At 40.7% G+C, this 144,179-nt stretch overlaps 7 protein-coding genes and 4 pseudogenes across 7 annotated transcripts; all 11 read right to left on the bottom strand.

The window, feature by feature from the left end:
* Window positions 1-7,504: 7,504 nt before the first annotated feature.
* LOC142422793 (survival motor neuron protein-like) lies at window positions 7,505-26,387 on the bottom strand (annotated as a pseudogene).
* A 287-nt stretch (window positions 26,388-26,674) lies between these two features.
* LOC142422794 (olfactory receptor 1f45-like) lies at window positions 26,675-27,613 on the bottom strand. The gene has a single exon (XM_075528036.1). The coding sequence runs from the start codon at window positions 27,611-27,613 to the stop codon at window positions 26,675-26,677; it is 939 nt and encodes a 312-aa protein (XP_075384151.1).
* Window positions 27,614-33,987: 6,374 nt separating this feature from the next.
* On the bottom strand, window positions 33,988-47,464 carry LOC142422795 (RWD domain-containing protein 1 pseudogene; annotated as a pseudogene).
* Window positions 47,465-48,864: 1,400 nt separating this feature from the next.
* On the bottom strand, window positions 48,865-49,809 carry LOC142422797 (olfactory receptor 1f45-like). Its single transcript, XM_075528037.1, has one exon. It carries the CDS (start codon window positions 49,807-49,809, stop codon window positions 48,865-48,867), a length of 945 nt encoding a protein of 314 aa, XP_075384152.1.
* A 3,297-nt stretch (window positions 49,810-53,106) lies between these two features.
* Window positions 53,107-57,252, bottom strand: LOC142422798 (eukaryotic translation initiation factor 4B pseudogene; annotated as a pseudogene).
* Window positions 57,253-62,947: 5,695 nt separating this feature from the next.
* LOC142422799 (olfactory receptor 1f45-like) lies at window positions 62,948-63,892 on the bottom strand. The gene has a single exon (XM_075528038.1). It carries the CDS (start codon window positions 63,890-63,892, stop codon window positions 62,948-62,950), a length of 945 nt encoding a protein of 314 aa, XP_075384153.1.
* Window positions 63,893-78,513: 14,621 nt separating this feature from the next.
* On the bottom strand, window positions 78,514-79,458 carry LOC142422800 (olfactory receptor 1f45-like). The gene has a single exon (XM_075528040.1). It carries the CDS (start codon window positions 79,456-79,458, stop codon window positions 78,514-78,516), a length of 945 nt encoding a protein of 314 aa, XP_075384155.1.
* Window positions 79,459-101,849: 22,391 nt separating this feature from the next.
* LOC142422801 (olfactory receptor 1f45-like) lies at window positions 101,850-102,794 on the bottom strand. Its single transcript, XM_075528041.1, has one exon. It carries the CDS (start codon window positions 102,792-102,794, stop codon window positions 101,850-101,852), a length of 945 nt encoding a protein of 314 aa, XP_075384156.1.
* Window positions 102,795-104,610: 1,816 nt separating this feature from the next.
* Window positions 104,611-105,377, bottom strand: LOC142423058 (ubiquitin-conjugating enzyme E2 E3 pseudogene; annotated as a pseudogene).
* Window positions 105,378-114,130: 8,753 nt separating this feature from the next.
* On the bottom strand, window positions 114,131-114,883 carry LOC142422570 (olfactory receptor 1f45-like). The gene has a single exon (XM_075527929.1). It carries the CDS (start codon window positions 114,881-114,883, stop codon window positions 114,131-114,133), a length of 753 nt encoding a protein of 250 aa, XP_075384044.1.
* A 23,495-nt stretch (window positions 114,884-138,378) lies between these two features.
* On the bottom strand, window positions 138,379-139,362 carry LOC142422802 (olfactory receptor 1f45-like). The gene has a single exon (XM_075528042.1). It carries the CDS (start codon window positions 139,360-139,362, stop codon window positions 138,379-138,381), a length of 984 nt encoding a protein of 327 aa, XP_075384157.1.
* Between the last annotated feature and the right edge of the window lie 4,817 nt (window positions 139,363-144,179).

Genomic DNA, 144,179 nt, shown 5'->3' on the forward strand with positions numbered 1-144,179 from the left:
ACATCTCTCAGTTCATATCCCCAAGTATTTAGTCGTTCTTAAAGAGACAAGAAAATTTATCATAGATGGTGGGTTTAGGACTTTGCAAAGTTTAGCAAAGGAAGTTGCTAAATTTAATTTTCAGTAAATATTGACAACTCCACTGGTATAGGCTTACCCGGGAGAAGTGCGGCTGTCACAATGGAGTGGTCAATGCTCCACTGTTTTCTAAAGACTGGGAAGTTCTGGAAATATAAGTAAGTCCTGAGTGAGTGAAGACAAGAGGCTCTTGGCCTTGGCCTTGGCCTTGGCCCTGTATTCAGGAAGGAGGTTTGGGGGGGACAATCACAGAACAGACATTTACAGGGGCCTCCATGGCCACTGGGACCAGATTTCCTGAGAGACTCATTACAGGTAAGCAGAATGCAATTATACCACCTACTTTCTAGCCTCTCTGGACCCAATAGTTGATGACAAAGAATACTAATTAACTCCTAGGTCTGAACTTGGAGATGAAGCAATCTGGGTGGAGACATTATCCATAGAATATTACCTAGGGCTTCAAATTTTATCACCTGTCTGATCCATGTTCACATTGATAGAGTTGGAATTCCATTCTGAAAATATTTGTTTTAGCTCAGAATCTGGGACGGTTACCGTAAATTGGTTTTACTTTCATGTCTGGATATCTACTGCATGGGCTTTGCGATGCCTTTGCCATTGGGAACACTGGGGCACAATATAAGGTGGTGGGGTCCAGCCCCACAGTTGAATGGGGTCCTGAGGAGAGCACAAGAGACTGATCTCCAATATCAGGAGAAGAGTCTCAAGTTTATTCAACAGTGGGGTTTTATTATAATGAGTCATACAAGCCTCTTATTAATACATACCCAGAATGGGCAATGTGTGAATCTTGGACATTTACTCCACAAGTATCCCGAATTAAAATGCCAATATAAAGCAGTCTCCTACAGGCACCTGGCTCCTCACATATGCAATAAGTGGTGCTTATTCATTAAGAGCACCCGCTTCCTTTGCCCTTTACTCTTTTTTTTGTCCTTTACTCTTAAGGAGCAATTTACACCGTTTGTCTGCTGCACACCTGGAGAGATCCCACCTTGGACCTGAAAGAGAGTACCTGAAAGAGAGATCAGGCTGCCCTCACTTGCTGCTATTTGGTGGTGGAGCATGGTTGAGGATATTGACCCACCTTAGTGGCTGAGTTCAGGCGGATGTGCGATGTAATGTTGCTGGTGCCTAGTGGGTGTGCCAGATTGACCCTCCCCTGTGTCTAGGTGACCTTGGTTTGAGCATCCCCAACTTTGGATCATTCACATAGGTGACAAATGTGGACCTGATTTCTTTCCAGCTCTTTTGTTGTGGCATGAGCATATAATTTTTCTTTAGCATAGGCATTTGGTGGAGACAAACCCCTCTAACCCTAATCTTCCTACATTTCAAAAGCAGAGAATACCAGAAAGATGGACCAAGAGGCAGTTGTACAAATAGAACAAAGGAATACTTCATGATTTAAAATCAAGAAAGGTGAGTCCAGGTTTGTATCATCTCCCCATATTTGTTCAGCCTGCCTGCTGAACAAATAATATGAAGAAGAATGTGGTGTTAGGATTGGAGGAAGGCTTATTAACAACCTCTGGTGACATGCAGCTGACACAACTTTGCTTGCTGAAAGTAAGGAGGACTTGAAGCATTTGCTGATGAAGAACAGGGATAGCAGCCTTTGATATGGATTACAACTCAATGTCAAGAAGACTAAAATTCTCATAACTGGACCAACAGATAACATCATGACAAATAGGGAAAAGGCTAAATTCCTCAAGGATTGAATATTGCTTGGATCCACAATCAATGATCATAGAAGCAGCAGTCAAGAGATCAGATAATTTACATTGTGTAAATCTGCTGCACAAGACCTCTTTATTTTTTAGAACAGTTTTTTGGCATATAATCCATCTATCATATAAGTCAATAGTTCAACTACATCAAGAAGAGTTGTACAAACATCACCACAATTAATTTTAGAACATTTTCTTCTTTCTTGTACTTATTGTTATTAGCTCCCCTTTGTCCTCTAACTTCCCTTGCCATACCTGCAAGAAATCATTAACCCAGTTACTGTCTATTTAGATGTACATATCTTGGATTTCATATACAGAAAAACATACAAACAACAGCAACAACAAATAGCAATAACAGAATAAAACAGAAAAACTTGCATAGAAAATAAATTAGAACAATTTAAAAATGACTCAAAGGGGCGATCAAACGATAAGGTGTTAAATTTTAACATACCTGCATCTGTGAAATCCACGGTGAAAATAAAGGATGTCACTTTAAGGACTAAGGTGTGCCTGACTCATGCCGTGGTATTTAAAACAAATGCTTTTTAAAATTATTTTTTAAAACAAATGTTTTAATAACAGTTTTATTGGCATATAATTTACATATCATACCCTTCAATACTTCAATCGTTCAATCATATCAAGGAGAATTGTGAAATCATGACTGTTTCAATTTTAGGAAACCTTCCCCCTCCCCTCCCGCCCATCATGGTTGAATCATCTTTAAAATGAGTTGTGCAATCACCATCAGTTCTAGTGCTCCCTACACCCTTCAGTCTTCATTTTTAATTCCTGAAAGCCCACTTTCCACCCTATCATCCCCCCATCCCTGAGGTAGTTAGTTTATAAAGGCACGAAGTGGTTGACTTACAGACTTTCACAGGTGAGGGAACATATTCACAGGATTATAGGATTAAGGTGTAGGTGTTACTTAATTGCAATTGTGAGGCTAAAGAATTATGTACATGTGCCAAGTTGGCAAGGGGTGAATTGAGGTAGTTAGTTTATTGTGCCAAGCTGGCCGACAAACACAGGTGGGGCTAATTGAAAGGCAGAGGGTTAAGTGGCTCGCCTTTCGAGTTCTCATGCTTCTTGCTTTCTGATGGTCCGACTAGGGTGCAGCTGCCATAGCCAGTTCCCTGCTTCAGCTGGCAAAGCTCACTTCCTGCAAGACATCCCAGAGGAGAAGCCCCATGGACCTACCCTGATGCAGCCCTGGGTGCTGGAGCGGCAGTGTGGAGACCCCTGCCAATGCTGAGATGCTTACAGGTTCACTGATTCTGCTTTCCTCCTGCAGTCGGCATCATTGCATGTGTTTAGTGAGATGGAGGATGTGGATTGGTGTCAGACATACGGGTTAATGTTGGACTTGTGGGCTTGGGCAGCACTGGGTTGGGATGTTTTTTTGATGTGTACTTAACCTTTATATCCCCCCAATTTTGGGTATCTAATTTACATACTGCTCACCTACATCAGTCCTGGCCACTTTCCAGAGCGGCCAAAGGAGAAGGGGGGTTTTGCCATTTCATGTGCTTGCTAACTGACGAGGTGAGTGCAGACTCGGGTTCATCCAAGGAGGTGGGTAGATCAGGAGATGAGAACGTGGGTGTTCTGGGTGGCCAGAATAGGGAGAGGAGTGAGTAGGAGGGGAGACAAGGTGTTCAGGCAGACACCAGAGGGGGGTGCAGAAGCAGGAGGAGAGGAGGAATTTTCTTTAGTCAAGCAGACTTGGGAAGAGGAGCAGGAAATACAGAGAAAGGGACAGGAGCACAGAGAAAAGGAGGCTTGGATGTACAGATTCTCATACTATTTGTGAGTTTACTGGCAGAAATTATAGAGATTTCAGAGGATATTGAAATCAAAAGTGTGGCAGCCAATTACAGTTGTTACTTCCCAGAGCTTTCTGACCTCTCTCTCCTGCTGGTCTCAGGGCAGCAACCACGGATTGTGTGCTGTTTCCCTATCTGGGAGAGGTCTGTCAGAGGCTGCAGGTCTTGGCTCAGAGGAGGCTGAGCAGGGAGGCAGCTAGGAAGGAGAGAGAGACTCCAGGAGTCTGAAGGGTTTGGCTCTGGGGAGGGGATGGGTGTTGGAGGCATAGTCGCCTCAGCCTTTGGGAGTTGAGGGGGTAGCAGAGGAGGTGATGGCGAAGGGTACTCAGAATATGGAGGAGGCTGTACTGTGGGTGCAGACAAGGAGTCAGGGAGTTCAGAGAAAGACGGAAAGGGGAGTACTGTCAGGGGCCTGATTAAGAGAGTGTTTGGCTAAGAGAACTTGAACAGGGTGACAGGTAGTAGAGAGGGATGGGAGAGAAGAAAGAAAGACCAGAGCATATAGGACTTCTGATTATTTGTGAGTTTGTTGACAAAAATTGTTGAGGTTGCAGAGAATGTTAAAATCAAAAGTTCTTGTTTCTGGCTACAGCGACTCATTGTCCAATTGGTATTGAGGCCAAACTTGGTTACAGAAAAAAACCAGGCGTTTAAGGCGGAGATCAGGAGCCAAACCCAATTCAGTAAGATTGGCAGTAGGCACCCCAGAGGACTGTCCTTAGGGGGTTGGGACAGAAGACTTCCCATTGTGTCTCAAAATGCAGGGCATATGGACAGAGGAGGATGGTGTTCCCTGGTCCCTGTTTACACCCATCAGTCAGGAGGTGGCCCGCTAACCCTGAGAGGCATCCTGGTCAGAGCTAGGGGTCCAGTGGGAGAGTCCTAGACTCTCCGGAACAGGAAGATTCCTTGGTGCAGATCTGAGGCCTTTGTCCAGCAGACAGGGACCTTGGATCAGAGAGACACAATGGAAGCCGAGGAGGGGGAGGGGGCCCTGGCTTTCTGGCTGGTAAAATGGAGGTTGGTCAGGTTGGTTCATTGTGAGAGGAAGGGGAAGCAGAACATTTTAGAGCAAGCACTGCAGAGCCGTAAATACAAAACCCACCAACAGGTAGAAAGGGTTCAGACACCCTCTGCATTCCAGTCCAGTCAGAAGGTGCAGTGACAGCTTGGCCTAGTGCTAGGAGTCCTGTTATCAGCAGGCCTCCCAGGAGGTAAGCACAGAGACAAAGGCTGGAAGCCACATGAGAGAAGACAGACACAGAGAAAAGATGGACACGAGAAACTGGCCTTAATTGTTTCACCCCTTTCTGGGAAAGGCAATTATTTGCAGCTCCTCCTGGTACCAGGGTTGCATAATAACCCCCTGTAGAGGTGCCACGTTCAGCTTCCTAGCGTACTTGCATCTCAGGACTTTCAGCTAGTTAACCTCCTGTGGATCCTAAGTTCCCCGTATGAGTTTGCTGGTCCTCAGTATCCAGAGTGACAAACCAGACAGAATGAACATACACAGAGAAATATTGATCAGAGGTCACTTGTTGAGACAGGCTCCAGAGGTTTGAGAGGAGAGGAGGGGTGCGCTGAAGTAGGGCCTGGATGGCATGGAGCCCATGTCCCTACCTCTCCTGGGCTTTGGCTCCAAATGTAAAGGTGAAACGGAGGTACAGGGAGACATACAGACTTAACTGACAGGGCAAGGGAAAGCAGAAACAGGAATAGTTTTATTAGGGGGAAGCTCCTGGATGAGGTTCCATGACCTAGGCCAACAGGTCAGGGAAGTCGTGCTCAGCAGCTGGGGGGTGAGGGGTGTTTTAGAGGGGTGATGAGGAATGTATGGCAATTTGCATATGGGGTCTGGACACTCCGAGAATTGCTTGTCCACTCCTTGAGGCTTTCTTTGAACCCAGAGCATCTGGTTTCACTGGTTAGCTTGTCTGGTGCTATATAACTGGCGCCGCCTGCTGCTGACCTTTGGGATGTGCAGGGAAGCACGTGCAGGGCCTGGACCTGGTTCAGCTTAGTTCAAACAGGGCTGCCTAGTTCGGACCTGGCCCAAACAGAGCTCCCACTGCCCTCTGTAGCCTTTTACAAATTGGATATTCACAAGCTGTGGTATTTTTCGTCCCCTCATATGCATATGAGAGTTGGATATTGAATAAAGAAGACCGAAGAATTGATGCATTTGAATTATGGTGCTGGAAAATATTGAAAGAACCATGGACTGTCTAAAGAACAATAGATCAGTCTTGGAAGAAGTACAGCCAGAATGCTCTTAGAGGCAAGGATGGTGCGACTTTGCCTCATTTACGTTGGACACGTTATCAGGAGAGACCAGTCCCTGCAGATGGACATCATGTTTGCTAAAGTAGAGGGTTCTTGAAAAAGAGGAAGGCTTTCAACAAGATGAATTGATACAGTGGCCTCAACAATGGGCTCAAATATAAGGGCAAGACAAATTCCTTGACAACTTCAATCTTTTCTCCATTTATCATGATGTTACCTCTTGATTCAGTTGTGAGGATTTGGGTCTTCTTTTTAAAAAATTAATATAAAAAATTAAAAAATTTTATTAAGCACTTTCAAACATTCAGAAAATCGAAAAAGATACATACCATCTGTATTAATTAATCATTATTTTTACCTTATGCATAAACATACATACTCAGTTTGCTAAATCATTTAAAAATATTAGAAACACTGTAGCACTTCATAAACAGTTTAGCATAAAAATTAAACCATTCTCTTATAAATGACGAAACCCTTATGACAATTCCTAAAAATGAGCAATTAGCCAATATTTTAAATTCAGTCCTTATTTAAATTTCCTGAGTGGCTTTCTTGAAGGTTTTTCATAGCTTTTGAAATCAGTGTCAGTCCAACCAAGGATACTACCCTGAATTTGGCTGTTTGGCCTCTTCATTTTCTCTCAATTTAGAGTTCTCTGCCCCCTTCCTCCTTTTTTACATTTTTATGACATTGATTTATGTGAAAGGCAGGTTTGTTGTGCCAACATGGCCAGTGAACACATGTGAACACATGTGAACACATGTGAACACATGTGAAATGGCTCGGTGAGCCTCGTCTTTCTCTTGCTCTTTGATCATCAGATGAGTGTGTGGCTGCCTTGTTTGTTCTGTGCCTCCATTTGCAAGCTACACTACCTGTGGGCCACCTAACCTGTGGACTGTGTCGCTGTAACTTGAGGTTCTTTCAAGACCTGCTTCGCCATGCTACTGGAAGGTACATCTTGAGCTGGGGACTGTCGGACCCTGTCATCTGACTGACTGATGGTGACCTGCTTGCTGTTTGCTGCCTGTGACCGGATAGCCTGAATTGCTCCACGGAGGACTACATGTGGCCCTCAAGACTTGAAGGACTGGCAGTGTACTAGCTGTCTCATGGGAGTGAGTTGCACTGAGCCATTTGTACTACTTTATAGACTAATTAACTCTTCATTTGTTATATTATCTATCTATCTAAATATAGACAAAATTATTAGTGTCCTGGTTTTGTTTATCAGGAGAACACTGTCTAACACAAGTGATATTTAAGAAATGAGGGCCTGGACTTGTTTGCAGAATTTCTAACAGGAAGTTAGATCTAAAGGCTTGATTAAATTTCTACACAGAACTAACTAGTAATACCAGTAAATATTTGAGAGATGACATTTTGGCACTCTGAAAATTCTAGTGGGGGTGGGGAATCAAACTTTCCTCCGAGTTTTGGCATCAAAATGTCTTAAATATTATCAAACTAACTTTCACTATTTAAAAATTTGTTTTCCACAAACCAGGCACTTAAAATACAAAGAGGGAAAGATATTTACTTGTTTAATCATGGTAGACTTGCTCCATAATTGAAATGGGAACACTGTCCATCTTTTTGGTTTTGTCTGACATGCATGTAATAGCCACTCATGTACCAAGAGATGAGCCTATTTCCCAGAGCACAAGCATCATCCAGAGAATCAGACATATGGGAGGTGGTAGGGGAATGATTGGCGGTCCAGAAGGAAATGGAGGCATCCAGCATGAGAATAAGAGTGGTGGTGGAGGGGGTGGTCCATTGAATTTGAGGCTTGACTTTCCTGGCTCCACCCCTGATGTTGGCACTGGGACTGGGGGAGGTAGAAAAAGTACCATGGGTGTAGCTTTAGACTTGATCTTAACTGGTTTCTTTCCAAGCGACCTGGAGTAACTCTCATGTTCATCAGTTGAAATTTGACTTTCATTTTTAGTCTCCCGAGCATTCTGGTCTGTATTATTAACTCCTCCACAGACTGAGAAAACTAGACAGATTTTGCTCTTCTCAGTTTCCATATCCAGTGTAAACCACCACACATGTTTTCTCTTAAAATCAATCCATGGAAGTGATGGTAGCTGGTTCAATCTTCTCACCAAGTGGCAAAACATTTATCACCAACTTTCCACCACTTCAGTGGGGGCATGACCTTCTTTTTCTGGCTCTTTTTCTTCTTAGTTGGTTTTCTTTTAGCTATGCCTTTTGGTTGGTCTGTAGCTTCATAGATTTCTCCATTGACATGCTTACAGGAAGCCACAGCTTTATCACAGGCTTTGGTCAATGTTGCATCATCCCAAATGTCAGAGTTGTCATTCTGGCCAGTTCCACGGCATCGTCCCACTGGGGGACGCCTCCACTGCCACCCATTGCCACGGCAAGACCACTGTGGGAATCTCGGCATGAGCTTGGTCTCTTATGAATTGATTTTGGTCTTCTTTACATTGAGTTATAATCCACACTGAAGGCTGTAATACTTGATTTTCATCAGCAAGGGTTCCTTACTTTCAAGAAGCAAGGTTAGGTCATCTGCATATCACTGATTTTTAGTAAGCTTACTTCTAATCCTGATGTCAAATCCTTCTTCATATAGTCCAGTTTCTCTGATTATTTTGCTTAGTATACAGGTTGAATAAATATGGTAAGAGGATAAAACCCCGGCACACACAATTCCTGGTTTTAAGCCATGCAGTATTCCTGTGTTCTGTTGTAAAACTGTCTTTTGATCCATGAACATGAATAGAATCCACATGGGCACAATGAGGTGTTCTGGAATTCCAATTCTTCTCAAGGTATTCACAGTTTTTTATGATCCACACAGTTGAATGCCTTTACATAGTCCGTAAAATATAAGTAAACATCTTTCTGGTATTTTCTACTTTCAGCCAAGTCCCATTTGTCATCAGCAATGATATCTCTTGTTCCACATCATCTTTTGAACCCAATTTGAACCTCTGGGAGCTCCCTGTTAATGTACTGTTGTAACCGTTGGATGATCTTCAGCAAAAATTTATTTGCATGTGTCATTAATGACATTGTTCTATAATTTTTGCATTTTGGGTCACCTTTATTTGGAATGGGATACAGATAATGGATCTCTTCCTGTCAATTGGCCAAGTAACTGTCTTCCTAATTTCCTGGCATAGACGAGTGCGTACTTTAAGTGCTTCATTAGCTTTTTGAAACATTTCAATTGGTATGTCCTCAACTCCTGGAGCCTTGTTTTTGGCTTATTCTTTCAGTGCAGCTTGAACTTTTTCTTTCAGTATTACTCATTCTTGCTCATATGCTACCTTCTGAAATCATGGAATATTGCCTAGTTCTTTTTGTACAGTGACTCTGTACTCTTTCCATCTTCTTTTGATGCTTCCTGCATCATTCAAGATTTTGTCCATAGAATATTTTCATATTGCATCTCGAGACTTCGGTTTTTTCTCGAGTTCCTTCAGTTTCAGACATGCTGAGTATGCTCTTTCTTTTTATTTTCTAACTTTAGGTCTTTGCATATTTCCTTTTTTTGTCTTTGCATATTTCATGATAATATTTGACTTTGTCTTCTCAAGCTTCCCTCTGAAATTTTCTAGTCAGCTCTTTGACTTCATCATTTCTTCCAATTGTCTTAGCTACTCTATGATTAAGAGCAAGTTTCAGAGACAAAATGTTTGACACAAAGCCTTAACAACACAGACAGTTCCTAAGAGAACTTCATGCCTTGCAAAAACAAAGATTCATGTCTCCTTTGCTGTAATCTTAACCCGAGGAAACTGGTGTTATAGCTATCATGCGTTCTTCACCTTTGCATAACTGTCCACGTGTCTCTTTCTTGTGGAGATTGGAAAGTTTGGGGAATATAAATCAAATCCAAACTAGTGAAACCAGGCGTTTATCACATTAGTCCTCTGGGTAGAAAAGATGTTTGGGAGAATCACAGAGAAGGCATTTACAGGATTATTGGGATTAGATTCTGTGTGAGCCTCACTAGAGACAAGAAGAGAGCAATTGTTCCAAATCCCGTTTGGCTCCAAACATTAATGGAACAGAACATTAGTTAATTCCTGGGTCAAAACTTGCACGTGAATTTATCTTGGTGGAGACTATTCCCAGTAGAATGTCCTGGAACTGCAAACCCCATCACCTTTCTTTTCTAGATGCACGTCTACAGCGTTGTACATGAAGACTTTGAAATCTTTTCCTCCTTACTTTCTTAGCTCAGAAACGTGAGATATTACAGTGTGATCTAGGTAAATGTTTCCCTCTCTCTTGAGTGGTCATCGACTGCATGCCAATGGGGATACTGTATGAGAGTTGTTTCTTAATTGTTTAAAGTATTTGGTGCAAAGGATGATCTTTTTAATGAAGGATGAAGGAGATATGCCATGGTTGAGGAATTCTAGGCACCTGGACTAGATTCCTCTTGTAATGTTTCCCCAACTCACAAGGGATCACCCTAGTCAGAGAAGACCTCTTTACTCATAGATCCTCAAGTGTTGCTTTTTCTCCCTTTGATGCTTTTATTCACCCTGAATAATGTATTTAACTGCACAGAAGGCTGTACAGTGTACCGTAGGAGCACAAAGCAACCAATTCCATTGGGATGGGTGGCGAAGAATAGGGATGTGAATTTTAAACACAAATGGCTGCTTTTCATGAATGGGAGATTATTGAAAGAGGATTGTGAAGATATTCCAAATAGAAGGAAGAACTGTATATACTCATGTATAAACTGAGATTTTTTTAGGACTTTTTTTCTGTTTGTGTTTTACTTTTTATTTCTTTAGAATATATACTAAGTCAAGAATTGCAAGATATAAGGTATTTGCAGTTTTTGTTTTTAACATTTTATTAGGGGCTCATACAACTCTTATCACAGTCCATACATATACATACATCAATTGTATAAAACACATCTGTACATTCTTTGTCCTAATCATTTTCTTTTTTCCCTCCTCTTTTCTTTTTTTACATTTTATTAGGGACTCATACAACTCTTATCACAATCCGTACATATACATACATCATTTGTATAAAGCACATCTATACATTCCCTGCCCCAAGCATTCTCAAAGCATTTGCTCTCCACTGAAGCCCTTAGATTCAGGTCCTCTTTTATTTCCCCCTCTGTCCCCGCTCCCCCCTCCCTCATGTGCCCTTGGTATTCATACATCGTTATTTTGTCACATCTTGCCCTATCCGGAGTCTCCCTTCCCCTCCTTCTCTGCTGTCCCTCTCCCAGGGAGGAGGTCACATGTGGATCCTTTCCAACCCACTCACCCTCCACTCTCCCAGCATCGCCCCTCACACCCTTGGTCCTGAAGGTATCATCCACCCTGGATTCCCTGTGCCTCCAGCCCTCATATGTACAACCTCTGCCCTATCCAGCCCTGCAAGGTAGAATTCAGATCATGGTAGTTGGGGGGAGGAAGCATCCAGGACCCGGGGGAAAGCTGTGTTCTTCATCGGTACTACCTCACACCCTCATTGACCCAACTCCTCTCCTGAACCCCTCTATGAGGGGATCTCCATTGGCCGACACTTGGGCCTTGGGTCTCCACTCTGCACTTCCCCCTTCATTCAATATGGTATGTATATATGTATATATATATATACATACACACACACACACATATATATACATACACACACATAACTTTTTTTTTTTGCATGATGCCTTATACCTGGTCCCTTTGACACCTCGTGATCGCACTGGCTGGTGTGCTTCTTCCATGTGGACTTTTTTGCTTCTGAGCTAGATGGCCGCTGTTCACCTTCAAGCCTTTAAGACCCCAGACACTATCTCTTTTGATAGCCGGGCACCATCAGCTTTCTTCACCACATTTACTTGTTCACCCACTTTGGCTCCAGCAGTTGTGTCGGGAGAGTGAGCATCATAGAGTTCCAATTTAATAAAAGAAAGTATTCATGCATTGAGGGAGTGTTTGAGTAGAGGCCCAAGGTCCTTCCGCCATCTTAATACTTAACCTATAAATATAGACACATAGATCTATTTCCCCATCCTCCTATATACATTTGCATGTACATGTCTTTGTTTAGACCTCCATGAATGCCCTTTGACTCCTAGCTCTTTCCTCCATCTCCCTTGAGTTTCCTCCTGCCCTACTACCATGCTTCGTTGCCACCTGGGCTAGAGTATACCTCTTCTCTATGCAACCTTACCCTTGATCATTCCCCACCAGGCCTGCCACTCCCCACTCTCTACCATTTTGGGTCCCATGTTGTTCCCTTGTCCCTGTGTTTGTTAACACCACTTCCTTACCCCCCCTACCCCCCACCCTAAGTCCCCCCAGAACTGCCAGTCCCGTTGTTTTTCCTCCAGATAGTTCATCCAGCCTGTCCAATTCAGACAGACCTGTGGAGACACTAACATGCACGAAAACAAGACAGAGGAAAACAAAGCAACAGTATACAACCAGACAACAAACAACAAAAACAAACCACTGACAAAGAACAAAACAAAACACTTCACAAGAGAAAAGCTTGTAGTTAGTTCAGGGATCGTTTGCTGGCCCTTAGGAGCGTTTTCCAGTCCAGTCTGTTGGGGCACCACGCCCTGGCCCCAAAGTCCACTTTCAGCATTCCCTGGGGACCTTGCCACTCCATTCCCTTGCTGTTCCGCTGCACTCCCCCAGTGCTTTGCCTCGGTGTGGTGGGATCAGGTCAGGTGCAATTCCCACACTGTGTCTCCGGTGCTGTCCCCTGTATCGCCCTTAGTCACTGATTGGCATCATTTCTCATAGTGGGGCCAGCCATGTTGTTCTCTCTGTGGACTGGCTGCTCTACTCAGGAACATCATCCTCACGGCCTGGTGGGCCAGGCTGTGTTCCTCTCTCTCCTCCTGCCCCTTCATCTGCTCCCGTGTGCTCTGATCAGATATGTCCATCTCCCGGAGCTGCAGAGTCAATGTTGTCCTTTGGAACAAATTCTTTTTGGGGGAGGGGCAGGGATCCACTTAATTTTTGGTGCTGGGGTCAGCCTCCCAGACCTCTCCACTGGTTCCCTCCTCCACGCCGGGATATTGCATTCACACCTTGCGCAGGACATTTTAAATGCAGTTTTTGTGATAAAATTAGGTGCCTCGGTTGATATTTGGGTTGGCTTATACTTGAGTATGTACAGTAAGTGCGTCCATTATGCAGCCTTGGGTATTAGGGAAGGAAAAGTCAAGTTTGGCTGGAGTAATAGCATAAGGATGAGACCAGGGAGGGATAGTTATGAAGCTGACATCAGATCATGACATGCCTGCATGGCTTGCTTTTACATGGCTTGGTTTTCCTGGTATAGACCTGACTCAGTTTTTAATAACTGATAAGTGTTCTTTTACCTACTCATCAGGCCCACTGACTGTATAAGGGCTGAGAAATCATCAATGCCAGCTTAACACATGCCTCACCAAAGAGAAGCAATTCCAGTCATCATATTAGGCATGGGCTAAGGACATATTTCTCCAGTATGACTTTTGAAGGTTGTTATAAATGTCCGAATGACCTTTTGCAGAAAAAAATGTTCCTCATTCCTGGTTTAGATAAGTTGTGAAGTCACCCCACAATGAACCATATTAATGAAGTTCGTATTTTACCCTTGAACTAGGAGGAGTGATTTGCAATGTGGAATGATCCCTTCCCCTACAGTGTGATGGGTGGATTCAGAAGGGAAACTCTAAGGCAGGGAGACCAGTATCAAGAGGGTAACAGTCCAGCAAGAGGTGAGACCCTGAAAGATGGCAGATGTGAAGAGTCAGGAATATCACGAGGATGTGATGTGAAGAACACTTTGGTTGATAGTATCAGTGAGGATGAGGGAGCATGATACCCAGAATGGTTCCATCAATTGAGATAGGCAATATAGACTGGAGAGAAGTATGTGGTGTGCTTGTTTGCTTGTGAGTCAGGCTGTGGAGGGGGTATCAGCAAAAGGAAATGTTGAGTATGAAGCTGCATAAGATACTCAGGAAGAAGATCCTGAGAGTTGGAATATTATGGGTATATAGTCCAGGTGTGGTCTGGTGTATATGGTTTCAGAACACCAGTATCACATTTAGTTATAGACAGGAAAGTAGATATAATTGTCCAGAAGAGTGTGGAATGATAAGGAAGAAGTCTAAGAATAAAACCCAGGAGGACATATGTGTGTGTGTGTGTGTGTGTGTGTGTGTGTGTATAAAATAGAGAAGGAGGAAGTGGTGACCAGACAAATGAGGCAAGGATAAAAAAAAACCAAGAAAAGACTAATGTTTAAGAAGCCAAGAGAAAAAGCAAACAAAACGTGATCAACAGTTACCAGGAGTGAAGGAGGAAGACTTTTTGCTTAGGGGTCATTGAGTTTATGTTAATGGTGGTGGGATAATTTGGAAAAAGATATCAGTAATGGTTGTACAAAATGAATAATTTAGGTACTGTGATACATTAGCTTACATTGGTCCAACATCCCTTTCTAAACAGGGTTTTAAAAATTAGTACCAAGAGCTAATAAAAAACAATATTAATGGAAGATCATTATGCCCCAGAGGGATGATTGATAAGCTTTTCTACCATAAATTAACAAGGAGGTTTAGAAAGCAAGCCAAAGGCAGATAAAAACAAATAACAAATATATAGATCCAGGAATGGGTTTTGCATTTGCACTAAATTCTAACTCCAACGTAAGAAAAATTAGTTCTTACATCATAGCTCTGCTCAATACTCACCTTCAGGAAGGGAACACAGAAGATATGGGTGCTATAGTAAAATGTGGTGAAGAAATTAGATGGTGCCTGGCTATCAGATAAAATAGGGTCTGGGGTCTTAAAGGCTTGTCCCCAAACAAGCAGCCATCTAAGTGAGATGTCAACTAAGTCCACATGGAAGAAGCACACCATCATTAGTCATGGAAGCATTATAAATCATAATTTGAAGTAGAAGGAGGGATTAGTATCAGAGCCTAAATTGGGAGAATCCAGTTTGCAGAAGGCTATGGAAGACAGTGGCCCCCCAAGATACATTTGTGGGAGCTACATAGGAAATAAGCCTCTGGTGATCTCTCTCATTCCACAATAGAAGAGTGGGAGGAAAGTAGTTATTAAACAGAGTGCATTGGAGAGGTGAGTATAGAAGATCCAAGGGATAAACTTGACTTGAACAGTTAAAACTTTATCAGTTGATTCCCTCCTCCCTCTGATGCATGCTGGACCTTATCTAATTTTCAACATTTTGTGTATTTTTGTTTTGTTGTGCGTTAGTTCATATTAAGGTTTATCTCAGAGGTGTTCTGTCATTAGGGGTCACCCTCTTGAATTCGTGTTAAAGGGACAGCAAGTAGAAAATGAGTGTTTTTTTCAGAGGCGGGGTGTACATAGTGGTAGATGGTTACTGGTGGTAAAAGGGAGCTGATGTCAAGGAGTCCAGGAAGAAAAAGAATGTTTGGAGACTGATTGTGGTAGCAATTATATGATACTGCTTGATGTTATTGAGCTATGGAATAATATATATGAAACTCCTAATTAATAAAATTTTAAAAATGGTGTATAACAGCTAAGATAATCAATAGCACTGACTTATACATGTGGAATTGGACAATGTTTTGTTATGTAGATCTTTGCCACAATTTAAAAAAATACACAAATAACATTGAGTACGAGGAAGAAGAAATTGTTCTAAAATTGACTGTGGTAATGACTGTACAACTACTCTTGATAGAATTCAACTACTGAGTTGTATAATATGTAGATGAAGTGCCAATAAAATGGTTAAAAAAAGAAGCCAGGAGACACAGGAGGTTTTAAAAAATTCATGATAAATAATAACAGATGCACAGATTCAAATAAGATGGCTGTGTAATGTATTTTGCAAAATTAGGTTGTCAAATTGAATACTACCTGGTGCTTTCAACAAGTAGCTAGTAATATAGCAAATGGATTGGACCACGTGGCTAGCTCATGGTATGGACAGACAATATAATGTCCACTGTTCTTTATTGTGGTCACACTACTGCTGTTCTTTGGGAGGATTTAAAATAGCCCAAATTGGCATAATAAGAAAATCCAAGATCAGTATAACATAGAAGCTAAAAATGGGGACTCCAGGAAGATGGCTGCCAGATAGGTAGCTCACTTCTGGAGCTCTGAGGAGATCGGTGAGTGGGGAGAGTTGGGGGCGGAGTAGAGGTATCAAATCTGTCTGTTCGATTCCCAAGACCACTCGGAGCATCTCTCTGACCCAGAGGTGGACCCCCACCTGATCGCCAGGGCTCGGCAGACACTCGTGGTCTCTGGTGCGGCGCTCAGGGTGCCCGCTCTGCTGGGACCAGCGCCACAAGGCAGCCAGGTGCACTGCGGAGGTTGCGCCCACCTCGGCGCTCTGTGCAAAACCACCTGTCACTAACCCCACCCCGCCTCAGGGTGTGTGGGGTCTGTGTGGGTGCCAGCTGGCATACCCCACCCCCTGCAGATTCGGGACCCGCCCGGACACCCCTCGCAGTCCAGCGGGCCAGACCCTCCCACTGCCCACCCCCCCGCCCCCCGCCTCCCTGCTTCTACCAGGAGGCGCACCTGCTGCCACAGGCAGGCAGAAGGAGAGGCTGCTGCTTTTGTGCTCTGTGCGAACCGCCACACGCCCCAGGTCTCAGCCCCGCGGTGCCCTTGCAGATCTGCCAGCCAGCCCCTTCTCTGGGCCTCCCACCCCTCGCCCCATACACGCGCACACCCTTGCGCGGACACACACACACACACACACACACACACACACACAGATTCCCATCCTGCCACACCGCATCAGGCCTGCCAGGCAGAGGACCCAAGTCTGGCAGAGGTTTTTGCAGCTGTGGCATAGGAACCCAAGCCATTCGGTCTTGCTCACTGCACTTGCCCTTCTCCATGTTCACTCTGTCCCACCATTTGGGCTCCAAGCAGTGCATCTGCACACCAGTTGTGGCCCCTTCCCACCTGCCTGTCTGAGGGAAGTGCCCCTAGCCAGAAATAGAGCAACCAACCCCCAAGCCATCCCCTAAATACACTCCCCTGCACTGGGGCCAATACTTTCTATCAGACCGCAGCGAGCACAGCTGCAAACAGCCCTTAAGAGGACCTAAAGGTGACTGCAGCACAAACCATAGGTCAAGGCGAGAGGGAATCCCCAGTAGGACAAAGGTGAAACACAACTCTGTGAGACAGTGGGCTAAAAGCAACTGGCTGAAACACCAACACCATCTTCCCAAAGAGAGAGCCCAGGGCTCTGAGACACCAGGAAAATGGCACCAATTTCCAACAAATTGAACAAAAAAACAGCAAGCTGCCTCCACAGTTTCAACAAGAAAAGAGTAACAAAATCCAATGCCAAAGGAACACCTGGACCTAACAGCAGTCATAGAAAAGGCAGAGGTTGACCTCCCACAGAAGGAAATCTTCAGAATGCTGCTTGGAGCCATATAGGACATGAGGGAAGCATTGCAGAAAAAGGATGAAATGATAGAGGAATTAAAAGCCCTGCACCAAAGGGAAATGCAGGAGTTAAAGGGCGAGATAACAAAAACTAATAGCAAACTCACTGACATCTTCCGGAGAATGGAGGAGGAAGAGAACTGCACCAGTGACCTAGAGGATTCGCAAGCAGAAATGAATAAACGTGAGAAAGAGCCTAACAAGTCCATCAGAAGCTGAAGAAAACCTCAGAGCTATCTATGTCTGATGCTATGAGAAGGAACAACATCAGCATTATCGGCCTGCTGGAGGAATGCATGCGCATCAAGGAAACCAGCATCCAAAATAGTGATGGAATGCTTGGAGGAAAACTTCCCCAACTTAATGAATGAAAACCAGGCAACTATCCAGGAGGCTGAAAGAAGGCCAGCAAGACTGAATCTCTAGAAGAAGTCACCAAGACACATAGTTGGTAAACTATCCAACTTTGAGGAAAAGGAGAAAATTATGAGAGCAGTTAGGGAAAAACAGGCAACCACATATAAAGGCAAGCAGATAAGTATATGCTCATGCCTGTCAGCAGACACTATGAAGAAGAGGAGACAGTGGAACAGCATATTCCAGAAATTGCAGGAAAATAACGCAAACCCAAGAATACTTTATCCAGCCAAATTATCTATCAAAATTGAGGGAGAAGTGAGAGTCTTCCCGGACAAGGAAAGTCTTAAATAATATGCTAAGAGGAACCCAGCACTACAAAAGATCCTCACTGATCCAGTATGGACAGAAGAACAACACTCACCAAGCACATACAAGAGACCGCCACACAGAACAAGTCCACCCAGAGACCATCAAAGGGAAAACAGCCCCCAAGATAGAACTGGCTCAGTGATGGAAAGAAGGCAAGGATGAACCATAAACACACATATGCACAACCCACAGAAAAGAAAGGGGGGCGGGGTAGGAAAACACCCAACACAAGAGAGAGAAAATAACATCACAGGGTCCACAGATAGATGTAATAACCCTGAATATTAATGGTTTGAACTCCAGAGGCTAATAGACTGGCTTGGAAAACACAAACCCTCGATGTGCTGCCTACAGGAGACACATCTCAACATTACAGATAAAAACAGGCTGAGAATCAAGGGATAGAGACAATATCAGGGAAACTCTAATTCAAAAAAAGCAGGGGTTGCAATTCTAATCTCAGATAAAATTGACCTCAAAGTGCAAACCATAAAAAGAGATAAGGATGGACACTATATAATGCTCAAGGGAGCATTGCATAAAGAACCAATAAGCATTCTAAACATTTACTAGCCAAACAAGCATCCAGCAGAATGTGTCAAGCAAACACTGCAAAGGATGAAAAAAGAAATCACAGCTTCAACAATTATAGTAGGTGACTTCAATAACACTGCTCTCTAAGAAAGATAGATCACTCAGAAAGAAACTCAACAAGGAGACTAAAGATCTAAACACTACAATTAGACAACTTGACCTGATAGATATCTACTGAGCTCTCCACCCAAACAAAAAGAATTCTCGTTCTGTTCAAGTCCACATGGTACATTTATGAAAATAGACCACATGCTGGGGCATAAGTCGAATCTACATAAATTCAAGCACATTGATCTCATACAGACCTCTCTCTCTGACCACTGTACCATAATATTAGAAATAAACAAAAGGAAGATAAAGAAATCAAGGGCAAACCATTGGGAATGAGTAACTCTCTATTGCAAAAGGAGAGCATACTGGCTCAGATCAGAGATGAAATTAATAAATATCTAGAAACCAAAGAGAATGAAAACATGACATACTAAAACTTATGGGGCACAGCAAAGGCAGTCATCAGAGGAAGTCTCCTAGCATTACATGCACGTGTAAAGGAGGAGAGGCTTATGACTGATACACTGGCACAAAATTTACAGCAACTAGAACAGAGTCAGCAAGAAAATCTAACTAACAGAAAAAGAAAACGAATAATAAAAATTAGATCTGAGATTCAGGAAAGATAAAATAAGAAAACTATGGAAAAAAATCAATGCTGCTAAAAGTTGGTTCTTTGAACGGATAAACTGAATTGACAAACCTCTTGCGAATTTGACCAAAGAAAGGAAGGAACACATCTCAATAGCAAGGATGAGGGATGAAAGAGGGGATATTACAACGGACCATATTGAAACCAAAAGGATAATTATACAGTACCATGAAGGACTGTACTCCAGTGAATTAAAAAACTTGGAAAACATGGATGAATTCTTGGAAAAACAATCCCTCCCTAGATTATCCCCAATGGCCCTCAAAAACCTCAACAGACCCATATCAATAGGAGAAATAGACAAGGCTATCAAAGAATTAGGAACCAAGAAGGCACTGGGACCAGACGGATTCACTAGTGAGTTCTATCAAGCATTCAGGGAAGAACTGACACCAATCCTACCCAAACTCTTCCAGATCATAGAAAAAGATGACAAACTTCCAAATGCCTTCTATGAAGCTAGTATAACTCTAATACCTAAACCGAGCAAGGATCCCACAAGAATTGAGAACTACAGAACAATTTCTCTAATGAATATCAATGCAAAAATCCTTAACAAAATACTAACCAAGAGAATACAAGAATATATAAAACAAATAATTCACCTTGACCAAATGGGATTCATACCAGGGATGCAGGGATGGTTCAACATACGAAAGACCATTAGTATTATTCGCCACATTGAAACGAAGAAATACAAGAACCACATGATAATATCAACAGCTGCAGAAAAAGCATTCAACAACATCCAACACCAATTCATGTTTAAGACACTCAAGAAGATAGGAATGGAAGGAAAATTTCTCAATAGAATACAAGCTATATATGAAAAACCAACAGCCAATGTGGTAGTCAATGGAGAAAAGACAAGATAAATTCTTCTGAAAAAGTTGACTAGACAAGGATGTCCCCTGTCCCCACTCCTATTTAACATCGTGCTGGAGGTCCTAGCAAACAATGTAAGACAAAGAAAGGACATCAAAGCTATGCGTCTGGGAAGGAAGAAGCGAAACTATCATTATTCGCAGATGATATGATTATATATATGGAAAATCCTAAAAGTTCCACAAGAGGAGTACTAGAAGCAATAGAGGAATATGGCAGAGTGTCAGGTTACAAGATCAACAAACAGAAGTCTATTGCACTACTATACACATCGGACAAGGACACAGAAGAGGAGATCAAAAAGGGGGTACCCTTCACAATAGCCAAACAAATAGAAATATCTAGGGATATACCTGACTCAAAAAACAAAAGATACGTGTGAGGAAAACTACAAAACACTATTAAAAGAAACCAAGGATGACCTCAACAAATGGAAGGAGATCCCATACTCGTGGATTGGCAGACTCAATATTCTAAAGATGTCAATTCTACCCAAGGCACTATATAAGTTCAATTCTATCCTGATCCAAATTCCATGAACTTTCTTCAAAGAGTTGGAAAAACAGATTACCAACTTCATATAGAGAGGGAAGAAACCGAGAATTAGCAGAGAACTCCTCAAGACTTTAGCAGCTACTACACAGCTACAGTGGTCAAAACAGTGTGCTACTGTTATAACGATGGATATTCAGACCAATGGAAAAGGACTGAAAATTCAGAAATAAAATCATCAGCATACAGACAACTGATCTTTGATAAGGGGCCCAAAAGTATCACATGGAAAGCAGATGCCCTCTTTAATTCATTGCTGGAAAAAATGGATACGTAGCTGCAGAAAAATGAAGCAAGATCTTTACCTGACTCCATGCACAAGAATAAACTCAAGGTGGATCACAGACTTTGAGGTAAAACCCCAAACTCTTAGGGCCATCAATGTGGGAATTGGGACAAACCTGAGAACCTTGGCACAGGGATTACATAGGCTACCGGAAATTGGGAAGGACACCAACACGGAGAAGGCACAAATTCACCAATGGGATATACTAAAAATAAAACAAAATAACGATGTATAAATTACCAAGGGCACATGAGGGAGGGGGGAGAGGGAAGGGAGGGAAAAAAAAAGAGGACCTGATGCAAAGGGCTTAAGTGGAGAGCAAATGCTTTGAGAATGATTGGGGCAGGGAAGGTATGGATGTGCTTTATACAATTGATGTATGTATATGTATGGATTGTTATAAGAGTTGTATGAGTCCCTAATAAAATGTAAAAAAAGAAAAGAGGAGAAAAAAAATGATTAGGGCAAAGAATGTACAGATGTGCTTTATACAATTGATATATGTATATGTATGAACTGTGATAAGAGTTGTATGAACCCCTAATAAATTGTTTAAAAAAAACCACTTATGTATATCGAAAGAATTCACCAAGAGAGTAATAAGAGAGACTACAGAATGGAAAAACATCTTTAGCAATGACACATCAGACAAAGGCCTTATTACTAAAATCTACAATACACTGCTAAACTACAGCAAGAAAAAAAACAATTGTCAATTCAGGAGGTGGGCCAAGGACCTGAGTAGGAGTTTCTCAAGGGCATAAATCCAAATGGTCAATAAATATATGAGAAAATGTTCCAGATCTCTAGCCATAAACAAATGCAAATTTAAACAACTATGAGATACCACCTAACACCCTCAAAGATAGCCCATTCAAGAAATCAGAAAGTAACAAGTGTTGGAGGGGATGCGGAGAGATAGGAACTCTTGTCCACTGCTGGTGGACCATTATGGAAATTGATTTGGTGATATCTAAAACAGTTGGAAATTGAGCTACCTTATGATCCAGCAATCCTCCTACTGGGCATCTACCCAGAAGAGACAAAAAAGAAACCACGCCAGACATCTGTGCTCCAATGTTCATCGCAGCACATTTCACAATTGCAAAGAGTTGGAAACAGCCCCAAATCCCATCAACAGACGAATGGATCAAAAAACTCTGGTACATACATACAATGGAGTATTACGCATCCTTAAAAAGCAAAGATGAACGCATGAAGCACAATGCCGCGTGGGAAGAACTGGAGGAAATTATGCTAAGTGAAGTAAGCCAAGCACAAAAGGACAAGTACTACATGAGTCCGCTGAGGTAAGCTAAAAAAAAAAAAAATTCAAAAGGGGCATAGGGAAGAAGATGCTGTATACATATGTCCCTGGGATGAGGCCCAGGTAATATGGCAAGGGCCAGGCGAAACTCAGGGATACATATGGGATATATATGGTAGCCCATTAAAAGGGAGGATGGAAAAAGGTATGGGTAGCTGGGGGAACAGGGCACTAACCCACACAGGGAGAGGGTGTTGATTGATTGTGTTTCCACAGGGAAAGAGAGACAAGACCACAACCCAGAGCTCTAAGACAAGAACGCAACACACTGACATGAAGCAGGGAACTGATAGAGAGGCCTGAGGGGCCGGCCCCATTACCAACTAAGTGGACAGCACCACCCTCCCCCCAAGAAGAATTCACTTCAGAGGACAGCACTGACGCTTCAGCTCAAGAAGAGGGGAAGAGAACTGGGCTGTTCAGAGCACACACAAGCCAACGAGGGGGCAGAGGGGAAAAAAAGAAAAGAGTGATGCATATCCTGGCTCACCAAACCCCAAGGACAATGTTCCTGTTCAGAAAAGCCATGCACAGAGATGACCACAGGGCCAGCCCCACCATGGGACACAGTGTTCCTCGTTGACCCATGGCACCATTGGGGACAACACTAGAGACACATAGTGAGAATTGTGCCCGCCATGAGCTCACTACGCTGAAGCCAGCCTCTGGGGGCATGCAGTAGAGCAGCAGGGGAGGCAGAACAATGAAGTCCCCAGGGATAGAGGCGTTGCCAGGGCATAGCACTCCATCAGACTTGACTGGAAAGCACCGGTGAAGGAAAACAAACAGACTCTGAACTATTCATATGTTTATGTGTGTATGTGTTGTTGTTGTAGCTATTGTTTTACTTTCTGTTGTTGCTTCATGGTATTCAATCTTGTGATAGTATATAGCATGTCTACCTGGAAGGGATAGGCGGAATAAACAAGCCAGAAGAGAGAACAACGGGATGACAGTTCTAGGGGGACAAGGGGACAGGGGTGGCGGGGGAAAGGTAGAGGGTGTTAACAAGCCCAGGGACAAGGGAATAACAAGTGATCCAAAATCAGTCTCAAGGAGGGTGTGGGAGGCCTGGCAGGACTGGATCAAGGGCAATGTAGCCAAGAGGAATTCCTAAAACCCAAATGAAGGCAGAACATGATAGTGGGACAAGAGGAAAGTACAAAGAAACAGGAAAGAACTAGGAGGCAAAGGGTAGTCATAGAGATTTAAATACAGGCATATAAAGATGTAAATATATTTATATATGATGAGGTGGGAATAGATCTATGTATATATAGTTATAGGTTTAGTATTAAGGAAACAGATGGACAGTGGGCCCCTACTCAAATACTCCCTCAACACATGAACACTTTGTTCAAACAATTCAGCTGTCTGAGATGCTCACCTGCTTGGCACGATTGCTGATGACAATGGGTGCATAGGCAAATGTTGTGAAGAAAGCTGATAGTGCCCGGCTACCAAAAGATATAATACCTGAAGTCACTGAAGACAATGGGTGCACAAGCAAATATGGTGAAGAAAGCTGATAGTGCCCAGCTACCAAAAAAAATATAGCATCTGAAGTCTTAAAGACCTGAAGATAAACAAGCAGCCATCTAGCTGAGAGACAACAAAACCCACATGAAAGAAGCACACCAGCCCGACCCGACTAGATCACTGAGGACAAAGTGGGCGCATAAGCAAAAATTGTGAACAAAACTGATGGTGCTTGGCTATCAAATGATATAGCATCAGGGGTCTTAAAGGCTTGAGGACAATCAGGCGGCCATCTAGCTAAGAAACAACAAAGCCCACAAGGAAGAAGCACACCAGCCTACCCCGATGCAAATGCTGAAGACAAAGCAGGTGCATGGGCAAGTGAGGTGAAGAAAGCTGATGGTGCCCAGTTGTCAAAATATATAGAATCTGGGGTCCCATAGGCTGGAAGATAAACACTGGGCCATCTAACTGAAAAACAACAAAGCCCACATGGAAAATGCACACCAGCCTGTGAGATGACAAGGCATCGAAGGGATCAGTTATCAGGCATCAAAGACAGAAAAAAAATCATAGCATTGTGAATGAGGGGGAATGCAGAGTGGGGACCCAGGGCCCATCTTGGGGAAATTGGACATCTCCTTGCAGAAGGGCTGTGGGGAGGTGACGAACCAGTCAGAGTGTAGTGTAGCAATGATGAAACATACAATTTTCCTCTAGTTCTTGAATGCTTCCTCCCTCCCCCCCACTATCATGATCCCAATTCTACCTTACATAACCGGCTGTACTGGGAGATGTACACTGGCATGGATAGGAACTGGAAATACGGGGAATCCAGGACAGATGAGCCCCTCAGGAGCAGTGATGAGGGTGGCGATATCGGGAAGGTGGAGGGAGGGAGGGTAAGGGAGAAACGGGAAACAGATGACAAGGTCTACATGTAACTTCCTCCCTGGAGGACGGACAGCAGAGAAATGGATGAGGAAGATGTCGGATGGTGTAAGATATGATAAAATAATTATTTATACATTATCAAGGATTTGGGGGGAGGGAGAAGTGGGGAGGGAGGAGAAAATGAGGAGCTTATGCCGGGGGCTCAGGTGGAGAGTGGGTGTTTGGAGAATTATGATGGCAACATATGTACAAATGTGCTGAACACAAATGACGTATGTACAGATTGTAAAAAGAGTTGTATGAGCCTCTAATAAAATGATTAAAAAAAGCTAAAATGGATTTATCTTTCTTTTTATATGTATATGAATTTACAAAGTCTTTTGGAGGATTGAGTTGGTCATGGAAGAGGTCACAATCCTGGCTCCTGCAGGATCTTGAGCCAATTACATAAAACTTCTCTGAACATGGGGTGATGGGAAATGAGAATGGTAATGATGCTTGCCCATTGATGTAATTATGAAAATAGAGAAAGTGTTTTATCAACCATTTAGTAAATAATAACTTCCCAACAAATTATTAGCTTTTTTTGAAGATATGAAAAGTGGTATTACAAATTAGTGAAGAAAGAGAACTTTATTAAAAATGAACTGGGACATTTCACTAAATATTTGAAAAAGTGAAAATAGTGCTATCAACATGAATCATATAAATGTAGAACCTAAATATGAGAAGGAAATATACTGACCATTAAATAATAACAGAATGCATAAGAAAGCCTAAGGCATAAAAGAAATAGAAGAAATCATAAATGTTTGCTCGTTGTGATTCCATAAAAATTTAGATGATTTTATGTATCAAAAAAGTCCTGTAACAAAACTAAAAATCAAAGTATAAACTAGGAGAAGCTCTCTGAGGCAGGTATGAAAAGATTATGACATGCCAGGTTGCAGTATAGCACCTATGAACACACAACTTTCCTCTAGTTCTTTAATGCTTCCTCCCCACCACTATCATGATCCCAATTCTAATTTACAAATCTGTCTAGACCAGAGGATGTATACTGGTGCAGGTAAGAGCTGGAAACTCAGGGAATCCAGGACAGATAAACCCCACAGGACCAATAATGAGAGTAGTGATACCAGGAGAGGAAGGGGAAAGTGGGGGAGAAAAGGGGAACTGATCACAATGATCTACATATAACCCCTCCATGGGGGACAGACAACAAAGAAGTCGGCGAAGGGAGATATAGGTCAATGTAAGACTTAAAAAAAAATTAACAAGGCTTTGTGAAGGAGGGTGGAGGAGGGAGCGGAAAAATGAGCTGATATCAAGGACTCAAGTAGAAAGCAAATGTTTTGAGAATGATGATGGCAACAAATGTACAAATGTGCTGACACAATGGATGCATGTATGGATGTGATAAGAGTTATAGGAGCCCCCAGTAAAATAATTAAAAAAGAAAGAAAGAAAGAAAGCATGCGCTCATTCAAACCTGCGTCTAATTACTCAGCAATACCTTTCAATCTCAGCAGAGGGTGCCATAGTTTTACAAAACACAACTAAAATGATGGTCACATGAGCAAAAGCTGCTTCAAACGTTTTGGGTGACAGGCTAAGAAGCTCTACTACAAAGAAGGAAACAATTAAAATGCCAGATTACCTTGACATTAAAAAAAAGGATTATAACATGTTCCATAAGTAATTAACCATTTATTACAAACAATGTTTTCAACCTCATATTTAATAAAAAGCAATTTAAGAAAAACATTGGCTAGAAGATATGGTGGACAGTTTAAAGAGAAACTGTTTCCTGGTGTTCAGAATTTGTATCAATATTGCACAGAGGAAAATTCCATGGACATAATTTTTCTCAGAGCCGCTTTCATGTCCTTGTTCCTGAGGCTGTAGATGAAGGGGTTCAGCATGGGGTTCACCACTGTGTACATCACAGTGGCTGTGATGTCTGTTTCAGCTGAGTGGGAGGATGAAGGGTTGAAATACACAGCAATGATGGTGCCATAGAAGATAGAAACCACAGCCAGGTGGGAGCCACAGGTGGAGAAGGCCTTCCACTTTCCCTTTGCAGATGGGACTCGCAGGACGGCACAGGTGATACAAATGTAGGAAACCAGGACAAAAATAAATGGCAGGATCATTATCAGGCCCCCTTCAATAAGAACCATCATCTCATTGAGGTGTGTGTCAGAGCAGGAGAGGATTAGGATACTCACGTCACAGAAGAAGTGAGGGATCCTGTTGTCTGCACAGAATGAAAGTGGAACCATCAGTAGTGTGTGCAACAGAGCATTTAGAATGGCAATGCCCCACGATCCAACCACCAGCAGGGCATAGAGCTGAGGGGTCATCTTAGTTGTGTAGTGTAAAGGGTGGCACACAGCAACATAGCGATCATAGGCCATCACAGCCAGGAGGAAATTGTCCATGTCAGCAAACACAATGAGAAAATACAGCTGTGTGAGACACTCAGGGAAGGAGATCACCAGACTTCCAAGTATGTGATTGCTTAAGATCTTGGGGACGGTGGTGGAGGAGAAGCAGATATCCACGGACAGGTTGCTGAGGAAGAAGTACATGGGGGTGTGCAGGCGGGAGTCTGTGCTGATGGCCAGGATGATGAGCAGGTTGCCCAGGACTGTGGCCAGGTACATGCTGAGGAAGAGAGCGAAGAGGAGCTGCTGCTGCTGGGGCTGCCCGGGGAGCCCCAGGAGGAGGAACTCGGAGACACTGGATTGGTTTAAGCCACTCATGACTGTGGAATCAGATTAATGCATAATAGAGAATTCAGAAACCTATACATAGATGGTTAAGATATGGCAAATCAAGCTCTTGGATGAATCACATTGCAAATCAATTAATATAGTTGCTAAGGCCAGAACTGGCTACCATACCTATACACCCAGTTTGCACAACTCAATCTTGATGCTATTTCCATGGAATGTTCTGAGTCTTGTTTCATATGTTTCATATAGAAAATCACACTTATACACAGATCTACTCTATGACTCTTTGTGTCTCATATTTCCAGTTCGTATCCCCATATTCTTAGCTGCTTCTAAGGAGATGAGAAATAGCTGATTATTAATGGATTTATCACAAGCTCCAGATAATGAATTCAGCACTTCTTATTGTTCACTAGATGTATAAAATTTAGCTAAGGAGTTTCTAAACTTTATTCCTCACCAAGTAAATATTGACAACTCCACTGGGACAGTCTTACCTGGGAGAAGTGGGGACTGTCACTATGGAGTGGTCAATGCTCTACTGTATTTTAAAGACTGGGAATTTCTGGAAATATAGGCAAGTCCTGAATGAGCTTACGGCCTTGGCCTTGTATTCAGGAAGGATGTTTGGAGGGCAGTCACAGAACAGACATTTACAGGAGCCTCCATGGCCACTGGGAGCAGATTTCCTGAGAGACCCATTACTGATAAGTGGAATATAATTGCCTCATCTACTTTCTAGTCCCTTTGGACCCAGCGCTGATGACAAAGAATGCTAATTAAATCCTAGGTCAGAACTTGAAATGACGCAATCTGGGTGGACACAATGTCCAGACAAAATTTCTTGGAGCCTCAAATCTCATCACCTTACTGATCTAGACTCATTTATTGCTTTGAAATTTATATTGTTAAAGCATTTTTCTTGTTTTCTTTTTTATAACAATTCTTATTGTGAATTAAGTGGGAGTTTACAATTCAGATCATCCATTTTGTATTCAACAGTTTAAATTACTAATCAACCTCTACCCAGTAGTTTACCTTACCACTGCTCCCTGGATTTCTCTTCTCCTTCTTTTGGATTACTCTTGTCGACTTCATCCAACTTAATACCTGAAAACCCTGTAGCCTATTATTTCATCATCCTTTCCCTGCCCTTCCTACCTTGCTGAACTCCAAAGTCTGTTTTCTTTGGCACAAAAATCTTCGTCTTCTCTCCCTCCATAACAGTTGTCTCATACACTATTTGTCCAGTATAATTTTTTTCAGGTCCATCCATGCCATGAGGTAGTTCATGGTTTTGTAGCTGTTTTTATTCCTTTTCTTTTTTTACATTTTATTAGGGGCTCATACAACTCTTATCACAATCCACAAATATACACACATCAATTGTATAAAGCACATCCATACATTCTTTGCCCTAATCATTCTCAGAGCATTTGCTCTCCACTTAAACCCTCCGCATCAGGTCCTCTTTCCCCCCCCTCCCTCCTTGTAGCTGTTTTTTAGCAATGCATAATAACATTCTGTGTACGTACCAAAGTTTCCCTATTGATTCCTCTACTGATGGATATTTAGGCTGTTTCTAACTTCTTGTCATTGTGAATAATGCTGCAATGAACATGGGTGTGTCTACTAGTGTTTGTGTTGTGATTCTTACATCTGTAGTTGATATACCCAGCATGAATGATGACTGGAATGCAATGATTTCTGCAGCCAGTTGTTTGAGAAGCACCATATTGCTTCCCCCACTGTTTGTACGTATTTACACCCCCATCAGCGACACTCTAATCTCTCCACAGTCTCTCCACCAGTTGTGATTTTCTGATTTTTTGAACCTGGTGGTTGTTGTTGGTGTAAAGTGGTATCTCATTGTTGCTTTGATATGTATCTTCTGGGTAGTTGGTGATTGTGAGCATTTCTTCAAGTGATCATTGGCCATTTGGATGTCATCTTTGCTGAACTGTCTGCTCATGTCATTTACCCATTAAAAAACCGGTTCTATTGACATATAATTCATGTAACATACAATTCAATGGTGTAAATATCTTTAAAAGATTCATGCAATCATCATCACGATCAATATTTTTACTAACATATAGCATTTTTATTGACATATAATCCGCATATTATCCAATCCAATGGTTTAAATATAGTACAAAGAGTTGTGTAATCACCACCAGAATCCCTTTCAGAACATTTTCTTCATTTTTGTACTCATTGTTATTACATCCTATTTCCCTCACCCCTCTCCTGCCATAACCCTAAAGACTATTAATCTATTTACTATTGTTCTAGATTTACCTATCTTTGATTCATATACAGAAAATGATACATTCCCACCTCTGACAACAATAACAAAATAAAACACAGAAAAACCTCAATCTAAAAGAAGTCAGAAAATAATAAAAGTTAGAACAAATAAAAAATTAGTTAAAAAGGAAAAAACTATAAGATGTTAGAATTTAACCTAAGCATATCCGCATGAATCCACTTTCTGATCCTTGCTGTCTGAAGGCAAGGCATTTCACATCCCCATCAATGGTCTGAGGAAATTCAATGAAGGCTTAATCCCTGTGAGGACTCTGCAAATGGGTTTTGGGTGGGTAGTATCATCCATACTCTTCTGCAAAACAGATGCTCAGAGTTTAAGCACTAATACTATTCTCTCCTCCAATCTTGGATTTTATGATTTACAATCCTTGGATCACATGGGCTGGTTTGCTTCTTCTGTATAGGTTTTGCAAACACCTCACTTAGATGCCTGATTGTTTTAAGATCAGCTTTTAAGGTCCCAGACGCTGCTTTTTTCTGATCACTGGGCACCATCTCATTTCTTTACCATATTTTCCTCTAGCACCTGTATCTTCAGTGACCCTTTCATAAGAGTAAGTATTGAACAGGGTCACATCATGATCACTGATTGTTCTTAGGCAAGGGCTTAAAGTTAAGTGGGAGCATTATTGAGAGTTAATATAAATAACTTTCATGGGGTTACTAATAATAGTATCATTAACCTAGCCAAGAGTATAGGTTTTAAAATACTATTGAGATAAGCAGAATATTCATATGTGGAAAGTTCTTAAACTAAAATACATGAGATGGTCACTTACACATATTAAAAAACTTAAGTATCTGAATCTTGTTTAAGAAAACAATGAGGATCAGACACAGGGTGATGATCAAAGTGTGATGAGAAGGTAATTTCATATCTGACTTTTAGGAAATAATTTGATTAAAAAAGTTCTGGAACCTGTGATGAATAGTGCTGTTAAAAACAGCAACAACAACTATGTGAGATCAAAAGGCCAACAATTATTCTACAGTAAAGATGAGAAACTAAATGGACAGAGAAAAAGACTACTGGAAACCGAACATTCAGACCACAATTTAACATCACATGTGAAAAATGTAACTAATGTCACTGAACAATTTCTGTTTGTTGCGAGGTGTCATGGAGTCCCTCTGACTCATAGCAACCCCATGTAAAAGAGAACCAAAGACTGCTCACTCCCGTGCCATCTTCAAGATTGTTATGTCTAAGCTCATTGCTGCAAAGAAGCTCAAAAGAAGGCCCTAGATGGCATGGGTTGGCACAGTGACTGCAAATCTGCGCTCAAACGTAGGAACGATTATGAGGATAGCGCAGGACGTGAAGTGTTTCGTTCTGTTGCACACAGGGTGCCTATGGGTTGGAACCAACTTGACAGCACCTAACAATAACAACAACACTCCTAGTTAGTGATTTAGTCTCCCTCACACCCTTAGTAACTATCAAACAGTGTTTTTTTTGCGTGTGTGAAACTTTTTCTTGATCTTTTATTTTTTAGACAAAGACATCTATTTCTGTTACATACAATTCTTAAAGTTGGTGGTATTGAATAGCCCATGTAGGAGTAAGATCTATTCTATAAAACATTCCACAGGTCCAGGACTTTATATATATATAATATAATATATTTTTTCATCGTCAAGTTACTTTCTGTTTATTTGAAGACTCCAAATCCAAACAAACTCACTGCCATCTAGTCAATGCTGACTCATAATGACCCCCTTGTGGGCTTCTGAGACTGTAATTGTTTGCGGGAGTAGAAAGCCCAGTCTTTCTCCCTCAGAGCTGCTGGTGGTTTTGAACTGCTCACTGTGTGGATGGCAGCCCAACGTATAACCACTATACCAACAGCTAGTGAATGTTGATCTTTGTAAGGTTCTTTATTTTTTTTAACGTTTTTTTAAGCATATAACTCACACACCATATGATTCAATAATTTAATCACATCAAGAAGAGTTGCGCAATCATGACCACAATCAGTTTAAGACATTTTCTTCGTTCTTGTACTCATCATGATTAGCTTTCTGTTTCCCCCATCCTCCCCTGCCATACCCACAAGGATCCATTAATCCAGTCACTGTCTCTTTTAATATCAGTGTTCTTGTACAGTATTTGTCCTTTTGTGATAGCCCTTTTACTCAGCAAAGTTTCCTTTAAGTTTAACCATATTAAGAAGTTTTTCACAGATTCATCATATTCTTTAATGCTGTGTGGTTTTCCGCTGTATGTGTGTGCATGCCATAATTTGCTTTTCTATTCTCTCATTAGTGAACATTTATATTTCCCCCACATTTTGTGGTTGTGAATGGTGCTGAGATGAAGTTGGGTGTCCTTGTATCTCTTTCTGTCACTGCTCTCATCTCTTTAGGATACGTATCTGGTAGTGGGAAGGCTGGATCATCTGGCATGTCTACCTCCACCTTTTAAAGGAAGCGGCCATGAGGCTGTACCATTTTGTAATCTCACTGGCAGTATATGAGGGGTTCAATGTCTCCATACCCTAACCATCATTTGTTGCTTTCTGTCTTTTTTAAAAAAATAACTTTGTTATTAATGTTGGGGTAAGATGACATTGCACTGTTGTGTTGATTCATGTCTCTCTAGGGGGTTGATGATTCTCTGCATTACTTCCATTAAAATTTTGTTTTAATCATTTTATTGGGAACTCTTACAGATATCATAACAATCCATAGCCCAATCACATTAAGCAGTATTATACAATTTCTACCACATTCAGTTTCAATACATTTTCTTTTTTCTTGAACTCCTTGATATCAACTCCCTTTTATCTCCTCTCTTCCTCCCACTCCCCAGGAACCCTTATTTTTCTACCTATACACTTGCACAATCCAATATATCTATTTCCATACAATTCTGTTGTTTGATCCCGTCAAGTGGGGTTACACAGTATTCAATGTTATCAGCTCCCTATCCCCACCCCCTCCAGTATTATTCAACATACACAGAAATCAGTCTACCAAAAAGAGCTGGTTGACATTCAAGAATTTCAAGAGGTAGCATATTAAATTTTTTTTAATAGTCAGTGAGGTAGTTAGCTTATTGTGCCAACCTGGCCAATAAACACATATGGGATTAATTGAGGGTGGAGAGATAAATGGCTCTGCGAGCCTTGCTTTTTTTGTCTCTTGCTCTTTGATCATCGGACCAGTGTGCGGCTGCCTGGCTTGTTCTGTGCCTCAATTTGCAAGCTACAATACCTGTGGGACACCTAACCCGTGGACTGTGTCATAATTTGAGGTTCCTTCAAGACCTGCTTTGCCGCACCTTTGGAATTTACATCTCTTGAGCTGGGGACTGTCATCTGGTTGACTGTTGGTGACCTGTCTTGCTGTTTGCTGCCTGTGCCCAGATAGCCTGAATTTCTCTACAGAGGACTACCTGGCGACCCTCAAGACTTGAAGGACTGCCAGTGTATCACAACTCTCTCATGGGAGTGAGTTTCACTGAGCCATTTGTACTGCTTTGTAATTTAATAAACTGTTTATTTTTTATATTATATATCTATCTGTATAAATATATTAAAGTATTAGCATTTGGTTTTGTTTCTCTAGAGAACCCTGTCTAACACAGTCAGTGTATTTAGTTTTTTTTTTAAATTTTAACAATTTATTAGGGGCTCATACAATTCTTATCACAGTTCATACATATACATACATCAATTGTATAAAGCACATCCATACATTCCCTGCCCCAATCATTCTCAAGGCATTTGCTCTCCACTTAAGCCCCTTGCATCAGGTCCTCTTTTTTATCCCCTCCCTCCCCTTTCCCCCCTCCCTCATGTGCCCTTGGTAATTTATACATCGTTATTTTGTCATATCTTGCCCTATCCGGAGTCTCCCTTCCCCCCTTCTCAGTGTGTTTAGTTTAATGATGAAAGTTATCAGAAGACTATTCTCCTGACATTTTTTTCTTAGGAAAAAAAAAAGGAAAATCAAAACCCTCTCCACACATCCAGAGATGTTGCGGGAGTCACACCTCTTCAAAGATGGGCCTGTCCTTACTTGGTGGAGCCATTCTCTGGGTCAGAGTATAGTACAGATCATCCTCATCACCCTCCAGCTAGCTCCAAATCATCCATTTTCTGGAACAAAGGCTCATCTACTTCCACATTATTTCCAGCAGTCAAGAACTGGATATCAGATGGGCTGAGATTCTGATCTCTTTCAAATAATTGTTTCCCACATAATTTATTTTTTTCTGCTTTTCCTCTTCCTTCTTTTTTTTCTTCTTTAATTTCCAAGAATTCTGCCTCAAGTTTGCCCTTTCAACTTAAGAAACTCTCGATTGTAACAGCAGTGCTATGAAAGTTGTTGCTTTTCAGCTTTGTCTGCTGCTTTTTCTTTTCTTCTTCTTGTCTACTTTTTATTTGACCCACTATTTCATTTACTTTTTTTTGCACAGCTAATACAACAGATCATTAGTAATAATTAATCATCAATACCAGTACTACACATTAACATAAATTAATATTTACATTCGGTCATATATCATTATATAAAATAACACCATACTAAACTTTAATAATAAATATTAATAATTATTATATCCATAAATACAACAAACAAACATTAATGACTATTAATTATTAATAATACTAATAATATTTAAATGACTGAAAACATCGTTATCTGCTAGATTTTCCTGGGAGAATATTACATAAAGGGAACATCATCTGGGTATTTGTCACTGTATGTAAACTTGCGTATAGTCGGGACAGTTTGGTTATCTTTTCCAGCCTCTGACATCACAGTAAAGGGGTGGAGTTTTTGATAATATTGTGAAAGAGTTGGGGTAGACGGACTCCAGAGACTTCAGCTTGTTGATCCTTAATCTGTTATTACGACCCTTGTTGCTGCCCCTGGATGGCTAAGGCAGTGCACTGGAGCTGGTACTGATGTCGTGCCTGGAGAGTCCCTCCAGTGGTAGCATATGATCAAGAACTGATGGCACTCAAAGAAGTCCAAGTAGCTCTGGTGCCATTAGTGAAAAACAAGGCTCTAGGAATGGACGGAATACCAGTAAAAAGGTTTTAGCAAGCTGATGAAACACCAGAAGTACACATATACCTAAACCAAGGAATTCAGAGGACAGTTACCTGGTCAATTGCCTAGAAGAAATCTATGTTTGTGCCAAATCTGAGTGTGGAAATTATCTAACAATACCATTAATATCACAGGCAAGTGAAATATTGCTGAAGATGAGTCAACAATGGTTGCAGCAGTACATTGGAAGCTGCCAGAAATCCAAGTCTGATTCAGAAGAAAACATACATGAGGAATATCACTGCTAACATCAGATGGGCCTTGACTGAAATCAGAGAATATCAGAAAGATGTCTACTTATGTTTTATTGACCGTGCAAAGGTATTCAACTGTGTGGTTCATAGTAAACAATTATCCAAATCCCAGACGCTTCCTTGTGTTTATGCAGATGGACCAAGAAGCAGTCGTTCTAACAGAGCAAAGGAATGCCTCATGGTTTTAAAATAGGAAAGGTGTGTTAGGGTTGTGTCTGTCCACCATCCCATTCAAGCCATATGCTGAGCAAATAATTCACGTTGGATTATTTGAAGAATGCAGAATTAGGATAGGAAGAAGATTAATTTGCAACCTGCAATAAATAGATGACATGACCTTGCTTGATGAAAGAAAAGAAGATCTGAAGCGTTTATGAATCCTCACAACGTGATAAACACAGAAGAGATCAAACTTGCCAAAGATTTCATTTTGCATTGATCCACAATTAATGCTAAAGAAATCAAACAATGTATTGCTTTGGAAATATGTGATTTTACAAGGTCTCTTTAAAGTGTTGAAGAGCAAGGATTTCATTTTGAGGACGAAGGTACAACTGACTCTTTTCTTTTTTTTTTTTTCATGTTCACTAAAAACTTTAGTGAATGTTCTGTCGCACATTCTTAGTGTTTTGCCTCGGTGTGGTGGAATCAGATCAGGCAGAATTCCCACAGTGTCTCCAGTGTTGTCCTCTGTAACGCTATGGGTCAGTGAGGGATGTCGTGTCTCATAATGGGGTGAGCCATATGGTCTTCTCTGTGGATTGGTTGCTTTGGGTGAGAATCTTGTCCTCAAGGCTTGGTGTGCCAGGACGTGCTCCACTCTCTCCTCCTCCCCTTTCATTTGCTCCCGTGTGATTTGATCAAACATGACCCCTCTCCCTGAGCTGCAGATTCAGTGATGTCTTCTGAAATAAATTCTTCTGGTGGGAGGTGCAGGTGTCCATGTAGTTGGGATTGGGGCCAGCCCCTCAGAGCTCTCCACTGGTCCCTACTCCATGCCAGCATGTTGCATTCACATCTTGGAGCACTGGGTTGAAGTCTGATCCCTCTTTCCCCGTGGAGATATAAAGAATACCCTCTCCTTGAGTGGGTTAGTGCCCTGTCCCCCCGCTACCCATTTCTTTTTAATTTTTTCCTCCCCACCTCCTTTATAGTTGGCTACCATATGTATCACTGGGTTTGGTCTGGGCCCTCCCATACAACCTGCTCCTCACCCCAGGAATGTTTGTAAACAGTAGCTTATTCCCTATGACGCTTTTGCATTTTATTTTTAAAGCTTACTTCAGCGGACTCATGTTGTACTTGTCCTTTTGTGCTTGGCTTACTTTGCTTAGCATGCTTTCCTCCAGTTCTTCCTATGCTGTGATGTGCTTTAGATGTTCATCACTGCTTTTCAGCGATGCATAGTACTCCATTGTATGTATGTACCACAGCTTTTTAATCCACTCGTCAGTTGATGGAAATTTGGGTTGTTTCCAACTCCGTGTGATTGTGAACTGTGCCGAAATGAACATTGGAGCACAGATGTCTGACCGTGGTTTGTTTCTTGTCTCTTCTGGGTATATGCCCAGTAGGGGGATTGCTGGGTCGTATGGTAATTCGATTTCCATCTGTTTTAGATGTCTCCAGATCGATTTCTATAGCAGTCTTGCATACTTACAAGTCCACAGCCCCTTCAACATTTGCTGCGTTCTGATTTTTGAATTGGGCTATCTTTGAGGGTGTTGGGTGGTACCTCATTGTCGTTTTAATTTGCATTTCTCTTATGGCTAATGATAGGGAACATTTCCTTGTATGTTTATTGGTCATTCAGATTTCTGCCCCTGAAACTTCTGTTTAGGTTCTTTGCCCACCTCCTCAGTGGGTAGTTAGCTTTTTCTCTTTTTGGAAGCTAGCCGAATATTGTAGATTTTAGTAATAAGACTTTTGTCTGATGTATCATGGCTAAAGATGTTTTCCCAGTCGGTGGACTCTCTTATCACTATTTTGTTTAATTCCTTAGATGCACCCAGGTGTTTTATCTTCAGTATATCCCATTTGTCAATTTGTTCCTCCTTTGTGTTTGTGTTTTTCCCTATTTCTGATAGCCTATGTGTTCCCTGTGCCTAAGTTCTCAAATTGGTCCCAATTCCTGGATCTATGGCCCTAATAGTTTGGGGTTTAACCTCAAGATCTGCGATCCACCTTGAACTTATTCTGTGCATGGAGTGAGATAAGGGTTTTGTTTCATTTTTCTGCAGATAGATATCCATTTCCCCCCCCAGCACCACTTGTTAAAGAGGACATCTGCTTCCCATTGGATATTTTTTGGGCCTTTATCAAAGATCAGCTGTGTGTATGCTGATGGTTTTATCTGGGTTTTCAGATTTTTTCCATTGGTCTGAGTATCTGTCATTGTACCAATACCATGCCGTTTTGACAACTGTGGCAGTATAATATGTGCTAAAGTCAGGTAAAGCAAGCTCGCTCACTATATCCTTCTTCTTGAGGAGTTCTCTGCTAATTCTGGGCTTCTCTCTCCATACGGAGTTGGTAATCCTTTTTTCCATTTCTTTGAAGAAAGATGAGGGTAATTGTATTGGGATTGCATTAAAATTATATAGTGTCTTGGGCAGAACTGACATCTTTAGTATATTGAGTCTTCCAATCCATGAACATGGGATAATCTTCCATTTGTTGAGGCAACTCTTGGTTTCTTTTAATAGTGTTCTGTAGTTTTCCTCATATTTATCTTTTGTTCTTTTAGTCAGTTATATCCCCAGATATTTCATTTTTTGCTAGGCTATTGTGAAGTGTACCACTTTTTTGATCTCCTCTTCGGTGATCTTATACGATGGACTTCTGTTTGTTGATCTTGTATCCTATCACTCTGCCAAACCCTTCTATTCCTTCCAGTACTCCACTTGTGGAGCTTTAGGGATTTTCCACATGTAAAATCATATCATCTGCAAATAACGAGAGTTTCACCTTTTCCTTCCCCAGATGAATACCTTTGATGTCTTTTCTTTGCCTTATGTGGTTGGCTAAAACCTCCAGTATGAAATTAAATAAGATGGAGACATGGGGCATCCTTGTCTGGTCCCCCTTTTCAGTGGGATTGCGTTAGTCTTTTCTCCATTGACTACTACATTGGTTGTTGGTTTTTCATAAAAACTTGTATTGTTTTAAGAAATTTTCCTTCCATTGCTATCTTCTCAAGTGTCTTAAACAGGAATTGGCATTGGATGTTTTTGAATGCTTTTTCTGAATTTATCGATATTATGTGGTTCTCATAGTTTTTCATGTCAATATTGCGAATGATACTAATGGTCTTTCATACGTTGAAACATACCTGGTATGAATCCCACTTGGTCATGTTGAATTATTTGTTTTATATACTTTTGTAATCTATTGGCCAGTATTTTGTTAAGGATTTTTGTATCGATGTTCATTCGGAATATTGGTCTGTAGTTCTTGATTCTTGTGGGATCCTTGCCCGGTTTTGGTATCAGAGTTATACTAACTTCATAGAAGGAGTTCAGGAGTTTGCTCTCATTTTCTAGGTTCTGGAAGAGTTTGTGTAGACCTGGTGTTAGTTCTTCCCTAAATGCTTAGTAGAATTCTCCTGTGAAGCCATCTGCTCCGGGGGATTTTTTGTTGGTAATCCCTTGATAACCTTGTCTATTTCTTCTATTTCTATGGGTATGTTGAGATTCTTGATATCCTTTAGGGATAGTTTAGGGAGTGATTGTTTTTCCAAGAATTTGTCCATGTCTTTCAAGGTGTTGAATTCATAGTACAATCCTTTGTAGTACTGGGTAATTATCCTCTTGATTTCATTAGGTTCTGTTATAATGTTCCCTCTTTCAACTCTCAGTCTTGATATTGAAATTTGTTCCCTCCTTTCATTGATTATGTTTCTCAGAAGCTTGTCAATTCTGTTTATCCTTTGAAAGAACCAACTTTTAGCAGCATTATTTTTTCCCCATAATTTTCTTATTTTCCCTTTCCTGAATCTCAGCCCTGATTTTTATTATTTCTTTTCTTTTGCTGTTAGTGGGATTGTCCTGCTGACCCTCCTCTAGTTGTAAATTTTGTGCCAGTATATCAATCATGAGTTTCTCTTCTTTTTTCAGGTGTGCTGAATTGCTATGAAACTTCCTCTGATAATTCCCTTTTCTGTGTCCCATAAGTTTTGGTACGTCGTGTTCTCATTCTCATTGGTTTATAGAAATTTCCTAATTTCATTTCTGATCTGTGCCAGTACAAACTTATTTTGCAATGGAGAGTTATTCATCCTCCAATTGTTTGCTCTTGTTTTCTTCATTTTCCTTTTGTTGATTTCCAGCCTTATGCCACAGTGGTCAGAGAGTTCTGTACGATATCAATGTGCTTAAGTTTAGATAGATTCACCTTATGCTCCAGCATGTGGTCTATCTTCTAATATGTGCCACGTAGGCTTGAAAAGAATGTGAATTTTTTTGTATTTGGATGTAAAGCTCTATAAATATCTATCTGGTCAAATTGTCTAATTGTAGTCTTTAGATCTCTAGCTTCCTTGTTGAGTTTCTTTCCCTGTGATCTATCTTTCTCAGAGAGTGGTGTATTGAAGTCACCCACTATCTTTGTTGAGGTTGTGATTTCTTTGTCAACCTTTGGAGTGTTTGGTTGACATATTCAGCAGGTATCTCATTCGGGGAATATATGTTTACAATGCTTAGTGGTTCTTTGTCTACCGTTCCCTTGAAGATTATATAGTGTCCCTCCTTATCTCTTTTTATGGTTTTCACTTTGAGATCAATTTTATCCGAGATTAGGATGGCAACTTCTGCTGTTTTTGAATTGCTGTTTGTTTGGTATACCTTTCTCCAGCCTTTGATTCTCAGTCTATTTTGTCTGTACCATTGTGTGCCTCCTGTAGGCAGTAGATATTTGGATTGTGTTTTCTAAGTCAGTCTGCTGACTTTTAATGCCTGAGTTCAGGTCATTGATAGTCAGGGTTATTGTCTCCATCTGAAGACTATGTGATGTCATCTTATACCTATTGTGTTTGGTGTTTCCCTACCTTCCTTTCTTATTAGTGTGTTGTGCGTGTGTGTGTGTGTGTGTGTGTGTGTGATTCTTGACTTCTTTCCATCCTTAAGCCAATGCTATCTTGGTGTCTGTTTTCTCTCTGTTGCCCTCTGGGTGAGGTTGTTCTATGTTGTGGTCTCTTATTTATGATTGGTGAGTGTTGTTCTTCTGTCCATACTGGGTCAACAAGGATCTTTTGTCGGGCTGAGTTTCTTCTAACGTATTCTTTGAGATTTTCCTTGTCTGGGAAGATTATTACTTCTCCATCTATCTTCATAGATAATTTGGTTGGATAGAGTATTCTTGGGCTTGCGTTGTTTTACTTCAATTTTTGGAATATGTTACTCCACTCTCTCCTCTTCTTCATAGTTTCAGCTGATATATCTGAGCATATTTTTATTTGGGAATCTTTATATGTGATTGCTTATTTTTCCTTAGCTGCTCTCATGATTTTCTCCTTTTCCTCAAAGTTGGATAGTTTAACTCAGTGGTCCTCAAACTTTTTAAACAGGGGGCAGTTCACTGTCCCTCATACCTGTTGGAGGGCCAGACTAGTCAAAAAAACCCCACAAACTATGAATAAATCCCTATGCACACTGCACATACCTTATTTTTTTTTACTACAAAAACAAACTGGAGGAAACACATGGTGGGCTGGATAAATGTCCTCGGTGGGCTGCATGTGGGAAACTGGCCATAGTATGAGGACCCCTGGTTTAACTATTATGTGCCTTGGTGACTTATTCTTGGGATTGAGTCTAGCTGGTGTTCTTTAAGCCTCCTGAATGCTTTCCTGGCTTTCATTCCTTAAGCCGGGGAAGTTTTCCTCCAAGAATTCTCTCACTATTGTTGCAGATAACTTCTTTGTTGTGTCTTCCTCTGGTAAGCCAATAATTTTAATATTGTTCCTCTTCATAGCATCAGACATAGCTCTTAGGTTTTCTTCAGCTTCTCTGATGATCTTTTTAGATTTTTGTCCGCGTTTGTTAAAGTCTGCTTGGCTGTCTTCCAAGCCACTGGTGCGGCTCTCTGCTTCCTCCAGTCGATTCTTGAGGTCTGCGTGTCTGGTATTGGTTTTTGTTTTCTCCGCCCATAGCTCTTGTATTTCCCTTTGGTGTATGGACTTTATCTCCTCTATCATTTCATCCTTTTTCTGTATTGTTTACCTCATATCATGTATGACTGCAAGCAGCATTCTGAAAATTGTTGTGTGGCAGCTCTGTCTGCTTCTTCTATGCCTGTTGTTATGTTCAGGACATCTTTTGCCAATGTCTTTTGTTTCTCCTGTTTTTTCGTTGAGGTCATTGGGGCTGATGGGTATTTGCTTTGCGTTGTTTTAGAGGAGCCAGGTGCCATTTTCCCGGGAGTTGACTTTCTCTGGGAGACTTGTAGGAATGCTTCTTCAAACTACCTACAGCTAATTTCACTATGGAATTTGCTTAACACCTTATCCTCCTGTGGCTTTCCTCTCAGGGAAGTGCCCAAGAAAGCTGGTGAGTTGCTTGCTTTGGTGTAGAAACTATGAATGGTGGGCAGAATTGCCTTGACCAAGTAGATTAGGCAGAGGTGCCTGTGGCAGCTTGGAAAGTTGGGGAGTGTTGGCCGAGCTGCTTTAGGCTTTTTGAGGAGCTAAGGTAGGCAGGAGGAAGTTCCCTCAGTCACATGGGACAACAGAGAAAAAATTGGAGGGCTGCCGACCTTTCCCTAGCCTCAGGATAACTACACTGGGTGTAGCTCACCCAATTGGGTGTCGGGCAGGTGTAAATTCCCTAGGCTAAGGGGAGTGGTCTGGAGTTTGGCAGTGGAGTGTGAGAGAACAGGGACGAGACAAAGAGTAGAAAAAAATTAAAATGTGAGCCCACGGAGACTGTGGGGAAGATATAGAAAAGAGAGTGAAACTAAAATAATAGTACAGTTGAGCCCCGATCCCTGCCTGTGGGGCTGCAAGGGTTTACTTCCTGCCCCAATACGGCGGAAAGCTGTGACTATGTTGGGATAAAGCCCCTGCACTGGCTCCATAATGGTCTTGGTTCCAGAGGAGACAGTTGTGGGGCTAAGGTCAAGCCCTAGCTTGCCTCCACTGTGGTAAGCCCAAATCCCCCAGCCCCTCAAAACCTTGTGGATCTGTGCCTACTTACCCTATGATGCTCCTCCTGTGATCCAGCAGTCTTGAATTTCCCTTTTAGTATCTCTCCTGGGCTGATTTCTGCAGAGTCCCTTTGGTATGTGTTACTCAGTCGCCATCTTCCCAGAAGTGCACAGAGAGGTCTTGAGCAGCAGTTTTACTCAATACATGTTTGATTTCTTGATAGGGCATCTATGAGCATTGGTTGTGGATCCAAGAAAGGTGAAATCCTTGACAACTTCAATCTTTTCTCCGTTGATCCAGATGTGATCAATTGGTATAGTTTTAAGGATTTTTGTTTTCTTTACATTGAGTTGTAATTCATATTGAAGTCTGCAATCCTTGAACCTAAGTGCTTCAGATCCTCCTGTCAGCAAGCAAGCTTGTGTCACCTGCCTATCAAAGGTTGTTAATAAGCCTTCCTCCAATTCTGATGCTGAACTTTAGCACCTCTGATTATTTGCTCAACAGCAATATTGAATACATATGGTGAGAGGCTACAACCCTGAACCACACCTTTCCTGATTTAAAACCATGCAGTAGTCCCTTGTTCTGTTTACACAAGTGTCTCTTGATCCACCTGCCCAAGTTCCTCTTTTTAGAAATTCACTCTTATGAAACAAGGATACCTACAAAAATATTAACAACATTGCTTATTGGCATATTATTCATAAGTATAACCCATAGGAAATGAACAAAACACAACTGTATTTATGGAACCTATGTCACACAGAGGAGCCCTGCTAGTATAGTCGTTAAGTGTTAGGCTGCGATCTGCATGGTTGGCAGTTTGAAACGACTACCAGCTCTGTGGGGACATTCTAGTCCCATAAACAGTTGCTGTCTTGGAAACTGACAGGGGTCAGTATGAGTCAACATTGACTTGATGGTAATGAGTTTTTTTTTTGATTTTGTAACACAGTGATAAAGCACTTATTGGTTAAGCAAAAGCTCGACAGTTTGAACCGACCATCACCTCTGGGGAGAAAGTAGTGGCTGTCTACTTCCTTAAAGATAACTGCTTTAGAATCCCCATGGACCACTTCTTCTCTGCTCTTTAGGGTTGCTATGGGTTAGAATCAACTCGATGGTAACAAATACTCAAGTATATATTTCTAAGAATGTTTTAGGATATGTTTCATTAATTAATTATTGGTAAAGTAGCATACATAAGTTAGATGTTTATGGAAGAGACCTAGGATGTTCAATATGTAAGGATGTTTTATTTAGAGAAACAAATCCATGGCACTCACTTGTGTATAAGAAAGAAATTTATATCAAGGAATAATTTCATATCAAAACAGTATTCTTGCCCAGTCCAACTCTGGTCCATAGATCTGATGTTAGCCAGGCCCCTCTGCAGACTCACATACCTGTAGGTTGATGAGCAAGAAGGTGAAGCAGGAAGCAGGTTGCTGGTCTAGAGTCACGTGAATCCAGCATGGTGGAAACATGACAGGACGTGAATAGCTCTCAAGGTCATGCAGCCCACATGGGGCTGTCACTGGAGGCAAACATGGAGTCCAAGCCTGTATGAAGGCAAAGGGAGAGAGAGAGAGAGAGAGAGAGAGAGAGAGAGAGAGAGAGAGAGAGAGAGAGAGAGAGAGAAAAGAGGGTCCCCAATATCCCTCTTATAAAAATCCTACACTTCCCAGGAGACATCATCAGGGTGCAACCTGACTGGCTTCACTGACAGGTTGCACTCCATCCCAACATTTTCATACAAGTTCAAGGCGACATAAAGTCTAACTACCACACTCAGATAAAACCAATTTTTGTTTGTAATAATTTTATTGGGGTCTCATGCAACTCATCACAATCCATACAAACATCAATTGTATAAAGCACATTTTCATATTTGTAACCCTCGTCATTCTCAAACATTTGCTCTCCAAGTAAGCCCTTGGCATCAGCTCCTCATTTCCCTCCTCTGTCCCCCCTTATGAACCCTTGATTAATTATAAATTATTATTTTGTCATATCGTACACTGTCTGACATCTTTCTTCACCCAATTTTCTGTTCTCTGTCCCCCAGGGAGGAGGTTACATGTAGATCCTTGTAATCGGTTCCCCCTCTCTATCTCACCCTCCTTGGACCCTCCTGGTATCACCACTCTCGACACTGGTCCTTAAGGGATCATCTGTCCTGGATTCCCTGTGTTCCCAGTTCCTATCTGTACCACTGTATATCCTCTGGTCTAACTAGATTTGTAAGGTAGAACTGGGATCATGATAGTGGGTAGGGAGGAAGCATTTAGGAACTAGAGGAAAGTTGTATGCACCTTGATGGGATCATCTCCGCCTTGTGACCCTTCCATAAGGGGATGCCCAGTTGCTTACAGATGGGCTTTGGGTCCCCACCCTGCACTCTGCCTCATTGACAATGATATGGGTTTTTGTGTTTTGATGCCTGATACCTGATCCCTTTGACACCTTGTGATTTCACAGCCAGGTGTGCTTCTTCCATGTGGGCTTTGTTGCTTCTCAGCTAGATGGCCGCTTGTTTGCCTTCAAGCCTTTAAGACCTCAGGTGCTATATCTTTTGATAACAGGCCACCATCAGCTTTCTTTATCACATTTGCTTATGTACCCACTTTGTCTTCAGTGATCGTGTCGGGAAGGTGAGCATCTTGGAATGCAAGTTTAATAGATCAAAGTATTTTTGCATTGAGGGAGTACTTGAGTTGAGGCCCAATATCCATCTGCTACCTCGACAGTAAACCTATAAATATGTGTGTGTTAGTTTGGGTACTTTAAAGAAACAAATTCACAGAAACTCATGTATAAGAGAGAGTTTTAATAAAGGTTAAGTACGCATCAAGAAAACATCCCAACCCAGTGCTGCCTAAGCCCCCAAATTCAACATTGACCCATTAACCCATATTTCCAACACCAATCCACAAAGTCCTCCTCCATCTCACAAAACACACAAAATGATGCTGACTGCTGGAGGAAAGCCGAATCAGTGAATGTGTAAGCATCTCAGCGCTAGCAGGGGTCTCCACACGGGTGCTCCAGCACCCAGGGCTGCATTGGGGTAGGTCCATGTGGCATCTCATCAGAGATGTTTAACAGGAAGTGAGCCTTGCCAGCTAAAGCAGGGAGCTAGCTAAGGAAGCTGCACCCTGGTCTTACCATCAGAAAGCAAGAGACCCAAGAACTAGAAAGGTGAGGCTCACTGAGCCATTCATCCCTTCGACTTTCAATTAACCCCACATGTATTTATCAGCCAGGTTGGCACAATAAAGTAACTCAATATGCTCTTAAATCTATTTTCCCATACTCATATGTACATGTCTTTATTTAGGCCTGTATAAATGCCATTTGCCTCCTAGCTCTTTCCTCCATTTCCTTTTAATTTCCTCTTGTCCCACTATAATGCTCAGCTTTCATTTGGTTTACAGTAATTCTTCTTGGTTACATTACCCTTGATCACGCCCTACCTTGGCTCCTCCACCCTCCTAAGCACTGATTTGGTTCACTTGTGGTTCCCTTGTCCCTGGGGTTGTTAACACCACTTCCTTTACCCCCACTTTCTTTCCCCCCACATCCCTCTTCCATGTCCACCTGGAACTCTGGGTCCCATTAAAACCAAATTTTAAAGCTAGAAAATGACCAATATTGGTTAAATCCAAGAACACAACAAATAAATGGTACACAAGGGCTCAAATAGAATGTGTTTAGAAAATAATGATGGCAACATATGTTTGATACAATTGGTGTATGGATTGTTATAAGAGCTGTAAGAGCCAACGATAATTTTTTAAAAAGAAAGAAATAGATGGTACAAGCCTCTGCCCAATCAGTAAAGAAAATATGAACAAAGTTAGAACAATCCTAATAATTGTTAATATTGTTAGTAGCAAAACAATAGTAATAACTATGAAGAAATTTTAAAGCATATAAAGAAATATTGGAAGCAAAGACATGTTCATGTATTTTAAAATCTAGAGAGGTAGATGATTTTCTGCAAAGGTAGCAAATTCAACATCCGTGAAATCAAATATTTTCTAGTTTACTAAGTACAGGAGACATTTGAAAACACAAACCCCTCTTTTGATCATTACCCTGGGCAAGCTGGTGAGCCTGAGCCCTGGAAAGGGGCAATTCTTTCTCATTTGTTTGTTCTTTCTAATTTCTATTCCTGCTGTAATGTTGTAGCTACAAGCTCACAAGACAAAGACTGGTGATTTCTATTAATCCTTTCAAGGAAGGGACCCCTTTATATTTTGAAGAGTTGCAAAATGTATAGACTACATATTGGAAAAATGTCTATTTTTTTCTGTCTCACTTAATGAACATGTTTAATCCGGATAAAAACAGTATAAGTTAGAGGGTGACTGGGGAATATGCGAAGGAAGAGCTCCGTATGTCACCTGTTCATCAGGTGATCAGGTTAAGTCTCCATGGTGTACCCCTCCTGCTGGAATCTTTCACCTTGACCTCTTTCCAGTCTCTGGGAAGAACTGTGCACAGAATCAAGCTGGGCTATCACTAAGGGACCCAGGAGGGGACAAAGTGGAGCACCTAGCCACAACTCTAAGTCCCTTCTCCCTCCTCTCAACCTGCAAAGAAAGTGAAGAAAGCTGGGAACACACTCAAATATTACCTGGCACAAGTCCCACTTGTCAGTTAGTCAGATACCAGCTATATTTCCAAGACCTGGCTAAAGACTAAAGCTGTTTTCTCCATGTTCCTGGTGTCAGTGATATTGACAGTTGGGCCTATGTCCTGGTGGGAACTCAGATCTGCTCTTATCAATTAATGCTTCTTACTGGCACCGGATAAACCACTCACCTAGTAAACAGTCCAAATAGTGCTGGAACCTACAACAAGCTCCTTGGGGCCCAGCATGCATTCGATGAAACATCCCTCCTTCACCTTGTGCTTGACTGAGTCACTTTCTACTTGGAGTATGGCACTGTAGGCTCGCAGGTGAACATAACTGCCTTTGTTCTTGTACAAGCTAAAGAATAGGACCACAACCAGAGTGAGGAAGACCATGGTGATGAGTTCTGTGTTGGCTTCAGTTTCTGGGGACAAGGCCTCCATGGCCTGCAGGGTCAGAGTGGTCCTCAGGTCTTCCCTTCCTATGAGTGCACTTCAACTCATAGCAACCCTGTGGGAAAGAAAACTGCCCCTTTGGTTTTCTGAGACTGTAAATATTTATATGGGAGAGCAAGCTTCATCTTTTTTCCTGATACACTGCTGGCGTATGGCCCCTGGGCTCCTACTTTTCTGCTCCCAGCGCTTCTTAGATCCATCTTGGGGAAGAAGCCTTCTGGGGAAGGCACCTTGGGGAGGCTAGTCATTTCATACAATGGAAGAGGATGGAAGAGCAGGCCTTTCCAGTCAGAATGGCTGCAGAAGAAGGTCCATCTGTGTATTCTTTAAGGCCAATATCTTAATATACAAAACTGACAAGTATAATAAAGAAAATGATATTCTAGCTTCTGATTTTGAAGTCTACCAGATTTCACACAGATGCCATCTTCTCCAATTCTCTGAAATGAAAATTTAAAGACAACGGCCCTATTTGCTCCTGAAAATCTGGAATATCCTATTAAGTGGTATTCTACCCAGTGTTAAATATTTCTTGATCTTTCTCTTAAAAGTGTTTTCAAAGCAAGTTCCCAATCACATATCAAATAGTAAATTTCCATTATGTGCTAATGCAGGAGCAAAATGAATACTGAGTAAATATTTCTCAAGGAACCTGATAGAAATGTGTAAGTTCTGTGAAACAAAAACTGTAGATATTGTATGGCAATTTGGACCTGATAGAAATGTGTAAGTTCTGTGAAATAAAAACTGTAGATATTGTATGGCAATTTGGAGAAGGTTTGTTATACTCGACAGTGGAAATCTAAAATGTAAGAGAGGACCTATGTTCAAATAACTGAGCATATTGACAAGGAAAAGGTGAAATTGACAAGCTTGAGCACTGGAATTGAGGAAGTTATTCCTTCTGGGTTATATGACCTTATTTCTTGTTTAAATTTCCTGTATATCTGCTATAATGTTGTACAATATACATAAAGCTAAGATAAAATGGTAAGAATAATTAGCTTAAATCCCTGGAGGAATTAGGACTACAGCCCTAAATGAACTAAACCCTTCTCTACTGCACAGTGAAAAATTCATAGGACACGAGTGTCAGACAAGGTGACTGTGGTACGGTCAAGATAAAGATCGGAAGGATTAGGGAAGAACGAGGGATAGAAACAAGCAGTAGGAAGGAAGAAGCATAAGTGATGTTCCATTGTGGGAATTTTAATCAATGATGTGATACAAATTGGGCATGAGTTGTTGACTGGAAAGCTAGTCTGTTTGGTAAACCTTCACATAATTCACAATAAACTTGTTTAAAAAATCTATAACAAGAGTTTCATTTTCTCAAGACAAATATATAGATAAATAACTGCTACTATTTAGAAAGTAGTGGACAAGATTTATTGTTGAACATAAAAACAATTCATAGAAATCATTTTTGTTAGGGCCCCTTTAATATCCCTGTTTCTCAGGCTATAGATGAAAGGGTTCAGCATGGGGGTCACCACCGTGTACATCACAGCAGCTGCAATGTCATTCTCAGCCAAGTGGGAGGATGACGGGCTGAAATACACAGCAATGATGGTGCCATAGAAGAGGGACACTGCAGCCAGGTGGGAGCCACAGGTGGAGAAGGCTTTCCACTTTCCCTTTGTGGATGGGACTCTCAGGACAGCAGTGATGATGCAAATGTAGGAAACCAGGATGCAAACCAATAGTATCATCATGATCAGACCTCCCTCAGTAAGAATCATCATCTCATTGAGGTGTGTGTCGGAGCAGGAGAGTCTCAGGAGAGCAGTCACATCACAGAAGAAGTGAGGGATAGTGTTGTCCGCACAGAATGAGAGTTGGGCCATCAGTAGGGTATGCAACAGAGCATTCAGAATGGCAATGACCCAAGAGCCAGTGACCAGCAAGGCACAGAACTGATGGGTCATCTTTGTTGTGTAGTGCAAGGGGTGGCACACAGCAACAAAGCGGTCATAGGCCATCACAGCCAGGAGAAAATTGTCCATATCCCCAAACACAATGAAAAAATACATCTGCATGAGACACTCAGGGAAGTAAATGATCTCACCTCTGAGTATGTTGTTCAGCATCTTGGGGACTATGGTGGAGGAGAAGCAGAAGTCCACGAAGGACAGGTTGCTGAGGAAGAAATACATAGGGGTGTGCAGGTGGGAGTCTGTGCAGATGGCCAGGATGATGAGCAGGTTTCCCAGGACCGTGACCAGGTACATGCTCAGGAAGAGCACGAAGAGGATCTGCTTCTGTTGCTGAGGCTGCCTGGAGAGCCCCAGGAGGAGGAACTCAGAGACACTAGACTGATTTGCCTCACTCATAGCCACGGAACAGGTTCATGCACAAGAGCAAATTCAGAGACCTAGATATGGATGGGTAAAATATAGACATGTTTATTAATCAGTTCAATGATTTGCTAAGAGAAGATTTGTCCACTTGACCTACATTCTTAATTTCCTGTACTCAGTCCTGATTGACTCCTACTGGACTCCTTATCTCTTGTGTGGTATAGTTATAATGGGCAAACTCACAAGCATACACACCGTATTCTGTGATGATAAGTGTCCGCTCTTATTTAAAACAATTCTTTTCCAGTTCTCCATCCTACCTTCCTTGTAGCTCCTAAAGAAAAGAGAAATAGCTGGATACTGCTGGATTTATCTCACCAGTTGTTTGATTTAGGACCTGATCTATTGATCTCTGAATCTGAAAATTTTATCCAAGGTGGTTCATAAAAGAATTTCAAACCTTTAATAACAAATACACAAAAGCAAAAACCAATGTCTCCTTTGCGGAAATATTACCTGCGGGAGGGTCGTGGTCTAAGTATCATGTATTCTTCACCTTTGTATAAATGCTTCTCTTTATGATGAGGATTGGAAATTCAAGAGCAAATGAGGAGCAGGTATTCATGGTCTTAGTCCTGTGTACATGGAAGATGTCTGGGGGAATCACAGGGAGGTATTTACAGGAAGGAGGCTCTATGGCTGTTGGGCCAGATTCCCTGGGAGCCTCATTAGAGTTAAGAATAGAGTAATTTTCCCACCTTCCTTTGGCCCCTTAGGGTCAAATAGTAATGCCAGAGAATATTATCTAACTCTTAGTTCAAACCTGAGATATGAAACAATCCATGTGGAGAGCAATATCAAACTCAATCCTCTGAGATCGCAAATCTTATCATTTTTGTGACTTTGTTAGACAGGATTCTCTAGAGAAACAAAACCAGAATGCTAGTACTTTTATATATGTTTACACACACACACACACACACACATATATAACATAAGAGATAAACAGTTAATTAAATTATAAAGCAGTACAAATGGCTCAGTGCAACTCACTCCTCTGAGACAGTTGTGAGACACTGGCAGTCTTTCAAATCTTGAGGGTCACCAGGTAGTCCTCTGTAGAGCATTTCAGGCTATCTGGGCACAGGCAGCAAACAGCAAGGCTTGTCACCAACAGTCAGCCAGATGACAGAGTCCGACAGTCCCCTGCTCAAGAGATGTAAATTCTAATGGTGTGGTGAAGCAGGTCTTGAAGGAACCTCAAATTACAGTGACACAGTCCATGGGTTAGGTGTTCCACAGGTAGTATAGCTTTCAAATTGAGGCACAGAACAATCAAGATGGCCATACACTGGTGCGATGATCAAAGAGCAAGAGAAAAGAAAGGCGAGGCTCACTGAGCATTTATCTCTCCACCCTTCAATTAATCCCATATATGTTTATCGGCCAGGTTGGCACAATAAACTAACTACCTCAGTGACTTAGGTTTAAGTCTAAGTGTTTGGAAATTTTGTTATTAAAATATTTTACTTCATACTTTCTTAGTTCAGAAACTTAGAGTGTTGTCTGAATAAATTCTTCTCCTCACCTTACAAATGTCTGGTTATCTACTGGATAGACTGAGAGATGGTTTTACCAGTGAGAATAATTAATTAGTGAATTGTGTTAAATGTTTACAGTATTTGATATAAATATAATCTGTTTTTAAGTATTTAATAAACCTAGTCATTAAAAAACTCACCATATCAAAAAGTCCAGGACCTTATAGTATTAATTGAGAAGTTTATTAAACATTAAAAAAATTAACACCAATTCTACACAAACTATTCCAGACTATATAAAGGATTATCTAATACCAAACTTATTTTATGAAACAATAAATTTCACATCTAAGCCAGGCAAAGACATCAACAGAATTAAAAATCCAACATTTTCACCAATATCCTAGCCAACAGAATTTAACAGCACATTAAAAAGATAATGCACCATGATCAAGTAAAATTCATATGAAGTTTGCAAGAATGGTTCAACGTTAGAAAAATAATATAATCCATACTATAAAACAAACAACCAACAGATTATGTGATTAAATCAATATATGCAGAAAAGGCATTCACTGAAATTAAACATCCATTCTTCCTAAAAACACTCAATTTGATAGGAATAGAAGAGAAACTTCTCAACACAACAAAAGCATAAAGGCTTTATATACAAAATCAATGCCCAGCACCTCACTTAATGGATAGAAATTGAAAATATCCCTCTTCTTATCATATCACTAACAGATAAAGTTGCCCACTATCACTCTTATTTAATATAATCCTAAAACTCTTAGTCAGAGGTAAGTCTTTGAAATAAGAAGGAAAACACTATGGGCTGATTACCCCAGAAACTTAAAAAAAAGTTGCTGGGACTATTTGAAAAAAATTTTTCAAAGAGCCAGGTTATAAAACCAGCACAGACAAATCCATTTGATTCTTGTATATTAAAGAAGATGACTTTGTAAAGGAAATTAAAATAACAATACAATTTACAATAGCCACACAAAATAATAAAATATGGTACTTAGAAATTGATTCAACCAGAAACACAAAAGACTTACAGAAAGAAAACTATGAACCACTTCTACAAGAAACAGAAACACTTATATAAATGGGGATACTTCCTAACTTCATTTTCATGGATAGGAAGACTAAATATAGTGAAAATGTCAGCCTTATAAATTCAAAGTAAATTCTAAATCCAGCACAAATTCTTCAAAGTAATGGGAAAAGCAATCATTAATTCATATGTAAAAGAAAGAAATCCAGGATAAATAAAATACTATAAAAAAGTAAAATCGAAGTAGGAGATCTCTTACTGCCCAGCATGAAGTATATCATTATTTCCATCACTTGGGCTTGGCTTAAAGCAGAGAATGCCAGAAAGATATCCTTGGGTTTTATTGAGTATAATAAGGCATTGGACTGTGAACCATACCAAACTACAGATAATATTGAGGAGCACAGGAATCCCAGAGCACTTCATTGTGCTCATGAGGAAGGTGAACATGTACCAACAGGCAGTTGTGAGAACAGAACCAGGGAACACTGTGTGTTTTAGAATCAGGAAAGGTGTGTGTATCCTTTCATGGTAAGCCAATCAAATAATCAGAGAAGTTGGACTACACGAAGAAGAATAGGGCAGCAGAATTAGAAGACTGTTTTTCCTATTTTATTCATTTTTTTCAGGAGATAGCTTTATTTTGTTGTGTGTCTGGGGAGAGGTTTGATCTGCTCTTCAGGGGCCTGAGGTGGAGAGAGAATAGAAGAAAGGATAGGATGTAGAGGTCTACTCATTGTAAGCTTTCCTCTCATTTCCATCTTCACCGTCAATTGAGAGAGCAGCATACTTGCTTCGACAATTGCACTTGGAGGCTGGATTTTCTTCAAGTTCCTTTGGCTCAGGTGCAGATATGGGATCTTGATCATTTTTTGCCATCTTTCCTATTGGAATCCTTCCAGTGGTCTTTGTTCCCCATGTGTCCTTGTCCAGGCTGAGGTTCCCAATTTGGCCTTTTGGGACACGTACCTTATCTATTATATTTTCTTTCCTTGCTGGGTTTTCTTCAGATAGTTCAACTACCTTTCCTTTAACACGTGTAGGGGGTTCCTTCTCTGTGTCTGAGCTCTGAGATTGACTAGGAGGATTAGATTTAGTCTCACGCAAACATGGTCCTTTGTTGGAGGATCTGGCATGACCTCTAGAGTGGATCAAATTTAGGAGGCTTAGAAATCAGACAGTGACAATCTTTCTCCTTAGTGAATGCTTCATTTTCCAGAGACTTTTCTCTTTATTTCTTTCATGTATCCTGATCACTTCTGCCAGAATTGGTGGAGGTGTAAGGTTGTGGACTCCCTTTCTGCTCTCTGCTTTTCTCACACTTTATTTCTTCGTGATGTCAGCCTGGGTTTCTCTCCTGAGGCTGTTGTTTTGGTTTTCCAGGAGACGTTATAATTTTTTCTGCTTCTTCTGTAGCCACTTTTTGACTTGTTGCTCTTTAGTAGCTGTGTGAATAGTCTTTGCTCTTCCATGGATAGAAGCTTCTGAACTAGATGGGGAGGAGCTAGCAGATGAATCTTCTTTCTCAGGAGCACACGAAGGCTTTAGATTCAGTTGTAGTCTTTGTAAGTGGACCTCTATCATCACTCCTATATTCATACAGAAGGGAACCTGCGACTGATCATTCCATCTGTCATATCAGTCTTTATAGGAGTTCCCTCTGCAGTTGCCCCCTCTTTGGCATCTTCTACCAAGTGGTCTTCTGTCACTGCCTATCTGGAGTCAATGCCTCCACCATAGTCTGTGCTACCTCATTTATCTTATTGATCTTAAACTCCATATACATTCACATCCCGATGTGAGATACTTGTCATGGTAACCAACACAAAGGGGTATGAATAAGAATGATCACAATACTTGTCTCTAAAGCTGTCATCACCTCCTTTAGATGGGTAGGTATCACAACTGACTGTGGTAGAATGGACCTTTCAGTCTGTATCTGTTTTGTCAGAATCATGATTTCTTTCTCAGCTAAGAAACTAATCACCCTTAACATTACCCTGTGCTTGATAAGCAACACCCACTTGAATTCTCCTCTTACAGTGAGACTCAGGGTACCGAACAGGAAATCCAACACAGCATAATCTTTCTGGACTGCTGGGTTCATGAAATAAGTACACTGTACTACAAGTTACACCTCTAAAGAATTCCTTAATTGAATCTTCTGTCACATCACAGGGAAGATTCCTGAAAAAAAAAATCAGTGTAGTATGGTGATGTGAGAAGACTAAATCTTCTGATTTGTATTTGGTTCTCAAGTAGTCTGTGTGGTAGGCAAGATAGAATGGCCATCTGGAGCTGCCTTAAACACATCATCTACCCTAAACACAAGGACCTGAAAGTTCTCTCACTCGGTCATTTGTTTCTTCAGCCTTGCTGACTGGTTTGGGGACATAGGTGCTTCCTCTACTGATCCCCCATCCTCAGCCAGGAAGTCTGTTAGGGAGATAATTTCCCCCTTCTTCTTCTTTGTTGCTGAGGCTGTCATATTGTGAGAGGGAGAGGTAACATAGAAAAAGACCTATTAACAACCTTCAATATGCAGATGATACAACCTTTCTTGGTGAAAGCGAGGAGGATTTGAAGCACTTGCAAATCAAGGTCAAAGATCACCGTCTTCAGTGTGGATTGCAACTCATTGTAAAGAAAATCAAAATGCTCATAACGGAACCAAAGAGAGCATTATTGTAACAGAGAAAAAAGGCAGCTATGATGGACTTCATCTTGTTTGTCTCTACACTCAATGCTCATGAAAGCAGCAATCTAGAAACCAACAAAGCATTGCATTGTGTACATCAACTGCATAAGACTTCTTCAGTGTTAGAGACAAATATGTCACTTTGAGGACTAAGGTGTGTCTGAGCTATGTATTTTTACTTGCACATGTGCATATGAAAAGTAGACATTGAATAAGGGAGACCATGAAGGGTTTATGCATGGGGAAAGGGGGACATGCATGTCTTGGTGAGGCGATTATATTTTTGTTTTTAAGAAGACACACAGTAACAACATATCTATGGGTGAAGAATGCTTAACAAGATTTATCTAGGACCCTAGAGGAGAATATGCCTCGTCCTGTGTTTTGAAATGGACACTTTTGACCTAATTTCTATACAGCCCTTCATGACCCAGGCCACGTGCTATAGACTATGGGGACTTTAGACTGCTTTGTTCAAGGCACACAACATTCTTCATGAACCACAAGAAGGACTCGATATAGAAACCCCACTAAATGAACCAATCTCTACCTCAAACTCACCTGTAGCCCTGGGACTTAAGGTTGAAACTCCTTTGTGTGATCAAAAGCAGAGGACTGCTCTCACGTGGTTGTAGAACTTGTCATCAATTGATGGACGATGGTTCCCATCTCTTGCCATATACTTACTAGTTTAACCCCTAATGCTTTCTTGCTGTATTATATCATGTGTTAATCTGGTAGGTATGGCTCTCCCATTGTGAATGTATATAATGAAAGGTTTGCTTTAAAAAAAATGTATCATGTATTTGAACTGTGGTGCTTGCAAATAATATTGAAACCACTGTGAACTTCCAGAAGAACAAACAAATATCTCCTGGAAGAAGTCTAGTCAGAATGCTCCTCAGAAGCAAAGGATTGGGAGACTTCATCTCACATACTTTGGACATGTAATCAGGACAGACAAGTGCCTGGAAGGGCACACCACACTTGGTAAAGTAGAAGGGCAGTGAAAAAGAGGGAATTCCTCACTGTATCCTGAATTGATACAGCGGCTGCCACATTGGGCTCAAGCATCACAACAGTTGTGAGGATGACACAGGATGGGGCTGTGTTTTGCTCTGATGTACATAGAGTCATCTTCAGTCTGAACCAATTTGATGTCACCTAACAGCAACAACTACCACCTGAACATGCCGAACCTGTAAATGGACCAAGATGCAGTCTTCCTAACAGAGCACGGGAACTCCTCATGGTTTAATAATTGGAAAAGTGTGTCCAGGTTGTATCTTTTCACCATACTATTAAATCTGTTTGTTGAGCATGTAATCCAAGATGGACTAGACAAAGAATGCAGAATTAGGATGGGACGGTCATTTACAACCTGTAATATGCAGATGACATGACCTTGCTTGCTAAAAGATAAGAAGAGCTGAAGCACTTCCTGATGAAGATCAAAGCTTACAAACTTTAGTATGGATTGCAACTCAATAGAAGAAGAACCACAATCTTCACATCATGATAAATGGAGAAGAGATCAAAGTTGTCAAGGATTTCATTTTGCTTGGATCCACCATTAATGCTCAGTAAATCTAACAGTGTGCTCCTTTGGACACATGAAGGTGCTTCTGACCCAAGCATGACATTTTCAATGGCTTCATATACATTTCAATGTTGGACAACAAATAAAACGATAAAAGAAGAATCGATGAATCATGGGTGTTGGGGGAAGAATTTGGAAAGTACCATGGAATTCCAAATAAAATTTCAGATAACATGCCCAAAGTATATGAGCTGACAACCTCACTCTCCTTGCATCTAAGGAGCCTTTGGGCTGTATTTCTTCCAAGACAGATTTGTTTTTCTTTTGGTAGTCTATGGTACTTTCTATATTCTTTGCCAGCACCATAACTCAAAGGCATCAATTCGTCCGTGGTTTCCTTACTGAATGTCCAACTTTCACAAGCATGTGAAGTAATTTAAACTACCATTGTGTGGATCATGCAAACCCCAGTCCTTAAAGTGACATCTCGCTTTTCACCACCACAGAGGACTTGTGCTGCAGTTTTACCCTGTACAATGGGTTCATTGATCTCTTGATTGCTGTTCCCAGAAGCAGTGACTGTGTTTCCAAGGAAGGTGACACCCTTGATAACGTCCATCTTTTCTCCTTTTATCATGATGTCAACCACTGGTCCAGTTGTGAGGATTTTTGGTTTCTTTACAGTGAGCTTAACCCACTCAATCCACATTGAAGTCTGTAATCCTTGATCTTCACCAGCCAGTGTTTCAAATCCTCCCCACTTTCAGCAAACAAGGTGTGTCATCTGCATTTCAAAGGCTGTTAATAAACTTTCCTTGAATCCTGATGCTGAGCTCTTCTTCATATAGTCTAACTTCTCTGATTCTTTGAGCAGAATAGAGATTAAGTATGGTGAGAGGTGACAATCCTGACACGCATCTTTCCTAAATTTAAATCAGCAGTGTCCCCTTGTTCCATTCACACAACTGTCTCTTGATCCATGTACTGGTTCTGCACGAGCATAATGAAGTGTTCTGGAATTCCCATTCTTCTCAAGAGTATCTATAGTTTGTTATGATCCACAGAGTGCAATGCTTTTGCACAGTCATGCTATGTATTAGGGACCCTAAATGTGTCCTTAGATATTCTTGATGACAAAACCTTGAGATTAGGGAACAGAAACCCAAATGTAATGGAAATGGAATAACCAGACTTCTGAAAAAAGAATGTTGAAATACTTGGGAAAATGTAACTAATACCACACCATAATTTGTTCAGAAATTGTCAAAGGGAAACAGAATTTACTATGTTAACTGTTACCAAGTATACAATAGCATTTTAAATATGTTCTGGTAAGCGATGGTATGAGACAGGGTTCTCTAGAAAGATGAAACCAGATTGCTGATAATTATATATATAAGATAGATAGATATATAACACAAGAAATGATCTGTTAAATTATATACAGGTAGATATATAATACAATAAATTAACAGTTAAATTATAAAGCTGTACAAATGGCTCAGTGCAACTCACTCCCGTGAGAGAGTTGTGAGACACTGGCAGTTCTTAAAGTCTTGAGGGCCGCCAGGTAGTCCACTGTAGAGAGAGAGCTAGGCTATCCCGGCACAGGCAGCAAACAGCAAGGCAGATCACCAGCTGTCAGCCAGGTCACCAACCGTCAGTCCCCAGCTCCAGCCATGTAAATTCCAATTCTCTCGTGAGGCAAGTCTTAAAGGGACTTCAAATTACAGCGACACAATCAACAGGTTACGTGTCCCACAGGTAGTGTAGCTTGCAAATTGAGGCACAGAACAAGCAAGGCAGTCGCACACTGGTCTGATGATCAAGGAGCGAGAGACAAGAAAGGCGAGGCTCACTGAGCCATTTATCTCCCCACCCTTCAATTAATCCCACATGTGTTTATTGGCCAGGCTGGCACAATAAACTATCTCAGTGATTGGGTAATATTTCTTGAAGTATCAAGTAGTATCTCAAACATCCTTTTTAAAAAAGGGATTAATTCTTATAAAATACATAAGGATACCTACAACAATTTATTAACAAAGTCGCTTATTGATCTACTATTTATAAGAGTATAGAACATATGAAATGAGCACCACATGATTGTATTTGTGCAGCCCTTGTAACAGAGGTTAAGCACTTACCGGTTAACCCAAAGGTCCGTAATTGGAAGTCACCAGCTGCTCTTGGGAGGAAGATGTGGCCATCTACTGTCATGAAAATTATTGCCTCAGGAAAAAAAAAAAAAGAAAAATGTAGCTGAGGAACAGGGCACTGACCTGCCCAAGGGGAGGTTATTGTTTATATCACCACAGGGAAAGAGGGACCAGCTTTCAACCTGATGCTCCAAGATGTAGTAGGGAACCAGTGGAATAGGGAACCAGTGGAAAGGTCTGAGGGGCCGGCCCCAATCCCAACTAGGTGGACCCCTGACCCTCCCAATAGAAGAATTTATTTCAGAGGACAGCACTGAAGCTGCAGCTCAGGGAGAGGGGCTTGTCTGGTTAGAGTACATGGGAGCAAATGAAGGGGGAGTAAGAGAGGGTGAAGCACATACTGGCTCACCAAACCTAGGGGACGATATTCCTGCTCAGTGCAGCCAATGCACAGAGAGGACCATATGGTCGGCCCCACTATGAGACATGACATCCCTCACTGACTCATAGCCCTACAGGGGACAGTACTGGAGGCACAGTGTGGGAGTTGTGCCTGATCTGATCCTACCACACTGAGGCAAAACACTAAGGGCATGCAACAGAACAGCAAGGGGAACAGAGCAATGAATTCATCAGGGAATACCAAAAATATACGTTGGGTACAGGGCTTGGCACCCATGAGACTCAACTGGAAAACACTCCTAAAGGCCAACGTCCATCACAGCTGTCTCCTTTTCTCTGTATTCATGATGCTCTCTTCAGTCCGGTTATGAGGATTTTGATGTTCTTTACATGCAGTTGCAATCCATACGGAAGACTGCAATCTTTGACCTTGATTGGCAAGTGCTTCAAATCCTTCTCACTTTCAGCAAGCAAGGTTGTATCATCAGCATATTGAAAGTTGTTAATAAGTCTTAAAGGCTTGAAGGTAAGCAAGCGGCCCTCTAGCTTAGAAGCAACAAAGCCCACAAAAAAATGACACCGGCCTGTCTGATCATGAGGTGTCAAAGGAATCAGTTATCAGGCATCAAAGAACAAAACATCCTATCATTGAGAATGAGGGGGAGTGCAGATTGGGAACCAAGACCCATCTGTGGGCGACTGGACATCCCCTTATGAAAGGGCTGCAGGGCGGAGACAAATCAGTCAGGGTGTAGTGTAGCAACAATGAAACATACAACTTTCCTCGAGTTCCTCAGTGCTTCTCCCCCACACTCCGGAGCACTATGAAGATCCCAATTCTACCTTACTAATCTGGCTAGACCAGAGGATGTACACTGGTACAGATAGGAACTGGGAGCACAGGGAATCCAGAACAGATGATCCCTTCAGGACCAGTGCTGAGAGTGGTGATACCGGGAGCATGGAGGGAGGGTGCGTTAGAAAGGGGGAACTGATTATAAGGATCTACATACAGAAAAGTGGGTGAAGGGAGACGTCGGATAGTGAAAGATATGACAAAATAATAATTTATAAATTATCAAGTGCTCATTAGGGAGGGACCGGGGGGAGGGAGGGGGAAAACGAGGAGCTGATGCCAAGCGCTTAAGTGGAGAGCAAATGTTTTGAGAATGATGAGGGCAATGAATGTACAAATGTGTTTTACACAACTGATGTATGTATGCATTGTGATAAGAGTTGTATGAACCCCCAATAAAATGATTAAAAAAAAGATTACTGCCTCAGAAGCCCTGTTGGCCAGTTCTCCTGGACTTATCTTGCAACAACCTAATATTCAAGTGTTTAAAAAAATCATTTTATTGTGGCCTCATGGAACTCATCATAATCCATACGTACATATATTGTGTCAAACACATTTGTACATTTGTTGTCATCAGCATTCTCAAAACATTTGCTTTGTACTTGAGTCCTTGGTATCAGCTCCTCATTTTTTCCTCTCCCTCCCCACTCCCTCTTTTCTCATGAACCCTTGATAATTCATAAATTATTATTATTTTGCCATGTCTTACACTGTCCAGTGTCTCCTTTCACCTACTCTTCTGTTGTCCATCCCCAAGGGAGGGGGTTATATGTAGAACGTTGTAATCAACCCCCCCCCCCGTTCTACCCCACCTTCCCTCCACCCTCCAGGTATTGCCACTCTCACCTCGGGCCCTGAAGGGTTCATCTGTCCTGGATTTCCTGTGTTTACAGTTCCTATTTGTACCAGTGTACATCCTCTAGTCTCGCCAGATTTGTAAGGTAGAATTGGGATCAAGATAAGGTGGGGGAGGAAGCATTTAGGAACTAGAGGAAATTTGTGTGTTTTATCGATGGTACACTGCATCCTGACTCACTCATCTCCTCTCCATGACCCTTCTGAAAGGGATGTCCATTTGTCTACAGTTGGGCTTTGGGTCCCCAATCTGTACTCCCCCTCATTCTCAATGATAGGATCTTTTTGTTCTTTGGTACCTGATACCTGATCCCTTCGGCACCTTGTGATTACACTGGCTGGTGTTCTTCCATGTGACTTTGTTGCTTCTGAACTAGATGGCCGCTTGTTTACCTTCAAGCCGTTAAGACATCAGGCGCTGTATCTTTTGATAGCTGGACACCATCAGCTTTCTTCACCACGTTTGGTTATGCACCCGCTTTGTCTTCAGCAATTCAAGTATGTATTGCTTAGAATGTTTTAGGATGTGTTTCATGAATTAATGGTTAGATAGGATGCATAAATTAGATATTTATGGGGAAAGATATCCATGTTACACTGGTAAAATAGAAAAATTAAAGCTAGGAAATAATGAAAATTAATTGAATCCAACACCCACTTCATAAGAAACAGATGGTACAGTAAGCCTCTAGCAAAATAGTGAAAAAAACACGAATCAGATTAGGAACAAAAAGAATAGTAATAAATAGAGATTTTAAAGCCTATATAGAAGTATTCGGCATAAAGATATGTTAATATGTTTCAAACCTAGTGAAGTCAATGACTTTTTGTAAAGGTAGGAATATAGGATATACCTGAAATAAAACATATTATAGTTTCTAATTAAATTAGACATTTGAAACCACAACCCTCTACTCTCAGCCCCCCTTTAACCACCTGCTCACATACAAAACAAAAGCTGATGATATCTATCAAACCTGCTACCCAGGAACAGCCCCCTCCTAATATATTTTGAAGACTTGGGAAATAGATAGATTAAATATTGAAAACATTCCCATGTACCTTAATATACAAATGTGACAAGTATAATAAAATTGGCAATATCCTAGTCTCAGAAAGAGCCTTTGATTCTGAATTTTATCAGATTTAATGCAAGATGTCCTCTTATTCATCTCTCTGAAATGAGAAGTTAAGGAAAACTGCCCTATTTTCCTCATTCTTGCTTAAAATCCAGAGTTTCAGTGGTTATTTTACCCAAGCTTAAATTTATCTTGATTTTTAAAAATTTCCTGAGTTTTCAAAATGAGTTTGAAAGTGCATATTAAATAGTAAATTTCTATTATGTGTTAATGCAGAAACAAAATACATACTGAGTAAATTTGCTCAAGGAACCTGATAGAAATATATAAGTTCTGCAAGATAAAAACTGTAGACATTGTATGGCCATTTGGAGAAGGCTTGTTATACATGAGAGTGGAAATCTAGGATGTAAGCGAGGATCTATGTTCAAATAACTGAGCACATCGACAAAGATTGACAAGCCTGCGCACTGGAATTGAGGAAGTTATTTCTTCTTGGTTATATTACCTTATTTCTTGTTTAAATTACCTGTATTTCTGCTTAATGTTGTATGATACATAAAGCTCATTTAAAATGGCAAGAATAATTAACTCAAATGCCTGGAAGAATTAGGAATCCCTGGAGCCCTAAATGAACTAAACCTTTCTGTATTGTGAAATTTTGAATTGAGAAATTCATAGAACATGAGTGTCAGACAGACTGACCGTGGTACGATCAAAATAAAGATCAGCAGGATTAAGGAAGAAGGAGGAGTAGAAACAATAATCAGGAAAGGAGAGGGATAAGTGATATTGCATTGCAGGAGTTGCAATCAATGATATGATACAAATTTGGCTGGGGTTGCTGACTGGAAAGTAATCTCCTCTACAACTTTCACCCAATTCACAATAAAAAATTTTAAAAATCTGTAGTTTCATTTTCCCAAAACAAATACATAGATGAACAACTGCTACATTTTAGAATGTAGTGAAAAAGATTTATTGTTGAACATAAAAACAATTCATAGAAATCATTTTTGTTAGGGCCCCTTTAATGTCCCTGTTTCTCAGGCTATAGATGAAAGGGTTCAGCATGGGGGTCACCACCGTGTACATCACGGCAGCTGCAATGTCATTCTCAGCCGAGTGGGAGGATGACGGGCTGAAATACACAGCAATGATGGTGCCATAGAAGAGGGACACTGCAGCCAGGTGGGAGCCACAGGTGGAGAAGGCTTTCCACTTTCCCTTTGCGGATGGGACTCTCAGGACAGCAGAGGTGATGCAAATGTAGGAAACTAGGATGCAAATCAATGGTATCATCATGATCAGACCCCCCTCAGTGAGAATCATCATCTCATTGAGGTATGTGTCAGAGCAGGAGAGTCTCAGGAGAGCAGCCACATCACAGAAGAAGTGGGGGATCCTGTTGTCCGCACAGAATGAGAGTTGAGCCATCAGAAGGGTATGCAAGAGAGCATTTACAATGGCAATGCCACAAGACCCAATGAGCAGCAGGGCACAAAGTTGATGGCTGATCTTTGCTGTGTAGTGTAAGGGGTGGCATATGGCAACAAAGCGGTCATAGGCCATCACTGCCAGGAGGAAATTGTCCATATCCCCAAACATGATGAAAAAATACATCTGCATGAGACACTCAGTGATGTAAATTGTCTCACCGCTGAGTATGTTGCTCAGCATCTTGGGGACTATGGTGGAGGAGAAGCAGAGGTCCACAAAGGACAGGTTGCTGAGGAAGAAATACATGGGGGTGTGCAGGCGAGAGTCTGTGCTAATGGCCAGGATGATGAGCAGGTTGCCCAGGACCGTGGCCAGGTACATGCTCAGGAAGAGCACGAAGAGGATCTGCTTCTGCTGCTGAGGATGCCCAGAGAGCCCGAGGAGGAGGAACTCAGAGACACTCGACTGATTTGCTTCAATCATAGCCACGGAACAGGTTCATGCACAAGAGCAAATTCAGAGACCTAGATATGGATGGAAAAAAGGTAGCAAATAAAACTGCAGTTTGAGACATGTTTATAAATCAGTTCAATGATTTGCTAAGAGAAGATATATCCACTTGACCTGTACTCTAAATTTCGTAGACTCAGTCATGTTGCTATTCCTACTGGGCTCCTCACCCTTTGTGTGGTATGTTTATAATTGGTAAACTCACAGAAATACACACTGTATTCTGTGACTATATGCATCTGCTCTTACTTTTTTTTTTTTCCAGTTCTCAATCCCACCTTCCTTGTTCCTCCTAAAGAAATGAGAAATTGCTGGATATTACCTTATTTATCTCACTAGTTGTTTGATTTAGGACTTTGCTATAGTTTATTGTGCCAGCCTGGCCGATAAACACAAGTAGGATTAACTGAAGGGCAGAGGGATAAATGGCTCGGTGAGCCTCACCTTGCTTGTTCTGTGCTCAGTTTAAAGGGGTACACTACCTGTGGGATGCCTAGCCTGTGGACTGTGTCGCTGTAAGTTGAGGTCCCTTTAAGCCCACATGAAAAGAATGTTCATCTCTGGAGCTGGGGACTGACAGTTGACAGTTGGGGACCTGCCTTGCTGTTTGCTGCCTGGGTATATATAGCCCAGCTCTCTACAGAAGGGGACTGGCAACTGGCAGCTCTCAAGCCTTGAAGGACAGCTAGTGTCTCACTGCTTTATAATTTAACTGCTAATTTCTTGTATTATCTATCTGTATATTATTTAACAGTTTATTTCTTGAATTATATATCTATCTTTATAAATATATTTATATATAATTACTAGTAATCTGATTTGTCTCTCTAGAGAACCCTGTCCAATACACACTTCATCTATTGATCTCTGGATCTGAAAATTTTATCCAAGGTAGTTCATAAAAGAATTTCAAGCCAAAATAACGATGTATAAATTACAAAGGGCACATGAGGGAGGGGGAAGCGGGGAGGGAGGGAAAAAAAAGAGGACCTGATGCAAAGGGCTTAAGTGGAGATCAAATGCTTTGAGAATGATTGGGGCGGGGAATGTATGGACGTGCTTTATACAATTGATGTAAGTATATGTATGGATTGTGATAAGAGTTGTATGAGTCCCTAATAAAATGTAAAAAAAGAAAAGGAAAAAAAAAAGAAAGAAAAGAAAATGATTAGGGCAAAGCATGTACAGATGTGCTTTATACAATCGATGTAAGTATATGTATGGACTGTGATAATAGTTGTATGAGCCCCTAATAAAACGTTTAAAACCCCCCCAAAAAAGAAAAAGAATTTCAAGCCTTTAACAACCAATACACAAAGCAACAACCAGTGTCTTTTTTGCTGAAAAATTACCTGGAGAATTTTGGTGTTGTAGGAATCATTTGTTCTTCACCTCTGTATAACTGGTCAATGAATCTCTTTATGGTGAGGATTGGAAAGTCTTGGAAATACAGGAGTCAGTGAGGAGCTGGTATTCATGGTCTTAGTCCTGTGTGCATGAAATATATCTGGGGGAATCACAGAGAGGTATTTACAGGGAGACTCTATGGCTGTTGGGCCGGATTCCCTGGGAGCCTCATTAGAGATAAGAATAGAATAATTTTCCCACCTTCCTTTTGGCCCCTTTGGGTCAAATAATAATGGCAGAGAATATTATCTAACTCTTGTATCCAAACTGAGATATGAAAGAATCCATGTGGAGAGCAATATCAAACTGAATTCCTCTGGGACCTCAAATATGATCATTTTTATGACTTAGGCTTAAGCCTAAGGGTTTGGAAATTTTGTTATTAAAATATATTTCTTCATACTTTCTTAGTTCATAAGATTTGTGTGTTGTCCGAACAAATTCTTCTCCTCACCCTGTGAATGTCTGGTTATCTGCTGCATAGACTCAGAGATGACTTTACCAAAGAGAATAATGAATTAGAGAATTGTTCTAAATCTTTTACATTATTTGGTATAAAACATCAATTTTTCATGATTTAACAAATCTAGTTATTAAAAAACTCACAATATAAAAAAGTCCAGGACCATATAGTATTAATAGAGAACTTTACCAAACAAGAAAAAAAGAAAGAGAATTAACACAATTTCTACACAAATTATTCCAGAATATATAAAGGATAATCTACTACCAAACTCATTTTATGAATCAAGAATAAACTTGATATCTAGACCAGGCAAAGACATTACCAGAATTAAAAATCACATAAAACAAATATCCCTTGTAAGTATTGGTTCCAACGTTTTCAACAATATCCTAGCCAACAGAATTAAACAGCACATTAAAAAGATAACGCACCTAAAAGAAGAAAAGAGAAAAAAAATGATTAGGGCAAAGACTGTACAGATGTGCTTTATACAATTGATGTATGTATATGTATGAACTGTGAAAAGAATTGTATGAGCCCCAATAAATTGTTAAAAAAAAATAACGCACCATGATCAAGTCAAATTCATATAAGTTATGCAAGAATGGCTCAACATTAGAAAAACAATATAATCCATCCTATAAAACAAACAATATGTGATTATATTTATAGATACAGAAAAGGCATTCACTAAAATTCAATGTCTATTCTTTCTAAAAACACTAAATAAAATAGTAATAGAAGAGAAATTTCTCCACATAATAAAAAGATAAGGACTTTACATACAAAATCAATGGTCATCATCTCATTTAATGGATAGAAATGGAAAGTATTCCCCTTCTTATATCACTAACCAGGCAAGTTGCCAATTATCACCATTCTTATTTAATATAGTCCTGGAAGTCTTAGTCAGTGGTAGTCTTTCAAATAAGAAGGAAAATCTCTATTGGCAGATGACCATAAAGACTTAAAAAAAAGTTTCTGGAGCGATTTCAAAAAAATTGGCAAAGTGGCAGGCTATAAGATAAGCACACAAAAATCAATTCGATGCTTGTATATTAAAGAAGAGGACTTTCAAAAGGAAATTAAAAGAACAATACCATTTACAATAACCACACACAATGATAACATACTTAGGAATGAATCCAACCAGAAAAACAAAAGACTTTTTCTCTCTCTCTTTTTATATCATTTTATTACAGGCTCATACAACTCTTATCACAATTCATACATACATCAATTGTGTAAAACACATTTGTACATTCATTGCTCTCATCATTCTCAAAACATTTGCTCTCCACCTAAGCCCCTGGCATCAGCTCCTCATTTTTCCCTTCCCTTCCCGCTCTCCCCTCCCTCATGAACCCTTGATAATTTATAAATTATTATATTGTCCTATCTTGCCTTGTCGGACGTCTTCCTTCACCCACATTTCTGTTGTCTGGGCCCCAGGCAGGAGGTTATATGTAGATTCTTGTAATCGGTTTCCCCTTTCCACCCCACCCTCCCTCCACCCTCCCAGTATTGCTACTCACACCACTGGTCCTGAAGCGATCATCCATCCTGGATTCCCTGTGTTTCCAGTTCCTATCTGTACCAGTGTACATCCTCTGGTCTAGCCAGATTTGTAAGGTAGAATTGGGATCATGATAGTGGGGGTGGGGGTGGGGGAGAGGAAGCATTTAGGAACTAGAGGAAAGTTGTATGCTTCATCATTGCTACACTGCACCCTGACTGGCTCGTCTCCTCCCTGTGATCCTTCTATAAGGGGATGTCCAGTGGCCTACAAATGGGCTTTGGGTCTCCACTGTGCACTCCCCTCCTCAGTCACTATGATATGATTTTTTGTTCTGATAATGCCTGATACCTGATCCCTTTGACACTGCATGATCATCCAGGCTGGTGTGCTTCTTCCCTGTGGGCTTTGTTGCTTCTGAGCCAGATGGCTGTTTATCTACCTTCAAGCCTTTAAGACCCCCGATGCTATATAATTTCATAGCTGTGCACCATCAGCTTTCTTCGCCACATTTGCTTATGCACCCATTTATCTTCAGCTATCGTATCAGGGAGGTAAGCACACAATTATATGATTTTTTTGTTCTTTGATGCCTGATAGCTGATCCCTTCGGCACCTTGTTATCAAGCGGGCTGATGTGCTTCTTCCATGTGGGCTTTGTTGCTTCTGAGCTAGATGGTCGCTTCCTTACCTTCAAACCTTTAAGACCTCAGATGCTATATCTTTTGATAGCCTGGCACCATCAGCTTTCTTCACCATATTTGCTTATGCACCTGCTTTGTCTTCAGTGATTGTGTTAGGAAGGTGAGCATCATAGAATGCCAATTTAATAGGACAAAGCATTCTTGAATTAAGGGAGTACTTGAGTGGAGGAACAAAGTTCTTCTGTTACCTTAATACTAAACCTATAAATATATGTCCACAGATCTATTTCCCAATCTTCATATATAAATATATTGACATATGTACATGCCTATATTTAGACCTCTGTAAATACCCTTTTTCTCCTAGCTCTTTCCTCTATTTCATTTGACTTTCCTCTTGTCCCACTATCATGCTAGTCTTCATTTGGGTTTCACTAATTCCTCTTGATTACATTGCCCTTGGTCATGCCCTACCAGGCCTCCTACACCTTCTTCACCACCTATTTGCATCACTTGTTGTTCCTTGTCCCTGGGTTTGTTAACACCACTACCTTCCGCACCCCTCCCATGTCCCCCCGGAACTGTCAGTCCCATTGTTTTCTCCTCCAGATTGTTCATCCAGCCTATTTTATTTAGACAGACCTGCAGAGATAATAACATGCACAAAAACAAGACAGAGCAAAACCAAGCAAAAATATAAAACTAAACAACAACAAGAAACCAATGACAAAAATACAAAACACAACAAGAAAGAAAAGCTTGTAGTTAATTCAAGGACTGTTGGCCTTTAGGAGTGTTTTCCAGTCCAATCTGTTGGGGCACCAAGCCCTGACCCTAAAGTCCACCATCAGCATTCGTGGGGACCTTGTCCCCTGTTCCCTTGCTGTTCTGTTGCATCCCCTTAATGTTTTGCCTTGGTGTGGCGGGATCAGATCAGGAATACAAAAGATTTATACAAAGAAAATTATAAAACACTGCTACAAGAAACAAAAAGATACTGAAATAAATGGGGACATTTCCTAACCTCATGTTCATGGATGGACGCAATATAGTGAAAATGTCACCCTTTTCAAATGCACCCTATCAATTCAATGCAATGCTGATCCAAATACCAGCATAATTCTTCAAAGAAATGGAAAAATTAATCACCAATTCATATGGGCAGTGGCTAAAAGCAGAGAATGCCAGAAAGATTTTCTTGTGTTTTATTGATTGTATGAAGACATTGGACTGCATGGACCATACCAAACTATAGATAATATTGAGAAGAATAGTTATTCCAGAGCATTTCATGGTGCTCATGAGGAAGCTGAACATGGACCAAGAGGCAGTTGTGAGAACAGAACCAGGGAACACTGTGTGTTTTAAAATCAGGAAAGGTGTGTGTCCAGGTTGTATCTTTTAATCATATGGCAATCAAATAGTCAGAGAAGCTAGACTATATGAAGAACAATTGGGCATCAGAATTAGAAGAAACTTCCCCCCCCCTCTTTTCTTTATTTTCCCCAGGAGATAGTGAGATTTATTTTTCTGTGTGTCTGAGGAGAGGTTTGATCTGCTCTTCAGGGGCCTGGGGTGGAGAGAGAATAGAAGGAAGGATAGGGTGTAGAGGTCTACTCATTGTAAGCTTTCCTCTCATTTCCATCTTCACCGTCAATTGAGAGAGCAGCATACTTGCTTCGACAATTGCACTTGGAGGCTGGATGTTCTTGAGGTTCCTTTGGCTGAGGTGCAGATCTGGGATCTTGATCATTTTTGCCACAATTCCTATTGGACTCCTTCCAGTGGTCTTTGTACCCCCTGTCTCCTGGACCAGGCTTAGGTTCCTACTTGGGCCTCTTGGGACATGTACCTTATCTATTATATTTTCTTTCCTTGCTGGCTCTTCTTCAGACAGTTGAACTACATTTCCTTCAACACATGTAGGGGGTTCCTTCTCTGTGTCTGACCTCTGGATAGACAAGGAGGATTAGACTTAATCTCACGCAAACATGGTCCTTTGTTGGAGGGTCTGGCATGACCTCTAGAGCAGATCAAGTTTAGGGGCTTAGAAGTTCGACAGTGACAATCTTTATCCTTAGTGAATCCTTCATTTTCCAGAGATTTTTCACATTATTTCTTTCATGTATCCTGATCTGACTTACTTCTGCCAGAATTGATGTAGGTGTCAGGCTATGGTGACTCCCTTTCTGCCCTCTGCTTTTCCCACACTTGATTTCTTCGTGATGTCAGCCTGGGTTTCTCTCCTGAGGCTGTTGCTCTCATTTTGGTTTTCCATTAGACGTTATAATTTCTCCTGTAGCCACTTTTCAACGTATTGGTCTTTAGTAGCTGTACGAATAGTCTTTGCTCTTCCAGGGATAGAAACCTCTAAACTAGATGGGGAGTAGCTAGCAGAGGAATCTTTTTTTCTCAGGAGCACACGAAGGCTTTAGATTCAGTTGTGGTCTTTGTAGGTGGGCCTCTATCATCACTCCTGTATTCATACCGAAGGGAACCTGTGACAGATCATATCCTCCATCATAGTCTCTGCTACCTCAGTTATTCTATGGATCTCAAACTCCATATCCTTTCATATCTAGATGTGAGATACTTGACATGAGAACCAACACAAAAGTGGCATGAATAAGAATGATCACAATACTTATCTCTGGAGTTATCTTCACCTATTCTAGATGGGTAGGCATCACAACTGCCTGTAGTAGAATGGGCCCTCTGGTCTGTATCTGTTTTGTCAGAATCCTGATTTTTATCTCAGCCAAGAGACTAATTACCCCTAAAATTATCCTTTGTTTGATAAGCAACATCCACTTGAATTTTCCTGTTACTTAGAGACTCTTCAGGGAGACTCAGGGTACTGAGCAGGAAATCTGGTTCTTTAAACTCAACATAATCTTTCTGCCCTGCTGGGTTCATGAGATAAGTCCACTGTATTACAAGTTGCACCTCTATAAAATTCCTTAATTGAGTCTTCTGTCACATCACAGGGAAGATTCCTGAGATAATCAATGTAGCATGATAATTTGAGATGACCAAATCTTCCAATTTGTATTTGGTTCTCTAGCAGTCTGTGTAGTAGGCAAGCTAGAATTGCCATCTGGAGCTGCCCTAAACACACCATCATGATAACTGTACCAAAGGACTGAAACTTCTCTCACTAGGTCATTTGTTTCTTCAGCATTGCTGACTGATTTGGGGATACAGATGCTTTCTCCACTGGTTCCCCCATCCTCAGCCAGGAAGTCTGTTAGGGAGATAATTTTCTCTTTCTTCTTTTTTAGGCTGTCATATTGCCAGTGGAAGAGATAACATAAAATAAGACTTATTAACAACTTTCAATATGCTGATGATACAACCTTGCTTGCTGAAAGTTAGGAGGATTTGAAGCACTTGCCAATCAAGACCAAAGATCGCAGTCTTCAGTATGGATTGCAACTCCATGTAAAGAACATCAAAATCCTCAAGTGGACTGAAGAGAGTACCATGAATACAGAGAAAAGAAGGCAGCTGTGATGGACGTTATCTACACTCAATGCTCATGAAAGCAGCAATGAAGAAACCAACAAAGCATAGCATCGGATACATCAGCTGCATAAGACCTCTTCAGTGTTAAAGACAAGGATGTTACTTTGAGGGCTAAAGTGTGTCTGAGCTATGTGCTTTTACCTGTGCACACGCAGATGAAAATTGGACATGGAATAAGGAAAACCATAAAATATTGATGCATGGGGGAAGGAGGACATGCATGTCTCGGTTAAGACAATTACATTTTTGCTGCTATGAAAACAGAAAAGAACAACCTACTATTGGGGGGGAAAATGCTTAACAAGATTTATATAGGACCTTAGCGGAAAATATGCCCGGCCCTGTGTTTTGAAATGGACACTTTTGACCTAGTTTGTATACAGCCCTTGGCGACCCAGGCCATGTGTTATCAACTACTGGGACTTTAGACTGCTTTGTTCAAGGCACACAGCATTCTTCATGAACCTCAAGAAGGACTCGATTTGGAAACCCCACTATATGAACCAAGCTCTACGTCAAACTCACCTGTAGCCCTGAGACTTAAGGTTGAAACTCCCTCATGTGCTCAAAAGCAGAGAACTGCTGTCCCCAGGATATAGAACTTATGATTGGTTGATGGACTTTGGTTCCCATCTCTTGCACTGAGGGTGCCAAATGAATGGTTAGTTGGAACTCCCATATGCTTACGAGTTTAAACTCTAATGCGTTCTTGCTGTATTATGCCATGTATTAATTTGGTAGGCATGGCTCTCCCATTGTGAATGAATACTAGTGAACGTTTTCCCTAATAAAAAAATCATGTATTTGAACTGTGGTGCTGGCAAGTAGTATTGAAAGTACTGTGGACTTCCAGAAGAACAAACAAATCTGTCCTGGAAGAATGCATCTCAGAAGCAAAGGATGGTGAGACTGCATCTCACATATCTTGGACATGTAATCAGGAGAGATCAGTCCCTGGAAGGGCACACCACACTTGGTAAAGTAGAAGGGCAATGAAAAAGAGGAAAATCCTCACTGTATCATGAATTGATACAGCAGCTGCCACATTGGGCTCAAGCATCACAACAGTTGTGAGGATGACACAGGATGGGGCTGTGTTTTGCTCTGACGTACATAGAGTCATCGTCAGTCTTAACCAATTTGATGGCATCTAACAACAACTGCCACCTGAACATGCAGAACCTGTAAATGGACCAAGAGGCAGTCTTCCTAACAGAGCATGGGAATTCCTCATGGTTTAACAATTGAAAAAGTGTGTCTGGGTTGTATCTTTTCACCATGCTATTCAATCTGTTTGCTGAGCATGTAATCCAAGATGGACTAGATGAAGAATGTAGAATTAGGATGGGACGGTCACTTACAGCCTGCAATATGCATATGGAATGACCTTGTTTACTGTGTTAGTCTGGGTAAACTAGAGAAACAAATTCATGGATACTCATATGTGTATAGGAAAGAGCTTTATATAGAAGAGCAATTGAATATTGAGAAAACATCCCAGTCCAGTCTAGATCAAGTCCATAGCCCATATGTCTGATACCAATTTACAAATCCTCTTCAGACTCATGAAACACATGCAATGACACGGAATGCAGGAAGATCACAGGTCAGTGGGTGGAAATCTTGTGGATCTAAGCATTTCCAAACGGGTAGGGGTCTTCAGGTGGCTTCTCCAACCCAGTGCCGTAGGGTAGTTTCATGTGTCTTGTCAGTAGAGACTTCAAGAGAGTGAACCTGTATCTGTCTTCAGCAAGCTATTTATCTCCTTAATGCCTCCAAATGAGGTAATCAATCTACAACCCGATTGACAGGCTAGACTCCACCCCTTCACTCTATTGACACCAGATTATGTAACTACCACACTTGGTAAAAGAAAAGAAGACTTGAAGCACTTCCTGATGAAGATCAAAGTTTACAACCTCTAGCATGGATTATAACACAATATAAGAAGAACAAAAAAACCTCATAACATGATAAACGAGAAGAGATCAAAGTTGTCAAGGATTTCATTTTGCTTGGATACATAATTAATGCTCAAGAAATCTACCAGTGTATTGCTTTGGACACACAAAGGTGCTTCCAACCCAAGCATTGTATTTTTAATAGCTTCATATTCATTTCAAAGTAGGACAACAAATAAGACAGCTCGAAGAAGAATTGATGTAATTGAATTATGGTGCTGGTGAAGATACTTGAAAGTACCATGGAATTAAAAAATATTCTGATAACATGTCCAAAGTATATAAGATGACACCTTACTCTCCTTGCTTCTAAGGAGTCTTTGGGCTGTATTTTGTCCAAGACAGATTTTTCTTTTGGCAGTCCCTGGTACTTCCTATATTCTTTACCAGCACCATCATTCAAAGGCATCAATGGTTCTGTGGTTTCCTTACTGAATGTCCAACTTTCACAAGCTTGTGAGGTGATGGAAACTACCACTGCTTGCGTGAGGCAAACCTGGCCTCAAAGTGACATCCTCGCTTTTCACCACCACAGAGGACTTGTGCCCCAGTTTTACTCCGTACAATGGGTTTGTTGATTGCTGCTCCCAGGAGCAGTGACTATCGTTCCTAGGAAGGTGACACCATTGACAACGTCCATCTTTTCTCCTTTTATCATGATGCTAACCACTGGTCCAGTTGTGAGGATTTTTGTTTTCTTTACAGTGAGCTTAATCCACTCAATCCACATTGAAGTTTGTAATCCTTGATCTTCACCAACAAGTGCTTCAAGTCCTCCCCACTCTCAGCAGGCAAGGTGTGTCATCTGCATTTCAAAGGCTGTTAAAAAACTTTCCTTGGATCCTGATGCTGAGCTCTTCTTCATATAGTCTAACTTCTCTGATTCTTTGATCAGAATAGAGATTAAGTATGGTGAGAGGCGACAATCCTGACACGCATCTTTCCTAAATTTAAATCAGCAGTGTCCCCTTGTTCCATTCACACAACTGTCTCTTGATGCATGTACTGGTTCTGCAAGAGCACAATGAAGTGTTGTGGAATTCCCATTCTTCTGAAGAGTATCCATTGTTTGTTATGATCCACAGACTTGAATGCCTTTGCATAATCGTGCTATGTGCTTGGAACTCTAAATGTGTCCTTAAATTGTCTTTGATGAGAAAAACTTGAGATTGGGAACAGAAACCCAGTGTAATGGAAATGGAACAACTAGACCAGATAAAGGAACATTGACACACCAGAGAAAATTAATGATACCACACCATAATTTGTATAGAAATTTTCAAAGGGAAACATAATTTGCTATGTTAACTGTTACCAACTATACAACAGCATTTTAAATATGTTCTGGTAAGAAATTGGGTACTTTTTTTCTCTTTCAGAATATATTTTATTGCACTATATGTGTATACACATCCACACCCACACTCAAGTATACACGCTACAGTTGTCAGGTCTAGAAAATCAAAATGCTGTCTTCACTGCACGACAACTTTGTTTTTTCTTTTTTGGTATAAGGGTGCTTCAAATTGGCACTCTGGAGCTTCAGTGATTGAGTATTCAGCTGCTAATGCAAAATCGATGGTTGGAACTCACCAGCATTTCCACAAGAAAGACCTGACAGTCTGATTCCAGAGAGATTTTAGCATTGGAAACCCTGTGGGGCCATTTTCCCCTGTCATATCGGGTCATAATTAGTCAGAATTTACTCAGTGGCACACAGAACAACATGGCCTATATTTATAATTCAAAAAGTCAGTCAGTCACTGTCATGGAGTCAATTCGCCTCTTAGAGACTGTAGAGGGGAGAGTAAAACAACACCTGTTTCCAAGACTGTAAAACTTTTACAGGAGCAGGAAACTTATCTCTTTTTTTCTTTGTTTAAAAAAATATGTTATTGGGGGCTCATACAGCTCTTATCACAGTCCATTCATCCATCCATTGTGTCAAGCATATTTGTACATTTGTTGCCATCATTATTTTAAAAATATTTTCTTTCTATGTGAGCCCTTTGTATTGGCTCATCAGTTTTTCCCATTCCTCCCCCACCTTCTCTCCCTCATGAACCCTTGATAAGTTATAAATCGCTAATTTTCATGTCTTACACTGACCAATGTCTCCCTTCACCCACTTTTTTTTCACCCTGGAGGGGGTTACATGTATGTCATTGTGAGCTCTTCCTCCTTTCTCCCACCCACTTTTCCCTTCCCCTCCTGGTATTGCTGCTCTCATTATTGGTCCTGAGGGGTTAATCGGTCTGGATTCCCTGTGTTTCCAGCTCTTATCAAGACCTGTGTACATTCTCTGGTCTAACCCAATTTGTAAGGTAGAATTGGGGTAATCATAATGTGGGAGGCGAGGAGGAAACATTATAGAACTAGAGGAATGTTGTATGTTTCATCAGTGCTATGCTGCACCCTGGATGATTTGTTCCTTCCTTGTGACCCTTCTGAAAGGGGAGGTCCAATTGTTTACAGATGGACTTTGGGTCTCCACTCCACACTCTCCCTCATTCACAATGATATGATATTTTGTTCTTTGATGCCTGATATCTGATCCCATATACACTTCATTATGACACAGGCTGGTGTGCTTCTTCCTGTGGACTTTGTTGCTTCTCAGCTAGATGACCTCCTGTTTATCTTCTAGCCCTAAGACCCCAGACACTATCTCTTTTGATAGCTGGCCACCATCAGTTTTCTTTTGCTTATGTACCCAGTTTGTCTGCAGTGATTGTGTCTGGAAGGTGAGCATCATGGGAAGCCAGGTTATTAGGACAAAGTGTTCTTGTGTTGAGGGAGTACTTGAGTAGAGGCTCAATATCCATCTGTGACCTTGTTATGTAACATATAAATATATGTACATATATCTATTTCCCTATCATTATATAAAAATATATTTATATATGTACATGCCTGTATTGCGACCTTTATAAAAGTGAATTTGCATCCTAGCTCTTTCCTCTATTTCCTTTTAGTTTCCTCTTGTGCAATTGGGTAATATTTCTTGAAGTAGTAAGTAGCATTCCAAACTTTTCTTTTTAAAAAAATGAATTAATTATTATAAAATACATAAGGATATCTGCAAAAATACAGTAGCAAAGCTGCTTATTGACATATTATTTATTAGCGCATTAATCATAGGAAATGAACAACACATGATTGTGTTTGTGCAGCCCTTGTAACACCATAGCTAAGCACTGACCGGTTAACCCAAAGGTCAACAGTTGGAAGCCACTATCTGCTCTTGGGCGGAAGATGTAGCCATCCGCTGCCATAAAGATACTGCCTCAGAACCCTTGTGTGCCAGTGCTCCTGGACTTAACTTGACAACAACTAATGTTCAAGTATGTATCTCAATGAATGTTTCAGGATGTGTTTCATGAATTAGTGGTAAAATAGGATACATAAATTAGATATTTATGGGGAAAGAGACCTAGGATTCTCAGACAAAATAAAAAGTTTAAAACTAGACAATAGTTAAAATTGATTGAATCCAAAACCCACTTCATAAGAAACAGACGGTACAAGATACTAGAGCAGTGGTTCTCAACCTGTGGGTCATGACCCCTGAGGGGTCTAATGACCCTTTCACAGGGGTTGCCAGTTCATAACAGTAACAAAATTACAGTTATGAAGTAGTAGCGAAAATAATTTTATGTTTGGCGGGTTACCATAACATGAGGAACTGTATTAAAGGGTCGTGGCATTAGGAAGGTTGAGAAATACTGCTCTAGAGAAACAGTAAAAAAGCGTGAGTCAAGTTAGAAACAAAAAGATTAGTAATAAGTATGTAGAGATTTTAAGGCCTATAAGAAATACTACAAACAAAGACATGTTAATATGTTTCAAAACCTAGTGAAGTCAATGACTTTCTGTAAAGGTAGTAACACAGGATATACCGGAAATAAAACGTGTTATAGTTTCTAAGGAGACATTTGAAAACACTACTCCCTATTCTGAGCCCCATGTTTATCCACATGCTCACACACAAAACAAAAGCTAGTGATCACAATTCCATCAAATCTGCCTTCTGACAGAGTTTGAAGACTTTGGAAACCTATAGATTGAATATTGAAAACATTTCCACGTACCTTAATATGCAAACCAGAGAATTAAAATAAAAAAATAATATCTGAGTCTAAGAAACAGCCTTAGATTCTGAATTTTACCAGATTTCACACAAGATGTCCTGTTATCCATGTCTCTGAAAGGAGAAATTAAGGAAGACTGCCTTAATTTCCTCATTCTTTCTTAAAACCCAGAGTTTTTGGTTCAGTGATTATTTTACCCAGTGTTAAATATTTCTCAGTTTTAAAAATTTCATGTAAGTGTTTTCAAAGTGAGTTTGGAAGCATATATTAAACAGTAAATTTCTATTATGTGTTAATGCAGAAACAAAGTGAATATTGAGTAAATTTGCTCAAGATATCTTACACAAATAACTAAGTTCTGTAAGATAAAAACTGTAGATATCGTATGGCCATTTGGAGAAGGGTTGCTACACAAGAGATTGGAAATCTAGGGTGTAAGTGAGGATCGATGTTCAACTAACTGAGCACATTGATAAAGAAAAGCTCAAATTGACAAGCCTGTCCACTGGAATTGAGGAAGTTATTTTTTCTTGTCTGTATTACTTTATTTCTTATTTAAATTATCTGTATTTCTGTTTAACGCTGGCTGATACATAAAGCTCAGATAAATGCCTGGAAGAATTAGGATTTCCTGGAGCCCTCAATGGACTAAATCCTTTCCTGTTGCACATCTAGAAATGAATAGAATGTGAGTGTCAGACAGAGGGATAGTGGTATGATCAAAATAAAGATCAGAAGGACTAGGAAAGAAGGAGGAATAGAAAGAAGAAGTGGAAGGAAGAAGGATAAGTGATGTTCCATTGCAGGAATTGCTATCAATGATGTGATCCAAATCGGGCCTGAATTGTTGACTGGGAAAGCAATCTGTTCTGAAACCTTTACCCAATTCACAAGAAAAAAATTAAAAACATTTGTACTGTTTTAGTTTCCCAAGACAATCACATAGATGAGTAATTGCTATGTTTTAGGAGGAGTGAAAAATATTTATTGTTGAACATAAAAACAATTCATAGAAATCATTTTTGTTAGGGCCCCTTTCATGTCCTTGTTCCTGAGGCTGTAGATGAAGGGGTTCAGCATGGGGGTCACCACTGTGTACATCACGGCAGCTGCAATGTCCTTCTCACTTGAGTGGGAGGATGACGGGCTGAAATACACAGCAATGATGGTGCCATAAAAGACGGACACTGCAGCCAGGTGGGAGCCACAGGTGGAGAAGGCTTTCCACTTTCCCTTTGTGGATGGGACTCTCAGGACAGCAGAGGTGATGCAAATGTAGGAAACCAGGATGCAAACCAATGGTATCATCATGATCAGACCCCCCTCAGTAAGAATTATCATCTCATTGAGGTGTGTGTCAGAGCAGGAGAGTCTCAGTAAAGAAGTCATTTCACAGAAGAAGTGAGGGATAGTATTATTCACACAGAATGAGAGTCGGGCCACCAACAAAGTATGTAACAGAGCATTCAGAATGGCAACGACCCAAGAACCAGTGACCAGCAGGGCACAGAGCTGAGGAGTCATCTTAGTTGTGTAGTGCAAGGGGTGACACACAGCAACAAAGCGGTCATAGGCCATCACAGCTAGGAGGAAATTGTCCATGTCAGCAAGGGCAATAAGAAAATACAGCTGTGTGAGACACTCCAGGAAAGACATGGTCTCACTGCTGAGTGTGTTGGTCAGCATATTGGGGACTATGGTGGAGGAGAAGCAGAGGTCCACAAAGGACAGGTTGCTGAGGAAGAAGTACATGGGGGTGTGCAGGCGGGAGTCTGTGCTGATGGCTAGAATGATGAGCAGGTTTCCCAGGACTGTGGCCAGGTACATGCTCAGGAAGAGCATGAAGAAGATCTGCTTCTGCTGCTGAGGCTGCCTAGAGAGCCCCAGGAGGAGGAACTCAGAGACACTCGACTGATTTGCCTCACTCATAGCCACGGAATCAGGTTCATGCACAACAGCAAGTTCAGAGGCCTAGATATGGATGGATAAAAGATAACCAAACAAATTCCAGTTTAAGACATGTTTATAAACCAGTTAATTGATTTGCTAAGAAATATCTGTCCACTTCACACACATTCTTAATTACCTGTACTGAGTCGTGATTTGACTCCTACTGAACCCCTGAGCTCTTGTGTGGTATATTTATAATTGACAAACACAGAGGAATACACACCATATTCTATCAATATATGTGTCTGCCTGTATTAAACATTTTTTCAGTTCTCAATCCTACCTTCCTTGTAGCTACTAAAGTAAAGAGATATAGCTGGATACTACTGGATTTATCTCACCAGTTATTTGATTTAGGACTTAATCTATTGATCTCTGAATCTGAAAATCTTATCCAAGATTGTTTATAGAGAATTTTAAACCTTTAACAACAAATACATGAAGCAAAAACCAATGTCACCCTTGCTGAAAAATTACCTGCGGGAGGTTGGTGATGTAGGAATCAGGTGTTCTTCACCTGTGTATAACTGGCCAATGCTTCTCTTTATTGTTAGGATTGGAAAGTCTTGGAAATTCAAGATTCAGTGAGGAACAGGTATTCATGGTCTTTGTCCTGTGTGCATGAAAGATATCTGGGGGAATCACAGGGAGGTATTTACAGGAGACTCTATGGCTGTTGGGCCAGATTCCCTGAGAGCCTCATTAGAGATAAGAACAGCGTAATTTTTCCCACTTTCTTTTTGGCCCCTTTGGGTCAAATAGTAATGGCAGAGAATATTATCTAACACTTGGATCTAAACTGAGATATGAAACAATCAATGTGGAGAGCAATATCAAATTCAATCCTCTGGGATCTCAATTCTTATCCCTTTTGTGACTTAGGTTAAGTCTAAGGGTTTGGAAATTTTGTTATTAAAATATATTTCTTCATACTTTCTTAGTTCAGGATCTTTTCTTTTTTCTATCTTCTAGTTCTTTAATATTTCTTCCCCTTACTCTTATGGTCTTGGTTTTACCTCATTAATATTTTTTAAATGAAATAATTTTATTGGGGGCTTGTACAATTCTTATCACAATCCATAATACAGCCATTGTGTCAAGCACATATGTACATTTGTTACCATCATCATTCTCAAACATTTGAGCCCTTAAGATTGGCTGCTCATATTCCCTGTCCCTCCCCACAGCCCCTCCCTCAGGAACCCTTCATATTTCATAAATTGTTATTATTTTGTCATATGTTACACTGTCCGACATCTCTCTTCACTCCCTCTTCTGTTGTCCATCCCCTAGGGAGGAGGTCCCATGTAGCTCCTTGTAATCAGTTCCTTCTTTCCAACCCACTCTCCCTCTACCCTCCTAGTATCGCCACTCACTCCCCTGATTCTGAAGGGATCATCCGCCCTGGATTCCCCGTGCCTCCAGCTCCCATCTGCACCAGTGTACATCCTCCGGTCTAGCCAGATTTGCAAGGTAAAATTCGGATCATGATAGTGGGGTGGTGGTGGAGGGGGAAGAGAAAGGAAGCATTTATGAACGGGAGAAAAGTTTTATTCTTCATCGGTGCTACATCACACCCTGACTGACTTATCTCCTCCCTTAGACCCCTCTGCAAGGGGATCTCTAGTGGTCGACAAATGGGCTTTGGGTCTCCACTCTGCACTCGCCCTTCATTCACTCTTATATGGCAAGATTTTTTTGTTTTGTTCTGATGATGCCTTATACCTGATGCCTTATACCTGTTCTGATGATGCCTTATACCATAGAGTCTCCTGTAAATACCTCCCTGTGATTCCCCCAGATATCTTTCATACACACAGGACAAAGACCATGAATACCTGTTCCTAACTGAATCTTCGACACCTCATGATCACACAGACTGGTGTGCTTCTTCCATGTGGGCTTTGTTGTTTCTGAGCTAGATGGCCGCTTGTTTACCTTCCAGCCTTTAAGGTCCCAGACGCTATATCTCTTGACAGTCGGGCACCATCAGCTTTCTTCACCACACATGCTTATGCACCTGTTTGCCTTCAGTGATTGTATCAGGAAGGTGGACACCCACTGATATGATTATTTCTTTGATATCTGATAACTGATCCCTTCTACACCTCGTGGTCAGACAGGCTGGTGTGCCTTTTCCATGTGGGGTTTGATGCTTCTAAGTCAGATGGCTGCTTATTTATCTTCAAGCCTTTAAGACCCCAGATGCTATATCTTTTGATAGCCAGGCACCATCAGCTTTCTTCATCACATTTGCTATGCACCCATTTTCCTTCAGCAATTGTGTCGGGAAGGTGTGCATCCTGGAATGCCATTTTAATAGAACAACGTGTACTTTCATTGCATAAATGCTTGAGTGGAGGCCCAATGTCCATCTGCAGGCTTAATACTAAACCTATAAATATATGCACATAGTTCTGTTTCCCCACACTCTTATATAAATGTATTTACATATGTACATTTCAGTCTTTAGACCTCTGTAAATACCCTTTGTCACCTAGTTCTTTCCTCTATTTCCTTTTACTTTCCTCTTGTCCCACTGTCATGCTCAGCCTTAATTTGGGTTTCAGTAATTTCTCTCAGTTATATTGCCCTTGCTGAATCCCTTCCAGGCTTCTCACACCCTCCTTGCCACTGATTTTGGATCACCTGTTGCCACCCTGTCCCTGGGTTGGTCAGCACCACCTCCTTATCCCCATCTCTCCTCTCCCATGTTCCCAGAACCATTGGTCCCATTGTTTTCTCCTCCAGAGTATTCACCCAGTCAATCTTATCTACATAGATCTGTAGAGATAATAATATGCACCAGAAATAAAGTCATAGCAAGATAGGCAATGAGTGAGAGCACATTGATAACAACAAAAAAGGAAACCAATTATCCATAGAAGAATAAATTAATTAAAAAATTTAAAAAGAAAAAAACCTGTAAATCTATCAAGGTCTGATTTTTGATCTCTAGGAGTGTCCTTCAGTCAGGTCCAATGGGGTGCCATGCTCTGGACCCAGAATCTGTCCTTTGTGCTCCCTCGGGGGCTCCCTGCTTTGCTCCCACAGTTGCTTTGCCACACTCTTTCAGTGGTTTGCCTCGGTGTCAGTCTGGGCCAGTCCCGACACTGAGTGTCCAGTGTTGTTCCCCATAGAGCCCTGGGCCATCAAGGGACAGCATGTCTCATAGTGGGATCGGCCATATTGTCCGTTCTGTCCCTGGGCTGTTCAGAGCGGGGATATCGTCCTCCAAGCCTGGTGGTTCAGGATGTGCTCCACTCTCTCTTCCTCCCTCTCATTTGCTCCCATTTGCTCTGATCAGACATGCCCCTCTCCCCTAGCTGCAGCTTCAATGCCATCCTCTCAAGTAAATTCTTCTGGGGGGAGGGACAGTTGTCCATGTAGCTGGTATGGGGGCCGAGTCTTCAGGCCCATCCACTGGCTCCACACTCCTTGCAGGCATGCTGCATTCGTCTGGCACTGGCTTTAAGTCTGGTCCCTCTTTCCCTGTTGGAGACACAAACCATACCATCCCCTTGGGTGGGTCAGTGTCTTATTCCCCATCACACATAGTTGTTTTTTTCCTTTTCTTACCCCTTTCCTCCCTCCACCCCTTTTGTAGTTGGCTACCATATGTACCCCTGGATTTGCTCTGGTCCCCATCATTCTACCTGGACCTAACCCCTGGAGTTTTTGTATACAGTAGCTTTTCCCCTGTGCCCTTTTGCATTTACCTTTCTCTTCTTTATTTTTTTAAATATATGTAAACTTACCTCAGTGGACTCGTGTTGTACTTGTCCTTTTGTGCTTGGCTTACTTCACTTAGAATATTTTCCTCCAGTTCTTCCAATGCAGCGATATGCTTCATGCATTCATCACTGCTTTTTACCGATGCATAGCACTCCAATTTATGTATGTACCACAGTTCAAAAAAATCATTTTATTAGGGGCTCATACCACAATCCATGCTTACATCAATTGTGTAAAGCACATTTGAACATTCGTTGCCCTCATCATTCTCAGAACATTTGCTCTCCACCCAAGACCCTGGTATCAGGTCCTCATTTCCCCCCTCCCTCCCCAAGCCCCACTCCCTCATGAATCCTTGATAATTTATAAATTATTATTTTGTCATATGTTGCTCTGTCCACGTCTCCCTTCACCCACTTTTCTGTTGTATGATCTCCCAGGGAGGAGGTCACATGTAGATCCTTGAAATCGGTTCCTCCTTTCCAACCCCACCCCCCTCACTATGCCCTCCGGGTATTGCTACTCACACCACCGTTCCTGAGGGGATCATCCGCCTTGGATTCCCTGTGTTTCCAGTTCCCATCTGTACCAGTGTGTATCCCCTGGTCTAGTCAGACTTGCATGGTAGGATTCGGATCATGACAGTGGGAGGGGGTGGGGGAAGGAAACATTTAGGAACTAGAGGAAAGTTTTATTTTTCATCGTTCCCACATCACACCCTGACTGTCTCGTCTCCTCTCCAAGACCCTTCTGTAAGGGTCCAGTGGTCTACAGATGGACTTTGGGTCTCCACTCTGCACTCCCCTTCTCATTCACTATGGTAAGACTTTTTTGTTCTGATGATGCCTGATATCTGATCCCTTGACACCTTGTAATCACACAGGCTGGTGTGCTCCTTTCCTGTGGGCTTTGTTGCTTCTGAGCTAGAAGGCCGCTTATTTACCTTCAAGCCTTTAAGAGCCCCGATGCTATATCTTTTAATAGCCGGGCACCATCAGTTTTCTTCACCACATTTGCTTATGCACCTATTTGTCTTCAGCGGTCGTACCAGGGAAGTGAGGACACAATGATATGATTTTTTAGTTCTTTGATTCCTGATAACTGATTCCTTCAGCACCTCGTGGTCACACAGGTTGGTGTGCTTCTTCCATGTGGGCTATGTTGCGTCGGAGCCAGATGGCCACTTGTTTACCTTTAAGCCTTTACGACCCCAGACGCTATATATTTTGATAGCCGGGCACCATCAGCTTTCTTCACCACATTTAGTTCACCCACTTTGTCTTCAGTGGTTGTGTTGGGAAGGTGAGCATCATAGAATGTCAATTTAATAGAAGAAGTATTCTTGCATTGAGGGAGTACTTGAGTGGAGGCCCAATGTCCCTCTGTGACCCTAACACTAACCCTATAAATATATGCACATACATCTATTTCCCCATCCTCTTGTATAAATATATTTGCATATTGTACCACAGTTTTTTGATCCATTCGTCTATTGATGGAAATTTGGGTTGTTTCCACCTCCTTGTGATTGTGAACTATGCCGCAATGGACATTGGAGCACAGATGTCTCACCGTGGTTTGTATTTTGCGTCTTCTGGGTATATGCCCAGTAGGGAGATTGCTGGGTCATATGGAAACTCAATTTCCATCTGTTTGAGAAATTGCCAAATTGATTTCCATAGTGGCAGTACATACCTACAGGTCTACCAGCAGTATATGACAGTTCCTATCTCACCACAGCCCCTCCAACACTTGTTTCTTTCTGATTTTTTGAATTGGGCTATCTTTGAGGGTGTTTGGTGGTATCTCATAGTTGTTTTGATTTGCATTTCTCTTATGGCTAATAACCGGGAACATTTTCTCATATGTTTATTGGCCATTCGGATTTCAGACTCTGTGAAACTTCTGTTCAGGTCCTTTGCCCACCTCCTCAGTGGGAAATTAGTTTTTCTAATTGTAAGCTTGCAAAGTATTGTAGATTTTAATAATAAGGCCTTTGTCTGCGGTGTCATTGCTAAAGATGTTTTCCCAGTAGGTGAACTCTCTTATTACTCTCTTGGTGAATTGTTCTGATGTACACAGGTGGCTTATCTTCAGTATATCCCACTTGTTTCTTTGTGATTCCTTTGTATTTGTATCCTTCCCTATTTCTTGTTGCCTGTGTATTCCCTGTGCCAAGGTTCTCAGGTTTGTCCCAATTCCCTCATTAATAGCCCTAATTTTTTGGGATCCACCTTGAGTTTATTCTTGTGCATGGAGTGAGGTAAGAGTCTTGCAACATTTTTCTGCAGGTAGATATCCATTTTTTCCAGCATCATTTATTGAAGATGGCATCTGCTTTCCATTTAATATTTTTGGGCCCTTATCAAAAATCAGTTACCTGTATGCTGATGTGTTTATTTCTGGGTCTTCAGCTCTTTTCCATTGGTCTGAATATCTGTCATTATGTCAGTACCACACTGTTTTGACTACTGCTGCCATATAGCATGTGCTAAAATCAGGTAGAGCAAGCCCTCCTACTTTGTCCTTTTTCTTGAGGAGTTCTCTGCTAATTCTGGGCTTCTTCCCCCTCCATATGAAGTTGGTAATCTGTTTTTCCAATTGTTTCAAGAAGGATGGTGGTATTCATATCAGGATGGCATTGAACTTATACAGTACCTTGGCAGCACTTACATCTTTACTATATTGAGTCTGCCAATCCACGAGCATGGGATATTTTTCCATTTGTTGAGGTCACTCTTGATTTCTTGAAGTAGTGTTTTATAACTTTCCTCATACAAATCTTACTTTTTAAAAGTCAGGTATATCCCTAGGTATTTCAATTTGTGCTTGGCTATTGTAATGGGTACTACCTTTTCAATGGTCTCTTCTGTGATCTTGTCTGATGTGTAGAGCAGTCCAATAGACTTCTGTTTGTTGATTTTGTATCCTGCCACTCTGTCATATTCCTCTATTGCTTCCAACACTCCGCTTGTGGAGTTTAAGGGATCTTCGATATATAGAATCATTTCATCTGCGAATAATGATAATTTTGTCTCTTCATTCCTCACATGCATACCTTTAATATCTTTCTTTTGTCTTGTGTTGTTACCTATGACCTCCAGTACGATGTTAAATAGGAGTGGGGACAAGGGGCCTCCTTGTCTGGTCCCCCTTTTCAGTGGAATTGTTTTTGTCTTTTCTCTGTTAACTACTACATTAGTTATTGGTTTTTGATATATGGCTTGTATAATATTGAGGAATTTTCTTCCTATTCCTATCTTCTTGAGTGTCTTAAATAGGAATGCACGTTGGATGTTGTCGAATGCTTCTTCCGCATCTATCGATATTTTCATGTGGTTATTATAATTTTTCCTGTCAATGTGGTGAATAATGCTGATGGTCTTTCATATGTTGAACCATCCCTGTATCCCTGGTATGAATCCCACTTGGTCATGGTGAATTATTTTTAAATATGCTTTTGTATTCTATTTTATTAAGAATTTTTGCATCACTGTTCATTAGGGATATTGGTCTATAGTTCTCGAGTCTCATGGCATCTTTGCCAGCTTTAGGTATCAGAGTTATACTAGCTTCATAGAAAGAGTTTGGAAGTTTTCCGTCATTTTCTATGTTCTGGAAAAGTTTGTATAGGATTGGTGTCAGTTCTGTGAATGCTTGGTGGAATTCTCCTGTGAAGCCATCTGGCTTGGGGATTTTTTGTTTGTAATCCCATGTTACCTTGTGGATTTCTTCCATTATGTTGGGTCTGTTGAGGTTCTTGACATCCATCTGGGATAGTCTAGGGAGGGATTGTGTTTCCAATTATTTGTCCATGTCTTCCAAGTTGTTGAATTCGTTGGAGTATAGACCTTCACACTACTGTATCATTATCCTTTGGATTTTATTAGGGTCCGTTTTAATGTCCTCTGTTTCATCCCTCATCCTTGCAAATGTTTGCTTTTTCCTTTATTTGGTTATGTTTGCCAGAGGTCTATCAATTCTGTTAACTCTTTCAAAGAGCAATTTTTTTGCGGCATTAAATTTTTCCACAGTCTTCTTGCTTTCCCTCTCCTGTATCTCGGCTCTGATTTTTATTATATCTATCCTCTTGCTATTAGTAGGGTTAATCTGTTGACTCTCCTCTAATTGGCCTTGTTATGGCCTCTATCTTGAGATCAATTTGGTCAGATATTAAGATCCGCTACCCATCCTTATTTTGCATTACCATTTGCTTGGTCTATTTTTATCCAGCTTTTAATTCTCAACCTCTTTTTGTCTGCAAGCTTGAGATGAGTCTTCTGGAGGCAGCATATCGATAGGTTATGTTTCCAGAGCCAGTCTGTTAACCTCTGTCTTTTAATGCCCGAGTCCAGGCCATTGATATTCAGTGTTATTATATCCATCTGTGGATGTTGTGATGTCATGTTGTACATTTTGTGTTGGATATTTTCCTATATACCTATCTTATCTGCTTGTTTTGTGTGTCTTTTATGTTTGTATTCTTTCCACTATTGAGCTGATGCTATCCTGGAGGCTTCTTCCTCTTTGTCGCCGTATGGGTGGAGTTGTTCTATGTGATGGTCTCTTATTTGCCTTCGGTGAGTGTTGATCTTCTGCCCATACTGGACCAGCAAGGATCTTTTGTAGGACTGGGTTTCTTTTTATGTATTCCATAAGGTTGTCCTTGTCTGGGATGACTGTTACTTCTCCATCTATCATAATAGATAATTTGGCTGGGTAAAATATTCTTGGGTTTGTGTTGCTTTCCTTCAATTTTTGGAATATGTTACTCTATTCCCTCCTCTTCTTCATTGTTTCCGCTAATAGGTCTGAACGTACTCTTTCTGGGGTACCTTTATACATGACTGATTTCTTTTCCCTAGATGCTTTTATATTTTTCCCCTTTTCATCATGGTTGGATAATTTGACAATTATGTGTCTTGGTGACTTCTTCTCGGGATTCACTCTGGCTGGTATTATTTCAGCCTCTTGAATTGTTGCAATATTCATTTATTAAGCTTGGGAAGTTTTTCCTCTAAGAATTCCCTTGCTATTTTCACTGTCGACTTCTTTGTTGTTTCTTGTTCCAGTAATCCAATTATTCTAATATTGTTTCTTTTCATAGCATCAGACATGATTCATGCTTTCTTCAGCTAATTTGATTATCTTCTTTGACTGCCTTTGATGTTTGCTGAGTTCTGCTTATTTATCCTCTATGTCACTGGTGCGATTCTCTGCCTCCTCAAGCCTATTTGCAACGGCTCTCAATTTGTCACTGGATTTTTTTCTTTCATCCCTTAACTCTTGTATTTCTTTCGGTGCATTGCCTTTATCTCCTCTATCATTTCATCTTTTTTTTCTGTATTGATTCCTTCATATCCTTTATGACTTTAAGCAGCATTTTGAAAATTTCTTTTTGTGGCAGGTCAGTGTCAGTATTTGCTTCTATGACCATCATTAGGTTCATGACTTTTTCCAGCATTGTCTTCTGTTTCTCCTGATTTTTTGTTGAAACTGTTAGAACTGGATTCTGTTTAAGTGTTGTTTTAGAGGAGCCTGGAGCCATCTTCCTGAGTCAAAGAGCCCTGGGCTCTCTCTTGGGGGATTCATATGGGTATTTCTATGAACTACCTGCAGGTAGCTGTACTCAAGGGTCAGGCTATCACTATATCTTCCTGTGGCTTCACTCTTATCCTAGTCATCCAGTATTCCATTACTTGGGATGTGTGTTTGATATTCCTCTCAGGTGACACTGGTCAGTTTGTTGTGGGCTCACAAGGGTGTCCCATCCCTTTCAAATCTCTAAGTAGGCTTAGCGGTTCTTGGAGCACCTCGGCTGGTCTGTGGGTTTTTCCTCTGCAACTGGAGTGCTGAGGAGGGCAAGTGGGTATGCCCTCTTTGGTGTAGAGCTCTGTAGCTGGCAGGGGAATTATCGTAGACAGAGAGATCGCCTTAGAGGTTCTCGATGTTCCCACAGTAGTGTGGAGCCTCACCAGTAGTGGTCAGGCATTTCCCCCTTGTAAGGCCTCAGGATTTAGGATGGGGATGCCCCCACTTTTTGTAGGGGACAACCCCCTGCTTCTTTGTGTGTTAAGAGAACTGGCGTGAATTCCCCAGTTGCTTGCCAAACAAATAAATTCATGTGGGAGCTCCCCAAGTTGGATCTTCAGAGGAGTCCTATGCAGCGGGGAGTGGCCCTGAGGCCGCTAGTGGCTTTTGACAGCAAAGTGAGTGAAAGGGGAGGAAAAAGACAGAAACAGAAGACAGACTGAAGCAACAATGCCAAGCACACTGACACCCACCCTCACACATAACTGAAATGCACAGAGTAAACAAAAGTGAAAACAGTAAAAAAAGAAGAGAAAAAAAGGAAAGAAAGAAAACAGCGAAAAAGGAGAACTGAATCTGCTGAGGCTGTTGTAGGAAATAGTGAATAACTAGAAGAAGAGGAGAAATGAAGAAAACTTGAAAGAAGAACACAAAGAAAAAGGGAAGAGAAAAAGAAGGAGAAGGAGAGAGAATTTTAAAAATAGATAAAGAAATATCTGACCCCGTGCTGTTCTATGTGTAGCACTGACTCGTCCTGTGTGCAGCACTGTCTTAGGTGTTAGACTGCCCACTGTGAGGACAGGGTTTCCCTAGGCAGGGTTTTGGGGTCTGGGAACTAGCAGTGGCATGTGAAAAGAATGAGAGGGGGAAGAGAGGATCATACAAGCAGAGAGAGAAGCAAAGAACAAAGACAGAAAGAGTAAACAAAGAAAAAGAGAAGAAAGAGAAATATGGGGAAAACCCCAACTGTGTTCACTAAGATTGGCTGTGATGTTAAAGAGGGAGGAGAGAGAGAAGGAAGAAAGAAAGAAGAAATAGATGATCCCTGATTGCTTGAATTTAGGGTCAGAAGGGTTTAGACCCTGCCCCACAATGGCAGGTTGGTGTGCCCTTTTAATGCAGGGACCCTGTGGTGCTGGGAAAATTTCCCTAGTAGTTCAGAATCTTTTCATGCAATCTGACTAAATTTGTCTCACCTTGTGCATGTCTGGTTATCTACTGCGTAGACTGAGAGGTGATTTTACCAATGCAAATAATGAATTAGAGAATTTTTCTAAACCTTTCACTGTATTTGGTATAAAACATAATATTTGGAATGATTTAATAAATCTAGTCATCAAAGAACTCATGATATCAAAAAGTCCAGGACCACATAGTATTAATGGAGAACTACCAAATATTATAAAAATAAGAAGTAACACTAATTCTACATGAACTATTCTAGAATATAAAAAGGGTAATCTACTGCCAAACGCATTTTATGAGAAGAATAAACTTGATATCTAAGACATGCAAAGACATTACCAGAATTAAAAATTATAAACCAAATAGCCCTTGTAAGTATGGCTTATAAAATTTTCAACAAAATCTTGGGAAAAAGAATTTAACACCACATGAAAAAGATAATGCACCACAATAAAGTGAAATTCATATGAGGTATGCAAGGAGGTGTGAACCTTAGAAAAACAATATCATCCATCATATAAAACAAACAACAGATTTTGTGATTAAATCAATAGATACTGAGAAGGCATTCAGAAAAATTCAACAGTCATTTTTCCCCAAAACACTCAATAAAATATGAATATAAGATATATTCCTCAACACAATAAAAGCATAAAGGCCTTTTATAAAAAAATCACTGACCACGTAAGTTTGCTCCTTTCCACCATTCTTATTTAATATAAGAAGGAAAAGCTCTCTTTATTGGAAGATGACACCAAAGACTTAAAAAAAAGATCCTGGAACTGTTCGCAAAAACAAATTGACAACGTATAACCTCCTCCCTGGAGGGCGGACAACAGAAAAGTGGGTGAAGGGACATGTCGTAGAGTGTAAGATATGACAAAATAATAATTTATAAATTATCAAGGGTTCATGAGGGAGTGGGGAGCGGGTAGTGAAGGGGAAAAATGAGGAGCCGATGTCCAGAGCTTAAGTAGAGAGCAAATGTTTTGGGAATGATGAGGGTAACCATGTACAAATGCGCTTTATACAATTCATGTATGTATGGATTGTAATAAGAGATGTATGAGCCTCCAATAAAATGATTTAAAAAATACCCCAGCGTATAAAACTCAATTGGATTCTTGTATATTAAAAAGGAGGACTTCGAAAAGGAAATGAAAAGAACAATACTATTTACAATAAACGCAAAAAATGATAAAATACTTAGGCATTAATCCAACCAGAAACACAAAAGACTTATACAAAGAAAACTATAAAACACTTCTACAAGAAACAAAAACACACATACATGGGGATATTTCCTAACCCCATGTTCATGGAGAGGAAGGTTTACTAACGTGAAAATGCCAGCCTTATCAAATGCCCTCAATGGAAAAGAACCTAATCTCAGTACAATTCTTTAAAGAAATGGAAAAATTAATCATGAATTCATATGTAAAAGAAGGAAATCCAGATAAACAAAATACTATTAAAATAAAATCAAAGTAGGAGGCCTGTTACTCCCAGCATGAAGGATATCATTACTGTCATCAGATGGAGCTTGGCTCAAAGCAGAGAATGGCAGAAAGATATATTCTTGTGTTTTATTGACTATATTAAGGGATAGGATGGAGTGACCATACCAAACTATGGATATATTGGGAATAATAGGAATTCCAGAGCACTTCATAGTGCTCATGAGGAAGCAGAACATGGACCAAGAGGCCGTTTTGAGAACAGAACCTGGAAACACTGCGTGATTGAAAATCAGGAAAGGTATGTGTTCGGGTTGTATCTTCTCACAATAAGCCAATCAAATAATCAGAGAAGCTGGACTATATGAAAAAGAATGGGGCAGCAGAATTAGAAGATGACTTTTCCCCTCATTTATTAATTTTTTTTGCTGGAGATAGTGAGCTTTATTTTGTTGTGTGTCTGGGTAGAGATTTGATCTGCACTTCAGTGGTCTGGTGTGGAGAGAGAATTGAAGAAAGCATACGATGTAGAGGTCTACTAATTGTAAGCTTTCCTCTAATTTCCATCTTCCCCGTAAGCTTTCCTCTCATTTCCATGTTCACCGTGCAGCATACTTGCACAATTGTACTTGGAGGCTGGAGTTTCTTCAGGTTTCTTTTGTTCAGGTGCAGATCTGAAATCTTGATCATTTTTTCCATCTTTCTTATCAGAATCCTTTCAGTGGTCTTTGTTTCCTATGTCTTCTGGATAAGTCTGGGGTTCCTACTTGGGCCTCTTGGGGCATGTATCTTATCTATTACATTTTCTTTCCTTGCTGGGGCTTCTTCAGACAGTTGAATTACCTTTCCCTCAAGACTTGTATGGGGTTCCTTCTCTCTGTCTGAGCTCTGAGATCCAGTAGGAGGATTAGACTTAGCTTCACGCAAACACGGTCCTTTGTTGGAGAGTCTGGCATGACCTCTAGAGCGTATCAAATTTAGGAGGCTTAGAAGTGGGAGAGTGACAACTTTTCTCTTTAGTGAACATTTTATTTTCCAGAGACTTTTCACCTTATTTCTTTCATGTATCCTGATCTGACTTAGTTCTGCCAGAATTGGTGGTGGTGTCAGGCTGTGTGGACTTCCTTTCTGAATTCTGCTTTTCCTGCACTTGATTTCTTCATGATGTCAGCCTGGTTTCTCTCCTGAAGCTGTTGCTGTTGTTTTGGTTTTCCAGTAGACTTCGAAATTTCTCCTGCTTCTTCTGTAGCCACTTTTTAATTTCTTGATCTTCAGTAGTTGTGTGAATAGTCTTTGCTCTTCCAGAGATAGAAACCTCTAAACTAGATGGGGAGGAGCTAGCAGAGGAATCATGTTTCTTAGGAGCACACGAAGACTAGATTCAGGTTTGGCCTTTGTAGGTGGACCTCTATCATCACTCCTATCATATAGAAGGGAACCTGTGACTGATCATTCCATCTATCATATCAGTCTTTATAGGAGTCCCCACCTCTTCTGCAGTCGCCCTCTCTTTGGCATCTTCTACCAAATGGTCTTCTGTCACTGCCTATCTGGAGTCAATGCCTCCACCATAGTCTGTGCTACCTCGTTTATCCAATTGATCTTAAATTCCATATCCATTCACATTCTGATGTGAGATACTTGCATGGTAGCCAACACAAAGGGGTATGAATAAGAATGATCACAATACTGGTCTCGAAAGCGGTCATCACCTCCTTTAGATGGGTAGGTATCACACCTGCCTGTGGTAGGATGGGCCTTCCACTCTGTATCTGTTTTGTCAGAATCCTGATTTCAATATCAGCTAGGAGACTAATTACCCTTACCGTTACTCTGTGCTTGATAAACAACACCCACTCGAATTCTGTTCTTACTTAGAGACTCTTCAGTGAGACTCGGGGTCCTGAGCAGGAAATCCAACACAGCATGATCTTTCTGGACTGCTGTGTTCACGATATAAGTACACTGTACTACAAGTTACATCTCTAATGAATTCCTTAATTGAATCTTCTGTCACATCACAGGGAAGATACCCTAGAAAATCAGTGTAGCATGGTGATTTGAGTAGACCAAGCCTACAAATTTATATTTAGTTCTCTAGCAGTCTGTGTAGTGAGCAAGATAGAACTGTCTATTGAAGGTGCCCTAAACCCATCACCATCCTGACTGTGTCAAAGGAATGAAACTTCTCTCACTCGGTCATTTGTTTCTTCAGCATAGCTGACTGGCTTGGGGACATAGGTGATTCCTCCACTGATCTCCTCCATCCTCAGCCAGGAAGTCTGTTGAGAGAGAATTTTCTCCTTCTTCTTCTCTTTTTGCTGAGGCTGCTATATTGTGAGAGGAAGAGGGAACCTAGAATAAGACTTATTAACAACTTTCAATATGCAAATGACACAACCTTGTTTGCTGAAAGCAAGGAAGATTTCAAGTACTTTCCAATCAAGACCAAAGCTTGCAGTCTACAGTATGGATTGCAACTCATTGTAAAGAAAATCAAAATCCTCATAAGGGGACCAAAGAGAGGATCATGAATAAACAGAAAAGAAGGCAGCAATGATGGACTTCATCTTGCTTGTCTTTATACTCAATTCTCATGAAAGCAGCAGTTAAGAAGCCAACAGAGCATTGAATCGGATACATCAGCTGCATGAGACCTCTTCAGTGTTAAAGACAAGGATGTTACTTGTCTTTAACAAGGATGTCACAAGAAGACTAATGTGTGTCTGACACAAGCTTTGCATTTTTACTTCACATGCGCATATGAAAATTGGACATTGAATAAGGAAGACCATAAAGGATTGATGCAAGGGGGGAGGAGGACATGCATGTCTTAGAGAAGGCGATTACATTTTTGCTCTTAAAAAAACCCCAGAAAAGAACAACCTATTATTGGGGGAAAATTGCTTAACATTTATATTGGACCCTAGTGGAAAATATGCTGGGTACTGTTTCTAATTGGACACTTTTAATCTATTTGCTACACAGCCCTTGGTGACCCAGACCATGTGCTATAGACTTCAGGGACTTTAGACTGTTTTTATTTTCAAGGCACACAACATTCTTCATGGACTACAACCAAAGGACTTGATGTGGAATCTTCACGCATTGAATAGAGATCTACCTCAAACTCACCCGTAGCCCTGGAACTTAAGGTTGAAACTCCCTTGTGTGATCAAAATCAGAGGACTGCTCTCCAGTGGGTATAGAACTCGTGGTTGGTCAATGGACTTGGGTTCTTTTGCATGAGGGGTGCCAAAGGAATGATAAATTTGGACTACCATATAATTACTAGTTTAACCCCTAATGCTTTATGGCTGCATTATGCCATGTGTTAATCTGGTAGGCATGGCTCTCCCATTGTGAATGAATATTAGTGAACATTCAACCTTATTTAAAAAACATAAACAAAGAAACATGCATTTGAATTGTGGTGCTGTCAAATAATATTGAAACTACTGTAGACTTTCAGAAGAACACACAAATGTATCATGGAAGAATACTTCTCAGAAGAAAAGGATGGTGAGACTTCATCTCACATATCTTGGACATGGAATCAGGAGAAATCAGTCCCTGCAAGAGCACACCACACTTGGTAAAGTAGAAGGGCAGTGAAAAAGAGGGAAATCCTCACTGTATCATGAATTGATACAGTGTCTGGCACATTGGGATCAAGCATCAAAACTGTTGTGAGGATGGCACAGGATGGAACTGTGGTTTGCTCTGTTGTACATAGAGTCATTTTCAGTCCGAACCAATTTGATGGCACCTAACGACAACAACAACAACAACAACCTGAACATTCAGAACCTGAAAATGGACCAAGAGACAGTCTAACAGAGCACAGAAATTCCTCATGTTTTAACAATTGGAAAGTGTGTCTGGGTTGTATCTTTTCACCATGGTACTCAGTCTGTTTGTTGAGCATATAATCCAAGATGGACTAGATGAAGAATGTAGAATTAGCCTAGGACAGTCACTTACAACCTGCAAAATGCAGATGACATGACCTTGATTGCTAAAAGAAAAGAGTTGCTGAAGCTCTTCCTGATGATGATCAAAGCTTACAACCTTTAGTATGGATTACAACTCAATAGAAGAAGATCCAAAATTCTCACTACATGAGCAATGGAGAAGAGATCAAAGTTGTGAAGGATTTCATTTTGCTTGGATACATAATTAGTGCTCAAGAAATCTAACAAATGTATTGCTTTGGACATAGGAGAGTGCTTTTGACACAAGGCAAGGTATTTTCAATGACTTCATATGCATGTCAAAGCTGGCAAATAAGAAAGATGAAAGAAGAAATTTTTTGATAATGTGTTCAAAGAATACGAGATGAAGCCTTACTCTCTTTTCCTTTAAGGAGCCTTCGGGCTGTATTTCTTCCAAGGCAGGGTTGTTTTTCTTTTGGAAGTCGCTCATACTTTCCATATTCTTGGCCAGCACCATAAAAGGCATCAATTCTTCTGTGGTTTCATATTGACTGTCCAACTTTCACAAGCTTGTGAGGTGATTGAAAGAATCGTTGCTTGGGTCAGGCAAACCTCAGTCCTCAAAGTGACGTCCTTGCATTTCAACACCACAGAAGACTTGTGCCCCAGTTTTACCCAGAACAATGGGTTCTTTGATCTCTTGATTGCTGCTCCCATGATCAGTGACTGTGGTTCCAAGGAAGGTGACACCTTGACAACTTCCATCTTTTCTCCTTTTATCATGATTCTAACCACTGGTCCAGTTGTGATGAATTTTGGTTTCTTTACAGTGAGCTTAATCCACTCAATCCACATTGAAGTCTGCAATCCTTGATCTTTATCAGAAAGTGCTTCAAGACCACCTCACTTTCAGCAAGCAAGGTATATGTCCTCTGCATTTCAAAGGTTATTAATAAACTTTCCTTGAATCCTGATGCTGAGCTCTTCTTCATATAGTCTAACTTTTTTGATTCTTTGCTCAGCATAGAGATTGAGTAAGTATGATTAGATGCGACAACCCTGACACAAACCTTTCCTGATTTTAAACCAGGGAATATTCCCTTGTTCTGTTCACACAACTGTCTTTTCATACATGTGTAGGTTCTGCATGAGCACAATTAAGTGTTGTGGAATTTCCATTCTACTCAAGAGTATCCATAGTTTGCTATGATCCACAGCGCTGAATGCCTTTGCATAGTTGTACTATGTGTTAGAGACCCTAAATGTGTCGTTATATTGTGTTTAATGAGAAAAACTTGAGATTAGTGAACAGAAACCCAATGTAATGGGAATGGAACAACTAGACTCCCAAGAAAAGAATGTTGGCATACCTGGAATATGTAACTAATACCACACCATAATTTGTTCAGAAATTGTCAAAGGGAAACCTAATTTACTATGTTAACTGTTACCACGTATACAAAAACATTTAAAATATGTTCTGGTAAGCAATTAGGTAATTTGTTTTCTCTTTCAGAATTATATTTTATTGCACAATACTGCAGTTGTCAGGTCTAGAAAAGCAAAATGCTGTCTTCACTGCAGGACAAATTTTTCCTTTTCTTTTTCAGTATAAGGGTGAATCAAATTGGCACTCTTGTGTTTCAGTGATTGAGTATTCAGCTGCCAAAGCAAAGTTGATGGTTGGAACTCACCAGTCTTTCCACAATAAAGAAGACCTGACAGTCAGATTCCAGAGAGATTTTAGCATCGGAAACCCTCTGGGGCCCTCTTACCCTGTCATATCGAGTCATGATTACTCAGAATTAACTCAATGGCACACAAGCAACATGGCCTATATTTATACTTCAAAAAGTCAGACAGTCACTGTCATCGAGTCAATTAGACCTCTTAGAGACTTTAGAAGGGAGAGTAAAACAACCCCCATATCTAAGACTGTAAAACTTTTACAGGAGCAGGAAAATTTACTTCTTTAAAAAATCATTTTATTGGAGACTCATACAACTCTCATCACAATCAATACATCCATCCCTTGTGTCAAGCACATTTGTACATTTGTTGCCATCATCATTCTCAAAACATTTGCTTTCTACTTGAGCCATTGGTATCAGCTCCTTATTTGTTCCCCTCCTTCCCTGCTCCACCCTCTTTCCTCCCCCATGAACCCTTTATAATTTAGAAATTATTATTATTTTGTCATATCTTACACCATCCGACGTCTCCCTTCACCCACTTCTTTCCATTGTTTTTTTTAAAAAATTATTATATTGGTGGCTCATACAGCTCTTATCACCATCCATACATCCATCTATGTGTCAAGCACATTTGTACATTTGTTACCATCATCATTTTCAAAACATTTTTCTTTCTACTTGAGTCCTTGGTATTGACTCCTCAGTTTTTCCCTTCCCTCCCCTGCTCTGTCTCCCTCATGAACTTTTGATAAATCATTATTTTTTTCATGTCTTACACTGACCAATGTCTCCCTTCACCCACTTTTTTTTCACCCTGGGAGGGGGTTATATGTATATCATGGTGATCCATTCCCCCTTTCTCCTACCCACCTTTTCCTTTGCCTACTGGTATCGCTACTTTCATTATTGGTCCTAAGGGTTTAATCTGTTCAGATTCCCTGTGTTTCCAACTCTTATCTAGACCTGTGTATATGCTCTGGTCTAGCCCAATTTGTAAGGTTGAATTGGGATCATGATAGTGGGAGAGGGGGAAGGAAGCATTAAAGAATTAGAGGAATGTTTTATATTTCATCATTGCTATATTGAACCCTGTCTGATTAGTCCCATGCTTACGGCCCTTCTTTAAGGGGAGGCCCAATTGTCTACAGATGGACTTTGGGTCTCCACTCCACACTCTTCCTCATTCACAATGATATGATATTTTGTTCTTTGATCCTGATACCTGATCCCTTAGACACTTCATGATCACACAGGCTGGTGTGCTTCTTCCTGTGGACTTTGTTGCTTCTCAGCTAGATGGTCTCCTGTTTATCTTCTAGCCCTAAGACCCCAGACGCTATCTCTTTTGACAGCGGGACATCATCAGCTTTCTTTTGCTTATGTACCCATTTTGTTGGCAGTGATTGTGTCTGGAAGGTGAGCATCATGGGAAATCAGGTTATTAGGACAAAGTGTTCTTGTGTTGAGAGAGTACTTGAGTAGAAGCCCAATATCTGCCTGTGACCTTGATATGTAACATACATATGTACATAGATCCATATCCCTATCATTATATGTAAATATATTTACATATCCACATGCCTATATTGAGACCTTTATAAAAGCAAATTTGCATCCTAGTTCTTTCCTCTATTTCCTTTTAGTTTCTTCTTGTGAAATTGGGTAATATTTCTTGAAATATTAAGTAGCATTCCACAATATCATTTAAAAAATGAATTAATTCTTATAAAATACATAAGGCTATCTACAAAAATATAATAACAAAGCTGCTTGTTGACATATTATTTATTAGCATATAAATCATAGGAAACGGACAACACATGGTTGTATTTGTGAATCCTATAACACCGTAGCTAAGCACTGACCGGTTAACCCAAAGGTCAACAGTTGGAAGCCACTGTCTGCTCTTGAGAGGAAGAGGTGGCTATCTGCTGCCATAAAGAGACTGCCTGAGTCCTATCCAGCCCTGCAAGGTAGAATTCGGATCATGGTAGTTGGGGGGAGGAAGCATCCAGGATCTGGGGGAAAGCTGTGTTCTTCATCAATACTACCTCACACCCTAGTTAACCCATCTCCTCTCCTAAGCCCCTCTATGAGGGGATCTCCATTGGCCGACACTTGGGCCTTGGGTCTCCACTCTGCACTTCCCCCTTCATTTAATATAATATATATATACACTGTACACTGGTACATATGAGGGTTGGAGGTACAGGGAATCCAGGGTGGATGATACCTTCAGGACCAAGGGTGTGAGGGACGATGCTGGGAGAGTTGAGGGTGAGTGGGTTGGAAAGGGGGAACTGATTACAAGGATCCACATGTGACCTCTTCCCTGGGAGAGGGACAGCAGAGAAGGGGGGAAGGGAGACCCCGAATAGGGCAATATATGACAAAATAACGAGGTATGAATTACCAAGGGCATATGAGGGAGGGGGGAAAGGGGAGGGAGGGTCGGGGGGGAAAAGAGGACCTGATGCAAGGGGCTTAAGTGGAGAGCAAATGCCTTGAGAATGATTGGGGCAGGGAATGTATGGATGTGCTTTATACAATTGATGTACGTATATGTATGGATTGTGGTAAGAGTTGTTGGAGTCCCTAATAAAATGTAAAAGAAGAAAAGAGAAAAAAATGATTAGGGCAAAGACTGTACAGATGTGCTTTATACAATTGATGTATGTATATGTATGAACTGTGTAAAGAATTGTATCAGCCCCAATAAATTGTTAAAAAAAAAAAAAAGAGACTGCCTGAGAACCCCTGTGTGCCAGTTCTCCTGGACCTAGCTTGACAATAACTAATGTTCAAGTATGTATCTCAATGAATATTTCAGGATGTGTTTCATGAATTAATGATAAAATAGGATACATAAATTAAATATTTATGGGGAAAGAGACCTAGGATACTCAGACAAAATAAAAAGTTTAAAACTAGACAATAGTTAAAATTGATCGAATCCAAGACTCACTTCATAAGAAAGAGATGGTACAAGACACTAGAGCAGTGGTTCTCAACCTGTGAGTCATGACCCCTTTAGGGGTTGAATGACTCTTTCACAGGGGTCGCCAGACTCATCACAATAACAAAATTACAGTTATGAAGTAGCACCAAAAATAATTTTATGTTTGGGGGGCTTACCATAACACGAGGAACTGTATTACAGGGTCATGTCATTAAGAAGGTTGAGAAATACCGCTCTAGAGAACCAGTCAAGAAAATGTGAATCAAGTTAGAAACAAAAAGAATAGCAATAAATATGTAGAGATTTTAAAGCCTATAAGAAATACTAGAAACAAAGACATATTAGAATGTTTCAAAATCTAGTGAGTCAATGAATTTCTGTAAAGCTAGCAACACAGGATATACTGGAAATAAAATGTGTTATAGTTTCTAAGTAAAGGAGACATTTGAAAGTACAACCCCTATTCTTAGCCCCACCTTTATCCACATGCTCACATACAAAAAAAAGCTAGCGATCATAATTCCATCAAACCTGCCTTCCAGGAACTGGCCCATTCTGACAAAGCTTGATGATTTGGGAACTCTATAGATTAAATATTGAAAACATTCCCAAGTACCTTAATATACAACTCTGACAAGTTAAATAAAAATAATATCCTAATCTAGGAAACAGCCTTGGATTCTTAATTTTATAAGATTTCACACAAGATGTCATCTTATCCATCTCTCTGAAAGGAGAAATTAAGGAAACCTGCCCTATTTTCCTCATTCTTTCTTAAAACCCAGAGTTTCCTGTTCAGTGATTATTTTACCCAGTGTTAAATATTTCTTAAATTAAAAAATTTCATGTGTTTTCAAAATGAGTTTGAAAGCACATATTAAACAGCAAATTTCTATTATGTGTTAATGCAGAAACAGAATGCATATTGAGTAAATTTGTTCAAGATACCTGACAGAAATACCTAAGTGCTATAAGAAAAAAACTGTAGACATTGTATGGCCATTTGGAGAAGGTTTGTTATACATGAGAGTGGAAATCTAGGATGTAAGTGAGGATCTATGTTGAAATAACTGAGCACATTGACAAAGCAAAGCTGAAACTGACAAGCCTGTGCACTGGAATTGAGGAAGTTATTCTTTTCTTGCTTGTATTACCTTATTTCTTGTTAAATTATGTGTATTTCTGCTTAAAGTTGGATGATGCATAAAGCTCAGATGAATGCCTGGAAGAATTATGATTTCCTGGAGCCCTAAAAGAACTAAATCCTTTCCTGTTGCACATCTAGAAATGAATAGAATGTGAGTGTCAGACAGAGGAACCGTGGTATCATCAAAATAATGATCAGAAGGATTAGGAAAAAAGGAAGAATAGAAACAAGAAGCAGGAAGGAAGAAGGATAAATGATGCTACATTTAGGAACTGCAAGCAATGATGTGATACAAATTGGGCTAGAGTTGTTGACTGGAAAAATAATCTGTCCTGAAACCTTTACCCAATTCAGAAGAAAATTTTTTTATCTTTTTTACAGTTTCAGTTTCCCAAGACAAATACATATATGAATAACAGCTACCTTTTAGAAAGTAGTGAAAAAGATTTATTGTTGAACATAAAAACAATTCATAGAAATTATTTTTGTTAGGGCCCCTTTCATGTCCTTGTTCCTGAGGCTATAGATGAAAGGGTTCAGCATGGGGGTCACCACTGTGTACATCACGGCAGCTGCAATGTCATTCTCAGCTGAGTGAGAGGATGATGGGCTGAAATACACAGCAAAGATGGTGCCATAGAAGAGGGACACTGCAGCCAGGTGGGAGCCACAGGTGGAGAAGGCTTTCCACTTTCCCTTTGTGGATGGGACTCTCAGGACAGCAGAGGTGATGCAAATGTAGGAAACTAGGATACAAATCAATGGTATCATCATGATAAGACCCCCCTCAGTAAGAATCATCATCTCATTGAGGTGTGTGTCAGAGCAGGACAGTCTCAGGAGAGCAGTCATTTCACAGAAGACGTGAGGGATAGTATTGTCCACACAGAATGAGAGTCGGGCCACCAACAAAGTATGCAACAGAGCGTTCAGAATGGCAATGACCCAAGAACCAGTGACCAGCAGGGCACAGAGTTGAGGGGTCATCTTAGTTGTGTAGTGCAAGGGGTGGCATACAGCAACAAAGCGGTCATAGGCCATCACAGCCAGGAGGAAATTGTCCGTGATAGCAAGGGCCATAAGAAAATACAGCTGTGTGAGACACTCCAGGAAAGACATGGTCTCACTGCTGAGTGTGTTGGTCAGCATATTGGGGACTATGGTGGAGGAGAAGCAGAGGTCCACAAAGGACAGATTGCTGAGGAAGAAGTACATGGGGGTGTGCAGGCGGGAGTCTGTGCTGATGGCTAGAATGATGAGCAGGTTTCCCAGGACTGTGGCCAGGTACATGCTCAGGAAGAGCATGAAGAGGATCTGCTTCTGCTGCTGAGGATGCCTGGAGAGCCCCAGGAGGAGGAACTCAGAGACACTCGACTGATTTGCTTCACTCATAGCCACAGAACAGGTTAGTTCAGAGACCTAGATATGGATGAATAAAATGTAGCCAATCAAACTCCAGTTTAAGAAATGTTTATAAATCAGTTCAATAATTTGCTAAGACAATATTTGTCCACTTGACCTACATTCTTAATTTCCTGTACTCAGTCCTGATTGACTCCTACTGGGCTCCTTATCTCTTGTGTGGTATATTTATAATGACCAAACTCACAAGAATACACACCGTATTCTGTGACTATATGTGTCTGCTCTTATTTAAAATTTTTTAAATTTCGATTCTTCATTCTATGTTCCTTGTAGCTCCTAAAGAAAATAGAAATAGTTGGATACTACTGGATTTGTTTCAGCAGTTGTTTGATTTGAGACCTGATCTATTGATTTCTGAATCTGAAAATTTTATCCAATGTGGTTCATAAAAGAATTTCAAACCTTTAACAACAAGTACACAAAAGCAAAACCCAATGTCTCCTTTGCAGAAATATTACCTGCAGGAGGTTGGTGGTGTAAATATCATGTATTCTTCACCTCTGTATAACTGGCCAATTCTTCTCTTTATGGTGAGGATTGAAAATTCTTGGAAATACAAGAGTCAGTGATGAGCAGGTCCTCATGGTCTTAATCCTATGTGCATGGAAGGTGTCTGGGGGAATCACAGGGAGGTATTTACAGGAAGGAGACTCTGGCTGTTGGGCCAGATTCCCTGGGAGCCTCATTAGACATAAGACTAGAGTAATTTCCCCACCATCCTTTTGGTCCCTTTGGGTCAAATAGTAATGGCAGAGAATATTATCTAACTCTTGGATCAAAACTGAGATATGAATCAATCCATGTGGAGAGCAATATCAAACTGAATCCTTTGGGATCTCAAATCTTATTACTTTTGTGACTTAGGCTTAAGTCTATGGGTTTGGAAATTTTGTTATTTAAATATTTTTCTTCATACTTTCTTCGTTCAGAAACTTTCAGTGTTATCTGACTAAATTCTTCTGCTCACCTCATGAATGTCTGGTCATCATCTACTGCATAGACTGAGAGATGACTTTACCAATGCAAATAATGAATTAGAGAATTATTCTAAATCTTTTACAGCTTGTGGTATAAAACATAATCTGTTTTTAATGATTTAATATAGCTAGTCATTAAAAACTCATGATATCAAAAAATCCAGGACCACATTTTATTAGCAGACAACTCTACCAAACATTAAAAAAATAAGAGGTAAAACCAATTCTACACCAATGATTCTATAATATAAAAAGATAATCTACTGTGAAATGCATTTTATGAAACAATAATAAACTTGATATCTAAGACATACAAAGGCATCACCAGAATTAAGTATTATAAACCAAATATCCCTTGTAATTATAGATTATAAAATTTTCTTTTTTTTTTCAGGAACATGTTTATTGTGTTTGAGATGATACATCAGGTGCTCTCTGAGCTACATAGGGTAAAAGGAAATCCTCTCATTATAAACTGACAAAGGTAAAAGGTAAAGCAGTTTTACAACAGCATGTACCACATACTCAGAAATAGATCTGGGTTTAATACAAATGACATAATTCCTAACCATCTACAGCTACTTTTATAACTTCATACAGATAATGAATTAGGCTAAAATGCAGTATAATATTTGGTAGACTTCAGGACCAGTATCCTTAGTACATCACAAAATACATTTTGATATCCCAAAGAAGCAAGACTTTCAAGTAGGCGTTTTCAACATAACTAATCTACAGCTACGAAGTTCTACTCTTGATAGCATTTACCTTTTTCGGGAGTCTCCCACTCTCCAAAGGATAAAAGCTGAGAGTAGAATCAGTATAACATATACACAGAAGTCCGTATTGTAAAGGCTATAAAGAATTGCAGCGCAGTGAGAAGATGCCTTCTGCTCCTTCACACTGCATACAAATTATGTGAATTATGTTGCGTATCTCTTGGTCCACTGTCTGGCTATCCTGTCATGTTCTGCTCTGTTGGTCAAATACTGAGTGGCTAAGCTTCCAACCAGAGGATCCGCAGGGTTGCAGTCTGTCAAAAGGGAACAAATAGACAGCAAAACCTTTGAAATAGTCAAAGCAGGACTCCAGTTATCTTTAAGGATGTCCAAACAGATGACTCCCTGACTGTTGATGTTGCAGTGATAGATTCTGGTGCGAAAAGTAACCTTTGGTGGCTTAAATGGATATCTGAGGAAAATGTGATATCCAGAAAAAAACACACCACCTTCATATACAGAACCTGGTGGACCAAGTATAGTTGATCTCCATTCATAAATGTTATCTCCTTTAGGCCCAGCACTGCAGTTAGGAGGAGGATCAAGAGTTATCTCAGCTAGCTCCTTCTGAATTCTTTTAGCACTAGTGGATAACTTAGCGGTGGTTTTGCTAGAGAGTTTGGTGTTTTTCTTCTGCTGGGTGGCAGAAGGTTTTCTTTCTTCTGGTTCTTCAGGCTCCGGAGCGGCTGGGTCTCGCTGGTCTGCATCCGAACTCCCACTGCTGGTGCTGGGACTCTCATCATCCGACCTTTGCCTATCACTGGACATCTTGGTGGAGTTATTTCTTGGAAAACTCGGCCCGCTCGCACGCCGCTACGGTGTGGGGGAGGGCGACAGAAAAAAAAAACCCTTCCTTAAGGACCTGGAGGCAGCTGGGGTGGGGGGGGAGGGGTGAGGGAAAAAAAGAAGCGGAGGAGGCTCTGGCCTGAAAGTGTGGAACATTGAAAGTCGGAGGGGGCTGTGTAAGTGCCGGGCTCCGGCAGGAGGGTGGCGCCGCTCAGCGCCTTCGGGAGGGAGGGAAAAAAAGGGCGTGTGTGGGGGGAGCTCGGCTTGGCGAGGGCGCGAGCTCCCTGCGAGGCTGAGGGGACGCGGGAGACCGGGAGACCCCTGCGCACTGTGGCCTCCCACCGCCCCCGCCGCCCGGCTCGGCTCCTCTGGGCCGCGCAGTCAGCAAGTTCCGAGGTGAGCACGGGGGAGGAGCCATGTTATAAAATTTTCAACAAAATCTTAGCCAAAAAATTTAACACCACTTTAAAATGATAATGCAAAAAAAGATAATGTCCCATGATTAAGTGAAATTCGTATGTGGTATGCAATATCTCATATCAATATTAGAAAAACAGTATCATCCTTCATATAAAACAAATAAACAAATAACACATTTTGTGATTAGATCAATAGATACAGAGAAGGTATTCATTAAAATTCAACATTCATTCTACTTAAAACACTCAATCAAATATGAATGGAGACAAATTCCTCAACACAATAAAATCATAAAGACCTTTCATACGAAATCAGTGGCCAGCATTTCATTTAATGGGTAGAAGTGGAAAACATTCCCCTTCGTATCATATCACTAGTGACATAAGGTTGCTCATTCCCACCATTCTTATTTAATATAGTCCTGGTAGCCCTAGTCAGAGGTAAATCTTTCAAACAAGAAGGAAAAACTCTCTGTATTGGCAAATGACACCAAAGACTTATAAACAGGTTCCTGGAACTATTTGAAAAAAACAAATTCACAATGCAGCAAGCTATAAAACCAGCGTATAAAACTCAATTGGATTCTTGTACATTAAAGAGGAGGACTTAGAAACGAAATGAAAAGAACAATATCATTTACAATAAACACACAAAATGATAAAATACTTAGGCATTAATCCAACCAGAAACACAAAAGACTTATACAAAGAAAACTATAAAACACTTCTACAAGAAACAAAAACACACATACATGGGGATATTTCTGAACCTCATGTTCATGGAAAGGAAAGCTTACTAACGTGAAAATGCCAGCCTTATCAAATGCCCTCAATGGAAGTCAGTACCTAATCTCAGTACAATTCTTCAAAGAAATGGAAAAATTAATCATGAATTCATATGTAAAAGAAAGAAATTCAGGATAAACAAAATACTATCAAAAAATAAAATCAAAGTAAGCGGCCTGTTACTCCCAGCATGAAGGATATCATTACTCTCATCAGATGGAGATTGACTCAAAGCAGTGAATGGCGGAAAGATATTTTCTTATGTTTTATTGACTATATTAAGGCATTGGACTGAGTGGCCCATACCAAATTCCAGAGCACTTGTGCTCATGAGGAAGCTGAACATGGACAAAGAGGCAGTTGTGAGAACAGAACCAGGGAGCACTGAGTGATTGAAAATCAGGAAAGGTGTGTTTCCTCTGGGTTGTATCTTCTCACAATAAGCCAGTCAAATAATCAGAGAAGCTGGACTATATGAAGAAGAATGGGGCAGCAGAATTAGAAGAGGACTTCCCCCCCTCTTTTATTAATTTTTAGGAGATTATGACCTTTATTTTGTTGGGTGTCTGGGGAGAGGTTTGATCTGCTCTTCAGGGGCCTGGGGTGGAGAGAGAATAGAAGAAAGGGTAGGATGTAGAGGTCTACTAATTGTAAGTTTTCCTCTTGTTTCCATCTTCACCGTCAATTGAGAGGGCAGCATACTTACTTGGACAATTACACTTGAAGGCTGGATGTTCTTCAGGTTTCTTTGGTTCAGGTTCAGATCTGGAATCTTGATCATTTTTGCCATCTTTCCTATCGGACTCATTCCAGTGGACTTAGTTCCCTCTGTCTCCTGGACCAGGCTGGGTTCCTACTTGGGCCTCTTGGGACATGTACCTTATCAATTTTATTTTATTTTCCTGCTGGGTCTTCTTCAGACAGTTGAACTACCTTTCCTTCAAGACATGTAGGGGGTTGCTTCTCTGTGTCTGAGCTTTGAGATAGATTAGGAGGATTAGACTTAGCCTCACCCAAACATGGTTCTTTGTTGGTGGGGCTGGCACGACCTTTAGAACGTATCAAGTTTAGGAGGCTTAGAAGTTGGAGAGTAACAACCTTTCTCCTTAGTGAATGCTTCATTTCCCAGAGACTTTTCACCTTATTTCTTTCATGTATCCTGATCTGACTTACTTCTGCCAGAATTGGTGGAGATATCAGCTTGTGATGACTCCCTTTCTGCCCCCTTCTTTTCCCACACTTGATTTCTTCATGATGTCAGCCTGGGTTTCTCTGCTGAGGCTGTTGCTGTCGTTTTGGTTTTCCAGTAGATTTTATACTTTCTCCTTCTTCTTCTGTAGCCACTTTTCGACTTCTTGCTCTTTAGTAGCTGTGTGAATAGTCTTTGCTCTTCCAGGGATAGAAGCTTCTGAACTAGATGGGGAGGAGCTAGCAGATGAATCTTCTTTCTCAGGAGCACACGAAGGCTTTAGATTCAGTTTTTGTCTTTGTAGGTGGACCTATATCATAACTCCTATATTCAGACAGAAGGGAACCTGTGACTGATCATTCCATCTGTCATATTAGTCTTTATAGGAGTCCCCAACTCCACTGAAGTCTCCCTCTCTTTGACATCTTCTACCAAATGGTTTTCTGTCACTGCCTATCTGGAGTCATAGCCTCCATCATGGTCTGTGCTGCCTGGGGTGTCCTATTGATTTCAAACTCCATATACATTCATATCCCAATGTGAGATACTTGTCATGAAAACCAATACAAACATAGCATGAATAATAATGATCACAATACTCTCCTGTAAAGCAATGATCACCTATTCTAGATGGGTAGGCATCACAACTGCCTGTGGTAGGATGGGCACTCCAGTCTGTATCTGTTTTGTCAGAATCTCTCAGCCAGGAGACTAACATTACTCGGTTCTTGATAAACAACATCCACGTGGATTTTCCTGTTACTTAGAGACTCTTCAGTGAGACACAGGGCACCGAACAGGAAATCTGGGTCTTCAAATTCAGCATAACCTTTCTGGACTGTTGGATTCATGAGATAAGTACACTGTACTAAAAGTTACACTACTAAAGAATTCCTTAATTGAATCTTCTGATATATCACATGGAAGATCCCCTAGAAAGTCAGTGTGGCATAGTGTAGCAGTATAGAATGAGAAGTCCAAGTCTTTGGATTTATATTTGGTTCTCTAGCAGTCTGTATAGTGGGCAAGATAGAATGGTCCACTGGAGGTGCCCTAAACCCATCACCATCCTGACTGTGTCAAAGGAATGAAACTTCTCTCATTGGTCATTTAGTTCTTCAACATAGCTGACTGGCTTGGGGACATAGGTGCTTCCTCCACTGATTTCCCCATCCTCAGTCAGGAAGTCTGTTTGGGAGAATTTTTTCCTCCTTCTTTTTTTGCTGAGACTGCTATTTTGTGAGAGGAAGAGGGAACCTTGCATAAGACTTATTAACAACTTTCAATATGCAAATGACACAACCTTGCTTGTTGAAAGTGAAGATGATTTGAAGCACTTGCCAATGAAGATCAAAGCTTGCAGTCTACAGTATGGATTGTAACTCATTGTAAAGAACATAAAAATCCTCATAAGGGGACCAAAGAGAGGATCATGAATAAACAGAGAAAAGAAGGCAGCGATGATGGACTTCATCTCGCTTGTCTTTACACTCAATGCTCATAAAAGCAGCAGTCAAGAACCCAATAGAGCATTGCATTGGATATGTCAGCTTCACAAGACCTCTTCAGTGTTAAAGACAGGATGTCGCTTTGAGGGCAAGGTGTGCCTGACACAAGCTATGAATTTTTACTTGTGTACATGAATATGAAAATTGGACATTTAATAAGGAAAAGTATAAAAGATTGATTCATGTTAAATGGAGAACATTCCTGTCTTGATTAAGGCGATTATATTTTTTCTGTTAAGAAACAGAAAAGAACAACCTATTATTGGGGGAAAATTGCTTAACAAGATCTGTATAGGACTAAAGGGGAGAATATGCCTGGCACTGTTTCTAATTGGACACTTTTGACCTAGTTCCTATACATCCCTTGGTGACTGAGACCATGTGCTATAGATTACTTGGACTTTAGACTGCTTTTTTCAATGTACACAATATTCTTCATGGACTACAACAGAAAGATGTGATGTGGAAACTCCACTCAGTGAATCGAGCTCTACCTCAAACTCACCTGTAGCCCTGGAACTTAAGGTTGAAACTCCCTTGCATGATCAAAAGTAGAGGACTGCTCTCCAGAGGGTATAGAACTCATGGTTGGTCAATGGACTTGGGTTCCCTTCTCTTGCATTATGGGTGCCAAATGAATGATGAGTTGAGACTATCATATACTTACTAGTTTAACCCCTAATGATTTATGGTTGTATTATGCCATGTGTTAATCTGGTAGGCATGGCTCTCCCACTGGGAATGAATATTAGTGAACATTCAGCCTTACTTAATAAAAACCCTCAAAACAAAGAATCATGCATTTGAATTGTGGTGCTGTCAAATAATATTGGAATGAATGTGGACTTCCAGAAGGACACACAAATGTATCATGATAGAATACTCCTCAGAAGCAAAGGATGGCAAGACTTCATCTCACTTATCTTGGACATGGCATCAGGAGAGATCAGTCCCTGGAAGACCACATGACACGTGGTAAAGTAGAAGGGCAGTGAAAAAGAGGGAAATCCTCACTGTATCATGAATTGATACAGCGGCTGCCACATTGAGATCAAGCATCGCAACTGTTGTGAGGATGGCACAGGATGGGACTGTGGTTTGCTCTGTTGTACATAGAGTCATTTTCAGTCTGAACCTATTTGATGGCACCTAACAACAACAATAACAACCTGAACATTCAGAACCTGAAAATGGACCAAGAGACAGTCTTTCTAACAGAGCACAGGAATTACTCATGTTTTAACAATGGGAAAGGGTGTCTGGGTTGTATCTTTTCACCATGGTACTCAGGCTGTTTGATGAGCATATAATCCAAGATGGATTAGATGAAGAATGCAGAATTAGGATGGGACAGTCACTTAGAACCTTCAAAATGCAGATGACAAGACCTTGCTTGCTTAAAGAAAAGAATTGTTGAAGAGCTACCTGATGAAGATAAAAGCTTACAAACTTTAGTATGGATTACAACTCAATAGAAGAATAAAAATCCCCACATCATACTAAATAGAGAAGAGATCAAAGTTGTCAAGGATTTCATTTTGCTTGGATCCACAATTAATGCTCAAAAATATAACAAGTGTATTGGTTTGGACACATGAGAGGGCTTCTGAGACAAGACATGGTATTTTCAATGGTTTCATATGCATGTCAAAGTTGTCCAACAAATAAGAAAGATGAAAGAAGAATTGATGCAATTGAATTATGCTGCTGGTCAAGAATCTTGAAAGTACCACGGAATTCCAAAGAAGAATTGTGATAACGTGTTCAAAGAATACGAGATGAAGTCTCACTCTTCTTGCATCTAAGGAGCCTTCGGGCTGTATTTCTTCCAAGACAGATTTGTTTTTCTTTTGGTAGTCTATGGTACTTTCTATAGTCTTTGCCAGCACCATAACTCAAAGGAATAAATTATTCTGTGGTTTTCTTTCTGAATGTCCAACTTTCTCATGTGTGTGAGGTGATTGACACTGCGATGACTTGGGTCAGGCAAACCTCAGTCCTCAAAGTGACATCGTCGCTTTTCACCACCACAGAGGACTTGTGCCCCAATTTTACCCCGTACAATGGGTTCGTTGATCTCTTGATTATTGCTCCCAGGAGCAGTGACTATCGTTCCAAGGAAGGTGACACCATTGACAACTTCCATCTTTTCTCCTTTTATCATGATGCAAACCACTGGTCCAGTTGTGAGGATTTTTGTTTTCTTTACGGTGACCTTAAGCCACTCAATCCACAATTGAAGTCTGCAATCCTTGATCTTCACCAGCAAGTGCTTCAAGTCCTCCTCACTTCAGCAAGCAAGGTGTGTCATCTGCATTTCAAAGGCTGTTAATAAACTTTCCTTGATTCCTGATGCTGAGCTCTTCTTCATATAGTCTAACTTCTCTGATTCTTTGATCAGAATAGAGATTAAATATGTTGAGAGGCAACAATCCTGACACACACTTTTCCTAATTTTAAACCATCAGTGTTCCCTTGTTCTGTTCACACAACTGTCTCTTGATCCATGTACTGGTTCTGCATGAGCACATTGAAGTGTTCTGGAATTCCCATTCTTCTGAAGAGTATCCATCATTTTTTATGATCCACAGACTCTATTGGTTTTGCATAGTCATGGTATGTATTAGGGACCCTAAATGTGTCCTTACATTATCTTTGATGAGTAAAACTTGAGATTAGGGAACAGAAACCCAATGTAATGGAAATGGAACAACCAGACTTCAGATAAAAGATGATTGACACACCAGGGAAAATTAAGTAATAGCGCGCCATAATTAGTATAGAAAATTTCAAAGGGAAACATAATTTACTTTGTTAACTCTTACCAAGTAAATAACATTTTAAATATGCTCTAGTAAGCGATTGAGTAATATTTCTTGAAGTATCAAGGAACATCCCAAATGTCCTTTTAAAAAATGGATTAATTCTTATAAAATACATGAGGATACCTACAAAAATATACTAACAGTGCTCCTTAGTTACATATTATTTATTATAGGAGTAAATCATAGAAAAGGAAGAACACATGGCCGTTTTTGTGCAGCCCTTGTAACACCGTAGCTAAGCACTGACCGGTTAAACAAAACATCAACAGTTGGAAGCCACCAGCTGTTCTTGGGAGGAAGAGGTGGCCATCTGCTGCCATAAAGAGACTGCTTCAGAACCCCTGTAGGCCAGTGCTCCTGGACCTAACTTGACAACAACTAATATTCAAGTATGTATTTCAAGAATGTTTTAGGATGTGTTTCATGAATAAATGGTAAAAAAAGATGCACACATTGCATATTTATGGGGAAAGAGACCCATGATACTCAGATCAAATAAAACAATTAAAAATAGGCAATAATGAAAATCGATTGAAGGCAAGACCCAATTCATAGGAAACACATGGTACAGTAAGCCTCTAGCGAACCAGTCAAGAGAATGTGAATCAAGTTAGGAACAAAAGCAATAGTAACAAATATATAGAGATTTTTAAAGTCTGTATAGAAATACTAGAAACAACGACATGTTAGTATGTTTCAAAACCTACTGAAATCAATTACTTTCTGTAAAGGTAGCAACACAGGATGTACCTGAAATAAAACATTTTATAGTTTCTAGAGTAAAGGAGACATTTGAAAACACAACCCCTATTCTGAGCCCCACCTTTAGCTACATGCTCACACACAAAACAAAGGCTAGTGATCATCATTCCATCAAATATGTCTTCTAGGAACAGGCCCTTTTTGACAGAGTTTGGAGACTTTGGAAATTTATAGATTCAATATTGAAAAAATTCCCATGTCCCTTAATATACAAATCTGACAAGTATAATAAAAATAATATCCTTGTCTCAGAAACAGCTTTGGATTCTGAATTTTACCAGATTTCACACAAGATGTCCTCTTATCCACCTCTCTGAAAGGAGAAGTTAAGGAAAACTGTCCTATTTTCCTCATTCTTTCTTAAAACCCAGAGTTTCCTGTTCAGTGGTTATTTTACCCAGTGTTAAATATTTCTTGATTTTTAAACATTTCTTTTTAGTGCTTTCAAAATGAGTTTGAAAGCACATATTAAATAGCAAAATTTTCACTATGTGTTAATGCAGAAACAAAATGAATACTTAGTAAATTTTCTCAAGGAACCTAATAGAAATATATAAGTTCTGTAAGATAAAAACTGTAGGTATTGTACAGCCATTTGGAGAAGGTTTGTTATACATGAGAGTGGAAATTTAGAATGTAAGCGAGGATCTATGTTCAAATAACTGAGCACATTGACAAGAAAAGCTGAAATTGACAAGCCTACGCACTGGAATTGAGGAACTTATTTCTTCTTGGTTATATTACCTTATTTCTTGTTTATATCACCTGTATTTCTGCTTAATGTTTTGTGATACTTAAAGCTCAGATAAATGCCTGGAAGAATTAGGATTTCCTGGAACCCTCAATGGACTACTAAATCCTTCCTGTTGCACATTGAGAAATGAATAGAATGTGAGCGTCAGAGAGTGACCGTGGTATGATCAAAATGAAGATTGGAAGGATTAGGAAAGAAAGAGGAGAAGAAACAAGAAGCAGGAAGGAACAAGGATAATTGATGTTCCACTGTAGGAATTGCAGTCCATGATGTGACACAAATCTTGCGAGTGTTGTTGACTGGGAGGCTAATTTGCTTTCCAACCTTTACCCAATTCACAATAAAAATTAAAAAACTCTGTACATTCAATTTCCCAAGACAAATACATAAATGAACAACTGCTGCCTTTTACAAAGTAGTGAAAAAGATTTATTATTGAACATACAAACAATTCATAGAAATAATTTTTGTTAGGGCCCCTTTAATGCTCTTGTTCCTGAGGCTGTAGATGAAAGGGTTCAGCATGGGGTCACCACTGTGTACATCACGGCAGCTGCAATGTCATTCTCAGCTGAGTGGGAGGATGAAGGGTTGAAATATAGGGAAATGATACTGCCATAGAAGAGGGACACTGCAGCCAGGTGGGAGCCACAGGTGGAGAAGGCTTTCCATTTTCCCTTTGTGGATGGGACTCTCAGGACAGCAGAGGTGATGCAAATGTAGGAAACTAGGATGCAAACCAATGGTATCATCATGATCAGACCCCCCTCAGTAAGCATCATCATCTCATTGAGGTGTGTGTCAGAACAGGACAGTTTCAGGAGAGCAGTCATTTCACAGAAGACATGAGGGATAGTATTGTCCACACAGAATGAGAGTCGAGCCATCATCAGGGTATGCAACAGAGCATTCAGAATGGCAATGACCCAAGAGCCAGTGAACAACAGGGCACAGAACTGATGAGTCATCTTAGTTGTGTAGTGTAAGGGGTGGCACACAGCAACAAAGCGGTCATAAGCCATCACAGCTAGGAGGAAATTGTCCACGTCACCAAACATATTGAAAAAATATATCTGCATGAGACACTCCAGGAAAGACATGGTCTCACTGCTGAGTGTGTTGGTCAGCATATTGGGGACTATAGTGGAGGAGAAGCAGAGGTCCACAAAGGACAGGTTGCTGAGGAAGAAGTACATGGGTTTGTGCAGGCGGGAGTCTGTGCTGATGGCCAGGATGATGAGTAGGTTTCCCAGGACTGTGGCCAGGTACATGCTCAGGAAGAGCACGAAGAGGACCTGCTTCTGCTGCTGAGGATGCCTGGAGAGCCCCAGGAGGAGGAACTCAGAGACACTCGACTGATTTGCTTCACTCACAGCCACAGAATCAGGTTCATGCACAACAGCAAGTTCAGAGACCTAGATATGGATGGATAAAAGGTTGCCAATAGAATTGCAGTTTAGGACGTTTGCAAATCAGTTCATTGATTTGCTAAGAGATCTGTCCAGTTGACCTACACTCCTAATTTCCTATACTTATTCCTGATTCAACTCCTATTGAACTCCTGAACTCTTGTGTGGTATATTTATAATTGACAAACACACAGCAATTCTGTCACTATATGTGTCTGTTCTGACATTTTTTTCAGTTCTCAACTTCACTCATTTTTAGCCAAAGAAAAGAGAAGCATTTGAATACTGATGTGTTTATCTTACAAGTTGTTTGATTACGACTTCTGTTGGTCACTGGATGTCAAAAATTTATCCAAGGGCATTCCTAATATAATTTCTAGTCTTATAAACAAACAATGAAACAAACAAAAGCAACAACCAATGTGTCCTTTGTGGAAATATTACCTGTTGGAGGTTGGTCATGTAGGTGTTATGTATTCATCACCGCTGCATAGCTGACCAATATTTTCTTCATGGTCAAGTTTGGAAAGTCTTGGAAATACAAGAGAAAGTGAGAAGTGGGCATTCATGGTTTTAGTCCTGTGTACATGAAAGATGTCTGAGGGAATCACAGAGAGGTATTTACAGGAGGCTCTATGGTTGGTGGGGCCAGAATCCCTGAGAGCCTCATTAGAGACAAAAAGAGTAAGTGCCCCACCTACCTATTGTTCCCTTTGGGTCATAGTAATGGCAGAGAATATAATCTAACTCCTGGGTCAAAACTTAGAGATAAAACCATCTTGGAGGAGACAAGTCCCAAATAGGTTCCCCCGGGACTTCAAATCTTATCAATTTTGTATTTAAGGTTAAATCTATGGAGTTGGAAATTCAATTATTCAGTTATTAAAGAATTTTTATTCATTCTTTTTTATCTTTGAAACTTCACTTTATGCAGTGTAGTCTTCATAAATCTACCCTCTCCCCATTTTTGCTCATTTACTACATAGACTGAGTGATTTTTTTACCAATGGGGATAATGGATTACAGAAAGGTTTTTAGTCTTTTAAAACACTTAGTATGGGATATGGTCTGTTTTTAGTGGAGGGATCAATGGGAGAGATCTTGAAGCACAGTGCATACCGTGATTGAGGAACTCTGCACCGCGGGAGCAGATTATTCTTGGGATGTCGTTTTAAGTTCAAAAGTTCCCCCTTTATTTATAGTTCTACAACACTTTTTCCTTTTCTTTTCCTGCCTTATATTCTCATGCTATAAGAGCTATAGAATGCGTGCAAGTACATAGAAGGCTGTAGAGGGCACATTGGGGCCCCAATGGAATCAATTCTATTTAGATGGATGGAGAAGAGTAAAGCCTGTATTTGGAAAAAACAACAAACAGTAAAGGGAGGTTAGTGTGTAGTGAATGACTTGTAACGACATTACAGGCATATAGAAGCAAGGATGACTTCATCTATTGGGTGAAAAAATCAGGTTTGGCTGAAGGATGAGGGTGAGGACTAGAGCAGTGAGAGAGAGGCATGCAAAGGATGTGATTGTTGTAAATCGGGTCAAATTCCCAGTCTCAGGTTCATCTGTAGTCATTAGATTGGATGTAATTGTCCAGAAGTATGTAGAATGAGAAGAAAGAAGTCCAAGGATATAACTCCAGAGAACCAAAAAGACATATGCATAGGAGGATAATGGAAAAAGGAGTGAAAAAATTTGAGGATAAATGAAAAATATTGTCACATTAGGATAGAAACTTTTATTAAGCAAAACTAGCATAATGTGAAGTTATTGTTCTCAACATGTATCCCATTTAGCTGTTTATACATACGAAGATGGTGTATTCATCTCTTTAACACTTTCCCAAAGTATTCTGCATTATTGCATTTATGCTATGCCATCATATCAGTTTGGCATCTTCAGGTGACACAAAATGTGTCTTTTCAATAGTCCTTGGCTTTTGAGAACACAAAGAAATCTGAAGGAACAGCTGGGGACAATGGGGTTGACAGGGTAAGATTCACAAGGAACTTGTTGTGGGACAGCCCTTGTTACCTTGGAAACATGAGCAAGTGTATTGTTGTGATGGAAAAAATTCTCCAGTTTAACTTTCCTGGCCTTTTTACTGCCAACACAGTTTTTAATTTTGTTAAAACTTCAAGACTTCTGTTAAGATGGCACACTAGGTAGTTACACCACACAGAATCTTTATAACAAGGATACGAGGGACCAAATTAAACAGATGCTATTACAAAGTTATAAATGTGGGGGGAGAGAAGAGTAAATAATGTAATTATAGATCTAAGAGGACAGGAAGCTGAGTTAACCTCAAGCCAGATCAGACAACATAAAATTTGGAAATAAGATAACAAAACATAAGGTGACCTCAAAGAAAATAAATAAATCTTATTAAAATAAGAGAAAAGTCATAAAGATTTATTAAGCATTAAACAAAATGAACTTAGTACAGATAATTATATTACTAAAGAAACCAGGAGCATGAGGGCTGGAGACACAGGGAATCCAGGGTGGATGATACCTTCAGGACCAAGGGTGTGAGGGGCGATGCTGGGAGAGTGGAGGGTGAGTGGGTTGGAAAGGGGGAACTGATTACAAGGATCCACATGTGACCTCTTCCCTGGGAGAGGGACAGCAGAGAAGGGGGGAGGGGAGACTCTGGATAGGGCAAGATATGACAAAATAACGATGTATAAATTACCAAGGGCACATGAGGGAGGGGGGGAGAAGGGAGGGAGGGGAAAAAAAAGAGGACCTGATGCAAAGGGCTTAAGTGGAGAGCAAATGCTTTGAGAATGATTGGGGCAGGGAATGTGTGGATGTGCTTTATACAATTGATGTATGTATATGTATGGATTGTGGTAAGAGTTGTATGAGTCCCTAATAAAATGTAAAAAAAGAAAAGAGGAGAAAAAAATGATTAGGGCAAAGAATGTACAGATGTGCTTTATACAATTGATGTATGTATATGTATGGACTGTGATAAGAGTTGTATGAGCCCCTAATAAATTGTTTTAAAAAAAAAAGAAACCAGGAGCACCACACACACACAATACACAGGAAAATGACAGCAGTGAATTCCTATTTATTGTTAATTGCACTGAATGCAAATGGATTAAATGCACCTGTTAAGACACAGAGAGTAGTAGTATGAACAAGAAAACAGGACCCATTAATGTGCTGTCTACAACAGACACACCATAGACACAATGACAAAAGTAGACTAAAAATCAAAGAATAAAAAAATACCCATGACTGACTTTCTTAGTGATCATTATTGTAAAATCCCCCTGACAAATTAACCCCCGTTTTTTGTGTAAGTAGCATCCAGCTGCAAAAGGATTGACTCTGTACAAGTGAATAATTCATGGACTGTGAATTAGCCTATATTGGCCAAACATCTCTCTTTCAACAGGGCTTAAACATCGTACCAATCTGCCTAGACCAGAGGATGTACACTGGTACATATAGGAACTCAAAACACAGAGAATCCAGGACAGATGATCCCTTGAGGACCAGTGGTGAGAGAGGCGATCCGGGAGGGTGAAGGGAGAGTAGGGTGGAAAGGGAGAACCAATTACAAGGATCTACATATAACCTCCTCCCTGGGGGACAGACAACAGAAAAGTGCGCCAGGGGAGACGTCAGACAGCGCAAGATATGACAAAATAATAATTTATAAATTATTAAGGGTTCATTAGGGAGGGGAGGGCAGGGAGGGATGGGAAAATGTGGAGCTGATACCAGGGGCTTAAGTGGATAGCAAACGTTTTGAGAGTGATGAGGGCAATGGATGTATAAATGTGCTTTACACAATTGATGCATATATGGGTTGTGATAAGAGTTCTATGAGCCCCTAATAAAATGATTTAAAAAAATTGTACCAGGGGCTAATCAAAACCAATATTAATGGAAGGTCAATATGGCCCAGGGGGATGATCTATAAGGCTCCCTACCAAAAATTAACAAGCAGTTTTTTTGAAAGGGAGCCAAAGGCAGATTAAAAACAAACAAACATGAATGGGTTTGGGGCTTGCACTAAATTCTAGCCCCAACTTAAGAACAATTAGTTCTTATATCATGGCCCTGTTCAATACTTTCCCTTAGGAAGAGAACACAGAAAATGTGGGTGCTATAGCAGAATGTGTTGAAGAAATTAGATGGTGCCTGGTTATTAGATAAAATAGTGTCTGGTGTCTTTTTTTTCTTCAGGAAAAGAATGTTTGTTTTTTATTATTTTTTAATTTTTTTAATTTTAACAATTTATGGGGGCTGATACAATTCTTTTCACAGTTCATACATATACATACATCAATTGTATAAAGCACATCTGTACAGTCTTTGCCCTAAGCATTTTTTTCTCTTTTCTTCTTTTACATTTTATTAGGGACTCAAACAACTCTTACCACAATCCATACATATACATACATCAATTGTATAAAGCACATCCACACATTCCCTGCCCCAATCATTCTCAAGGCATTTGCTCTCCACTTAAGCCCCTTGCATCAGGTCCTCTTTTTTTTCCCCCTCCCTCCCCATTACCCCCTCCCTCATATGCCCTTGGTAATTTATACATCGTTATTTTGTCATATCTTGCCCTATCCGGGGTCTCCCTTCCCCCCTTCTCTGCTGTCCCTCTCCCAGGGAAGAGGTCACATGTGGATCCTTGTAATCAGTTCCCCCTTTCCAACCCACTCACCCTCCACTCTCCCAGCATCGTCCCTCACACCCTTGGTCCTGAAGGTATCATCCACCCTGGATTCCCGGTACCTCCAACCCTCATATGTACCAGTGTACAGCCTCTGTCCTATCCAGCCCTGCAAGGTAGAATTTGGATCATGGTAGTTGGGGGGAGGAAGCATCCAGGATCTGGGGGAAAGCTGTGTTCTTCATCGATACTACCTCACACCATAATTAACCCATCTCCTCTCCTAAACCCCTCTATGAGGGGATCTCCATTGGCCGACACTTGGGCCTTGGGTCTCCACTCTGCACTTCCCCCTTCATTTAATATGATATATATACATATATACACATACATATATACATATACACATATATACACATACATACACACACTTATATCTTTTTTTTTGCATGATGCCTTATACCTGGTCCCTTGGGCACCTCGTGATCGCACTGGCCGGTGTGCTTCTTCCATGTGGGCTTATTTGCTTCTGAGCTAGATGGCCGCTTGTTCACCTTCAAGCCTTTAAGACCCCAGACACTATCTCTTTTGATAGCCGGGCACCATCAGCTTTCTTCACCACATTTGCTTATGCACCCATTTGTCTTCAGCGATCCTATCATGGAGGTGTGCAGTCAATGATATGATTTTTTGTTCTTTGATGCCTGGTAACTGATCCCTTTGGGACCACTTGATCACACAGGCTGGTGTGTTCTTCCATGTGGACTTTGTTGCTTCTGAGTTAGATGGCCGCTTGTTTATCTTCAAGCCTTTAAGACCCCAGTCACTATCTCTTTTGATAGCCGGGCACCATCAGCTTTCTTCACCACATTTACTTGTTCACCCAGTTTGGCTCCAGCCGTTGTTTTTTATTATTTTAAAAATCATTTTACCTGGGGTTCTATGGCTCTTATCACAATTCACACATCCATCCATCATGTCAAGCACATTTGTACATTTGTTGCCATCATCATTTTCAAAACATTTTCTTTCTACTTGAGTCCTTAGTATCAGTTCCTCAGATTCCCCCTCCCTCCCCCACCCTCTCTCCGTCATGAACCCTTGGTTAATTATAAATTATTATTATTTTTTCATGTCTTACACTGATCGGTGTCAACCTTCACCCACTTTTCTGTTATATGTCCCCCTGGGAGGGGGTTATATGTAGATCATTGCGATCATTTCCCTCTTTCTCCCCACCACTTTCCCCCTCTCCTCCTGGTATCACTAATCTCATTATTGGTCCTGAAGGGTTAGTCTATCCTGGATTCCCTGTGTTTCCAGTTCTTATCTGTATCCATGTACATGCTCTGGTCTAGCCAGATTTGTAAGGTAGAATTAGGATCATGAGTGTGTGTGTGGGAAATCATTAAAAAACTAGAGGAATGAGGACTCAAGGAAAATGGCCACCAGTTAGTTAGCTCACGCCCAGAGCTCTGAGGACATCAGTGAGTGGGGAGAGTTAGGGGCGGAGTAGGGGTATCAAATCTTCCTGTTCGATTCCCAAGACCACTCAGAGCATCTCTCAGACCCAGAGGTGGATCTGCACCTGATTGCCAGGTCTCCATGCGGAAACCCGTGGTCTGCCGGGACAGGCGCCACAGGGCAGCCAGGTGCACCGCGGAGGGTGCACACCGCCAGTCAGTAACCCTCACCTTGCCTCAGTGTGTCTGGGGTCTGTGTGTAAGCTCCAGCCGGCATACACTGCACCCCCTGTAGATATGGGCTCCACCCGGGCAGCCCTCTCGGTCCAGTGGGCCAGACCCTCCCCGTTCTCCCAGGAGGTGCCACCTGGCGCCACAGCCAGGCGGAAGGCAGAGGCTGCGGTCAAGCCTTAGTGCTCCTTGAGAACCGCCAACCTGACCTGCGGCAAGCTCCAAAGTCTCAGCCCAGAGATGCCTGCCCTGTCACTGCGCTCCTTGCAGATCCGCCAGCCAGCCAGCCCCCTCCCTGGGCTTCCCCTCTGTCCCCCTATACACGCGCACGCTCTTGCGTGCACAAATGCACACAGAGGTTCCCATCCTGTCACACCGCTCCAGGCCTGCCAGGTAGAGTAACCAAGTCTGGCAGAAGTTTTTGCAGCTGCAGAATAGGAACCCAAGCCATTGGGGATTGCTCACTGCATTGCCCTTCTCCCTGCTCACCCTGTCCCACCCTTTAGGCTCCAAGGAGTACATCTGCACACCATTCGTGGGCCCTCCCACCTGCCTACCTGAGAGAAGTGTCCCTAGACAGAAACAGATCACCCAACCCCCAACTCATCCCTTAAATATGCTCCCCTGCACTGGGGCCAATACTTTCTATCAGACAGCAGCGTGCATAGCTACAAACAACCCCTAAGGAGAACTAAAAGTGACTGCAGCACAAATCATAGGCCAAGGTGAGAGGGAATCCCCAGCAGAACAAAGGTGAAACACAACCCCGCAAGACAGTTGGCTGAAGGCAACCAGCTGAAACACCAACACCAACTTCCCAAAGTCTGAGATGCCTGGGAAAATGGCACCGATTTCCAACAAATCCAACAACAACAACAAAAAAAAAACCCAGTAAGCTGCTTCCACAGTTTCAACAAGAAAAGAGAAACAAAATCCAATGCCAGAGCAGCAGTCATAGAAAAGGCAGAAGTTGACCTCCCACAAAAAGATATATTCAGAATGCTGATTGGAGTCATACTGAACATGAGGGAAACATTACTGTAAAATGATGAAATGATAGAGGAAATAAAGGCCCTGAACCAAAGGGAAATACAGGAGTTAATGGGCAAGATAATGAAAACTAATAGCAAACTCAGGGACTTCGCCCAGAGAATGGAGGAGGTAGAGAACTGCACCAGTGACCTAGAGGATTTGCAAGCAGAAATTAATAAACGTGAGAAAAATGTCTAACAAGTCCACCAGAGAAGCTGAAAAATACCTCAGAGCTATCTATGTCTGATGCTATGAGAAGGAACAACATCAGAATTATCGGCCTGCTGGAAGAATGCACATCAAGAAAACCAACATTCAAAATAGTGATGGAATGCTTGGAGGAAAACTTCCCTAACTTAATGAATGAAAACCAGGCAACTATCTAGGAGGCCGAAAGAATGCAAGCTAGATTGAATCCCCAGAAGAAGTCACCAAGACATATAGTTGTTAAACTATCCAACTTTGAGAAAAAGGAGAAAATTATGAGAGTAGTTAGGGAAAAACGGGTAACCATATATAAAGGCAAGCAGATAAGGATATGCTCATGCCTGTCAGCAGAAACCATGAAGAAGAGGAGACAGTGGAGCAGGAAACAGCACCCATCAATATGCTGCCTACAAGAGACGCACCATAGACACAAAAACAAAAGTAGACTAAAAATCAAGTATAAAAAGACCTATGTAAGATATGACAAAACAATAATAATTTATAAATTATCAAGGCTTTATGAGGGAGGGGCTAGTGGAGAGGGAGGGAAAATGAGCAGCTGATACCAAGAGCTCAAGTAGAAAGCAAATGTTTTGAGAATGATGATGGCAGCAATTGTACAAATGTGCTTGAGACACAATAGATGAATGTATGGATTGTGATAACAGTTGTATGAGCTCCCAATAAAATAATTAAAAAAATAAGAAGACCTGGCTGACTTTCTTAGTGATTATTATTGTTAATTTACCCTTGACAATTAACCCCATTGTTTATGTAAATAGCATCCAGCTACAAAAGGACTGACTCTGTATAAGTCAATAATTAAGGTACTGTGATATGGAATTAGCCTATAGTGGCTCAATATACCTCTCTCAACAGGGCTTAAAAACTTTTTTTACTATGGGCTAATCAAAAACAATATTAATGGAAAATCATTTGACAGCCCAGGAGGATGATTGATAAGACTCTCTATGAAAAATTAACAAGAAGGTTTTGAAAGGGAGCTAAAGGCAGAAACAAGCAAACAAACAAAAGACTTCAACCAGAGAGACTCCACAGAAATCATCCAAGGAGAGTTACTAAGAGGGAAATTCAACACTGCTGGATTTCAGGAGGACCATCATAAAGATAAGTGGGCACAAATCCACAAGGTTTTGAGAGTCTGTGGGCTTTTGGCTTACCACAGTGGAGGCTGGCTAGGGTTTGACCTTACCCTGTGTTGGCCGGAGTCAGGACCATTTGGAGCTGGGATCATTTGGAGCTGGCACAGGGATTTTATCTCAGCACAGCCACAGCTTCCGGTCACCTCAGGGAAGGGATTATACCGTGCAGTCCCAAGGGCAGGTATTAGGGCTTTGCTATATTGTTACTTTTGTTTCCATTTCTTCTCTCTATTCCACCACAGTCTCAGTGGGATTAGTTTATTTTTCTCCACTTTGTCTCTTCCCTGTTCTCTCATGCCACTGCCGAGTTCCAGACTACTCCCCTTATCCTATGGCATTTATGCCTGCCCTTCACCCATGAGGGGGAAAGCCTGCTTGCCCTTCACAAGGGGATATTGTCCCAATTTTCCACAGTAAATTCCTTTCTGTGTGGCTGGGGGAAGCTTCTATTTGTCCTCTGTGGACCCACGTGACTGAGGAAGCTTCCTCCCGCCTACCTTAGTGACTCACATGGCCTAAGAGAACTCTGGAAATACTCACCAATATTCCACCCTGCTGCAGGAACCTCTGCCAAACCTCATCATTGATCTACCCAACCCAGGGAAAGTCTGCCCACCATTTTCAGTGTTCTTCACCAAAGAAGGCAACTCACCAGCCTTGTGGGGCACTCTCCTTGAGAGAGAAGTCACAGGAGGAAAAAGAAGCAGGTCAATTCCATAGTGAAATTAGCTGCAGGCAGTTCGAAGAAGCACTCCTACAAGTCTTCCAGAGAAAGCTAGTGCTCTTTGACTCCATGGAAAATGTCACCTGACTCCTCTAAAACAATGCAATGCAAACAGCAAACAACCCCAACAACCTGGACGAAAAAAGAGGAGAAATAAAAGGCAATACCAGATGATGTCCTGAACCTAACAACATGCCTAGAAGAAGCAGACATTCATCTGCCACAGAAAGAAAATTTCAGAATGCTGCTTGGAGTCATACAGGATCTGAGGGAAATAATACAGAAAAGGGATGAAATGATAGAGGAGATAAAGTCCATATACCAAAGGGAAATACAAGAGCTTAGGGAGGAGATAACAAAAACAAGTATAGTAGACACATGGACCTCAAGAATTGACTGGAGGAAACTGAGAACTACACCAGTGACTTGGGGAATAGCCAAGCAGACCTTAACAAACGTGAACAAAAAGCTAATAAGATCATCAGAGTAGCTGAAAAAAACCTAAGAGCTATGTCTGATGTTATGAATAGGAAAAACATCAGAGTAATTGAATTACTGCAGGACGACGCAATAGAAAATCATCTGCAAAAATTGTAATGGAATTCTTGGAGGAAAACGTCCCAAGCTCAATGAATGAAAACCAGGCAATCATTCAGGAAGCTGAAAGAACACCAGCTAGATTGAATCCAAATAAGTCATTAAGGCACATATTTAAACTATCCAACTTTGAGAAAAATGAGAAAATCATGAGAGCAGGTGTGGAACAACAAGAAATCACATATAAATGTTTCCAAATAAGAATATATCCATACCTATCAGGAGAAATTCTGAAGAGGGTAGAATGGAGTAATATATTCCAAAAATTGAAGGAAAATAATGCAAACCCAAGAATAATCTACCTAGCCAAATTATCAATCAAGATAGATGGAGAAGAGTCTTCCCAGACAAGGAAAAACTCAAAATACTTTAGAAGGAACCCAGCACTACAAAAGATCCTTGCTGACTCAGTGTGGTCAGAAGCCCAGCACTCACCAAGCTTAAATAAGAGACTGCCACATAGGACAATCTCACCCAGAGGACAACTTAAGGAAAACACTCCCCAAGATAGAATTGGTTTAGCGGTGGAAAGAAGTCAAGAATGATACACACACACACACACACACACACACACACACACTAAGAAAAGATGGTAAGAAAACACCTAACACAAAAGGTATAAGATGATAACACAGAGTCCACAGATGGAGATAATAACCTTGAATATCAATGGACTGAACTCAGGCATTAAAAGACTGAGGTTAGCAGAGTGCCTTAGGAAACACAACTCATTAATCTGATGCCTACAGGGGACACATCTCAAGGCTGCAGACAAAAATAGGCTGAGAATCAAAGGCTGGAGAAAAGCATAGCACGCAAACAGCAATACAAAAATAATTATAGTTGGTGACTTTAATATACGACTCTGAAAAAGACATATCGTTGGGAAAGAAACTCAACAAGGTGGCTACAGTTCTAAATAGCACAATTGGACGACTTGGCTTGATAGATATTTTCAGAGCTTTCCACCCACATGCGAATAAATTCACATTCTTTTCAAGCCCACTTAGCCATTTTTGAAAATAGACCACATGCTGGGACACAACTTGAACGTGAATAAATACAAGCACATACAGTTTATACAGTCATCTGTTTCTGATCACTGTGCTATAAGACTGGAATTTAACAGAAGGACGGTGAAGATAACCAGGGCAAACAATTTGAGGATGAATAATTTTCTATTGCAAAATGAGTGGGTATTGATCCAGATCATAGATGAAATCAGGACGTTTCTAGAAACCAATGAAAATGAAATTACAACATACCAAAACCTGTGGGATACAGCAAAGACATTTATTTATCAGAGGAAGGCGATGGAAATAAATGCACACATTAAAAAAGTAGAGAGACTCGTGGATGATATGCTTGCACAAAACTTACACCAATTAGAGCAGAATCAATGGAACATCCCTACTAATAGCAAGAGGATAGATATAATAAAAATCAGAGCCAGATATTGGAGAGGGAAAACAAGAAAACTATGGAAAAGTGAATGTCCCTAAAAGTTGGTTCTTTGAAACAATTAACAGAATTCATAGACCCCTGGCAAACCTAACCAAAGAACGGAAGGAACAAACAACATTTGCAAGGATGAGGGACGAAACAGAGGACATTACCACAGACACTGATGAAACAAAAGGATGATTACCCAGTACCATGAAGGTCTATACTCTAACAAATTCAACAAGTTTGAAGACATGGATTAACATTTGGAAACACAATTCCTCCCTAGACTATCCCAGATGGATGTCAAGAACCTCAACATAATGGAAGAAATAGAAATAAGGTAATCAAGGGATTACCAACAAAAAATCCCCTGGGCCAGATGACTTCACAGGAGAATTCTACCAAACATTCAAAGAAGTGACACCAATCCTATACAAAGTCTTCCATAACATAGAAAAGACAAAACTACCAAACTCTTTCTATGAAGCTAGTATAACTAAAGTGGACAAAGATACAAGAATCAAGAACAGACCAATATCCCTAATGAAAATTGATGCAAAAATCTTTAACAAAATAATGGCCAATAGAATGCAAAAACATATTAAAAAATAGTTCACCATGACCAAGTGGGATTCATACCAGGGATGCAGCGATGGTTCAGCATATGAAATATCATCATTTTTTACTACATTGGCAGGAAAAATGATAAGAACCACATGATAATATCGATAGATGTGGAAAAAAAACCAACATTCGACAACATCGAACACGCATTCCTGTTTTACACACTCAGAAGATGGGAATAGAAGGAAAACCCCTCAATCCTATACAAGTCATATATGAAAAATCAATAGTCGACATAGAAAAGACAAAAACAATTCCAATGAAAAAGGGAACCAGACAAGGATGCTCCTTGTCCTCACTCCTGCTTAACACCGTGCTGGAGGGCTTAGCTAACAATATAAGACAAAAAGGTTATTAAAGGTATTCATCTGGGGAAGGAAGAGATGAAATTGTCACTGTTCACAGATGATATGATTCTATATATCAAGGATCCCTTAAACGTCACAAGCGGGGTGTTGGAAGCAATAGAGGAATATGGCAGAGTGTCAGAATACAATATCAACAAACAAGTGTATTGGGCTGCTCTACACATCAGACAAAATCACAGAAGAGACGATTAAAAAGTTAGTACCCTTTACAATAGGCAAGCACAAATTGAAATAACTAGGGATATATCTGACTAAAAAAATGAAAGATTTGTATGAGGAAAATTATAAAACACTACTTCAAGAAATCAAGAGTGACCTCAACAAATGGATGAATATCCCATGCTCGTGCATTGGCAGACTCAATATAGTAAAGATGTCAGTTCTGCCCAAGGCACTATATAAGTTCTATGCTATCCAGTTATGAATACCACCATTCTTCTTCAAACAATTGGAAAAACAGATTACCAACTTCATATGGAGGGGGAAGGAGCCCAGAAATAGCAGAGACTGCTTCAAGAAGAAGGACAAAGTGGGAGGCGCTTGCTCTACTTGACTTTAGCACGTACTATATGGCCACAGTATTCAAAACAGTGTGGTACTGGTACAATGACAGATATTAAGATCAATGGAAAGGAGCTGAAGACCCAGAAATAAAAACATCAGCATATAAGCAACTGATTTTTGATAAGGGCCCCAATAATTATTAAATGGGAAGCAGATACAATTTTAAATAAATGGTGCTGGAGAAAAATGGATATTTATCTGCAGAAAAATGAAGCAAGACCATTACCTCACTCCATGCACAAGAATAAACTCGGGATGGATCACAGACCTTGAGATAAAACCCCAAACAATTAAGGTCATTAATGAGGGAATTGGGACAAACCTGTGAACCTTGGCACTGGGAATACACAGGCTACAAGAAATAGGGAAGGATACAAATACAGAGGAATCACAAAGAGACAAGCAGGATATACTGAAGATAAGACACCTGTGTACATCGGAATAATTCACCAAGAGAGTAATAAGAGAGTTCACCTACTGGGAAAACATCTTTAGCAATGACACCGCAGACAAAGGCCTTAATACTAAAATCTACAATACGTTGCGAGCTTACAATAAGAGGAAAACTAATTGCCCACTGGGGATGGGGGCACAGGACCTGAACAGAAGTTTCACAGTCTGAAATTCGAATGGCCAATAAACATAGGAGAAAATGTTCCCGATCATTAGCCATAAGAGAAATTCAAATCAAAACAACTATGAGATACCACCTAACACCCTGAAAGATAGCCCAATTAAAAAAATCAGAAGGAAACAAGTGTTGGAGGGGCTGTGGGGACAAAGGAACTTTCATCCACTGTTGATGGACCTGTAGGTATGTGCAGCCACTCTGGAAATCGATTTGGCAATTTCTCAAACAGATAGAAATTGAGTTACCATATGACCCACCAACCCCCCTAATGGGCATATACCCAGAAGAGGCAAGAAACAAACCACGGCCAGACATCTGTGCTCCAATGTTCATTGCAGCACAGTTCACAATCGCAAGGAGTTGGAAACAACCCAAATTTCCATCAAAAGATGAATGCATTAAAAAACTGTGGTACATACATACAATGGCGTACTATGCATGGCTAAAAAGCAGTGATGAACGCATGAAGCATATCGCCGCATGGGAAGAACTGGAGGACATTATGCTAAGTGAAGTAAGTCAAGCACAAAATGACAAGTATAACATGAGTCCGCTGAGGTAAGTTCACATTTATATATAAAAAAGAAGGAGCATAAGGGTCACAGGGAAAAAAACTGCTGTAGACGAACACTCCAGGGGTGAGGTCCAGGTAGTATGGCAGGGCCAGACCAAATCCAGGGGTAGATATGGCAGCCATCTAAAAAGGGGGTGGAGGGAGGAAAGAGGAAAGAAAAGAAAAGATGTGTGATGGGGGAATAGGGCACTGAGCCACCCAAGTGGAGGGTATTGCTTGTGTCTCCACAGGGAAAGAGGGACCAGATTTAAAGCCAGTGCCAGATGAATGCAGCCTGCCGTCAAGGAGTGTGGAGTCAGTGGAGGGGCCTGACGGCTCGGCCCCCATACCAGCTACATGGACAACTACCCCTCCCCCCAGAAGAATTGACTTGAGAGGATGGCACTGAAGCTGCAGCTAGGAGAAAGGGGCATGTTCGATCAGAGCAAATGGGAGCAAAGAAGGGGGAGGAAGAGAGAGTGGAGAACATCTTGACCCACCAGGCCTGGAGGACGATATCCCCGCTCTGAACAGCCCAGAGACAGAACGGACAATATGGCTGATCCCACTATGAGACACGTTGTCCCTTGATGGCCCAGGGCCCTTAGTGGGACAACACTGGAGACTCAGGGCCGGGACTGGCCCAGACTGACACTGTGACACTGAGGCAACCCACTAAATGCATGCAGCAGAGCAACCGTGGGAGCAGAGTAGAGAGCCCCTAGGGAGTCCAAAGGACAGACTCTGCGACCAGAGCATGGTTCCCCAACGGACCTGACTGAAGGACATGCCTAGAGATAAAAAATCAGACCTTGATCTATTTACAGGGCTTTCTTTCTTTAAAATTTTTTCTTTTAATTAAATTGTTCTTCTATGGGTTATTGGTTTCCCTTTTTATTATCATAGCTGTGTTCTCACTCATTGCCTATCTTCCTATGGCTTGATTTTTGGTGTATATTATTTTCTCTACAGATCTATCTAGATAAGATAGACTGGATGAATACACTGAAGGAGAAAACAATGGGACCAATGGTTCCAGGGGGACATGGGAGAGGGGGAGGCGGGGGTAAGGAGGTGGTGCTGACCAACCCAGGGACAGGGGCAAAACAAGTGATCCAAAATCAGTGGCAAGGAGGATGTGCAAGGACTGGTAGGGATTCAGCAAGGGTAATGTAACCGATAGAAATTACTGAAACCTAAATGAAAGCTGAGCATGATAGTGGGACAAGAGGAAAGTAAAAGGAAATAGAGGAAAGAACTAAGTGACAAAGGGTATTTATAGAGGTCTGAAAACTGACATGTACATATATAAATATATTTATTAGGAGGGTGGGGAAATAGATATACGTGCATATATTTATAGGGTTAGTATTATGGCAGCCGATGGGCATTTGGCCTCCACTCAAGCACTTACTCAATGCAAGAACATGTTCTTCTATTACATTGGCATTCCATGATGCACACCTTCACGACACGATTGCTGAAGAAAAATATGTACATGATGAGCAAATGTGGTGAAGAAAGCTCATGGTGCCTGGCTATCAAAAGATATAGCGTCTGCGGTCTTAAAGACTTGAAGATAGACAAGCGGCTATCTAGCTGAGAAGCATTAAGCCCACATGGAAGAAACACACCAGCCTGTCTGACCATGAGCTGTGGAAGGGACCAGTTATCAGATATCAAAGGACTAAACATCATGTCAGTGGGTGCCCACCTTTCTGATACGATCACTGAAGACAAACGTGTGCATAAGAAAATGTGGTGAAGAAAGCTGATGGTGCCCGGCTATCAAAAGATATAGCGTCTGTGGTCTTAAATGCTTGAAGATAAATAAGCGGCCATCTAGCTCAGAAGCCACAAAGCTCACATGTAAGAAGCACACCAGCCTGTGTGACCAAGAGCTGTCAAAAGGATCAGGTAGCATGAAGGACAGAGGAGACCAGGTCTCCAACATGAAAGGTGGGGTGGTGGTGAGAATCACATCATCGTGAAAGAGGGGGAGTGCATGATGGGGACCCAATGCCCACCTGTAGAGAGCTGAACACCCCTTCCAGAGGGGTAGTGAGGAGGAGATGGGCCACACAGGGTTCAGTGTAACAACAATGAAACTCAAAACCTTCCTCTAGTTCCTGAATGCTTCCTCCCCTCCCAATCATCATGACCCCAATCCTACCTTGCCTTGCGGACCTGGTTGTACCAGAGGATGTACAGCGGTGCAGTGGGGATCTGGAGGCACAGGGAATCTAGGACAGACGAACCCTTCAACACCAGCGGTGGGAGAGGTGACACCAGGAGGGAAGGGCATGTAGAAAGGGAGAACCGATCTCGGAGATCTATGTGTAACCTCCTCTCTGGGAGATTGTCAAGGGGGAGGCGGGTGAGGGGAGACGCCGGGGAGTGTAAGATAAGATATAATAATTATTTATAAACTATCAAGGGACCAGGGGTGGGATCGGGGAGGGAGGGGGATGGGGAAAAAAAAAAGGGAAACCGAACTGATTCCAGGAACCCAAGTGGAAGGTGAATTATGAGAGTGACGAGTGCAACGAATGTATAAGGGTGCTTTGCTCATTTGATGTATGCACAGATTGTGATAAGAGCCTTATGAGCCCCAATAAAAAGATAAAAAAAAAGAAAGAAAATGATTAGGGCAAAGAATGTACGGATGTGCTTTATACAATTGATGTATGTATATGGATATGTATGGATTGTGATAAGAGTTGTATGAGCCCCTAATAAAATGTAAATAAATAAATTAAAAAAAAAGGATCAGGTAGCAAGCATCAAAGAACAAAAAATCATATCATTGTAAATGTGGGTGAGTGCAGGGTGGAGATCCAGCCTATCGGTAGGAAACTGGACACCCCTGTACAGAAGGGTTGTGGGGAGGAGATGAGCCAGTCAGTTCTAGTTCTTAAATGCATCCTCCACCCCCACTATCATGATCCATATTCTACCTTACAAATCTGACTAGACCAGAGGATATACATTGGTCCAGAAAGCAACTGGAAACATTGGGATTCCAGGCCAGATGACCCCTTCAGGATCAGTGGCGAGAGTGGCGATGCCTGAAGGGTGGAGGGAATGTGGGGTGGAAAGGGGGAACTGATTACAGGAATCTACATATAGCCTCCTCCCTGGGATGGACAGCACAGAAGGTAACAGTGGGTGGGTGGGACGTCAGACAGTGTAATATATGACAAAATAATAATTTATTAATTATGAAGGGTTCATGAGGGAAGGGGGAGTGCAGAGGGAGGCGGAAAAAGGAGGAGCCGATATTAACGGCTCAAGTAGAAGGAAATAGTTTGAGAATGATGATGGTAACAAATGCACATATGTGCTTGACACAATGGATGTGTGTATGGATTGTGATAAGAATTGTACGATCCCCCAAGAAAATGATTCTTTTTTTAAAAAAAGACTGAACCATAGCATTTTGATTGGTATTTGAAAAAATGAGGTAAAAATATACGTATAAATTATAGATATATTTAAAAGTTAACAGGTAAATCCTAAATACAAGAAGAAAATATTAAGAAAAGAAGAAAAAATATATTGAAGGTTAAATAATGACAGAGTAAGAATAAAATACATAAGAGAAGTGGGAGAAGTCATAAATAAATGTTTATCATTTATGATTACATAATAACCAAAAATATTGTATATATATAAGAGAAATCTTACACAAAACCCCCAAATAGGTGTATAAACAGGGAGACATTATTTGTAGCAGATTTGAAGAGTTAGCTGATGTACTCAACAAATATTATTTAGCCATAAATTTTTGAATCCATATTGTGTTAGTCTGGGTACTTTAAAGAAACATGCTCTCTGGCTTGGGACTAGTTTGCGGCAAGATGGCCAAACACACCAAGAAGGTCGGGATCGTGGGCAAATATGGGACCTGTTACGCACCTCCCTCAGGAAAATGGTGAAGAAAATTGAAATCAGCCAACATGCTAAGTACACTTGCTCCTTTTGCGGCAAAACCAAGATGAAGAGATGCACTGTGGGCATCTGGCACTGCAGTTCCTGCATGAAGACAGTAGCCGGTGGGGCCTGGACCTACAATACCACCTCTGCTGTCCCAGTAAAGTCTGCCATCAGAAGACTGAAGGAATTGAAAGACCAGTAGAAGCTCCACTATCTGAAACCTCTCTGGCCTGTAATAAATGGGTTAATTTATGTAAAAAAAAAGTAATCTACAGAAACTCATTTATAAGAGACAGGTTTATATAAAGGTTAAGGGCGCATTAAGAAAACATTCCAACACAGTTTTATCCAAGCCCACAAGTACAACATTAACCCATTAACCCATATGTCTGATACCAATCCACAAAGTTCTCCTTTATCTCACAGAACAGATGCAATGATACCCATTGCAGGAGGAAAGCTGAGTCAGTGAATGTGTAAGCATCTTGGCGCTGGCAGGGGTCTCCACACGGCTGCTCCAGCACCTATGACTGCATCGGGGTAGATCCATGTGGCTTCTCCTTGGGGATGTCTTGCAGGAAGTGAGCCTTGCTAGTAGAAGCAGGGAACTGGCTATGGCAGCTGTACCCTGGTTTGACCATCAGAAAGCAAGAGACTCTAGAACTAGAAAGGCGAGACTCACTGAGCCATTTATCCCACCGCCCTTCAATTAACCCCATATGTGTTTATTGGCCAAGTTGGCACAATAAACTATCTAACATATTTTTTAAAACTCATAAACAAAAAAATTAAAAAAGGTACCAGGCAATTTAAATAAAAATGGACAATTTTAATTCTCAGTAGAATAAAGAAAATAGGAAGTGAAAGTGGAAACATGAATTCAAACTGAAACTAGAATTCAGCATTGTTTTATTGAATGAATTGGCTAAACATGTAAATACTGACGCTGTTGGGAGAGTAGTGAGCACGTGAGCTCATGCCCTTCCATGTGATGCAACGAAGGTCACACGTACTAAAATGTCACCTATGACCCACAATGTCTACTTTTGGCAATTTATTCAAGAGAAATCATCAACAATGCCTCTGGAGAGAAATTTATAAAGCTGCTTATTGACTTATTCGCTATAAGAGTAAATGTATAAACTCTGATTGAATCTGATGTTATTCAGGTTTATATTTCTTAGATTTACCACCCCCCCACCTTTTCATTGTGAATTAGTTGGGGTTTACATATCACCTTTGCATTCAACAATTTATAAAGCCTTCAACGACTCACCTGGTTTCCTTCCCTTTCTGCAATCTTTCTCATCTTCCTCTTTTTGTATGTTGTCTTCCCCTTAACCCAATTGAACACATATCCTCCCTCTAGCCTATTACTCCCTCCTCCCTTCCATACCCACCCAACTCTGTTTCATTTTGTATGATAACCTTTCCTTGGTTTTAAAAAAATAAATGACTGTAGTCTCATACCTTTGTCTTTTTGTGTTTGACCTATGTCACTCAGCATTATGCCCTCCCAATTCATCCATGTCATGAGGTGTTTCAAGTTTCATCATTATTCTTTAACGATGCAAAGGATTACATTGTGTGTAAGTACCAAAGTTTAGCTATCATTTCTTCCACAGACAGGCATTCAGGTTTGTTTCTATCTTCTTGCTATTGCGAACAGTGCTGTGATGAACATGAATGTGCATGCATTTGTGCTATGCTCTTTACTTCTGTGAGTTATATACCAAGTATTGGTATTGCTGGGTCATGTGGCTTTTTTAAATTCCCAATTGTTGGAGGAAGTGTCATATCACTTTCCAACATGGTTGTACAATTTTGCTGTCCCACCTGCAGTGTATGAGGGTTCCAATCTACTGACACCCCTCCATCATTTGCTCTTCTCTCTCTCTCTCTCTCTCTCTCTCTCTCTCTCTCTCTCTCTCTCTCTCTCTCTCTCTCTCTCTCTCTCTCTTTTCTTCTGTGTGCTCCACTGCTTTGGCAGAAACCCTGGTGGTGTAGGGGTTATGTATTGAGCTGCTAATCACAAGGTTAGTTGTTAAAAACTACCAGCTCCCCCTAAAGTGAAAGATCAAGCTTTCTATTCTGGTAGACTTAGAGTTTCAGAAACCCACAGGGGCAGTTCTACCCTGTCCTAAAGGATCACTATGAGTCAGAATCAACTCAATGGTAGTGAGTTTGGCTTTTGATTTACTGTCCTGTGAGTTTCAAACATAGCTCTAAAGCTGCCCAGCAAGGCGCAGGGCACTGGTAACATTTACCAGCTCCACTCATGCAGAGAAAGAGTTTGCAGCTGTTTCTGAGCATGCACATGTGGTCTGGAGAGCCTCTTTATCCATCCATTGGGTCAAGCACATTTGGACAGTTGTTGCCATCATCATTTCCAAAACATTTTCTTTCTACTTGTGTCCTTGATAACAGCTCCTCACAATTTCCCTCCCTCCTTCATGAACCCTTCATAATTTATAAATTATTGTTATTTTTTCATGTCTTACACTGACCGGTGTCTCCCTTCACCCACTTTTCTGTTGTCCATACCCCTGGGAGGGGGTTGCATGTAGATTATTGTGCTCAGTTCCCTCCTTGTCCCTTCATCCCCCTTCCCTTCGTGGTATCACTACTCTCATTATTGGTCCTGAGGGTTTTATTGGTCTTGGATTCTGAGTGTTTTCAGCTCTTATATATACCAGTGTACACACTTCTTTAGTCATGTATAATTTTTAAAACCAGGACAATGGAGAAGTCATATTTGTGCCTAACAGGTGTAAACTAAAAGGTAAGCAACTCAAAATGCCAGCTTCACTTAAACATAATATTCTATAGGCAAACAAAACAAAATACTCAATGACTAATAATTCCCTGTAAGTGAACACCTACACCATAATCCTACAATCCTATGAACATATTTCCCCTTCCATGAAAGCTTGTAAGCAAGCCACATCATGTCTTTATCCCCCCGTTTTGGGTATCCAAAGTCTATATTGCCCACTTAAATCAATCCAGAGCTCTGAGGAGAGAAATATGTTTTTATGTGAAGAAGCTTTATTCCATTTGGATCCTTGGGGGGTCCACATCCATAAACAAAGTCAAATCTGGACAAGTCATTCATGAAGTCAGCAACAATATGCACCCATTCACAGACTCAAAATCTTATCTTCATCTGATTGGGTTATGCTCTACTCTTATGACCTGCCATGCTTGGCCTATAAGATAGGGCAGAATTATCCCTCTGTTTTCCAAGAGTGTTACCCTTTATGGAAGCAGTAAGCCTGGTCTTTCTCCCCTGGAGCTGCTGGTGGTTTTGAACTACCAACATGGTTGTTGCAGTCCAATGCACAACCATTACACCTCCAGGATGATTTGAGCACACCAGAAAGAATGCAGGAAAAACATTGAAGTAAGCAAGCCTACACATTGGAATTAAGGAAGATAATTCTTTCTTGTTTAAATTACCCATGCTCCTGCCAAAATATGTATGATACAAAAACTCAGGTAGAAATGTAAATCAATATTTTTCCTAATTTTATATCATGAAAAGTATGCATCAGGTTAATTCCCTGTCGCTGTATTTACTCCATCTGCATGCTGACCAAACAAACTGAGAAACTGGACTATGAAGAGGAACACAACATCAGGATGGACAAAGGCTCTTTAACAACTGTGGTTTGCAGATGACACAACCTTGCATGCTAAAAGCCAAGAGAACCTGAAGCACTCATTGATGAAATTCACAGACTACAGCTTTCAGTATCTATTACTACTGTGTGTTATATATATATATATATATATATATATATCAATAGGCAACACTGTGATAAATAGATAAAAGATTCCAGGTTTCAAAGTTTAATTTTACTTTGATCTATTATCAACACGCATAGAAGCAGCAGTGAAGAAATCAGCAACGGACCTCATATTTGAAATGTGAATAATGAACAGAGAAGATCAGATCAAAATCGATGCATTTGAATTATAGTGTTGGAAAATCATACTAAACATACCATGGGTGGCGAGAAGAACAAACAAATCTGTCTTGGAAAAAGTATACTCTGAATGCTCTGTAGAAGCTAAAATAGAGAGACTTTGTCTCATGTACTTTGAATTGGTTAAGAGGAAAGCCCAGTCCCTGTAGAAGGATACCAGGCTTGCTAAAGTCAAAGGACAGTTAAAAAGAGGAAGAACATCAAGGAGATGGGTTGACACAGTGGCTGCAACAAGATAACAATTGTGAGGGTGACATGAGACCAGGCAGTGCTTTGTTCTCTTGCACATGGGTCGCTATGAATGGAAACCAGCTAGAAAGGACCTAACAACAACAGAGCCTTCAGTGAGCAATTCCCTGTTGAACACAGAAAACTATATAGGACATCACACAAGTGACCATGAGGGATTTAGAGCAATAGTAACAAAAAATATCACTAAAGTCATAGCTGTACACAGACAAAGGATAAACATTGCTTAAGCTACAGAAATGACAAAGCATCACCTATCCTGACTGATAGGAGCAACAACTTACTCCTTACTAAGTATTGCTTTCACTTCTCTCTAGTCTTCTTGCTGTCTAGATACATTATTGTTTTGTACCATGAGAACTGCCAATACTTTCCAACAACATCAAGTCCAGATCATAACAACCCTCACCAAAATCAGCTAACACTCAAATTCTGGAAGTCCTTTCTAACACCTTTAGACTGGAAAGTTCCTAGATAAATGCTGTCTTTCCTGATGAAATCAGCAACAAGCTGTCTGTGTGTCCTGGTGGTCTGGGCTGGAGGGCATTGGCTGTTGGACTAGTCACATTAGTTGGTAAAAGGAGTTATCTTCACCTCTTGCACTTTCATAGGTTCTTAAATTTATTTTGCCTACTGCCTCCTTTGCAGAAAACAAAACAAAACTAAAGTAAACAAAACAAAACACAAAAAACATTATTCAATGGTCCCCTGACAATGAAAAACTTTTGTGCAATAGCCCAGAATACAGGCTAAACTCTAAGAATCTACATTTGCACACACACACCCTTCCGGATCATTCCAGAAATCCCATAGTGCAATATCACCCACTTTTGGATACACTTGAGTCTTATTCTTCCTTGATAAATGTATGGCTGGACAACTGCTAAATTCCAGAGACTAGGGAAAGAAAAAAAATTGATTACAAACTATGACATGCATTTATGACATTTAGAACCCATTCGTTGTTGAAAAAACAAAATAATAATATAAACTACTTTTGTTAGGGCCCCTTTCATGTCCTTGTTCCTGAGGCTGTAGATAAAAGGGTTCAGCATAGGGGTCACCACCGTGTACATCACAGCAGCTGTAATGTCATTCTCAGCTGAGTGGGAGGATGACGGGCTGAAATACACAGCAATTATGGTGCCATGGAAGAGGGATACTGCAACCAGGTGGGAGCTACAGGTGGAGAAGGCTTTCCATCTACCCTTTGCTGATGGAATTTTCAGAACAGCACAGGTGATACAAAAGTAGGAAACCAGAATGCAAATCAATGGGGTGATTGTCATCAGACCCCCTTCTGTGAGAATCATCAGCTCATTGATGTGTGTGTCAGAGCAGGAGAGTTTCAGGAGAGGAGCCACATCACAGAAGAAGTGGGGTATCCTGTTGTCTGCACAGAATGAGAGTCGAGCCATCAGCAGGGTGTGCAACAGAGCATTCATATTGGAAATGAACCAAGACCCAGTGACCATCAGGGCACAGAGCTGATGGGTCATTTTTGTTGTGTAGTGTAAAGGGTGGCATACAGCAACAAAGCGATCATAGGCCATCACAGTCAGGAGGAAATTGTCCATGCTAAGAAACACAATGAAAAAATACATCTGTGTGAGACACCCAGGGAAGGAGATGGTCTGACTGCTGAGTATGTGATTAGTCAGCATATTGGGGACGATGGCAGAGGAGAAGCAAAGGTCCACAAAGGACAGGTTGCTGAGGAAGAAGTACATGGGGGTGTGCAGGCGGGAGTCTGTGCTGATGGCCAGGATGATGAGCAGGTTGCCCAGGACCGTGGCCAGGTACATGCTTAGGAAGAGCACGAAGAGGATCTGCTGCTGCTCTGGCTGCCTGGAGAGGCCCAGGAGGAGAAACTCAGAGACAGTGGACTGATTTGTCCAACTCATGACCATAGGATTGGGTCAATGCACAATAACCAATTCAGACACGGAAGCAGGAGTGATTAAAGTCGGGACAAATTCAATTCCCAACTAAGCAAGTATGCATATTAGTAATGGAATTGCCAGAAACAAGATCTATCCACTCCACCTGTGCTCCCAATTTTCCACAGTCAGTTATGGTCTTATTCCTACTGGACTCTGTTGTAAAAAATTGAAAACCACACAAAAATATCCACAGCCCAACTGACTGACCACATTTTTCTCTGCTTACATTTTTTTTAAGCCCCAACCCTAATTCCTTTGTAGCTAATGAGTGAGAAAGACAGTGAGAGACAAGTAATTCTTGGTTATCTCAAAGTTCAGCTTATTTAAACTTCTTGTTATTGCTCCCTGAATCTAAAAGAAGTTCATTATCTTAAAAAGAAAATATTGATGTATCCTCTCTTGCAATCTTACCCATAGGAGGTAGATTCTGTAGTTATCAGATACCCTTCACTTCTGCAGGACTCGTCAGTACTTCTTCCTATTCTGCTTTGTTAGTTGGTATGTAACATATATCACATAATTCCATATTTAAGTCACATCAAGTAGAATGTACAATTGCTATTACAATCAGTTTCCAAACATTCATTTTCTACATGGACTCCATGACATCATCCTCCGCCTACCCTACTACCTCCCACAAACTCTTATTCTACTTGCCGTCGCTATAGGTTCATCAATCCTGGGTTTCATATACCAAAAAATGAAAAAAGCATATAACACAGCTTCAAGAGGGTGACCTCAAATGACATCACACCTGTGAGATGCACTGTAATATGAACAAATAAAGGCCAACGGAAACAATACAAACTTTTAGAAATAAAGGTTAAGTCCTGAACAAGTGAGGAGCAAGCATTCATGGTCTTAGTCCTCTGTGCAGAAAAGTTGTTTGGGGAAAATCAGAGTTGGCATTTACAGGAGTCTTTATGGTCACTGTTGCCAGAATAGACACCTGAGAGCCTCATTAGACACAAGAAGCCAATAATTGTCTCAGCTGCATTGGAGCTCCTTTGGACCAGACAATGAAGATAATAAATATTTTGCAACTCCAAAGTCAGAACTTGTAGATGAAAACATTTTTTGTTATAAGTTCCAAACAGAATCCCCTAGATAGAACATCAACTATAATCACTTTGCTGATGTGGGCTTAGGTCCATGGACTTGGAAATTTTATTCATCAGTATTTTCCTTAGCTCAGAAATTTGGGAATTGCATGTTGTAAGTGTAAACCCGTTTTTCTTTTGTTCACTTCTAATCATCTGCTTAAAAATGAGGAGCCAATGCCAGAGGCTTATGTGGAGAGCAAATGTTTTGAAAATGATGAGGTTAACGAATGTACAAATGTGCTTTATACAATGGATGTATGTATGGATTGTAATAAGAGTTGTATGAGCCCCCAATAGAATGACTAAAATTATTATAAAAAACAAAAAATAAAGCTCTTTCATATCTATCTATCTATCTATCTATCTATCTATCTATCTATCTATCTATCAATCAAAAAATGAATAGCATGATCAGTCAGTGTTGGACTGGCAATTTCACGGTCTGCAATTCAAACTCACCAGTCACTCCATGGGAAAAAAATGAGGCTGTCTGCTCCTCTAAAGATGTACAGCCTCATAAGGCTTATTTATGAGTTTCAAAGAATCAGAATTGACTCAATGGCAATGGGATTGATTTGGGTTTTGACATATGTATTGGCTGACTGATGTGTTTCACAGCTGAGATGCTGGGGAAACATTTGTTCTTAATCCTTAAAGCATTCGGTGTGGAGGATCATCTCTTTGTGATGAGTTTTGGAGGGATAGGGATAAGGATATTTTCAGAAAAAGCACACATGTCATGATTGAGGAAATCAGGGTATGGAGCAGATTCCTTTTCTGATGTCCTCCCAATCACAAGAGATCAACATGTTCTCAGAATTCCCCAGGATGAGAATATCAAGTGTGTGTACTCTTGCAGCCCAGTTTATACAACATCATTCTTTCCTGATGACCTACTGAGGGATTCTGATTAGATGAAGGTATATGGAACAGAGTCAGGACATGTAGATCATTATAAGTAAGGCTTGGTCTTAACATAACCATCCAGAAGCTGGAAACTCTCCACCTGATCCATGGCCTCAAAAGCAAGTGTCTGTAGAGAGGGACAAAAGATGCAAACACATACAGAGGAGTGGAGAGAAGCTGAAGAAAGAACCGATGGCTTCCAACTTGGGACTTGAGATTTTCCTGACAATTTGGTACATTCTGGCTTCACTCACTTTGTCAATGGCAAAACACAGCCCACCAAGCCCTGCTTATTTACTTGCACCATTTTAAGGGTCTTGCAGTTATAAGATGCTTAGAATGTGTTTTTAAAAGCAGGGACTTAATCCTGCTAAACAAGTTGAAAAACTTTGGTTGGATTGGGATTTTAGAAACTATATTTTGTCTCATGTGGGAGGTTATGATAATGGCGACAGAAGATTTACAAGATTTTTTCCCATGTTTTTTTTTTAATACAGTCTACTTGGTCAGCGAAATTAGAATTGGAGATGGAGACAAAGACTGAATGCTTTCTTTAAGCAGTGGGAGGAAAAAGAATGGATGCAATTGTACCAAGAGAAAGAATGGAAGAAGTTAAAGAATGAAATTCCAGAGCACAACACATGATACAAAGATGGTAGAGGAAGGAGTGACAAAAGAGACCGGGACAAAGGAGACCATCATGTAGAACATGCTGAAGGACCCATGCATTTATAAACACGGAGTGATGACCAATGCCAGTGCAGGAAAAATCAGGTAAGAAGAATGGGTGACATCACTGCATTTTTAAAATTATGTTTTAAATGATATACTAAAGGATGTTTTCAAGGAATAGTTGATGACGTGACAACTGAATCAGACCCTACTCCCTGTCAACCAGTAACTGCTCATTTTCATACTGGTCATGTTGCTGTTCACGTTATTGAAATGTTCTCCCAGGTTGGGTTCTCTAAAAGCACACTTTATGTCATTTGCTGGGGTACAAGATGTTAACCAGAGATGAACACATGTGGAAAGGTGTGGTGGAAGCAGGATTGTGCAATGGAAAATGTGAAATTCCAATACAGGTTGCACACAGTCACAGCTTGCTCATCAGGGAGCTCTGAACTCTATGTGGTCCATCAGAGTCAATGTCTGGGCTCAAATATCAAGGTCCTTCCACCAGGATCATTCCCTGAACGTTGGCCAACAGGAAATGGTATGAGCTTCAGAGGACACCATTTACTGCCCAGGCTATCCAGGGTGGAACTTAAGACCTCATGACCTTTCCAGAAGGCTATCTGGGCAGCAGAACTCTTTCCCCACCTCAAATGCTAAATAGCAGGCAAGGCTTACTCTTGGGAATAGTGAACAACTTTAATTTAAAAATAAAGTTTCATGCACAACTTTGCGAAGGAGGGCATATCTTGACCGTGTCACTAAACCTGATCTTTAGTTACTTCTTTACGATTTCTTTTTGTCTTTCAGATCTTCTAGAATCTATAAAAACTATGTATCATTATTTAAACCTTTCAAAATCCAATTACAACATTGATACAAAAACTTTTAATGATTGTGGCAGTTTCACAATCTAGCCTGTCAATGAGGTTGCAGCTTGATGACCTCATTGGGAGTCATAAAGGAGATAAATAGCTCACTGGAAGCCAGATACACTGATTTTGTGTGAGACATTCTGGTTGACAAGCCACGTGGTGCTACACTGATGGAGCCAGAACTTTGGAGCTGGAGTAGCCATGGGGAGACTCATGGCAGAGCGGACATGCTTCCACCACCACTGGATCCACATGACTTTTTACAAGATCTTCCTCCATTTGGCATCATTTCATGTCTGTGTGAGTCTACAGAGGAATTTATGAACTAGTATCAACATATGGGGTAATATCAGACTTAGGGACTCGATCTAAACTGGGCTTGGGTATTTTCTTAATATGTAATCACTTTTCATATATAGCTCTGTCACATACACATATTGTCTCTGGATTTGTTTTCCTAGTCAACCCAGACTAACAAAATGATATAGATATAATCATACATCAGCCCTTTTCTGACAAATCAATTTTGATACACAGCAAATCTAAGGACAAATAGAGTTGTCCTATAAAATCTCAAGACTGTAATATTTTTGTCTGTTTTAATTTTGTTTACTCTGCTGTATTTGCAAAGCATATACCAATGCAATAGTGTCTGCACATGCAAATTCGTGGCATTGATTGTAGTCTTCAAGTTGTGCAACTGTTCTCACCCTCCTTTCCAGAATTATTCTTCCTCATTAGCATACACGCACTGGACCCTAAGGTTCCTATCTTGTCTTGGAAGTTACTGTGAGTTTAATTTTAAAGAGCTAGTTATTTCCCCCCCCCCTTTTTTTTTTGGTAGTGCTTGTTCTTTAAAAGGAGCCCTGCTTGTGTCATGATTAAAAGTTTGTTGTTGGGCTACAGAAAGGCCCATTGTTCAAAACTTTCCTTGAGAGAAAGACAGGGCTTTCTACTCCCATAAAGAGTTGCAGTCTCAGAAACTCATAAAGGCAGTTCTACCCTGTCCTATAGGGCTGCTATTTGTCAGAACTGACTCAAACACAATGAGTTGTCCTTAAAAGAGCACAGCGCTAATGTCATAACCTTCTATAGTTAATCTAAACTATTATTTGCTTTTAGGAAGATTTCATGGGATATTTTAGGTTTAAGATTTAAAGATGATCTCAGGGTAAGAGTGGCAGGGGTTCCGTCAACCTGCATGACTCCAGGAAGTCTTGCTTGC

Source organism: Tenrec ecaudatus, chromosome 12 (assembly GCF_050624435.1).
Source record: "Tenrec ecaudatus isolate mTenEca1 chromosome 12, mTenEca1.hap1, whole genome shotgun sequence".
Taxonomy (NCBI): domain Eukaryota; kingdom Metazoa; phylum Chordata; class Mammalia; order Afrosoricida; family Tenrecidae; genus Tenrec; species Tenrec ecaudatus.

Coding starts and splice junctions, on each gene's coding strand:
- LOC142422570 (XM_075527929.1), bottom strand. CDS start 114,883: ATGTACCTGGCCACAGTCCTGGGAAACCTACTCATCATCCTGGCCATC.
- LOC142422802 (XM_075528042.1), bottom strand. CDS start 139,362: ATGGTCATGAGTTGGACAAATCAGTCCACTGTCTCTGAGTTTCTCCTC.
- LOC142422794 (XM_075528036.1), bottom strand. CDS start 27,613: ATGAGTGGCTTAAACCAATCCAGTGTCTCCGAGTTCCTCCTCCTGGGG.
- LOC142422799 (XM_075528038.1), bottom strand. CDS start 63,892: ATGATTGAAGCAAATCAGTCGAGTGTCTCTGAGTTCCTCCTCCTCGGG.
- LOC142422800 (XM_075528040.1), bottom strand. CDS start 79,458: ATGAGTGAGGCAAATCAGTCGAGTGTCTCTGAGTTCCTCCTCCTGGGG.
- LOC142422801 (XM_075528041.1), bottom strand. CDS start 102,794: ATGAGTGAAGCAAATCAGTCGAGTGTCTCTGAGTTCCTCCTCCTGGGG.
- LOC142422797 (XM_075528037.1), bottom strand. CDS start 49,809: ATGAGTGAGGCAAATCAGTCTAGTGTCTCTGAGTTCCTCCTCCTGGGG.